This window comes from Dasypus novemcinctus, chromosome 14, assembly GCF_030445035.2.
Source record: "Dasypus novemcinctus isolate mDasNov1 chromosome 14, mDasNov1.1.hap2, whole genome shotgun sequence".
NCBI lineage: Eukaryota > Metazoa > Chordata > Mammalia > Cingulata > Dasypodidae > Dasypus > Dasypus novemcinctus.
Window position 1 is genome coordinate 80638997 of NC_080686.1, and position 144179 is coordinate 80783175.

General features: G+C 38.8%; 1 pseudogene; it reads left to right on the top strand.

The window, feature by feature from the left end:
* The first annotated feature begins 20362 nt into the window (after positions 1–20362).
* On the top strand, positions 20363–74397 carry LOC101424867 (tetratricopeptide repeat protein 7B-like; annotated as a pseudogene).
* The last annotated feature ends 69782 nt before the right edge of the window (positions 74398–144179 follow it).

Below are 144179 nucleotides of genomic sequence, written 5' to 3' on the forward strand. Positions count from 1 at the left end.
TGATGTGCAGCCAATTTCCTTCTGGTGTAAAAAGGATTGAGAAAAAGTTACCTTACTAAATGTAAGGGCAGGTCCAGGATAACATTGTATGCCCATCTATATCTGTATCTGTGTCTTGGGCTAGGGAAAATTGGCCACAAAACTGGAATAAAGGAAATTCTAAGATTTAATCTCCTTTAGCATCTTAAAAATTTTTATTTTTAAAATATCAGTGTTGGGAAGAGGATTTGGCTCAACTGATAGAGCATCTGCCCACCACATGGGAGGTCCAGGGTTCAAACCAAAGGTCTCCTGACCCGTGTGATGAGCTGGCCCACGCGCAGTGCTGATGCGCACAAGGAGAGCCATGCCACACAGGGGTGTCCCCTGCGTAGGGGAGCCCCATGTACAAGGAGTGTACCCATAAGGAGAGCCTCCCTGTGTGAATGAAGTGTAGCCTGCCCAGGAGTGGGGACACACACATGGAGAGTTGACGCAGCAAGATGATGCAACAAAAAAGAGAAGCAGTTTCCCAGTGCTGCTGACAAGAAGAGAAGTGGACACACAAGAACACATAGCAAATGGACACAGAGAGCAGACAATGGGGGGGAGGGAGAGGGAAGGGGAGAGAAATAAATAAAAAATAAAATAAAATATCAATGTTACAAATTTCTTAGTTAACACAAGACAATGACCACAATAACAATAAATCTGCTTTAATCAGAGGTTAGACTCTCCCCTTATTTTTGTCCATTCCTTAATCTTGAGGGATTTGGGACATTGTCCGCTGTCACTGCTTCAGGATGAGAAGGACGCAGATACGCAGCAAAGGAATGGAATTGTTTTGCTTGTAGTTGAAGATACTTCTTGCTTGGGATGTGGCTGGTCCATCATCATTCTGTAAGTTGTCCAGGGCTGGTCTGAAGAACTGGAGAGTGGGAATCTGTGGTATCCCTTCTGGATTTCAGGGTTCAAACAGCACAGGAACAATCTGAAGGCTTTAAATCTCTGAGAAATAAACTTAACAAGTAAATTGAAAATTATAAGTTCAAATAAAAGAAGTAGAAGAATCATGATTAGGGGACTTATTTATAAGTATACCCACGTTAAATTGGGGAATTAGCTTTTTGTATCTTCCCAGATGGAGCCCACAAAGGGGCTGTTGATTTCACGTGGCCGTGTGGCTTGTCTATGGTGCCCAGATGTCCCTAGGGCCTTCAGGAGCACTTTTGTTTGAGGCTTTGGTTACCGTAGCAGTTTGCGAAATCTGGCTGAGACCTCCATAAGCATAAAATCCAGAATGACCTCCCAACTCTCTTTGAAATCTTAGCCATAAAAACTGTATTTTATTTAATATGTCCACCTTTTGATCAAAGTCTTTCTCCAAATGCTTCACTGATAAACGCTGGGTAATAATCCCTTGGCGCTAGGGAGGCTCATGCCAGGGTGTCATGGAAGGAGAAGGTAGTGAGTTTATTCACAGAGTTTGGTTTAGAGAGAGCCCACACTTGAGCAACAAGGAGGTTCAGGAGGTAACGCTTAGGCATTAATTATAATTAGGCTTTGTTTCATTATTACAGGCATTAGGTTCATAGGTGCAAGCTTTAAGATGGAGGATTTGGTTTATTAGCCCATTTTCTTTTATTAGGCAAGGCTTATATATTCCAGACCCCTTGGCCATTTTACTTGAGAAAGCAGCAGGACTTCCCAGGTAGGGAAGTTTAATATTTATTTTAGCTACTGTGGGCATTAAAATGTCAATGTTAATGGACAGGTAGAACATAATTTATTCACCTAGTGTGGTGTCAAAGAAATAGCATGACCATTGGAACCAGATAGACCTGAAATAAAATCCAATCTCTGCTATTTCTTTGTCTTCTATATGACCTTGGGCAAATCTCTCATCATCATTGAACCTTAGGTTCCCTATCTAAAAAAAAAAAAATGACCCACCTTTCTCATCAGATTTTTGTGAGGATTAAATAAATTTTATGCCCATCTATCTGTGCCTTTATCTACATTTATGTATTTATATCTACATTTATCTATATATCATCTCTATGTATATGTATATCTATATCTGCATGTGTTTTTTATATCTATCTATATCTGTATTTTCATGTCTATACATCTATAATCATATTATCACTTTTATCTACCTCTATGTTTATATCTATAATCATTTTTATCACCATCTGTATCTGTTTGGTGCCTAAGGAGTACTCTATGAAATTTAGTTGCTGTCTCTCTTCCTTGTATTATTTATTTATTTATTTATTTAATATTTTAAAAGAAGTTTTAGATTATATAAATGTTACATTGAAAATATATGGAATTCCCATATACACCAGCCCCTTCCCCTCCCACACTTTCCTACATTAACAACATCTTTCATTAGTGTGGTACATTTGTTACAACTAAAGAACACATATGGAAGCCTGGCTACTAAGCTTGGTCTATAGTTTACATTATGGTTTACACTTTGCACTGCACAGTTTTATAGGTTTTGAAAAAATGTATAATGACCTGTATCCATCATTGAAATGTCATGCAGAACAATTCCAATGTTCCAAAATGCCCCAGGTTACACCTATTCTTTCCTCTCCCACCCCTCATATCTGGTGACCACTGCCTTTATAACAATGTTACAAGTTCTTCCATTACTAGAGTAATAATAATTCTATTTTGGTCCATAGTTGCATTCCCCCCTTATGTTTGTTCATTTCTTAATCTTGAGGATTCCGGGATGCCCACCCTGCTTCTGACTGAGAGGGAGATTAGATCCTACAGGATAGATGGATGGGACTGTCTTGCATGCAGTTGTAGATACTCTGTTTTTTGGGGTGGGCGTTTTCATCATTATCCTTTTGTTAGTTGTCCTAGGAGAGTCCAATGAACTGGAGGGTAGGTGCTGGCTGCATGTCTGATGAGATTCAGGGCTCAACTAGCATATGAACAGCTGGAAGATTTAAGTCTCTGGGACACATATTTAGCAGTACAGTGCTAATATTTAATTTATTTTTAAATTTAACTAATATGTATTAAATGTTTGCTTCATGTAAGCACTATGCGAGTTTCTGAAGATGATGAAGAGGTGATTAAGACCCAGACACTGGGGAAACGGACTTTGGCCCAGTGGTCCGCGGTTCAAGCCCCGGGCCTCCTTGACCCGTGTGGAGCTGGCCCATGCGCAGTGCTGATGCATGCAAGGAGTGCCATGCCACACAGGGGTGTCCCCCGCGTAGGGGAGCCCCACGCACAAGGAGTGCACCCATAAGGAGAGCCGCCCAGTGCGAAGGAGGGAGCAGCCTGCCGAGGAATGGCGCCGCCAACACTTCCCGTGCCACTGACGACAACAGAAGCGGACAAAGAAACAAGACACAGAAAAAAGACACAGAAAAACAGACAACCGGGGGAGGGGAGGGGAATTAAATAAATAAAAAATAAATCTTAAAAAAAAAAAAAGACCCAGACACTGGGGAGCGGATGTAACTCAAGTGGTTGAGCACCTGCTTCCCAATACAAGGCACCAGGTTCGATCTCTGGTACCTTCTAAAAACAAAACAAAACAAAATAAAAAAGACCTGGATGCTGTGCTTAAGAATTTAAAGAGAGAAACAGATATTTAGACCACATGGTGCCAAGTATTACATAGTTTCAGAAAATTAGCTGCGATTGTTAGATACAGTCATCATCAGCTTGTTGAACTTGGGGTTATGGCATGACCTGTCATTGAACCATACAACCTACCTTGTACAGGATATTGGAGAAATATGCCACAAAATAAAAAAATACAAAATAAACATTTTTCTTTTCATTAGAGGATTCTGTGTTCTTTTCAATCAGAACTAACTTACAATTTTGCCTGTTTTGCAGGAGTCACACTGGAGAGTGGTGTTAATTCATATGATATTCCAAATTTGTTTCTGCTGCCTGGTCAGTCTACTCAGCTCTTTCCTCTGTATCTATCTACTCTTCTTCCTCCTTGCACTTCCTCCTTCTCTTTCTCTCCTCTCTCCTGTTCCTTCACTGAACAAAATTTTATGTTTCCTACAACATGCCATATTAGGCACTGAGGATACAACAGTATTAAGGGAACACAGACAATAGAAAAGCCAGCAAATAAATATGTAATATGACAACTGGGCGTAAGTGTTAAGGAATAAAAAGCAGGGTAAAGGGACAGAGTGACAGGGGTGGAGGAAAATATGTACTAGTTTAGATCAAGGAAATTCTCTCAGATGAGGTGACATTTGAGCAGAGATCTGAATGCAGTGAAGGACCTAGACATCCACATATCTGGGAGATGAGAGTTTTAGGTAAAAGGAACAGTAAAGGCAAAGGCTCTGAGATGAGCTCAGCAAAGGTACTAGGGTGCTGCGGTGGAATGAGCAAAGGGGAAAGATGAAGGAGCTGAGAGCAGAGAAATGGCGTGCAAGCCCTATTGGGCAAATCTGCAGTGGCTTTGTAGGCTTTAGCAGAACTCTGGATTTTATTCTGAGTAAGATGGGAGCACACTGTGATTGTGTGGTTGAAGAAGTGGCATCTTTGCTGCAAGGAAAATAAGTTTGGACAGAAAAAGGGGACAATTGTGGAAATTGGAAGACCTGTTAGGAGGAAGTTGGAAGACCTGTTAGGAGGCGGTGACCATTTCTAGGTGAGAGGTGATGGGGAAGGGAACTGCACTAGTATGGTAGCATGAGATGTTCTGTAATTCTGGATAATTACAAGGTAGAGGCAATAAAATATCCTGATAAAATGATGGTAAGGTGCAAGAAGAAAAATCAAGTGGTAAGTAGCTCCAAGATTTTTGGCCTGAGTAACTGATAGAATAGACTTTCCATTTATTGAATTGGGGTGAAAACCGAAAAAGGAATGTTAGAAATGGTGGGGAGTCAAGATTTAGAACTGTGCTATATTAAGATGATATACAAGAAGAGACAGAATTAGAAGAGAGATATAACCAGAGGATAAAATTTTGAATATGTCAGCATATAGATTGTAGTAGAAGCAATGGAACAAGATGAAATCACCCTTGTTGAAAAATCAGTTGACCATAGATGTGTAGGTTGATTTCTAGACTTTCACCGATATTCCTTGGATGTGTCTATCCTTATGCCAGTACCACTCTGTCTTGGTTACCATTGCTTTGTACTAAGCTTTAAATTGACAGGCGTGAGTTCTCCTAGTTCTTTCCTTCTTTTTCAGAATTATTTTGATTATTCTAGGTTCCTTGCAATTCCATATGAATTTTGGAATTAGCTTGTCAATTTCTGCAAAGAAGTCAGCAGGAATTTTGATAAGGATTGCGTTGAATCTGTAGACCAATTTGGGAAATATTGCCATCTTAAAATTGCAGTGGTTTGAAGCAGTATGTACCCCAGAAAATCATGTTCTTAAGCTTAATCCACTCTTGGGCTTGAACCCATTGTAAGGAGGATGCCATTACTTCAGTTAAGGTGTGGCCCACCTCAATCAGGATGGGTCTTAATCCTATTACCAGAGTCTTTTATAAGCAGCATGAAATTCAGACAGACAGAAAGAAAGCCATGGAGTGAGCAGTCAGAAGTGGAACATCAGCAGAACCTGGAAGGCAGGGGAGACCAGGAGAGGCTGCCACATGCCTTGCCATGTGACTAGCAAAGGACCAAGAATTGCTGGTGGGAGCCCTCAAACAGCACGGTGTTTGGGGAGAAAGCATTGCCCTGATGATGCATGATTTGGACTTTCTCTTACTCTTAAAACTGTGAGCAAATATATTCCCATTGATTAGACAGACCCATTGTGTGATATTTGCTTGAGCAGCCAAGGAGAGTAAAACAATTTGATCCATGAACAAATGATGTTTTTCTTTTTACTTAGATCTTCTTTAATTTCTTTCAACAATGTTTCATAGTTTCAGCATGTAAGTGTTGTACCTTTTTGATAAAATTTATTTCTAAATATTTTATTCCTTTTGAGTGGAATTATTTTCTTAATTTTGTTTTTGGGTTGTTCATCACAAGTGTATAGGTATAAAATTGATTTATGTGTATTGATCTTGTTTCCTGAAACTCTGCTAAACTCATTTATTATATCTAATAACTATCTCAAAGGAGTCCTTAGGATTTTCTATATACAAGATCATGTCTTCCGTAAATAGAGATAATTTTGTTTCTTCCTTTCCAGTCTGGATGATTTCTTTTACTTGCCTAATTTCCATGGCTAGAGTCTTCAGTACAACGTTGAATAGAAGTGTTGAAAGTGGGCATCATTTTCTTGTTCCTGAGAGGGAAAGTATCCAGTATTTCACAATTAAATATATTAGCTGTGGGTTTTTGTAGATGCCCTTTATCAAGTTGAGGCCGTTCCTTTCTTAAGAGGTTTTGTTTTTATTTGTTTGTTTGTTTAATCATGAAAGGGTTTTGGATTTTGTCAAATTTTTTTTTCTGTGCATATTGAGATGATCATGTGCATTATGTGTTTATTCTGTTGATGTGATTTATTACATTAATTGATTTTAATTATTAATCTTGCATTCCTGGGATAAATACCACTTTGTCATGGAGTATAATTCTTTTTATATGTTGCTGGTTTTGGTATGCTAGTTATTTTGTTTAGGATTTTTGCATCTGTAGCTTCCTTTTCTTGTGCTGTCTTTGTCTGGTTTTGGCATCAGAGTAATATGGGCCTCATATAATGCGTTGGCAACAGTTTCTCTTCCATTTTTTGGGAGAGTTTGTGAAGAATTGGAATTAGTTCTTATTTAAATATTTGGTAGCATTCAGCAGTGAAACCATCTGGGCTTGAGCTGTTCTTTTTGGATAGTTTTCTAATTATTAATTGAATCTCTTCACTTTTTATAGGTGAAGAGGTGCCTATTCTTGAGTAGGTTTCAGTAGGAGCCTTTCTAGGAATTTATTGATTTCATCTGGGTTATCTAATTTGTTGGTGCACAAATTGTTCATAGTATTCCTTTATAATCATTATTATTTCTGTAAAGTCTGTAGTATTGTTCTCTATTTCATTTCTGAGTCTAGTAATTTCAGTCTTTTCTCTTTTTTCCCCAGTTTATCTAGCTAAAGACTTGCCAATTTTGTTGATCTTTCCAAAGAACCAGCTTTTGGTTTCATTATTTTCTCTAATGTTTTTCTATTCTCTACTTCATTATTTTCCACCCTAATATTTATTATTTCCTTCCTTGCTTTATGTTTAGTTTGCTCTTTTCCCCCCAGTGTCTTAAGATGGAATGTTATTAATTTGAGATCTTTCTTCTTTCTTAATACAAGCACTTACAACTATAAAATTTCCCTCCAAGCCCAGTTTTAGCTGAATCCCATACTTTTTGGAATGTTATGTCTTCAGTTTCATTCATCTCCAAATATTTTCTGATTTCCTTTTAATTTTTCTTTGAACCATTGATTGTTTAAGAGTATGTTTTTAATTTCCACAGATCTGTGAATTTCCCATTATTAATTTTTTTTTTTTGAGGTACCAGGGACTGGGGATTGAACCTGGGACCTTGTATGTGGGAAGCCAGTGCTCAACCACTGAGCCACATCTGCTTCCCTGAGTTGTTTTTTATTTGTTTTGCTTGTTGTTTGTTTTCATTTTTTCAGGAGGTACCAGTATCCAAACCCAGGATCTCCCATGTCAGAGGCAGGCACTCAACCACTTAAGCCACATCCACTCCCTATTATTAATTTTTTATTTATTCCATTGTGACCAGAGGACATATTTTGTATTAATTCTTTCCTTTTAAATTTTTAATTTTTTTATATCCTGGAAGATGGTCTATCCTGGAAACTGTTCCATGTGCACTTGAGAAGAATGAATGTTCTCTTGTTATTGGGTTGAGAATTTTAGGTATGGTTGACTTATGGTGTTGTGCAAGTCTTCATTTTCCTCCTTGATCTTCAGTCTAGTTGTTCCATTCATTACTAAAAATTGACCGCTTTATCATTATAAAATGTCCCTCTTTATCTCTAGTACCATTTTTTGTTTTGTTTTAAAGCTCCAATGGAAAAACAACAATCCTCCAAGTGCAAGAGCAAAGACCAGTGAAGAAGGATGGTCCAATGACGGGCCCTTGATACTGATAATTATGCTTATGACCCTGTGTGCTTGAAATTTCAACTAGACCTAGAGCTGCAGGGTGCCTAAGAGTTACCTCTTGAGAGCATCCATGTTGCTCAACTGTGGCCACTCTCTAAGCCAAACCCAGCTGCCTTCCTCCCAGCATGGGACATGACTCCTGGGGATGAGCTTCTCTGGTGCTCAGGGATTACTACCAATCAACAGCTGGTGATGCAACTAGAAAAAGACCTTGAATAAAAGGGAGAAATGGTAAAGACAATTGAGTTTGTATGGCTGAGAGACTTCAAAATGAGTCAGGAGGTCATCAGAGGGGGTCATGCTTATGCACATCTCAGCAGGAAACCAGAGACAGCCAAAGTAGATACAATCCCAGATAGTGGTGCTCCTGAGGGCTATGGAGACACACAGGTTCTACAGTCATGGCAGATGACTTTGAGTTCAGTGCCTTGTCAGTGGGCCCTACTTTGTAATTTGTGCTCCTGAGTGTGATGGAGTTGGACTCAGATGTTATCTTTTTTCACATGCCTCTTCTGTCACTTTTTCTGAATCTGTGGTTGGTGCTGGGATTGGTGTATACTCAGGGGACTTGAATCTCTGGATTGGCCATGTGCCAGCTGGGCCCTGAGTCTCAGCAGAGTTGCAATACCTACTCTTCAGTTTATTGGACTTACCAGGTCATGTAGCAGGGAGGTAAAGATGGTCAACCACCACATTAGGGAACCAAGAGTGTCTATAACTGCAAGTAGGATACATCAGTGTATACATCAGCCATGTGGGATCTAGGTCCCCTCTTGATTTAGAGGTGGAGTGGGCATCACCATCCCAGGGTCCACAGAATGGAGGAATAAAATATGGATTAGAGTGGATTATTGGTATTCTACTATAAAACTATTGTGACTCTAGCAACGGAAGAAATTGTAGCATTGATGTGGAGACAGTGGCCATGGGAGTTGCTGCCAGCAGGGAGAGGGAAGAAGAGTGTGATATGGGAGCATTTTCAGGACTTGGAGTTGTCCTGAATGATATTGCAGGGACAGATGCAAGACATTATATATCCTGCCATAACCCAATGAATGGACTGGGGGAGAGTGTAAACTACAATGTAAACTATAATCCATACGGTGTAGCAGTGCTCCAAAATGTATTCACCAAATGCAATGAATGTGCCACAATGATGTAAGAGGTTGATGTGGGAGGAGTGGGGTGGGGTGGGGTGTGATGTATATGGTAACCTCTTATATTTTTTAGTGAAACTTTTTTGTGATCTATATATCTTTTTAAAAAAAGACAATTAAATAAAAATTTAAAAATTAAAAAAAAGAATCAACAGTGTAAAAAATAAAGTAAAGTATTTTATCAGATATGTGTGCTACTCTAGCTTTCCTGGGGTTGCTGCTTGCATGTTGTATGTTTTTCATCCTTTTACTCTTAATCTATTTATGTCTTTAAATCTAACTTGTGTCTCTTTTAGACCGTCTCATAGAGACACTCATAGTTGCATCATGTTTCTTTATTCAGTCTGACAATCTTTGCTTTTTGATTGGATTAACCATTTCCATTTAATCTTATATTGATATAATTGGATTTACATCTATCTTACCTTTTGTTTTTCATGTCTCATGTATTTTTTCTTCCTCTCTTCCTCCTTTCCTGCTTTTTTATTTTGCACTGAGTGAATATTCTCTAATGTAGTTTTTGCATTTTATTAAATGTGTTGTCACATGGCACTCTTCTCTTGCCTGTGTGTCCAAATTTCCCTCTTACAAGGACCAGTCAAATAGGATTGAGGCCCACCTTAAACCAGACTGGCCTTCATTTTAACTAACCACATTTTTTAAGACCCTATTTTCAAGTAAGTCACGTTCACAGGACTTGAGGTTATGACATGAGCTTGCCTTTTTGGGGGGACACAATTCAACCCATGATAATCATCTCTCTATCAATTACCGCTTAATGAATGCTCAATTCACACCAGGACCCAAGTTTTCCCCTTAGAAAGATCCTCCCCTTGACTCTACGGCAGAAGAAAAAGTTACCTAGTTGAAACTTCAGGGATCCACCTCCGTCCTTTGATTCTGACAGGGTAGAAAAAAGGATGATAGGACTTGCAGAAATAGAGCAACTCTGAGCGTTGGACCAATAATAGCATCCCCCTGGGCTGGGGTCTGGCTGATTCCCTTGTTTACCCTCTCGCTGGTCCTCCCTGACCTGCCCTAATTCCCAAACTTGGAAACAAATCCTGAGGAACTTGCTGGAGGAGAAAACAAACTTCGCTGACCGCTGGGAGACTCCAGGCGCCTCAGGGAGGAACTGCCCAGGCCTCTCACCCAGCTTAGCAGGGCTTTGGCCCGCAGCCTCGTGTTCCGCAGACGGCTTCTCCGGGGGTGGCCTGAGCAGCAACGCTCCCGGGGAGGGACCCCCCACCAGCCGGCTGCAGGAAGACAGGAGGCGGCGGCTGATGCGCGCCTTCCAGCGGGCGGTTCCCCGCGGGCAGTGCAGGAGGGCTCGGGAGGCGACGGGGACCACGGCAGCGGCGACCACGGCAGCGGCGGCGCGGGAGGAGCAGGGCCCTGCGCGCGTGGAGGGCGCCCTGGCCGGGCTGCGCGCGGAACTGGTAAGCGGCTCCCGGTCGCCCCCTCGGTGATCCTCTTGAGCTCAGAGCCGCGGGCCGCGTAGTCCGGCCCCAGCACTTGGAGAAGACGCGGGGAGGCTTCTTCCAGGGAGCGGGGACAAGAACGCAGTGGAGACAGGGCACTGGCGTCCCGCCGTCCCGCGACCGCCAGCTCGCGCCCGAACGCGGTGTTGGTCCCTCCATCTCCCCAGGACCACCTGGGACGGAAGCGGCCCCGCAGGACCCAGGCTGACGGAGCCCGTCGGGGCGGCCACAACCAAGACTACTGCTGTGCTATACTTGGCTACACGATGGGAACTTTTAGTCTGGACAAGTATGGGGCGCGGAGGAGGAAATATGAATGAAATTAATTCTCTCTTGGGCTTGATGGATCGTGCCCATCTGCAACTACTTCTTTATATTCCACAAGTTTTACTCTCATCCTTCCCTTCGGTAAGAATTCAGAAAATTGGAAATAATAGGTTATTTTCTAAAATTGTAGCTTTAAAAAATTCATGCAGTTTAGATCCGAATATTAAATAGGTGGAAGCATAGGTAAAGATTTTAGATTACTGTGTTGTTTTTCCTAATTAAAATATTTCCAAGTTAGACAACATTTGATAATGACAAAATGAATACAGCAATTCAAACATTAAAATAGTGCTGTGTGGGAGTGGATGTGACTCAAGCAGTTGAGGGCCTGCTTCCCACATGGCAGGTCCTGGTTTCCAGTTTGGTGCCTCCTAAAAACAAACAAACAAACAAACAAAAAACAAACAACAGACAAACAAATGAAAAAAACAACTCAGGGGAGCTGATGTGGCTAAGTGGTTGAGCACTGGCTCCCACATACAAGGTCCGGGGTTCAATCCGGGATCCTAGTATACTAAAAAAAAAAAGCTGCATATAAATGGATGTAGTGGACACTAAATTTGGAAAATTCTGTTTCTTTGCATTAAATACTAATAAATATTATCCACTATTTTAGAAATGATTCAACTATCAGTAAATGGTCCACCTTGAGAACCTTAGCAGATTATTTTTTTCTCCTTTCTGAGTTTAAGACAGCGTTGGGGTGGTAAATCTAAGTTTACTCATGCTAACGACCCAAGCGTGACCAGGTTTGTATTATCATTGGTCCAATCATGCAGAGGAAACACCTGGTTTTCATGGGATGCCTGAAGACAGCAGAGACAGATCAGGCCTGAAGACTAGGACACCAAACGGGAAGGCCTTCATCTCTCTGTACCTCCGGCCGGGGATATGTCACTACTACTCCCACTGCCTCAGTTGGGGCATATTCAAATTTAGTGAAGAGATTATATTGAAAAAGCTCCTAATAACCTTCCATTTTTAACATTCTAACAAGTTGCCCCAGCATGAGTTTTAGGTGAACAAAGTATTGGTGTTGGGTGGGTAGGAGGTGGGGAATCAAATTCCACACAGGTGAAGATTCAAATCCCAATGTTAGTTTACTCATCTGTAAAATGGAGGTAGCATCTCAGAATTGCTGTGAGAATATGAGATAATATATAAAGTGACTAGAACTCAGACTTTATTTATATAGTGTCTCTTATTGTTGAGATAATTATTATCATAGACTCTGGAGACCGTCCAAAAAGGAAAAAAGCACAAATGCGTGTGCATCAAAATTGCTTAGGTCATTTGCACCTAAGGTCAAAGGTTTATTCCCAAAGGAACCAGAGAATTTTACACATACACAGTGTATTAGTCAACCAAAGGGGTGCTGATGCAAAATACCAGAAATTGGTTGGTTTTTATAAAGGATATTTATTTGGGGTAAGAGTTTACAGATACCAGGACATAAAGCATAAGTTACTTCCCTCACCAAAGTCTATTTTCACATGTTGGAACAAGATGGTTGCTGACATCTGCTATGGGTTCAGGCTTCCTGGGTTCCTCTGGGCTCAGCTCCTCTGTTTTTTCCACAAGGTCAGTCGTAGACTATGAGGCTCTCTAGGCTTTGCCTCTCTCCACAAGGTCAGCTGGAGACTATCAGGTGAATGGCTCTGTCTCTCTTGCCGTGGCTCCAGTTTAAGACTTCAGCATCAAACTCCAACATCAAAACTCCAACGTCAAAAGCCCTTTAACTCTGACCTTTGCCATACCTTCTATCTGTGAGTCCCCACCCCGTGGGCTCTAATGATGTGGCCCAATCAAAGCCCTAATCATAACTTAATCACGCCAGGTACAGATCAGATTACAAACATAATCCAGTATCTGTTTTTGGAATTCATAACCATATCAAATCCTGGTCAACATCTTGGGCAACCATTTCACCAATGAATATGACCAGTCATGAAGAAGGGGCAAAAAGTGTGATGCTTCAGCTTAACATCATCACCACTTGAAGAAGTAGTTTCTATTAGTAGGTCATTAACTGGATTTCTGTAGGAATCAGTCTATGTTCACCACATATGTACACATATCATATATTAGGATGGTATTTGTACAAGGAATAAGATCAAATTAATTTAGAATTGTGTGTTGCTCTTAGGTTTAATTATTTCGTTTGAGTTGGTCTTCTTAGTGGGACATATTGATTTCTAAGATTTGTGAATGGGTTTTATATATGCATAAAGTGCATTTTGTTTCCTCAAGGAGAGTTCATAGCATTCATTAGATTCTCAAAGGGATCCATAATCACAGAAAAGTTAAAGAAGCATCAGTGTTATGTATATTTAAAAAATTATATTTATATACAAATAAATATGTAAATAGTTAAGTTGTAGGTTTACAGAAAAATCATGCATTAATGTGGTACAATTCATTAGAACATTTTTGTAATTATAGTGGTAATATTAATTATAATCCATTGTTTCCAATAGGGTTCACTTGTACAGTCCTATGAATAAAAATTTTTATTCTAGTAACATATATATAACCTAAAATTTCCCTTTTAACCACATTCAGATATATAATTCAGTGCTGTTAATTATGTTCAAATATTCACCATCATTCATTACCAGCAGAAACAGTGGTGTTTGAATTTCCTAAATAGGTGTGAATTACACACAATTACTTTACTTAGATGGTGAACCAGTATCAATAATTTCACCCTCTAATTCTTGGCATGAAAGTACAACATGAACATTCATTCATTTATTCATTCACCAAACACATAGAAAACCAACCATGTTGTGTGTCTAGGCAGTGCACTCTTAGTTAAGAGTAACTATACATAAGGAATTCTGCCCTCAAAATCATTCTAAGCTAGGCTGAGTCTAGACAATATTATGAGAGGCACTTGTACAAAGTGCTGTGGAAGCACAGAAAAGGGGCAACTCTGTCCGTTTGGGCAATTAGGGAAAGTGTCTCAGAAGAACTGGCATTTGATGGAATTCTTTAAGAAGAGAGGTGGCTAAAGTTATCCTAAGCCTAGAGGGCAGGCAAGGGTGTGGTTCAGCCTGGTGTTTATTTAGGGACAGGCAAGGTTTCTGAGGGACTGCAGTGGAGGCTAGCGTGGAGTGTCAGGAAGTGAAGCCGGAAAAGCAGGGCAGGATTCGAAAGCATATTGGGTCACACCAGAGAACTGACGTTTGTAGGAGGTGCAGTAAGGGGCTTTTGTGGTGGTGGTTGTGTTTTCTTACCGTTCATGCTTATGTGTTGGACATTCATTTACTTCATCCTTTGCTCATTCTTGCTATCAGAGAAGTGGTACCAGGTGCTGAAGAATAACAGGAAATGTCTGAGAGAAAACTAAGGATACTTTGATCTATTGATTTTATTTTGCAAATTGGGACAGGGCCACTGATATTTTTGCCAGCAGAATACCCCTGTTTATCCTGGAGTGGTTTCATGGGTGATTTGATGAAGGGATTTAAGCAACAAGAGCAAGATCCTCATGAATTGCATTAAACAAAACCTTAATTTAAGAATTTGCAAATAGTTGATCACAAATTTTCAGATGTAGCACAGAGATTATATTGGACTAAACTTTCTTGAACTAATTCTTGGGTAAATTGGCCTAATTTTTTATTTTAATGCACGAAGTCCTTGATAAACCCCCAATGGAGGAGGATTTAAATCAGCTTTGCTGTATAACAGATTTTACTCTAGAGTGAAAAGTGTTAGGTTATATAAGTACATATAACTGTACATGTGCCTCTAAGGTATTGTTAAATGTTTTTGCACAGCGGGGAGACCATTTAAAATCCTGAAAACTTGAAATGACAAGTAATGAAGTAAATGGGTCTAGGTCCCAAATGCTCAGGTGGCCTCAGGCAGTTCTTTTGTAGCCCAGAAAGCTCATAAAAATAAATGATTTCATCGTGGATCACATGCTATTACTTGAAAACAGCCTTCCATGCACAGGTATTTTTCATATGGACAGCTTTGTGCATCAGCTATTTTTGTTTTCATTTCAAGGCCATTTCCAAAGCTATTTGTATATCTGGATTTTACCTTGTACAGAAAGTTGGTTTTATAGCCAGGCCAAACAGGCTGAACTAGAGAATAAGATGAGAAATACATCTCTCCTGATATCTTATTTTCCTTGCCTACAAACTCCTTATTTTTCCCCTTGCTGTAAAAGAGAGGTTTCATTTAATCTCTGTCTCAGGCTAATAAAAAATTCTTAATTTTTCTCCAACTTTTAGCTGGAAATGCGTTTCCAAAACCGCCAGCTGGACAGAACATTACTGGATTTAAACACGAAAATGCAGCAATTGAAAATGGAATATGAACTGGAAATTGCATCAGAATCGCAAAGCTTGGAAGATAATGCTGTGAACCTGGAATAAACAAATGGACGTTTGAAGATCTGAATTCTAAAAATAATATAGCCAATTCTGACAGTAACATTATGGATGCTTTGCATGCTGAAAATTTAGATGCCCTGGGGAAGTGACAGAAAACATCTAAGAAGGGGAAGAGAGAAAATAGTGTGTAATCAAGTTTTAAATTTATTCATTGCTTTGCCTGAGAAATAGATGTAAAAAAAAATGTACCGAATGGTGTCTCAATGCCAATTTCCAGCATTCTGTGATGTCAGCTTAACCTTCTGGCGTTATTCGAACTTCAGAATCTCTGGTCGATTGACCTGATTATTCTTGGTATGTCTGTCCAGTGCCTGTCCGGTATTCCCGTTTTTTGGAGAATTACTTCTACGTGGATTCCAATCATGCCCTTTAGGTAGAATCTGCCATTCAGGGTGCCCCTCCTCCCTGGATAAAATCATGCAAATCAAGGTAGGCAGTTCAGAGTTTCTTCTTAGCATATTTTGAACTGGAACTAAGGGAAGAGATGAGAATTCCCTGATGGCAGAAGCTGTGGGATGGGGGCTTTGGAAGCTGTCAGTGGCCACCATGTGAGAAAGCACAAGCTTTAATAAAGGGTGTTGAAACAACCACCAAAAGCACAGAATGAAAGGAGGAGTGCTGGTCTACCTTGTTTCTGGGATTAAGCTCAGGCCTTGCTGCCCTTTAGCTACATGAAATACTCTGGTAGCCTTGTGATAAAGACTTCCTGCCTAAGTCAGTTTGAGTTTGGGTTTTATGACTTGTCTCCAAAAGATTGCTCTTGCTAAGGTTTTAGGAGTTGAAGTGGCTCTTATTGTTGAATTAGCATATCTAACTATACCATAAAAGTGCCGTCTTTTTAATGCAAAAAATAAAGTAAAAAAATATTTGATCTGAGTGATATCAAAGTTATTTGTAAAAATAAAGATTAATTTATAAAAATGTATATGGTTTTATCATTTCATTAGCAATAAATCATTTTTGAAGACAAAGGAGAATAGAATGGACATTTTTTTTCTCTTTTAAAAATAAATACAAATTTTCGTGTGTGTGTGTGAATATTTGAGAATGAACTGGACCAAATTTAGCTTTGTCCTAAACCTTTAAAAAATTTTTTTCTGCAATAAATAAATTATTCTAGTCTGAATTTCTTCCCTCTATAAAATTGAGGTCTTAGCATGTTCTACTTATAGGACTTTGTCAGATGAACAGTAGGCAAAATTCTGAAAGCCATTCACTGGAGTTTTGAGACATTTGGCATAGGAGCTCTTTTTTTTTTTTAAGAATTTTTATTATTTTATTTTATCCACCCCCCCCACTCTGTTGTTATTCTTTTTGCACTTGCTGTCTGCTCTCTGTGTCCATTTGCTGTGTGTTCTTCCATATCTGCTTGTCTTTTTCTTCGTGTCTTTCTCTTTAGTAGGCATTGGGAACTGATTCCTGGACCTCTGGTGTGGCAGAGAGTCACTCAATTGCTTGTTCCACTTCTTCTCCCTGTCTGCTGTGTCTCTCACTGTCTCTCCTCTGTGACTTCCTTTGTTGCATCATCTTGCTGTACCAGCTCTCTGCAGTGCAGGCTGTCAGCTCTCCTTGGTGCAGGCCAGCTTGCCTTCATCAGCAGGCCCTGGGAATCAAACCCAGGGCCTCCTACATGGTATCACACAGAGTTCCTCCAACTCTTTGAAAGACTCCTTGTGATATCTTCTTTGAAAAAGATTCTGCTTAAATAAATGTTGGGGCAATCATTCTCAAGTATATATATATATTTTTTTGTCTTTATTTATTTTTTTAATGTTACATTAAAAAAATATGAGGTCCCCATATACCCTCCACCCTCCTCACCCCACTCCTACCCCCATAACAACAACCTCCTCCATCATCATGAGACATTCATTGCACTTGGTGAATACATTTCTGAGCACTGCTGCACCTCATGGTCAATGGTCTACACCATAGCCCACACTCTCCCACAGTCTACCCAGTGGGCCATGGGGGGACATACAATGTCCAGTAACTGTCCCTGCAGCACCAGCCAGGACAACTCCAACCCCAGAAAATGCCCCCACATCACATCTCTTCCTCCCACTCCCTACCCTCAGCAGCCACCATGGCCACTTTCTCCACACCAATGCCACATTTTCTTCAATTACTAATCACAATAGTTCATGAATAGAATATCAGTAAGTCCACTCTAATCCATACTCTATTCCTCCATCCTGTGGACCTTAGAATGGTTGTGTCCACTCCACATCTATATCAAGAGGGGGCTTAGATTCCACATGGATGCAATTCTCCTGCTTTCAGTTGTAGGCACTCTTGGCTCCCTGGTGTGGTGGTTGACCTTCTTCACCTCCATGTTAGATGTAAGTCCAATAAACCAGAGTGCAGGAGTTGCAAGTCTGTTGAGGCTTAGGGCCTGGTTATCACATGGTCAATCCAGAGATTCAGGTCCCCTAGGTATAAACTAAACCCCAGCACCAACTACAGTTCCAGTAAAAGTAACAGGAGAGACTTGTGGACACATCTAAGTTCAGCTCCATCACACAGAAACACAAACTCCAAAGTAGGGCCAACTGATATGGCACTGAACTCCATCTGCCATGACCATAGAACCTGTGGGTCTCTGTAGCCCTCAGAAGAACCAATACCTGGGGTTGTATTTACTTTATCTGTCTCTGGGACTCTGCTGAGGTGTGCATAAGGGCAACCCCTCTGATAACCTCCCAGCTCTTTTTGGAGACTCATAGCCATAAAAACTCATTTGTCCTTTCCATTTCCCCATTTTATTCAGATCAAAAAGCATTTTTAACTTCTGGTATTATATGTAGACTGAGATATTCTGCTGGTCCGAGTTGACCCTTTTTTTCAAGGTCATTTTCTAGTTACATCATCAACTGGTACTTGGTAGTAATCCCTTGGTGCCAGGGAGGCTCATCCCTGGGAGTCATGTCCCATGCTGGGGGGAAGGCAACACATTTACATGCTGAGTTTGGCTTTGAGACTGGCCACATTTGAGCAACATGGAGGCTCTCAGGAGGTAACTCTTAGGCACCCTGCAGCTCTAGGCCTTGTTCTTATTTCAGATGCACAGGCTTACAAGCATAGTCATTAGTATCAAGGGCTCAAGTACATTTTTAAGGTTGGTATTTATAAATCATTGTAATTTTGTCTTCAGAATATACTCAAGTTGATTCATTTTACAAGCTTTCAGAATACAGATCCACTGACATTTGTTAGTATTCATGTGAATAATTTGATTATACTGATTTGATTGTACTGATTAGCTACTCAGGGGATCAAAAGAAAGAAAATTTAAATAACTTCTGAAAATGGATGCATTGTTTTTCACATTTTTAGGTTAAAAAAAAAAAAAGTCCACCATTTCATGGCAAAGTTATTAATTACCACTTCTTTTTCTCCCCTGTAATTCAGTAATGAACTTTGGACCCCTGTATCTCTTAGGGGTGACAGCTAGAGAAATAAAATGAGAAAATCTTTGTTTCAAAGTATCTTAGTTCTGGAAGACTTTATCAGTGAAGTTGGCCTATGATATTAGGGGAGTAATATGGAAAAAGTGTGGGAGCTTGATATGTTTGATATTTTTCCCTTCATGAAATGAATTATGATCAAATAGGATATCCCTTGTCTTTTTGTTAAGGTAGCAGAAATGAAATGATTGTTTTCATAAATATTTTTCCTTTGACATGGTGTTCAGCTGTTAGTTTGCTGGACTGTGATCTCATCAGCTGTGGAACATGGGAATTCAGTGGCAAATTTTTTAAGGGGTGTGAGAATGGCCTACAATTGTTACATTTTCCCTCTTCTCTGGGTTTTAAAATAACTTGAACAACAGTGTGACATTTTAAAGAACTATGAGATGGAAGGGACCAAACTACTACCAGCTGGAGGGGAAAATGAGAAAATAATTATAACCTAAATTATGCATCAAGGAAATATTAACTGGAAAAGATGAAGAAATAAAGGCTTCATAACTGTAGTGGATAGAGAGGGCCAAAAGTTGAGAAAAGGAAGGAAGGGAGGGAGAAAAGAGGGAAGGAAGCAAGAAAGGAAGGAAGGAAGTTTTACTGAGGAAAAAATGGTTCTTAGATATTTCAAATGCAGTTTCTCAAAGCTTTAATTACAGGAGAAAATAAAAACTTGTTAGCAGGAAATGAGACTTAACTATATGATTCTTGTTTAGCACCAGCAATTGAGCAGGTACCAAATTAATTATGAAAATTAGGAGCATTGCATAGGTTGCTAGGCATTAAATTCCTTTACAGGTGGCCTAGATGAATCCATGTTTTATATGGCTTGCCAAACTACTGCTGTAACAAGTGCTTCTAGAGCTTCCTGCTGGGGACTACTCAGAGTTTGCCTATTGTGGGTAACTCTATGATGGTTGCGCCTGCACTAGCATAATCACAAGAATCCTACCTCCCCCGATCCCTTCCCTGGCAGGGTACTTGCCCCAGCTCAGCCATCAGCTCTGTTTGCTTACTGCTGTGATCATTGCTGGGGATTCTCCGGGCCTTGGGCCTGGCACGAAGTCCCTCCTGGGCCAGCTGCTTTCTCTCTTGGCTGCTTTTGTTCCTGCTGCCACCTCTGTTGCTGCTTGTCCTTCCCTCTTTGGCCATATTATTAAAGAGGGTTATGACTGGGTTTTGTTGGGTTAGAAATAAGGTTGGGTAATGGTTGAACCTAGGCCCTTCTGCCTGTCTCAGGTCCGGCAGGCTCTTGTTCCACTGGAAGCAAGTGCTGGCCAATATTAGTCGGAGATGGGTAGATACCTCCTATAGCAGCCTATAAGGTGCAGCTTCTTGGGGGCTGGGTGTCTCTCTCTGCTTCCTGGGCCAGGCACTGAAGGATGCTGGGAATTAGGAGGTTCTACTTCTTCCAAGGAGCAATAGTGCCACCATTTTTCTCTTCTGGGAGAATGATCCAGGAAGGATCATTGGAATGTAATGATAATGGAACAGTCAATGATATCAACTACGATTCCTGCACCAGGTGTTGTGCTAAGGACTCTTCCTGCATCAGTTCACTTAATTCCTACAAAGGTTTGTAGGAGTCTATGTCATGCTTTTGGAGTCATTGGGCATTGGAATTTCGTCCTGGCTCTGCCATTTACCAGCTATAAGACCTAAGGCAAATTACTTTAATTTCTCTGTGTCTGTATAAAGAAGTTGATGAAAATGGTACCCATTTTAAATCTTGAGGAGCCATTGAAGAGCCCAAAGCAGATCTGGGAGATTGAGTCAGTGACTCTTCTTTCCATATCTTCAGTTTCTTCTTCCATTTCTTCAGTTCTCACATGATCTCATCACTCATTGGAACTCAGACCTTTCTTGTGTCTCTTTCTTCATAACATCTTTGTTTGTCCTTAAGCTTCTGCTGCCTGCTTTCTGAATGTCATTTGTTGATTGATTAATTTAGTTGCCAAACATGGAAATAGACAGTGGGGAGATATGAGATGAATATTAACTACTACTTAAACAGGATTGTGTGCTTTTATGACTTAATTCTCCCAATGACACTGTGAGTTGAAACTGTTACTATTTCTTTATTTCAATGAGAGTATGAGAAGTTATGCAACTTGCCATGGCTCACTCAGCTAGCAAGTGGAGTTGTCAAGATTTACATCCAGAGTTGGATGTGGTTCTTGCCCTTGAGACCCTTCAAATTGAATGGGAGAGAAGACCCATGAACAAGTGAATAAGTTCAATATATAACAGAAGCATTTAGGAAGAGCTAGGAATGCTTTTTGCAAGAGTCAAAGAAGGCTTCATTGGGAACATGCTTCTGAATTATTTGTTGTGCAAGCGTCGTTTCATGGCTTGCATTCTACATAAACTATTTGCATTACCTTGAACAAATTTCTTCATCCTATTTGAGTCTTATTTTTCTTATTTGTAAATAAGAGCCTCGAACACATTCCTCTAATTTAGAAATCTCTACTCTATTCTAATTCTGCCTGCTTGTTAAGGCCTCTTCAATCACTTACCCCTGATTTGTCTAGACTTTCTGATACTGGCGATAAGCCTGGTAAGCTGCTGAGAGTTTATCACTGGCTCCTGGCCAGGAAGTAGACTCTCTAAGTTCTAGCCTTTCCCTTGATCACAGCCCTAGTGGTTGCTGCCTTGATGATGACAGGAAGCAATTCTTGTCACTCTTGGATACTCTCTGCTCTTCTCACCCACGTTGTGATTGCAGCCAGGGGGAAATGTCACATTTGTACTTCAGAGGGAGAAGAGCATCACTCAGCCCTTTTGTATGTTATGAGTTTAGAAGCAACCCGAGGGTTCCTGCTGTGCTGACATCCACTGATTGAGAAGCAGTGCCATGTGAGGTCAAGAGTGCAACCTTTGGAGTCAGACAATTGAGCTTGAATCGTGTCTTCTTCACTTCCTCAGTATGCTACGTGACATCTCTATGATTCAGCTTGCTTGTCTGTAAAATGATAACAATCATATCTACCTTGTGGTTTTGTCATGAGGGTCTAATGGTTATTCATGGGAAGTATTTAGAGCAATATCAGGTAAGAAATCAAATAGGGTTTCTTATTATAACAGCCGACCCAACAGGCCAATTGCAAGGTAAAGACTGAAAATGACAGTTACTTATTTTTTCTTAGCGCCCCTTGAAGCTCAGGATTGTCGTGTGACCCAGTTCTATCCAAAATGATATTAGGGGAAGTCCACTGGAGGGTTTCTGGGAAACATTTTCCTTCCTGGAGATGTAAACTCTCTTCCTTCCTACATGTTCCTTTCTTGCTTATGAACATTGCCACATGAAGTTGTAAAGCTTGGGCCTACTGCTGTAGCTGCCCTGTGACCAAGATGGAAGACATATGGACACTGAGGATGGGAGGACAGAAAGATGAAAAGAAGCAGTGTCCTTGAAGATGTCATTAAGCTGCTGAAACTAACTCTGAGACTGCCTACCTATGGCCAGTCTTATGTGAGACAATGAAATAATAATAAAACCCATGTGTTTAAGCCATTTTTATTTAGGTAATCAGTTCCTTGCAGCCAAAAATATCCTGACACACTTGAACTTCAACAACCTCCTGGGATGGAAGTTCACCACGGTAAAATTTCTGATTTTAACTGAATCATCATCAGAATGATGGGCAAAGGACTCCAGAGAACTCATTTAATTGGTTAAATATTTCACACATGCCTATACCAAGGAACCATCCCTTGCAATAGGAGATCAACTAAAGCATACTGAAAGGAGAGGAATCTCTTCTCCCAAACCTTGTGAAGACTCTGGAATCCCACAGCAAATGTTCTTACTGTTGGAAACATTTCCCCATGTTCACACTCCATTAAGAATGTCCAAATGCTCACGGAACCTCCTACCTATCTGATTCCAACAGAGAAGCCATTTTGCTTTTCAGCAACTAAAAGAAGTGGGGATGAAATAAATTTCTAACTTGACCCAGGAGTAGATTGGCAGCAAAACACAGTATACTGTTTATCAGTTATTAAATTTTTATATGGTAAGTCTTCCAAACTGTCAAAAAATGACTGAAATCAAATTTCTATAAAAAATGCTTTTAAATTAGTATAGAGGATGCTAGTCTTTCTAAACTTCAATAGAATTCAATCAGGAATTGTCATGTAAATAAATAGATCAAGATTTTAATGTGGGATTGCTGGGTTGCTGACAACCTTTTTATTAATAATAGGCTTTATGGTTTGTAGTTTACAAATGCTTCACAGTTTACAATTCATAAGGTACTGTCATATTCACAGTTCATTAAACTCATAATAAACTTCTGATATAGGTGTTGCTTGAGGATGTTGAAATTTGAGGGGAATCCAGGAAGCTTGCATATTTGACTTTGGAAAAACCACCTTCTTCCTTCTTCTCAAGATGTCACTCTTCCTAAATAGGTGGTATTTCTTCTAGGAAGAGTCCACTGTTGGGAGTCAGAAGACATTTGTGGGTCTCGCCTTTGAGTTGACCTTGCTGTGCACTCTCTGATGAGTTACTGATGTCTCTAGCTTCACCTTCCTCTTTTGTAGAGCAAGCGGTTGAAATTAAAAAGCTCTTTAAGATTTCTTCAAAACCCAGAAATTGTTTTTCTGGGACCTACAATTATTCTTAGGGTTAAATAGTGTCCTCTCCAGTTAGTGGTTTTAGAATCACCCGAACAATTTTTCACCAACTTTTTAGTATGGATTAATTCAGAGTGTGCTGTAATGGGCAATTTAAGAAGGAAAAGGAATAAGTAAAAAAAAAAAGGAAAAATACCGAGCTTAAATTCCTTCTATTCCATAATTTTCCTTGGGTTGACTACATTTAGCAGCATGAATTGAGTAGTCCAAACACTCATTAATTCATTTTTTTTCATTTAACTTTATTTTTGTGCCTACCATGTGTCAGGCACAATTCTCACTATGTGTTGATCATCAACTTTGAAGTAAGTATATTACAGGGTGCTGGATTTAGGACAATGAACATGAAAGAGCTCAGGTTCTAGACGGGGAGATGTAAAACTTAACAGACAACTATAATACAACATGATAAATGCTGTGGTAGGGGAAAGTTCAGAGTGCTAAGGGAATAAATAGGAAGCACACTTTTGGATTGTGGTGGGAAAGGGAAGGCTTCCTGAAGCTTAGCCAAGGAAAGGTTGAGGAGGAAAGAGAAGGAAGAGCAGAAGGCAGTTTCAAGTAACTACTTATGGAAAGTCCCAGAGTTGAGCAAAGGCATCGTCTATTAGAAGGAGAGGAAAAAAGTTCAACAGAGTTTCCACTTAGAAGGGACAGGTAAGATATCAAGAAGTGTGGCTGATGGGGTAAATTGAGGCCATGTCATGACAGGCCTTGCAAACCATGCTTTGGAGTTCAGATTTTATCCCAAGAACAAGGCTAAGCCATTGAAATCTACTTTTAAATTTAACTTTTATTACAGTAATGCATGCACATAATACACAAAATTACATTGCTTCTAAAGGTCTTATACAAAAACTATCAGCCTTCTAATGGCCTCCATGGTAAAGGAAATCACGTTTAATTCTTTTATCTTCTAAATAATTTGTTTCTATCTTTTGTTGATTTTAGACATTATGCATTCCCATTATGATAATGCAAAATTTTAGCTCTCTTGGACCCTTCCTTCCAATTTCTTCAGTCTTCCTAATATGATTGTTTCATATTTTTATTAAACTCATATTTATAATATCATTATTATGGCTATATAAAAATTATTTGTTGCTGAGTCAAGTAGTAGGCTGTATTATTTCCCAGCTACTAAAACACATACCATGTAATCGGTTGACTTAACAACAGGAATTTATTGGGTCATGGTTTCAGAAGTTAAAAAGTTTACTTCCTCCTGATGTCATTATCTTCTGGCTGGCTGGCAGTCTTTGGAGTTCCTTTACTTTTTCCATCACATGGCTATGCACATGGCAATGTCTTCTCCTTTTTCTTCCAGGTTCTATTAACTCCCCGCTCTGGTTGCTCCCTGGGTCTCTGTCTGTGGCCTTCTCTATATGGCCTCCACTGAAAGAATTAAGCCCATCCTGATTCAGTTGTGTCACATCTTAACTGAAGTTATCTCATATTTTGTCAAAACCTACAAAATTGTGAAGGGCAAAGTATAACGTATAATGAAAACTGTAGTCCATGGGTAGGAGCAATGCTTCAATATGTGCTTATCAATTAGCATGGTAACAAATGTACCATGCTAATGAAGGATGTTGTTAATTTGGGAAAGTGTGAGATAGGGAGGGAATGGAACATGTGGAATCCCTTATAATTTTTATGTAACATTTATATATCTAAAGCTCTTTTAAAAATAAAAAAAAATAATTAAAAAGAAAAAGATCCTATTTAACATGGATTCACACACACAAGAATGGATTAAAATTAAGAACATGTTTCTCTGGGGTACATAACATAGGCCCCTACATAGACTATGATTATATTTACTTTCTTGTAAGTATTTTTGTTTTCCTGGTATCAATAATTACTTTGATTGCTTAGCTTTCTTTGAATCTCTGGTCAAGTCTTCTCATCTTCTTCTGTAACTCTGTAAAACCTTCAATATCATCTCATCTCTACCTCTCCAAAGTACCTGTACTTGATATTTTCTAGGGTGCAGTGTGGACAAATTTACTTGCTTCCCACTGCAGAGGAAGAACCATTGCTTCCTCTGCAGGCCCTTATGTTTGCCTTTCCTCTTCCCTGCTATATTGTTTAACATTCTTTCATCAACTTTCTTTCTTCATCTTTTGTTATTTTTTTGGTTACATTTTTTTCTAGTTTAATCAAAGATGGAATTTGTGTTCCTGTTCCTTCTGAGGCAGAGTTGGAAGTTAGCCAAAAGATCTGTACTCCATCTTAAAACTGGAATTTATTAATGAGTTTTAAGTAAGAGATTATCATATTTGCTTTTGAGAATTATCTCTCTGGCCACAGTGTGGAGAGAGTGAATCTGAGGGGAAATGGATTAGGTTCAGGGATTGTAATGGGCCGGGTAATGAGATAGCTCACAGAAGGTTCATGACAACGAGGACAGAGAGTCGTCCTGACTGGATGTAATTAGGAGAAGATCCAATAGTTCTTGGCGAGTAATTGGACGTGGGAGTGAGGAAGAGGTTAAGGAGAAGACGTGGCCTGGTTTTTAGCATAGGAAAATGGGCAGATGATAATGTCTTTTATGGCAGTAGAGAATACCAGAGGGAAAGCAGGCTTTGGAATGGAGAGAAAAATAATATGGCATCCGTGGATTGCTGAGTTTGAAGTTTCTTTGATACATTTAAGTATAAACATTGAGTAGGCAATATTAAATGGTATTTGAAAATGGTGATTTACTAAGATAAAGATGTAAAAGAGACAAGAAGAAAAATTGTAGAGAACCAGATGAAGGCTGGGCAGAGAAAGAGGAACGTACAAAGAAATAGGAAAAGCCATTAAAGGGAAAACAACAGAAGATGTTGCCAAAGAAGACAAGGAAACAGGGTTTATCCAGCAGTTAAATGTGATGGGCTAAAAGTATCCTTTGAATTTAGTGACATAAAGGCCATTGCTGACCTTGGAAAGAACAGCTTCTGTGGAATAACAGGAGCTGAATCTGAGTAATAATGTGTTGAGGAGTGAGTGGGAGATGAGGAAATGGGAACAGTGTGTGTAGAACATTTTTTTCAAGTAGTTTGGTTATTAAAGGGAAGGAGAGAAAGTGTAGCTGGAAAGAAACATGTTAAGGGAAGTTTCTTTTTTTCCTGATGATATTTATTTCATAAATATAATAATTCAAAACATTTTGAAATAGGAAACATGTTCTTCTGAACAATTTATACAAAGAAAATACCAATATAGGAATAAAAATACTGAAAATATATGAAAAGCACCAGAACATTAGAGAAATTACACGGGCAACAATTCTAAGAATGTATTTATTTTTGTTTTTTGTTTTTTGCAATTGTACAATAAAGTGCTATTTAACCTAGTTAAAATTAATGGTGAAATAAAGAACAGTTATGGTGTCATTATGAAACTTGAGGCTAGGTTTACCAGCAATCACAATCTTAGGTTACCTACAGATCAATCTAATAATATTTCATTAATGTTTTCATGGAAAATCTATTCATTTCTATTCCCAAGTTTAAAATAATCTGAATCTAAATGTTGGTTAATGGAGGTTTCTTTTTAGTCATTATTTCTAAGATGTGAGATTTCAAGTCTGTTTAAATGTTAATGGAAAGATAAATAAAAGTAGAAATGGTGGTAACTGAGGGTGGATTCCTTTAGAAAGAGAGAGGGGATGGTATACATAGTGTAGGCATAAAGTCTAGGTAAGAGGAGGAACACCCTATTTCTTGCAATAGGGGACACAGAGGAGGGCCAAGTAAATGGATCAGGTGAATAAAAGTTGAGAGAGTTATTGATGGCTTCCATTTTCCTTTGGAAGTAATAAAATTCAGGGTCATATACTGAGTGAGGGAAGTGGTGATGTCAGAATGAGAAACATGGAAAAGATTTTAAATAGCATGTATGGAAAATGGAAAGTGTGCTAAAGAAACTCAGAGAGGTTACCAAATAGTGTTCAGAACCTGGGTGAGACTGGAAATCATGAATTCATATTGGCAACAACTGTGCAGCAGCCCAGGTTTGATTGTGGCAAAGGTAGACAGACTAAAGCAGAAGTTAGATTTTGTCATGCAGATACAGAGGATGGGTAAATTGACAATGAAATTGAGACTTTCAACAAAGTGGATGCATAGATGATGAACCAAAGATTATAAATGTTTAGAGAGGGGATAAAAGAAAGAATGTGGATGACAGAGAAGAGGATAGTAGAGGGTTCTCAGGGACAGGTTGAAAAGTAGTTTTACTAGGAAAAATTGAGTTAGAGTCAAAATAACAAGATGTTACAGTGAGAGAGAGTAAGATGACTGAATTTATGATTTCATAGCGGGAGCAGTTCTGGGTCATGACAAGCTCTAGGGTGTGACTGAAGTGGAGTAGAGATGAAAGTCATTGGAAATGAAAAGTTCAGGGCCAGAAATTTGGATGGGCATCCATACTTTAATAAAATCTTCACTGTTTGGTTATTTTTAGTTAGTTTAAAAGTGATGCTAAGAACGAAAAACACCACAATTCATTGGTTTAAAAAACAACAAAAACAACAATAAAATAGTCTCTCTGTTTTTTCAATCCTGTAATTACAGAAACTTGATTTCATGGTTTAAAACATTTAAAGTTCAACTTAAATAAGGTTGAATTCTATTTTGAAACTTGAAAAAAGTGATTTTGAAAGTTCTCAAAATCAAATTAATCTTTAAACACTGAGTGAAAAAATGTCAAACCTAGTCCATTTTCATCTTCCTTCCAAAATTACAAATAACTGGTACCAACTACAAAATGGCTGGGATCCTGTGCATGGGCCTTAAAACACATACCAGGGAAACAGATATGGCTCAGCCCCTTGGGCGCCTGCCTACCATATCAGAGGTCTTGGGTTCAGGTCTTGGTGTCTCCTAAAAGAAGATGAGCAGATGCCACCTCCTGCTACAAGAAGCTTAGACTTCACTCCCACCAAAACAAGCAAATGCCACAAGGCAGCAGACGCCCCACCCCATGGGGAGATGATGTGGTTCAGGTTATTGGGCACTTGCCTCTCATGTGGAAGGTTCTGGGCTTGGTTCCTGGTGCCTCCTGGAGAAGGTGAGCAAACAATGAGCAGGCAGACAGGAGAACCATCTGGGGGAGGGGAGGATAAATAAAGAAAAATAAAGTAAATAAATAAATCTGTAAAAGAAAAGACTTAAAATATACTAAAAATGACTATGATTGGCTATGCAGTCACATTTTCATTGGATAAGTGACAAAGTGACGTGATTTTATTGATTTTGAACAGTTTCTATTACTCATTATATGAATGCTGACCTAACATACAAACACCACAGATGATAAAATTTAAAGCATAATTAGAAAAGATCCTGCTACCACACAGATGGTCTTATACATAAAAAATGGTGTATATTATATTGTTATACGTCTAAAGTTATTCATCAACTCATGGGAATAATTTAAGAAGTTGAGAGGAATAGTTTAGATCAGGCTTAGGGAAGAGAGAATAATTACTTCTACATAGTTAAAGAACTACCATGGACAGCACCATCCTTATACTTGGATAAGCATCCCTTCCTCTTCCCATAGTGAGTCAGCATGATGCCCTGAGGAACTCTGAGGCTCATACCTATGGGGATGTCCTGGGGCCCTTGCTCCAGGTGGGCAGCTTGGTGAAAACATCACTCTCCTTTAATGGTAGGGTATTTCTTTTATGGGATTGTGAGACACTGGGCACCCAGAATGGTGCTGACATGTAGGTTTTGGGTGATTCTCACTCCCATCAGATGCAGGAAGTGTTCAGGTCTGGGTTACCAGTGATCCACCATTAGCTCCTGAGCTTCAGCTGTGGGCCCATGCATTGCTCTCGCCCTTCTATGGTGGTGTTCTGTTCTTGGTGCTCCTCCAGTCTGTTGCTCCCAAGGGCAATGCAGGTGGTAGCCTTTTTCCTGCATGCCTCTCCACGACTGACACCAAGGTTGGTTACCCCATCACCACCATAGGCTCTATGCAATGTGTCAGGGAGTCCTCCAGGTTTGGTTGTACCTTTCTCCTTTGCTGACTTTCAGGGCTTTTGATCCACAGTTCTAATGTATTCTTCTTATCAATATAATTTCTTGCCTCAAATTGTTGTTACATTGTGCTCCCCCAAATAGGTCTTAAACCATGCCAGGTGAAGGACAGATTACTCTTCTCATTCTACCCATAGGCCTTTGCCTACCTTCCCTACTGGTTGTGGTATGTGGAGTCAACATAGAAAAAAGATCACACCCTAGGGGAATGTAGTGATTATGGCTTTTTCCAGTGTTCTTTATTGCTTTGTATAGATACATATTTCTATCTGGCTTTAGAATAGGTGAATTGTAGGTTTTTTATAGCATTATAACAAAAATAATAAATTCTAATTTTCTGTATAGAACAATGCTGGGTTATAATAAAAACTGTGACACCTTCACATAAAAAAAAATGGTTTTCTTAATTCTCTTAAGTAAGCTCCCCCTTTCCCTGATCCTGTTTGAATGTTGCCATTCCATATGGATATCAAGACGTTAATGTAGGCTCTACCCTATCATACCTTTTATCACTCTAGTTGTGGCATTAAGGTTGTGGCAATTTATGAGCATTAGTAGTCTGGGAGTAGTTTGAGTTTATTCAGTTTAGCCAACAGTTGATTCATTTTCACAAAATTAAAAATCAAAGAAATATCAATACAATTCACAAAAACTCATTGTTTATAACACGTATTTACCAGGGTAATAAATAGTACCATCATGGCCATGTGTAAAGGTCCCTATTTTTCACGTATAACAGTGCACTGTAAAGACTTGGCTTGAGTACATCGAAAGGGAAACTGATATACCCTTTTGTTAGAAGGATTATTTAGTCGACTAATAAGTTAATAATTTGGAAGCAGTATCTAGTTGTCATTTTAACACAAGGTAGAATAATTGCTTGTGTTTCATATTAGGATGCATGATAACAGAAAAAGTTACAGGTCTCAAGGAACTCAATGTTTCGTGTAGAAGGGAGGTGAGTCAGCAAATAGTTATGCACTAACGTGATATATTAAATAAAGTTTTATAGGTACCCAAATTGGACTGGGAATGTGAGAAGTAAGGAAAATCTTCCTTTAAGAACTTAGGAATTCTTCAGGCCTGGAAGGAGAAAACTCATTTCATGGAGTTGAAGAAATTACTCAAATTGGGCCTTGTTTCCTCCTCAGAAATTTCAGTTCTGAAGATAACTGTGGGGTGTTCTAAAGTTTTCCCCTTAGCCTTCAGGCAGAACTGTAATTATAGCCTTTTGGAGACAGGAGAATTGAACTTACTTTTAATAAGAAAGTATTTGTTTCAAGGTTACCTCACGCCTTAGCAATCAATTCTACCTTCCAATTTCAAGGGATTGTTGGGAGAATTAGTAATCTCTGTGAGACAGTTAAAGATCTTCAGAAAACAGCTTTTACATAAATTGAAGGTATTAAGCATTCTTTACAGTGTAGTTTAGGACTTTTTTTTTTTTAGTTAAACCAGTAATTTATTCAGGTGGGGGTGAAAGAGAAATGAGAGAAAATAAAGACCATGGGACCCAGGTGAAGAGGAAGAGTTTAGGGGTTCTTAACCTTTGTTCCACGGACTCCTTTGCCAGTCAGGTGAAAACCATGAACCCCTTACTAAGTCCACACTATACTGTGTATTATTTAATAAATATATCACACCCACACCAACATGTCCCCATAAGAATAACGTTCTTTTGAATTTCAATTCCAGCTCATGGAACCCTTGTTAAGAACCCCTGGTGTAGTTCGGTCGTTCAATATATTTACATGAAATTTATTTACACGGTGTGGGCTTTTACAATCTTAGGACACTTGAAGATGAAAGGAGACAAGTTGAGTTGAATTAGTTTTCCTTAACTTGACCTACTTTTCCTAATGAGATATTGGAGGCATAAAATAAGAGCTATCTTTTTGAAGTATGTGCATGCTGATTCTGGTCGTTAAATCTATTACCTAATTTATCTGTATTCAGAACATTCTAATGAACTGAAATCAAAGATTGTTGTTAATTCAAAGCAGAAGCAAAAGCATGGTTGATCAGATGAGTGAATAAAGTCTGAGATCCAGTAAACTTTCATAATGGTTTCTGAGAGATAACCAAATGAAAAAAAAAATTGAATTATTTTTGTGACTCTAAACAGTGTCTTCAAAACTCTTATTGAGGGGCATGAATTTATTTGGCTCACAGGGAACTTTCAGGGGAACTTATCGGCATTGCAGAGTATTTATATAGCACCTATCCCAGTAGCACCTAGGTTCCTGGATGATGGGCTTTCTGAAAACAAACAAACAATCCATTTCCAAGGTTGGAATCAGTCCATGACTTGTGTAATGGTGCAGAAGCCAAAATGAGATATCAAGAGCTCAGTCTATGTTTTCTTATAATGTGCTGTCTCAAAATTTCCTGAGGCTACACGACATTGCTCTACAGCCTACTCAAGTCCTACATTTTGCTAAGCTTCAAGTACCACTGTATGTTACCCATTTTACATTTATTATTTTAGATCAACACAAGATGTGAAGTAGGTAGTACTTGTATCTTTATTTTAGAAATGAAGAAACTGAGTCTTCAAAGGAGATGAAAATGAAGGGATAGCTTATTTAAAAATCTGAGATCTTGTTATTTATATCACAGTTGTTACCTTCTCAAAAAAAGAATAATTTAAAATAATAAAAAACAAAAAAATTAAAAATTAAAAAATACTTTCCTCCAAGTCAAGATAAATGTAGATGTAGTTAAAAAATGTATTAGTTAAAAAAATGTACGTGGATGTCAGCTAAGTCATTCTCTTCTTTGAGGTTCAAATGAATTTGACTGTAAGCCCCAGTCTCAGACGTGGTAGAGTTCCAGTTTTCCCCAGGAATTTGAGAGGTTTACTTCTCACCTGTTTACTCTGGCTCCAAGCTCTTCTGAGTTAGTACAGTTTATGGAGGCTTACCATTCCCTTCCCCTAGCAGTCTCTGCTAGTGTAATAAAGTAAAACCTAACAGACTCAAGTCACTTTTGTCTTAAATAACATTTTATTCTTCCTTTATGTGAAGCTCCAAGGGAAAAATCCCTCAGTAATTCTTGCTACTAATCAGATTTTTACTATTATGAAATATCCTTTGTAAAAGTTCTTCTCTAGCAATGTTCTTAATTCTTAATAAGGATAGAGTAAATTAAAGGTGTAGCTGATGGCTTGATATGAATCACTGGAGAGTGCAAGAGATAGAAGAGGCAGAGAACTTTGCTACTTTAACGCCGTTTTTTTTTTTTTTTTTTAAAAAAAAAGGCCTTCTTATTTTCCACTGAATATAGTCCAAGATCATTGCATGCCAGAGGTGAATTTTTCCTAAAATGATTTACAGTAAAAAAAAAAAACCTCCTGGGCATTTGAACTTCATCATTGAATGTGTTAAGTTGTTTATCTAACATGTAGTGGAATAGACAGAGCAGTAAGAGGAATTAGAAGATCAACCACTATAACATTTATAGTTTATCCTTGTTGTGAGCACAAGCTGTTGTTTTCTCAATTTATTTTATTTTGTTTTTTTTTAAATTTTTTAAAATATATTTTTTCTTTATTTTTAAAAGATACATAGATCACACAAAATGTTACAATAAAAAATTATAGGACACTCCGATATGCCCCACTCCTCATACCTCCCACTTTACCCCATATTAATAACTTCTTTCATTAGTGTGGTATATTCATTACAATTGATGAACACACTTTGGAGTACTGCACACAGCATGGATTAAAGTTTACATTGTAGTTTACCCTCTCTCTCAGTCCATTCAGTAGGTTTTGGCAGGATATATAGTGTCCTGCAACTGTCCCTGCAATGTCATTCAGGACAACTTGAAGTCCCAAAAATGTCCCCATATTACACCTCTTTTTCTCTCTGCCTGCCTTCAGCAACTCCAGTGGCTACTGTCTCCACATTGATGATATAATTTCTTCCATTGCTAGAATGACAATAAGTCTATAGTAGAATACCAGTAAGTCCACTCTAGTCCATATGTTATTCCCCAATCCTGAGGACTCTGGGAAGGTGATGCCCACTCCACTTCTTAATTGAAAGGGGGCTTCATTCCCACATGGCTGATGGATGGGACTCACCTGCTTGCTGTTGTAGACTGTCTCATTTCCTTGGTGTGGTGGTTGTCCATTCTCACCTTCTTGTTAGCTGTCCTGGGTGAGTCCAATGAACTGAAGAGTAGGTGTTGTAACTCTGTTGAGGCTCAGGGCCCAGCTGGCACATGAACAGCCAAGAGATTCAAGTCTCCTGGACATACACCCACCAACCCCAGCACCAACTACAGGTTCAATACAAGGGACAGAAAAGGCATGTGTAGAGAAGTCATATCTGAGTCCAACTCTGTCACACTCAGGAGCACAAACTCCAAAGTAGGGCCCACTGACAAGCTACCAAACTACAGAGCTATCTTCCATGACCATAGGACCTGGCTGTCTCTGGTGCCCTCAGGAGCCCCACTACCTGGGGTAGATTCTACTTTGGCTGTCTATGAGATCCTGTTGAGACGTGCATAAGTGCCACCCCTTTGATGATCTCCAGACTCATTCTGAAGTCTCTTAGCCATATAAGAGACTTTGTCTTTTGTCATTTGTCTTTATAATTTCCCCCTTTTACTCAAGGTCTTTTTCTAGTTGCATCATCAGCCGGTGCTTGGTAGTAATCCCTCAGTGCCAGGGAGGCTCATCCCTGGGAGTCATGTCCCATGCTGGGGAGAAGGTAATGCATTTATATGCTGAGTTTGGCTTAGAGAGTGGCCACATTTGAACAACATGCAGGCTCTCAGGAAGTAACTCTTAGGCACCCTGCAGCACTAGGCCAAGTTGAAATTTCAAGTGCAAAAGGCTCATAAACATAGTCATCAGTATCAAGGACCCATTAATGGACCATCCTTTCTCACTGGTCATTGCCTGGGCACTTAGGGGATTGTTGCAGTTCCATTAGAGAATGTGGCAGAGCTCCCCAGGATGGGAACCCAGCACTCACTCAGTGGTCATGTGAATCTCTACCCACTGTGGCAATACCCAATGAACATCTGAACATATCTGTATACCCTATATGCATGTCTAGGCAAACTCCCTCCCATGCTTCCCCATCAATGACACCCCACACCATGCTCCTCCCTTCTATAGTTGAACCCCTCTGTGATCCAAAACTTCTTAAAAAATGAAGCCAAATATATTGCCAAAGTCAATTAAGAGGAAAATGAGATAGTAATGATAGAATTAAATGTAAGAAATAAAATACTTAGTAATTTTTAAAAAAACTAAAATAAAGTAAAAAAATTGGGATATTAAAAAATGAAAAATATTATTTGATGTTTTACATTTCATCGCTGTGATAACTATTGTCCCATATGTACAGTGGCAATTTCTTGCATTTCTTCCTCAGTGTCTTACTTAAAAAAAGTTTTAGGTCACAGTAAAGTCACATACAGAATATAGGGGACTCCTATATATGCAAACATCCTCCCCCTTTCCTCCCTACCCTATTATTGATCTTTTTACATGTGAATGGTATATTTGTTACAACTAATGTACAAATATTGACTAAGCTACTAACCAACACCTTTATTTCATAGTTGAGAATATTGTGGATCAGAATAGACTCTGATGTGATCAAGTTTAATGGCTACTGAGATAGCATGCATGACTTTCATTCCTAGACTCTAAATCCCTATACATATCTCTGTATACCTGTTTTGGTTGTCTTTGACTTCCTCAGGCCTACACTAGGCAAAAGTTGGAACTTCTTGCACTCCCAAGTTCATCTAGCCCTGTATGATGGAAGCAGGGAATGAGAGGCAATTTTGGAATTATGTTCTCTCTTAATGGAAATCTCAATATCGGCCACATCTTTGAGTCACTTTACAGGGAGTCTCCCTCTTCCTTCTCTGATCTTCAAAATTATAAACAGGATTTCAAACTGCCACATTTCACATATTTCAGGACTGAACAACTATCAGGAGATAGATATTCTAATGAATTTGGCCATGGATATCCATGACACTGTTTTAGAAAATAGCAATGAGATCTCAGTAGTTTCAGGATATCTGAGTCTTATAAAATATTTGTTCCATTTAAGAAGAAAATTATCAAGGAAATAAGGGAGAAGAGGAGGTTGTTACTCAATTACAAAAATATAAAAACAGTGACAACAATAACAAAAAAGCTGTCAGTACCATGAACAATGTATCTGGGCCCCAGAAGACACTTTATTGCTAACTTCACATCCTCTGAAAATGCTTCAAAATACAAGGACCAAACATTTGAATGAAATGAGTCTCTAACTCATTCACCCAAGGAGAGTCAGGACAATTTCTAGTAATCTACTCTCATTCCCTGAATGTCTCTGACATTCAGTTGCTTCTTTTAAAACTTAAAAAGTAATAAAGAGATATATGTTGTCATTATCACAAAAGAAAAGTCAGAGTGTGTATTATATAAAGAGTATGACAGTATCTTGACTCAAGTAAAAATTTTCCAGGGTTGATGAATACACTTTTGGAATGTAGGACACTAAGAATTATCTCCAAAAGCCTCCTTATTGTTCAAATGTGACCTTTCTCTAAGCCAAAATAAGCATATAAACTCACTACCTTCCCCTCAGTGTGGGACATGACTGCCTGGGATGAGCCTCCCGGGCACTGAGGGATTATTACTAAGCACTAACTAGTGATGCATTTGGAAAAAGACCTTGATCAAATGGGGAAATATTAAATACAAAAACTTTTTATGGCTAAGTGATTTCAAAGTGAGTTGGGGGTCATTCCAGAAGTTATGCTTATGCTCACCTTAGGAGGATCTCATGGACTGCCACAGAAAACAGTACCTCAAGCATGGGGGCGCCTGAGGGCTCTAGAGATATCTGGCACTATAGGCAGGGAAGACAATCCCAGGAATTTGGCATGCTGTTGGTGGGCTTTACCTTGGAATATAGATAACCTATCCCTCAAATGTATTGGAATTAGACTCATTTGTAATTTTCCTACACATGGTTCTTGTTCCCCTTTTATTTGAATCTATAATTAGCACTATACCCTTTAAATATGTGTCCTGGAGACTCAGATTTTCTGGCTTACAGGACTCACCCAGGACAACTAAAAAAACAGATCATGTTGGACAATGTCTATCCCCCCCAAAAAAGAGAGTACCTACAACTTTAAGCAAGACAGTTCCAGAAGCAAGTGTGGCTCAAATAATTGGGCTTCTGCCTACCATATGGGAGGACCCAGGTTTGATCCCTGGGTTTAAAAAAAAAAAAAAAAGCATCCCTACACAGCAAGCTAGTGCCTGCATGGCAAGCCAGTGCCCACACAAATGAATCATGCAGCAAGATATTGATGCAACAAAAGAGAGATGAAGGGGAGAGTCAAGGCAATGCACAACAGAAACCAGGAACTGAGGTGCAAGTGACAGGGAATCTCTTTCCACATCAGAGGTCCCCAGGATTCAAATCCTGTTGAATCCTAGAGGAGAAAAAAATGAGAAAGAAGACAAAAAAAGAGAAATAGATACAAAAGATCACATAGTGACTGGACACAGATCGCAAAAAACAAAAAACATAGCAGGGCAGGTGGGAGGGAGAGGGGAAAAAAAAGCCAGTTCCACCCATCTGTCCTATGGGATCTAAGCCCCATCTCAATCAGAAGTAGAGTGAGCAGCACCATCCCCAAATCCTCAAGATTGAGGTATGAACAAACAGAAGTGGGGATTACAACTATGGACTAAAGTAGACTTATTATTATTCTTGTAATGGAAGTACTTGTGACATTGATATAAAATGAGTGGTCTGCAGAGGTTCTGAAGGGAGGGAGAAGGAAGAATAGGTATAACATGGGTCATTTTTGGAACATTGGAATTGTTCTGCATGACATTGCAATGATGGATACAGGCCATTATACATATTGTCCAAACCTATAAAATTGTGCCACGCCAAGTGTAAACCATAATATAAACTATAGTCCATGGTTAGTAGCAATACTTCAATAAGTGCTCATCAGTTGTAACAAATATACCACACTAATGAAAGATGTTGTTAATGGGGAAAAGTGTAGGAGGGGTGAATGATATGGGAATATCCTATATTTTCCATATAACATTTATGTAAACTAAAGCTTCTATACAAATAAAATAAAATAAAATTTAAAAATGCAAAAAAATAAAGTGAAAATGAAGAAATATGAAAAAGAAAAAAAGAAATGTAAGGTGCATCCAAAGAGGTGCTGATGCAAAGTACCAGACATCTATTGGCTTTTATTTTTTTATATTTTTATATTTTTTTAAAGATTTATTTATTTTTATTTATTGCTCTCCCTTTCCCCTCAACCCCCCCATTGTCTGCTCTCTGTGTCCATTTGCTGTGTGTTCCTTGTCCGCTTCTGTTGTTGTCAGCAGCATGGGAATCTGTGTTTTCTTTTTTGTTGCATCATCTTGTGTGTCAGCTCTCCATGTGTGTGGTGCCATTCCTGGGTAGGCTGAACTTTCTTTTGCGTGTGGGGCTCCCCTACAGGGGGACACCCCTGCGTGGCATGGCACTTCTTGTGTGCAGGCCAGCTCCACAAGGGTCAAGGAGGCTCAGGGTTTGAACTGCGAACCTCCCATGTGGTAGACGGACACCCTATCCACTGGGCCAAGTCCGCTTCCCTGTTAGCTTTTATAAAGGTTATTTATTTGGGTATAGAAGATTACAGTTACAAAGCCCTAAAAAGTTCAATTCAAGGTTACTTCCTTACCAAACTCTGTTGCCACATGTTGAAGCAAGATGGTGGGTGATATCTGTGGGAGTGCAGCATTCCTCTTCCTTGTTAAGGGGTCCAACTTCTTCTGATCTCAGCTGTAGACTGGCATAGGGCTCATCTCTCTTCCCAGCACTCATTTCTTTCCAGGCTCAGCTGCTTTGTTCTCTTCACAAGATCAGCTGTAACTATCAGGCCAATGGCTCATCTCTCTCCAGGGCCCCAGCATCAAGTTCTCTCCTCTTCTGTGTCTATGGAGCTCTCTCTATTCCTCTGTGTATCTTCTCTGTATCTAGTTCTGTGTGAGAGTCTGTTTTATCAGCCCACCAAGGGGAGGGGACTCAACCCTGCACACCCTAATGACTTGGTCAAATCAAAGCCCAAATCTTGATTTAATGAAGGAAACATAAGCCTTTGAATTTAAATCAGTCAAAGGGCACTATGCCCAGAGAAACAGACCAGTTTATAAACATAATCAATATCTCTTTTTGGAGTTCATAAATAATATCAAACTGCCATATAGGGAGAATAAATTTTTAAAATTTGTCTGTGCTAATTGGTGTTATAAATTTAAAAACCAACAAACCCAGAAAACTCTGGTTGATTCCAATTCAACTAATATGAAAAAGGAGATGGAAGAGAAGAAAAGAGAAAATAAAGTTAGCATAATAAAATGAAGAATGACCAAATATCTTTTCCATGTGATTTTTAAATTGCCTGGGAGTTCATTTAATTTTAGCTAGTCTATATCTACTTCTTGATGGAAATTGTCCAATCATACTTTTTCCTTCACCTTGTTCTGGAGATCGTTCACTCAGAACATTGATAACTAACAAGAGTGTGCTGCTTTCTGATTTTAAGATGATCAAGCTACATTTTATCTCTATAACTTCCAACCACCAAGTTGAATTGGATTTTCCAATCTTGCAAGTGTAATTTTTTGTTCTTCAGAATTCACAGGGGTAAGGAATGCATATCTGAGTAAATAAGTCCATAAATGAAAATCATAAATATTGATAAAATATAGAGTAGTTTTCTCATGGTGTCATATAGGTTTATAAGGCACAATCATCCATAGACTCTAAAAAATATTCTAAAATTTACAAGTGTAGTTTTTTAGAGTAGTGAAAGGAAGAAATGTTGAGCCACACCTAGCAATTTAGTAATAATTTCAGCTCTGATGGGTTAAAGATTTGAGATTCTGAGTTTTCAAGCTCCAGTGTCATCAGTTCTCTAGAGGAAATGTGGTTCTTCTGAGGGTCCCTTCTTTTCTGGAAGAAGATGCAATGTACTGTTGAGAGAAACTTCTGTGCCTTGGAATCACACAGACAGGGTTAGAAATGGCTTTACTCATGGTAGAGAGAGAAAGAGAGTGAGTACATGAGAGCAGAAAAATTTGAGGAAACATAAGATGTTTAAGCTTCTGTATGAACTGGAAGACTGACATCTTATTGGCCAAAATAGGTCACATGACCCAACCTGCCATCAATGGGGAGGGGAGGATGACTTCTCCCACCAGAGGCACTGCAAGTCTCATGACTGTGAATGAGTCTTGTTTTTTTTTTAAAGATTTATTTATTTCACTCCCCCCACCACCATTGTCTGTTCTTCATGTCCATTCACTGTGTGTTCTTCTGTGTCTGCTTGTGTTCTCATCAGGTGGCATTGGGGATCTGTGTCTCTTTTTGTTGCATCAGCTCTCCGTGTGTGTCACACCACTCCTGGGTGGGCTGTGGTTCCATGTGGGGTGGCTCACCTTGCACGGGAGGCACCCTTATGCGGGAGCATCCCTGCATGGGCCAGCACTCCTTGTGTGCAGCAGCACTGCGCATGGGCCAGCTCACCACACGAGCCAGGAGGCCTTGGGTATCGAACCCATGGACCTCCTATATGGTAGGCAGATGCTCTATCAGTTGAGCCATGTCTGCTTCTCTGAATGAGTGTTTTTAATTATCTTATAGGACCAAGTTGTGAATAAATGAACAATAATACAATCTACCACAAGAACAATTATTATCAGAGAAGCAGCATTGGATGGTGAGTAAGAGCAGGAACTCTGAGACAGACAGTCTAAGCTTGTATCTTGCCTCCATGGTTATTCACTTTGTGAACCTCGACAAATTACTTAAGCTTTCTTTTTTTTTTTTTTAAGATTTATTTTTTATTTATTTCTCTCCCCTTCCCCCCTCAACCCCCTGTTGTCTGCTCTCTGTGTCCTTTTGATGTATATTCTTTTGTGACTGCTTCTATCCTTATCAGCAGCACCAGGAATCTGTGTTTCTTTTTGTTGCGTCATCTTGCTGTGTCAACTCTCCATGTGTGCGGCACCATTCCTGGGCAGGCTGCACTTTCTTTCACGCTGGGTGGCTCTCCTTACAGGCACACTCCTTGTGCGTGGGGCTCCCCTATGTGGGGGACACCTATGCATGGCACAGCACTCCTTGTGCGCATCAGCACTGAGAGTGGGCCAGCTCCACACAGGTCAAGGAGCCCCGGGGTTTGAACCGTGGACCTCCCATGTAGTAGGCAGATGCCCTATTCATTGGACCAAGTCCGCTTCCCTACTTAAGCGTTCTGTGTCCCAGGTTTTACATCTGTAGAGTTAGGATAAAACTGCCTACCTCATCTCACAGACTTATTGGACATATTGCTTAGAACAGAGGCTGACACAGTGTTAGAGAGTGGCTCATGTACCCCACAAAAGGCATGTTCAGATCCCAACCCCTTGTCCTGGGGGTGTGAACCCATTTGTACATAGGACCTTTGAAGATGTTGTTAGTTGAGGTGTGCCCTAACTGAATGAGGGCAGGCCTTCATCCAATATGGCTGAAGTCCTTATAAGCAAAGGAAAGCAGACACAGAAAAGAAACTTAGTCAATGGAATCTGGAAGACAAAGGAGAAGACACTGCCATGTGCATTGTCATGTGACAGAAAAGCCAAGGACCAAGGATGGTTGGCAGCCAGCCCCACAATGCCACCTACTTTGGGGATAAAACATCACTTTGCTGACACCTCGATTTTAGAACCCTCCCGGGCTTAAAACCATGAGCCAATAAATTCTCATTGTTTAAGTCAACCCATTGTATGGTATTTGTTTTAGCAGATGGGAATCCAAAACATACCAAGCAACAGTTGTTAGCTATTCTTATTATCGTTGTTTATATTGAGGGAATGATAAATTTATGTAGGCATGCCCATTTGAAAAAGCAAATCAACTAAATTACTGTGGCTGTGATGGGGAAATGATATGTAAATTCCCCATATCCCTTATTTTAAGTGACCTATTTGATACCATTTAATTGGACTGTGTCATTGATTCCTCCTACTTTCTTCCCTCATCTTATAGTTATTGGTCTTTGGAGAGAGACTGGCAGAAAGGGTAGGAAGGAATATTTGATGTCTAACATTATGGAATAAACAATTATCTTCATTTCCTTCCTCCTAGATCTTTTAATGATAGCCCCATTTTCAACAGCTTTCAGAAGAGAGCAATTTCTTTTCAGAATCTTACTGTTTGTACTTTTAAAGAATCATATACGGAAAGATGTTGGACTCTTGTAGTGAACATAAATTCTTCTCTCCCCCATAGGCTTGTTTCCTTAGACAATAAATAGTGTATCATTCCATTATTTTAATGCTCTACTTTGAGAAATAATCAAATAGGCAATTTCCCAAATAACAATACAATGATAATAATGCAAAAGGCCTTACTGTCATAATGATGGAGCTTCTTTAGAGAAAATTGTGTGTGCCTGATTTCCTCCCCCTACATTACAGATTAAGCTTGACATTTAGCATTGATTTCCTTTGACTAGACCTCTGAAATTTACAGTGCAGGGAGAGGTATCTAAATACCAAGATATCCATGCAAATAAATGAAATAAAACAGTGGTAATTTTTTCCTGTCATAGAGTGAGTATCCTAGTGAAAATCTAGCTCAAATCCCATACCTGCTCATTTTAGATACTACAGAAACACTGCTCAGTGAGAAAAGAACCAATTGCACCATATATTTTTAAATAAAATTTTATTGAAATATATAATTCATACGTGAACATACATAAACAATAAGTGTATAGTAAAAGTTGTAAACTTACAAAACAAACATGCCTGTCATCATATAGGGCTCCCATACCTCACTCCACCACCACCTTGCATTATGGTGAAACATTTGTTACAAATTATGAAAGAGCATTGTCAAACATTACTACTGCAGAGTGGGTGTTGCTCAGTGGCTGAGCAGCTGCTTTACATGCACGAGGTCCCCAGATTCGATCCCTGGTACCTCTGAAAGAAAAATAAAAGGAAAAAAACATTACTGCTAACTATAGGCCAATGTATTAGTCAGGGTTCTCAGAGAAATAGAATCAACAAGAGATATCTGTCAGTAGTATGTGATTTTATAAGAGTCTCTCATGCAGTCGTGGGGATGCACAAGTCTAGGTTCTGCAAGCAGGCTGCAACCAGGGGCTCCAATGAAAGTCCAATGAATGTTCTTGATGAGTCCTGGGAGACGCTGGCTGTCCAAAGATGAGCTGGGAAATTCTCACTCAGTGCTGGAATCACTTCCCCTTTTAAGGCATTCAACTGATTGGATAAAGCATTACTCATTGCTAATGGCAATCTCCCTGATTGATGTAATTGTAATCACCTATCTATGATTTACCACTGCAGTAAAGTCAATGGTGACTAAAGTCCATAAATGCCCTTGTATTACAGTTAGCCTAGTGCTTGCTTGACCAAACAACTGGGACAATTACATGGCCAAGTTAACACAAAAGCCTAACCATCACAGTCCACCCCTTGTCAACTTGGCAACCCTACACATTACTTTAAATTATACTTAGTCTCTAAGTAAAAACAATAACAAACATGCATATATATATTTTTCCACCTAACAATAGTCAACTCTCCAGTGTACAACTGGAAATGCATTAATTCCATACAGAATAGGGTGCAAATTCTTGGTTAATATTCACTTAAAAAAAAAAAAAGATTTGTTTATTTATTTCTCTCCCTTCCCTCTCCCCCACCTCCCCACTTATCTGCTCTCTGTGTTCATTTGCTCTGTGTTCTTTTGTGACCACTTTTATCCTTATCAGTGGCACCTGGAATCTGTGTTTCTTTTTGTTGTGTCATCTTGCTGTGTCAGGTCTCTGTGTGTGCGGCGCCATTCTTGGGCAGGCTGCACTTTCACACTGGGCGGCTGTCCTTATGGGGCACACTCCTTTCGCATGGGACTCCCCTACATGGGGGACACCCTTGTGTGGCACGGCACCGCACTCCTTGCGCACATCAGCACTGCACATGGGCCAGCTCCACACGGGTCAAGGAGGCCCAGGGTTTGAACCACAGACCTCCCGTGTGGTAGACAGATGCCCTATCCATTGGGCCAAGTCCACTTCCCAATATTCACTCTTAAACTTGACATCCTCAAATATTATGACATGAAACTGATACAACTTGTTATATGATAAGGGAAAAGTTTGGGGAAGAAGACAGAGAATTTCATTTTGTGTACATATACAATCATCATCATAATGAAAGAAGGAAGAAAGATTCTCAACTATTACAGTCCTCTTTTCTGTAACTGGTCATGTGATCAAAGTTCGTATTTATCACGACTTTCTTCCACTACCCATTCCATATTTCCATTATCCTCAGCAAATACTTCAGCTGGCTGTGGTTCTTTGCCTGGTGGGGTGACCCAAACTTTCATTCCTGAAGATTCTGGGCCATTATTAGTCCTGCTTGAATTGGGTTGTTGCGATTTCCCATTGACTTTAATCATAGGACATGGTAGTACTAAGAGACGCCTTAGAGAATCTCCTGTATTCCAGGCAAACTATTCTCTACCCCCATTATGTAGATGCAGTCCCATTTCCCATTGATAGTCAGGGGATCAGTCACCCCAGTCAGAACAGTAATTCCCTTCTTTGAGTGTTAATTCAGAGGTAAGAGGAGCCCAAAGTGGTTAGGTGGCAGTTTTATCTTCTAGTTCAATGGAATCATTGTTGTGTTTCCTGGTGACAGCACTCCTCCTTTTGGGACTAAGATCTGTAGACCAGCAGAGTTTGAGGTAGCAGGGACAGGAAGCAAAAATTTTCCTAGTGGGCCACTAGGGATAATAGTGAGTATTGCTACTCCCATTTCTACCCCTTGATTCCTGGACCCATGGATCCTGGTTATGGGAGAAACAGCACCATAGAGTGGACACTGATTTAGGGCATACACAGCCTCCTGGAGAACATTGCCCCAGCCCTGAAAGGTATTCCCACCTAAGTGGCGCTATATTTGAGTCTTCAAAAGGCCATTCCACCATTCTATCAATCCAGCTGCTTCAGGGTGATGGGGAACATGGTAAGACCAGCTAATTCCATGGGCATTTGCCCATTCCCACACATTATTTGCTGTGAAATGAGTTCCTTGATTGGAAACAATGCTGTGTGCAATGCATGTGGCAATAGATAAGTCATTTGGTAAGTTCACAGATGGTAGTTTTGGAAGAAGCATTGCATGCAGGACCCATATCCAGAGTATGTGTCTATTCCAGTTAAAACAAATCGCTGCCCCTTCTATGGTGGAAGTAGTCCAATGTAGTCAACCTGCTACCAGGTAGCAGGATGGTCACCTCGAGGAATGATGTCATATCAGGGGCAGAGTTACACCATCAGCTCTGAACTGCTCTATTTATTTAAGCTACTTTATATTTTCCTAATTTTAAAAATAGAGCTTAACCTATGCCCTAGTTAGTACAGGAATTAGTATCTGAAACTCTGTTGCAGCCTTAACAAAAACCTAAACTATGTGGTGCTGGCTTTGTGGTCAGGAAGCAGGTACTCAAGAAATATTAAGGCTGGAAGGCTGGAAGTTTCATGTCCCTTTCATTACGCCTTGGCAACAAATTTGGTAAAATTGTCACCTGCAGTGATTTAAAGAGATGACCACTTAAGTGGAGAGAAGTGGTTAGAAAATAGTAGGCTATAGTGTGTACTCATGGCTTCTTGCCAGTTTTAACAAGATTTCAGAAAAAAAAGAAAAGAGCTCAGGCAAAAATTGGCCAATTTGTAAGCAGAAAAGGAAGGGGATAGAGCTATGCTAATGGAGGGTTTCTCTGCCCTTGGTTTATAATCTAAATTGAAGTTCCAAAACTGTGGGGCCGCGCAGAGTTTGGAAAAGCCAACACTATCTGTTCTGAAACAGCAGGAGATAAGACTCATTCATAGCCTTTCTGAGAGGACTCCCATTAAAACTTTTCACGGGGTAGGAGTCTGCATTCAGACAATTATCAGATGACAGCTTCAGCCTCCGGACCCAAACCTTAAGGTGGTTGTTGAGACATGGGAGAAGTGAATGGGCTGATCTAGAAGCTAATGAAGAAAAGGAGAGCTGATAGACTTGGGCAGGTTGTCTGGAAGAGATCATGGTGTGGTTACTGTCACATGGAACCAGTGGTATGCTGATAAAAGTAACTGGTTCTATGGTTGTTTTATTTTTAAGCTTGGGTTTGTAGTGTTTACGGATTTCCATGGTGTAAATATTCCTTTTAGGGCCTAATTCAAAATAGCAACATGATGTCACTGATAGTATGGAGTTGGGAAGAGATGTGCCCAATTGACTCTTACAAGGTGGTGCAAGCCAGATCCAGCATAATACTGCATGCAACTGACTGGAAGAAAGTAAATAGGCAACCTGCCGTTTTGGGAGTATTTGTATTGCCAGAGAAACTACAAGTCTGGCTCACAAAGATATGTGATTTTTCTCATTCCTAAAGTACCTGGTCAGGCTGTCAAAAAGGCATACTCTCCAATATCTTCAGAAGAGATTACAGAAAGTAATGGAGAGGAAGGCTTTTCTAAAGGGCAAAGCAAGGGCTACAGAGGACATTGGACAGTGGAACCATTCCCAGAGATCACAATCCAGGTTAGCCTAGGAATTTACTCCTCTGCCAGGGCAGGGTACCCTTACAATTCCCACTTAGCAAAAATGTCATCCTTGCTGTGGGCCAGGGATTACTGAGTGTTACCCATTCTTTCCTTTTCCACACAGAAGTTTTTATTGTGGATATGCTCTTTCTTCACCACTGTCTACCGGATATGTTTGTGGGCCTGGAAAGGGGTGGGGTTTGCAAGTCATCTATTAGTTTATAGGTCATTAGACCACAAGGAGCCATACTCAGAACTGTTGCAAACTTGTGCATCACCTAGAGATTCTGGAAGTTGGGTCTGGTGCAATAACTGGATGCAGAATTTGGGCTTACCTCCCTAGAGGAGGGAGTGAGAGTATTCTGTGAATGGGAAGAAGGGTGACTGTGGATATCTTGGTGATCAGCAAGGCAGAATGTGCCAGGAACTGTAATTTTTGCTCAGCATTCATTCTCCCTGTCTTAGTTTCAGTAATAGAAACGCTCAGAATTTGAGCTGGACACATGAACTCTCAGCTAAAAGGCAGCATTTTTCAGCTTTCTTTGCATCTAGTGTGGCCACATGGTTATATTTAGAGCAGTGGATGTGAGTGGAAGAGATGTGTACAACTTCCAGGTTAACTGCTTGCTGGATAAAAATTTTGGTCCTGTAATGTGCCCACCAAGCATAATTAATTATGCCATTAATTATAGTCTACGATTTACTTTAGGGTTTTCTGTGGTGTACAGTCTTATGGATTTTAAAGGAATGTTTACTCTAGTAATATGTATGCAACTTAAAATTTCCCCTTTTAATTACATTTTTATATATATATATATTTCAGTGCTGTTAATTTTGTTCACAATATTGTGCTATGACCATCACCACCATCCATTTCCAAAACTTCCCATTGTCCCAAATAGAAACTCTGTATAATTTAAACATTAAATCCCCGTTCCCTACCCCACCCTTGCCCCTGGTAAACTGTATTTTAGTTTCTGATTATGAATTTTCTTTGTCTAGTTATTTTATGTCAGTGAGATCATACAATATTTGTCCTTTTGTGTGTAGCTTATTTCACTCAAAATGATGTCTTCACAGTTTCCATGTTGTCCTGTGTATTGGAATTTCATTCCTTTTTACAGCTGAATAATATTCTGTTTTGTGTATACATCACCTTTTTTTGTCCATTCATCAGTTGATGGACACTTGGGTTGCCGCCATCTTTTGGCAATTGTGAATAATGCCATCTGAACATCAGTGTGCAAATATCTGCTTGAGTCCCTGCTTCTGATTCTTTTGGCTATATAACTAGAGGTAGGATTGCTGGGTTATATGGTTATTCTATATTTAAGTTTCTGAGGAAACACCAAACTATCTTCCAAACTGGCTGCACCATTTTACATCCCCATCAATGAATGATGATTCCTATTTCTTCATTCCTCTCCAACACTTGTAATTATCTATTTTTAAAATAGTAACCATTCTAATGGGTGTGAAATGGTATATTATTGAGGTTTTGATTTGCATTTCCCTACTGGCTAATAATGTTGAACATCTTTTCATGTGCCTTTGGGCCATATGTATATTTTCTTTGGAGAAATGTCTATTCAGGTCTGTATTAGTCAGCCAGAGGGGTGCTGATGGAAAGTACCAGAAATTTGTTGGTTTTCATAAAGGGTATTTATTTGGGGGTAAAAGCTTATTGTTACAAGGTCCTAAAGAGTCCACTTCAAAGTACCATAAGAGGTACTCTTTCATCCAGAGTCTGTTGCCATGTGTTGACTCAAGATGACAGGCAATGTCTGCAAGAGTTCAGTCTTCCTCTTCCTCTTAAGGCTCTGTGGTCCCAGCTTCTTCCAACCTTAGCTGCAGGCTGGAGAGCTCGTCTCTTCTCCCAAGGCTTTCTCAGTGCCCCAAACTATCAAGCTAAGGGCTCATTTCTCTTCCTGGGGCAACAAGATCTTCTTCAGTGTCTGTGGAGCTCTCTCTATTCCTCAGTATCTGCTTCTGTGTTCTTGATTGAGTGACCATTTATATAGCCCACCAAGGATGTGGTGCATGCCCTAATTACCCTGCATGCCCTAATAACATGGTTGAATCAAAACCCTAATCTTGACTTAATCAAGTAAATGGAAGCTTTTGAATTTAAGTCAATCAAAGGGTATCATGCCCAGAGGAACAGACAAATTTACAAACATAATCTATATCTCTTTTTGGAATTCATAAATAATCTTAAACTGCCACAAGGTCTTTTGCTCATTTTTAAAATTGAGTTGTTTATATTTTTGTTGATGAGGTGTAGGAGTTTTTCCTACATTCTCAATATTAGACTATTAGATTTCCAATTATTTTTAGGTTTTGTGTAGATGGTCATTTTTCTTTAATGATAAAGTCTTTTGATGCTTCAAAGGTTTTAATTTTGATGAGGTCCCATTTATCTTTTTTCTTTTGTTGATTGTACTTTGAGTGCAAAGTCTAAGAAACCATTGCTTAATGTAAGGTACAAAAGATGGTTCCTTATGTTTTCTTTTAGGAGTTTTATAGTTTTTGTTCTTATCCTTAGATCTGTGATCTATTTTGAGTTAATTTTGTATATGGTGTGAGGTAGGCGGTATACCTTCATTATTTTGCCTACGGACATCCAGTTTTCCCAGTGACATTTGTTGAATGACTATTTTTCTCAATTGAACAGTCTTGGCACCCTTGCCAAAAAATCAGTTGGGAAAAACGTGAGGGTTGATTTCTGAAATATTAATTCAATTCTATTGATCTATAGGTCTGCCCTTGTGCCAGTACCATGCTATTTTGATTATTGTGACTTTAAGATCAGCATGTGTGAGACCCCACCTTCTTATTCAAGATAGTTTTATCTACTTGGGACCCCATATCCTCCCATATAATTTTGCTGATCAGCTTTTTCATTTCTGCAAAAAAAGAGGTTAGAATTTTGATTGGGATTGTCTTGGATCTGTAAATCACTTTGGGTAAAAGTGACATCCCAACAGTATTTACCCTTCCAAACCATGAACAAAGACTGTCCTCCCTTTATTTATCAATACTTTATAGATTTCTGTATATAAATACTTTACATCCTTTGTTAGATTTATTCCTAGATATTTGATTCTTTATGGTGCTACTCTAAAAGGAATTTTTTTCTTGGATTTCTTCTTTAGATTGTTCATTACCAGTGTATAGAAGCACCATTCATTTTGGCGGTGATTTGTACCCAACTACTTGGCTGAATTGATTTATTAGCCCTTTTTCAGGATTTTCTGTATATAGAATCATGTTATCTCCAAATAGGGAAAGTTTTATCTCTTCCTTCCAATTTGCATTTCTTTTATTTCTTTTTCTTGGGTCATTGCTTTGGCTGGAACTACTAGTACAATGTTGAATAAGAGTGGTGACAGTAGGCATCCTTATCTTGTTCCTGATCTTAGCGAGTTTTCAATCTTTCAATATTAAGTATGATGTTAGTAGTGAATTTTCCATATATGCCCCTTATCATGTTGAGAAAATTTCCTTCTATTCCTAGTTTTCTAAGTTTTTTTGGTCAAGAAGTGATGCTGGATTTAAAAAAAATGATATATTTTTTAAAACAATTGAAATGATCATGTGTTTTTTTTTCTTTAATTCTGTTAATGTGGCATATTACATTTACTGATTTTCTTATGTTGAATCACCCTTATATACCTGGGATAAATCCCTCTTGACTCTTTTAATGTGCTTTTGCATTTGGTTTGCTAGTATTTTGCTGAGGCTTTTTGCGTCTATGTTCACAAGAGATAATTAGTCTGTCATTTCTTGTTGCATCTTTAGCTGGCTTTGGATGATGTTGACTTCATCAAATGCATTAGGGAATGTTCCCTTCTCATCAGTTTTTGGGAAGAATTTGAGCATGATTAGTGTTCGTTTTTCTTGGAATGTTTAATAAAATGTCCCCGTAGAGCCATCTAGTTCCAGACAACTCCTTTTTTGAAGACTTTTATTACTGAATCAATCTCTTCAGTAGTTACTGGTTTGTTGCGATTTTCTATTTCTTCTTGAGTCAGTGTAGCTAGTATTTGCATAGTTAATCCATTGGCTAGTGTCCTTTGCTTTCAGTCTGAAGAATTCCCTGTAGCATTGCTTGTACGGCAGGTGTATTGGAGATGGCCTCCCTCAGTTTTTGTTTATCTGATAATGTCTTAATCTCTCCTTCATTTTTTAAAAAAGATTTATTTTTTATTCATTTCTCCTCCATACCCTCCCCCCCGTTGTCTGTTTTCTATGTCCATTCACTGTGTGTTCTTCTGTGTCTACTTGCATTTTGCATTCTTGTCCGTGGCACCAGGAATCTGTGTCTTTTTGTTGTGTTATCTTGCTGCATCAGCTCTACATGCGTGCGGCGCCACTCCTGGGCAGGTTGGGCTTTTTTCACATGGGTTAGCTCTACTTACAGGATGCACTTCTTGTGTGTGGGGCTCCCTTACATGGGGGACACCCCTGCATGGCATGGCATTCCTTGTGCATGTCAGCACTGCACATGGGCTAGCTCACCACATGGGTCAGGAGGCCCTGGGTTTGCAGCCTGGACCCTCCATATGGTAGGAGGATGCTCTATCAGTTGATCCAAATCTGCTTCCCTCTTCCTCGTTTTTGAAGGAAAGTCTCATCAGTATAAAATTCTTGGTTGGCAATTGTTTTCTATCAGCACTTTAAGGAGTTCAGTCCACTAGCTCTTTGCCTCCAAGGTTTCCGATGAGAAATTGGCACTTAATCTAATTGGAATGCCCTTGTACACAAAATATTGCTTAATTTTTGGCAGCTTTCAGAACTTTCTCCTTGTCCTTTGCATCTGATATTTTGGCCTCCGTGTGTATGAGTATATTTCTTTTCAAGTCTATCCTGTTTGGTTTTCAGTGAGCTTCTTGGATGTGCATATTTATGTCTTTGCCAAGTTTGGGAAGTTTTCTGTTATTATTTCTTTTAATATTCCTTCTGCTCATTTCTCACCTTTTCCCTCTGAGAATCCCATAGTGCATATATTGGTATGCTTGATGGTGTTCTACATGTGTCTTAGGCTATTTTTGCTTTTTCTTATTCCTTTTTTTCCTTTCTGGTCCTTAACCTGATTCATTGCAGATGTCTTCCTTTGAGTTTATTAATTCTTTCTTCTGCCAGCTGCAATCTGCTCTTGAAACCCTCCTTGGAATTTTTCCTTTCAGTTATTGTGGTCATCAACTTCAGTACTTCTATTTGGTTCCATTTTTTAAAAAAATTCTCATTATTGAGGTTCTAATATTGTTCATTAATTGTTTTTCTGATGTTCTTTAATTCTTTCTCTGTGTTTTCCTTCATCTTCTTAAGCATATTGAAGATCACTTTTTTTTAAAGATTTTGCTTAGTAAGTTCAAAGTCTGGTCTTCTTCATTGATGGTTTTTGAATTGCTGTCTTGTTCCTTTGATGGTCCATCATTTTCTGTTTATCTTGTAATCTTTTGTTGCACACTGTACATTTTAATATTTTAATGTGTAAGTCTGGGATTTTGTCCCTGAGCCATCTGTTTCTTAAGTTTGTGTCCAGCTAGTGATATGACAAAGATTCCCTTGGGTGGCAGGAACTAATAATTGCAAGCAAGCTAACACACAAAAAACTACCTTTCACTGTCTTTACAAACTAGCTTTGCATTGGTTGGTGTTCTCCTTTAGAGTTTATCAGGAAGATCAGACCAAGGTAAAAATGAACTGCAGGGTCCTCTCAGTCTTTCTAAGCATGAGTCTAGTCCTGGGCTTGTGCTGACTTCTGGCCTTAAGAATTACCCTGTTTACAGAAATCAGAATGCCCCCCATTACTCCCTATGAAATAGACTCCCCCCCACTACTCTATTGTATATCTTAAACCTGGTAAGTCTTTGCCCCAGTCTACTTTGACTTAATTATTTCTTACGCTGTTTTAGCTATCTACAAGCAGCTTCTGCTGGTGGGGCAAACTCTGGAAGACTGCACATGGGTGAGGTTTCTGATTCAGTTTTCCAGGCACCTACATGCAGGCACCTCAGTATCTGCTACCTCTGGAACAGGGCCAGTAACTCAATTTGGGTGGCTCAACATTGCACTGGAAGGGGTGGGAAAAGGGTTAGCAAGGGCACTGTGTTAGTCAGTCAAAGGGATCTGATGCAAAATACCAAAAATTGGTTAGTTTTTATAAAGAATATGTATTTGGGGTAGGAGCTGACAGTTACAAGGCCCTAAAGGGTCCAACTCAAAGTACCATAAGAGGTACTCTCTCATCCAGAGTCTGTTGCCATGGGTTGATGCAAGATGGCAGGCATTGTCTGCGAGGGTTCAGTCTTCCTCTTCCTCTTAAGGCTCTGTGGTCCCAGCTTCTTCCAATCTTAGCTGCAGGCTGGAACTAGTCTTTTCTTTCTCCCAGGGCTCATTTCTCTCTGGGCTCAGCTGCTCTGCTCTCTCCACAAGGCCAACTGTAAGCTGTCAGGCAAACTGCTTGTCTCTCTTCCTGGGGCCTCTGCTGTGCCTAATGGAGCCTTCTCTCATCATGTATCTGCTTCTCTATGTGCTTACTTACCAGGCTCCAGGATCAAAACTCTTACTTTCTCCTCTACCATGTCATTTTCTCTGTGAATCCCCACCCACCAAGGGGACGGGAACTTAATATCCTACTGATGTGGCCCAATCAAAGCATTAATCATTATTTAATCAAGTAAAAGTGAAACCTCTGAATCCAATCCAATCTAATACACCCAGAGGAACACAAACATAATCCAATATCTATTTTTGGAATTCATTAACAATATAAAACTACTATACTCCACCCTCTGAATTCCAAAAAGGCATTACAATATTTTAAAAAACCCACAACAACCTTAAATCAGTAACAATGCAAAGTACAAAATCATGTCACAATCAATTTAAAGAAAATACAGTTTGTCTTGGGCAGAATCCTGTCTTCAGTAGAGCTCTGAAACTTGCAAAATCATTTATCTGCTTTCAATATACAAATGGATAGACAAAGGATAAACATTTGCATTAGCATAAGGAGAATTTGGGAGGAAAACATGAGTCTTGGGTCCTCTACAGTTTAGTAAACCTGCAGGGCATCCTCCATTCAATTTCAAAGTCTCAGAGTCATTTTTTTTTTTTAAGATAGATCACACAAAATGTTACATTAAAAATATCATTCCTAACATGAGGTTTTCTTCTTCCTGGGGCCTCATGGGAACCCACACTTTCCACAGGTTTGCCCAAGGACATTTTCTTAGTTCCATTCTCATCACACATCTGGGTAGCAACCAAACTCCAGACCTCATCCTCCAAGAGCACTAGGGTGGTCACCACATTTACCAGGTCTTCAGGTTAGAGGCTTAACCCCCTAGTACACAGAGGTGGAAGAAGCAGCCTCTCTAATCTTTGGCATACAGACCCAGCCCTCTCAGAGCAATGAGTTGGTGACCTGGCCTTCCCTAATCCATGGGGGACAGGCCTACCACTCTCAGACCTATGGGGTGGCAACCTTAACTTCCCTAAGCCTTGGGAATGTGCACTCCTCTTTCTGTGTCCTGGGGCAGCAAAATTCTCCCTGAACATGGGGTGGAAACATCCACCCTCTTCAACTACTGGGGCAAACTCACACTATCCGTACACATGGGTGGGGTTCCTCTCTTGGCCTGAGGAGATGTCTTAATTCCAGATCTTAGCTTCCATAGTTTTCCTCTTGAAGTCATTTCACCTTCAGTCTCTCCCTTCCATGTCCCTTTTATTCTAGGCTGACAGCAATTTTGTTCTTACAGTTCTCTCAAAAAGTTTGTTGGTTTAGCATGCAAGAAGCAGGGGTCCAAGCCATCGGACAATAAGACCTTACACGAGTTTCTCCTAGATAACTACATTTTCAATCCTGATTTACAAGTTCCATGTTTATTCCATTCCTCAAGCAGGGCATTATCATCTGGGGCTTGATTTCCAGAAGCTTGGGATTTTCAGAATCAGTTTCTGTTTTTTGTTGTGCTTAACAATTCAGTCAGCTTATCTCTCTCATATAACATTTTCTATAAGCTTCAAGGAGAAGCCAAGCTGAATTCTCTGAGTTTACTTTGGAAAGTTCTTCAGCTAAATGTTCAGGCTCACTATTTTCAAATTCTCTCTTCCACAAAACATCAGGAGTCAATCTTGCTAAGTTCTCTGCAACTTCAAAATGTAGGTTGCCTTTCCTCCTGTTATTCCTCCAGTAATAGTTTCATCATTTACTTCAAAGTCCTCATAAAAAGTCTCTTTAAGCATCCATATTACTAACAACAGTCTCTTCAAAGCACTGTAGGCCTTTTCCATCAAGCATCTCACAATTCCTCCAAAAAAGATTCCTTACCCATTTATAAAACTATTCGAGCATTTTGGTAATTGCAAAAGCATAACCCTCTCTGAGTACCCAATCTGCCAGCAGTAGAGACTCACACTCAGCCCCTGATATGGTGACATTCCCTGAGTTGATCAGCCTGCTACCTGGTGGCAGGTTGATTACATTGGACCACTTCCACCGTGGAAGGGGCGGTGATTTGTTTTAACTGGAATAGACACATACTTTGGATATGGGTTTGAATTTCCTGCATGCAATGCTTCTTTAAAACTAACATCTGTGGACTTACCAAATGTCTTATCTACCATGGCATTCCACACAGCTTTGTTTCTGATCATGGGACCCATTTCACAGCAAATGATGTACAGGAATGGGCACATGCCCATGGAATTCACCGATCTTACCGGGTTACCCATCATGCTGAAGCAGGTAGATTGATAGAATTGTGGAACGACCTTTTGAAGACTCAATTATGGTGGCAATACCTTGCAGGGTTGGGGCAATGTTCTCCAGGAGGCTGTGTATGCTCTAAATCAGCATCCACTATCTCTATGGTGCTGTTTTTCCCATAGTCAGGATTCATGGGTCCAGGAGTGGAAATGGAAGTGGAACTACTCTCTATTAACCCTAGTCACCCACTAGGAAAATTTTTGCTTCTTGTCCCTGCAACCTTAAGCTCTGCTGGTCTACAGGTCTTAGTTCCAAAAGGAGGATTGCTACTTCCAGGGAACATAACAATGATTCCATTGAACTGGAAGTTAAGACTGCCACCTGGCCACTTTGGGCTCCTCTTACTTCTGAATAATTACAGGCAAAGAAGAGATTACTGTACTGGCTGTGGTGATTGATCCTGACTATCAAGGGGAAATAAGACTGCATCTACATAATGAGGGTAAAGAAGAGTGTGCCTGGAATACAGGAGATCCTCTAGTGCATCTCTTAGTACTGCCATGCCCTGTGATGAAAGTTAATGGAAATTTGTAACAACCTAATCCAAGTAGGACTAACAGTGGCCCAGAATCTTCAGGAATGAAAGTTTGGGTCACCCCATCAGGCAAAGAACCATAACCAGCTGAAGTGCTTGCTGAGGGTAATGGGAACATGGAATGGGTAGTGGAAGAAAGTAGTGATAAATATGAACTTCAACCATGTGGACAGTTACAGAAACAAGGACTGTAGTAGTCATGAATCTTCTTTGTTTCATTATGAGTATGGTTGTACATGTGCACAAAATGTATTTCTTTGTTTTCTTCCCTAACCTTTTCCCTTATCACATGACAAGTTGTATTAGGTTCATGTCATAATAATTATTTAAGGATGTCAAGTTTAAGACTGAATATTACTGAAGGACTTGTACCCTATTCTAGGGAATTAATGCATTTCTGGTTGTACACAGGAGAGTTGAACATTGTTGGGCAGAAATATATATGCATGTGTCTTATTGTTTTTACTTAGAGACTAAGTGTGCTTTAGGGTAATGTGAATGGTTGCCAAGTTGACAAGGGGTGGACTGTGATGGTCAGGCTAATCTGTCAATTCAGCCAGGTAATTGTGCCCAGTTGTTTGATCAACCAAGCAATGGGCTAATTGTAATACAAGGACATTTATGGGCTTTAGTCATCAGTGAGTTTACTGCATAGATGGCTGATTACATCTACAATCAAGCAGGGGGATTGCCATTAGCAATGAATGATGTTTTATCCAATCAGTGAATGACTTAAAAGGGGAAGTGATTTCAGCTTCAGAGAGAATTTCCCAGCTGGTCTTTGGACAGCCAACATCTCCTGGAAACTCATCAAGGATCTTCATTGGACTTTTTTGGAGTCCCCGGTTTGCAACCTGCTTGTGGAACCTGAACTTGTGCATGCCCATGGTCACATGAGAGAATCTTGTAAAATCTCACACTATTAATAGATATCACCTGTTGATTCTGTTCCTTGGAGAACCTTAAATCAAGCACCATGACCATTTCCTACCTTTTTCATTTTGTTTATTTGACACTCACCCAGTTAGCTGTTTTCCGGAGTTTTGAGGAAGAGGGCTCTGCCTGTTTTTGCTACTTTTGCAAAGATTCTCTGGGTGAATAACACCCTGGAGCATCTTATGCTGCCATCTTGGTTGATTGGAAGTTCATTATGTTGGGATTTTTTTAAACACTATTTGCATTATTTAATGTAAGCAAAAGAAATGAATAGGAAAAGATTGATTGTACATAACAATGTTTGTGTCGAGAATGCACTATGCTTGATACTTTATAAAATATAAAAAGAACTGTGACTTTTTCTTAATAGGCTCCTAATTTAAATGAGATGATGAGTAGTATTGAAAACTAAGTGTAAAAATACAGGTAAGTCTAAGAGGTGGGGATTGTTGCTTGCTCCTTTTGTTTTCCTTTATTTCTCTTTTATTATGTATGCAATAATGTGCATAAAATATCTTGCAAAAATATTTAAAAGAAAGTTATATGCTGTATATTTAGAACAAACATGTCCAAGTGCACAGGTCCAATACGATACTACCTCTTTGAGACATTCTGCATATTGAGTTGTCTCCAACTTTCTAGAAGTTTCTGAGTCCAGGCCAGTCACCTATGAATATTTCAGTATATATTTTGTTTGTTTAAGAAACACCATGTCACATTATCATCTTACCTATGAAAGGCTGCATCTTCTTTTATTTATTTTTTTCATTATTATAGGGGAATAGAGTTGTGTCTTTTAAAAATATTAATTATAGGAGTGATTGAGTTACAGTTCACTCCAATGTTTCTATTCCTCGAGGAAAATGTAATGCAGTGAAGCAGAGAAGGGAGAGACTGAAAGTCTTGGGAAACTGGAAAATGAAATAGGAAACCTTTCACTTCCTTGTCACTGAGTTCCATTCTAAATAAATCAGATAGGATAGGAAATTATTTACCCTATGATGATTCTTTAATGCATTTAGGGGAGTAGTGGCCACAGTCCCAATCCTGGGAGAAATTTATCAAAGTCTCAAAAGCTTTGTGACTAAGTTCCCTTACTTGTATTCAAGAGGCTAGCTGAGAAGAAATTGTGGAACCTGTCAAGGAGGCTACTGAAGCACAGAACAGAAGCACGAGGCTGATCCATTTCTCCGACGAGTACTTACTTGAGTTAAGGAGTGGTGAGCATCCCATTCTGGGACCACTAGAATCATTTTTTCCCCACAAAATGCTCCTACTCTCCTGGACACTTTTGCTAATGGATTTGATTGCTTGAGCCATGTCAACAAAAAGCAGTTCTCTGGTAGCCAAGGTAAGACAAGAAAGAAAATTTAAAACTTTCGTGAAATAAAGACAGGATCATTTCCAAGGGACAGAAAGCTTGAAGGGAAGAAGAGAATAAAGTATAGCATAAGGCTGAATTTTTCTGAAAATTAGAATGACCAATGCTCAAAATGAGGTTTTAATGACAAGGAAAACTACTGTGGATGTGACTTGTTGATCACTGTTCTTTATGATGCACAGAAACTTCAAATAACCTTAGCTGGAGACTTTATTATCTGACTTTTAAAATTTCCAGTAACTACCTATTGCCTTACTTTTTTTCTTTTAACCCCGTCAATGTCAATTGATTCAACTCATTTTGGTTGTTTTTGGCTTTGTCTTTTCCATGTTTTGTTTGTAAAAATAACACATATTTGTCTTAGTTTGGGTTCTGCAGAAGTTGAACCTGAGATAAGAGTTACTTGTTTAGATGATCTAGTGGGAGAGGGACCTCAAGAGAAGAGGACCAAAGGCAGCAGGGTACGGTAGGGGAGTTTGCTAAGCAAAGATGTGGTCTCAGCTGAAGATCAGCTTCAGTCTGATCCTATAGGAAGTTGTGGATAAAATATTGCAGCACAGAGTTGATCCTCCCTTGAGGTAAGGAAACTAACTTTGGTATCTTTGTGCGGGTCAGTCACTGGCTGAATTCTTGGAATATGCACAGCCTTACTCGCAAAAAAAATTCCCATTTGGACCAGTTATTTATCAGCCAACAGTACCTAGAGGATGAGTTTACAGCTAGTATATAGGATAGAAAACTATATCATAAAAAGACAATGTCAAGAATAAAGTAACACAAACTATCTCCCATCCAAAAGCAACTATCATCACATTAAGCTGATTATCCTTTCAGATATGTCTTTGTTACCCTCCATATGAATATCTCCATTCAACTTCAGTGATTTTCCCATGTTAATCATTATAGACGTATCTTCATTTCTAATGGTGCCATGGGGCTCTGCTGTTATTTATTTAACAAATCCTTAGATGATGTGTGTTCCAATGACTATTGCATAACAAATCACCTTAATCATAATGGCATAAAACAATAACAATTTCATAAATGTTCACAAATTCTGAGGATTTCAAATTTAAACATGGCACAGAGAGACAGCTTTTCTGTTTAATGGTATCTTGGCCAACAGCTGGGAAGCTTTGAAGAGCTAGAGGTGATTCAATGGCTGGACTGGAGGATCCACTGCCAAGATAGCTTCACTTCTATGTCTAGCACCTGGCAGGATTGACTGGAAGGCTGTGCTAAACTGGGATTGTTCTCTCCAGTATGGTGGCTTCATGGTAGTTGAACTTATTTCTTCATGATCATGGCTTAGTGCTCCAGAAGAATTAGGTGGAAGATGCATGGCCATTCTTGACTTAGCTTCAGAATCCCCTTAGCATCATTTCCTGTTTTCTCTTGGTTGATGTAGTTACAAGCAGGCTCTGACTCAAGAGAAGGTGAAGTAGTCCCTATCTCATGATGGGAAAAGTATCAAAGAATTTGAGGCCAATGGAAAAAAAACTCCACAATGAACATTTAGATTGTTTCCAATTTTGCATTTTGGTTTGTTTGATTTTTCTCTTGGTTTGTTGCTAACAACGCCACTATGAATATTCTTATACAAATAATTTTTTACACTTTAAACATTATCATCATCACTTTAGGGCAAATTGCTTAAGTGGAATTCCTGGGTAAAAGGATTATATATATATACATATATTTAAAATTAATTCCTATTGCAGTTTCTCCCTAGAAAAGTCGCATCAATTTATAATATCATCACAAGGTGGGGGAATTTAGCACATTAGTGTCAGTTTTAGAGAAGTATATTAAGCCTGTATTCAGCAAATGGAGACCATATTTTGAGAGTCCTTTTGTGTATGTGCATGTATGCTTGTGTGTGTGTGCTTATGTTTTGTATCTACACTGAATTGTCATTATCAGCATTATACTACATTGGTAAAATGAAGTGAGAACTTTTCCATCTTATTATCAAATCCTTTACTCTTTTATACATCATGATTTTTCTGCCTTTCAAACTGTTTTGACTAATTTTTTGTAGTTATTATTAGTCATGCTGTTTTAAAGTTATTGGGAAGTTATTGTTTTTAGCTTCAATTTTGGTAATGTGTACTTTCTTAAAAAACTGTTCATTATTTTGAGATTTTCAAATTTAATAATTCTGATTAATAAAAATTGCATGTTCTCTCACTTTAGATACTTCTCCACTATTTTGTGGTTATAGCCCATTTCCCACATATAATTTTGCACATTTGTTACCTTTTATTTTTTAATTATAATTTCTATAGGAAATTGTAAGGCAAAATGATCAGAGTCTTCTGAAAGTTATACCTTTTAGAATATTTGAGATTGTCAGGTAGCCTATGTGATATATTTTTGGTAAAAAGTTCCAAGACACTACAAAGAATTATGTAGTCTTCAGAGCAAGACTTAATATGCTTCTCAAAAACTAACGCTAGTGTGCTGACTTCTACTACTACAGTTGTATTTTTGTTGCACATGTCTCACAGATATTTTTGATAGATTTTCATACTTTATAATTTGGTGTTGCAACTTTCACAAACATGAAATGACCTTATATACTATTGTGTCTTGAATTCTACTTTTTCCATTCTACTTGCTTTATTTTGAGTGTGTTTTCTATTATATTTTTTGATCTTCCTTAAATTTTTTAATTAAAAAAAAACTGCATTTTGAAATAATTTTGGATTCAAAGAAAGTTTCAAAGAAATGTACCAACAGATTCCATGCACCTTTCACCCACTTTTCACCAACTGTAATTGTTTTAGTTTCCAAGGCTGCTCAAGCAAATATCATGAAATGTGTTGAGGAAATAATGGGGAATTTGTTTGCTTACAGTTTGAGGCAGGGAAAAGTCCAAATCAAGGCTCATCAATGTGATGGTTCCTTCCTGAAGATTATGGCATTCTGGGGCTGGCTGTTGGTGATCTTTAGTCCTTAGCTTGCCACTTGGCAAGGCACATGGCAGCTTCTCCTGCCTTCTCTGGTTTCTTTCAGGTTCTGCTGAAAGTCAGCTAGTTGCTTCCACAGCTTTCTCTCTGTCCGAACTTCACTCCTCTTATGAAGGCTTAATACCCATCCTGATTGAGGTAGGCCATACCTTCTTAACTGATGTAATATCAAAAGTTTCTGTTTACAATGGGTTCAGACCCACAGGAATGGATTAAATATAAGAACCTGTTTTTCTGGGGTACATAGAGCTTCAAACCATCACAGTAACATCTTGATTAACTATAATACAATATCAAAACAGGGAAATTAACATTGGTATAATCTACATAATTTATTCAGATTACATGCACATATTTGTGTGTGTGTGTGCAGTTACATGCAATTTGTATTACATGTATAGATTTGTGTAACTACCACTGCAGTCAAGATACAGAACTATTCCATTAACAAAAGGCTCTCTCTTACTAGACTTTTATAATCATACCCACCTCTTTACTCCCTGTCTTGAACTACTGGCAACCACTAATCTGTTATTCATCTCTATAATTTTACTTCAAAAATGTTATATAAATAGAATCATGCAATATATAACTTTTTTGGATTGGCTATTTTCATCCAGGTTGTTTTGTTGCTGTGTAGTATTCCATAGTGTGGATGTGCTAGCATCTGTCTAACCATTCACCTGTTGAAGGATGTTAGGGTTGTTTCTCATTTTAGGTTATTAATAAAGCTGCTAGGAACACTTGTGTATAGTTTTATGTGAATATAGTTTTCCTTTCTGTGGGACAAATGCCAAAGAGTAAAACTGTTCAGTCACATGACAATTCCATGTTTAGTTGTTTAAGAAATGGTCAGACTGTTTCCAGAGTGTCTGTACCATTTTACATTTCTACCAGCCATATATGTGTCATCCAGTTTCTCTGTATCCTCACCAGCATTTTGTGTTGTTACTGCTTTTTATTTTAGCCATTCTGATAGGTATGTAGTGAGATCTCATTGTAATTTTAATTGGCATATTCCAAAGGGCTAGTATGTTGGACATCTTTACCTGTGCTTATTTGCTATCTGTATATTCTCTTTGGTGAAATATCTGTTCATATCCTTTGCCCATTTTCTAATTGGATTGTTGCTTTTTTTTTTAAACTGATCAGTTTTGAGAGTTCTTTATATATTCTATATAATATAAGATGCAAAGCTTTTGTCTGATATCTAGTTGGCAAATATTTTCCTCAAGTCTGTAGATTGTCTTCGCATCCTCCTCACTGGGTATTTCACATAAGAAAAACTTTTAATGTTGATGACATCCAATTTATCTATTTTTTCCTTTTTTGGTGGCAAGTCTAAAAACCTTAGAGGGTACTTTTTAATGATTTTTTTCTGGTATTAAAAATTCCAGGGAAACGGACTTTGGCCCAGTGGTTAGGGCGTCCGTCTACCATATGGGAGGTCCGCGGTTCAAACCCCGGGCCTCCTTGACCCGTGTGGAGCTGGCTCATGCGCAGTGCTGATGCGCGCAAGGAGTGCCGTGCCACTCAAGGGTGTCCCCCGTGTAGGGGAGCCCCACGCGCAAGGAGTGCGCCCGTGAGGAGAGCCACCCAGCGTGAAAAGAAAGAGCAGCCTGCCCAGGAATGGCGCCGCCCACACTTCCCGTGCCGCTGATGACAACAGAAGCGGACAAAGAAACAAGATGCAGCAAATAGACACCAAGAACAGACAACCAGGGGAGGGGGGGAAATTAAATAAATAAATAAATCTTAAAAAAAAAAAAAAATTCCATGGTCAAATCTGGTTGATCCTTTCATTTATGGTGTCTGGGATATTTCTCATTATTGTTATTCTTATTATTTGAGGTACCAGGAACCAGGGATTGAGCCCAGGACCTTGTATGTGGGAAGCTAACACTCAACCACTGAGCCACATTGGCTTCCTTGAGTTGAGTTGAGTTTTTTTCATTTTGTTTGCTTGTTGGTTTTCTTTCTTGTTCTTTCAGGAGGCACTGGGAACTGAACCCAGGACCTCCCATATGGGAGCCAGGTGCACAACCATTTGAGCTGTATCCATTCCCCTCCATTATTATTTTTTAAATTTTAAATTTTTGTTTTTTAAAGATATTTAGATTATATAAATGTTACATAAAAAATTAGGGGATTCCTATATGCCCTGCTCCCCACACTGCCCACATTTACTCCCATTAACAACATCCTTCATTAGTGTGGTACATTCATTGCAACTGATGAACACATTTTGGAGCATTGCCACTAAGCACCCTCTATTATTTTTAACATCTGTGGGGATAAACCAAATTTATATAACCTTTCTCCTAATAATGGACTGTTATGTTGTTTATTGGAATTTTATTTGCTGTGATAAATAATGTTGCAACCAGATCTTTTGTATGTATCATTGTACAAGGATTTATGAAGAATAGATTTGTGAGCATGAAACTGTTAAATTATAGGGTATGTGCTTTTATAATTTTGATAGTATTGAAAATTATCCTTTAAAAATAGAGTGCCAAAATACATTCTTATTAGCAATGTGTAGGTGTGCCCATATCCCCATATCTTCACCTACTCTGGGATTCCAATTGCCCAATTTCTCTGTCAATCTTAAAAATAAGAAATACTTTCTATTTTTATTACTTGAATTCTAAATCAATTTAAGAGGTCTGTCTCTGTGTTGTATGTGACAATAAGATCATCAAGGAACACAGTTTTATATTTCACTCTACAAAATTTGGAATATCAGATGAAAGAAAGGATAACTAATCCCAAGCTTACTAAGATGAGTCTTACACTGGTGAGTCAGCAACTTTGCACTTCCTAGTGCTAATGAGGAGATGGGATTCCTGAGGGCTGGGGGTGGGTTGGGGTGGGTCATCAGTAGGGAACACTCTGCCTACCACATAATTCTAGAAGTCTATATAGAACACCTAATAGTTGTTTAGCAAGGCAATGATTCTCTGGAAAGAGGAATACCTACCATTTTCCTTTTAGTTTTCTTTGTGGTTTTGTCATCCATTCACCAACACAATCATTTGTTTATTCAATGACTGTTTATTTGGCACCTAATTAGCATTGGTCTAAGGCACTGGGGAATAAGGATTTTGTTTATTAACTCACTGTCTGGCCTGGCAGATTAAACAGATTAAACAGGTCTTTTCTCAGCAGTGCACAGACAGCTGAACAGACACCAGGACAGGGAGTCAGGCAAAGACAAAAAAGCATACACTTAAGTGTCCTGCTGATGGGGGCTAGGAGGGCAGGCAGTAGACTAGAAAGGCAAATCTACCTATTGAATACCTCAGAAGCTGGATCCAAAACTTACAATTAAAAGATGGACCAGCCTCGAAGCCAAACTCAGCATGTAAATGCATTACCTTCCCCCCAGCGTGGGACATGACTCCCGGGGATGAGCCTCCCTGGCGCCGAGGGATTACTACCAAGTACCAGTTGATGATGTAACTAGAAAATGACCTTGAATAAAAGGGTCAACTCGGACCAGCAGAATATCTCAATCTACATATAATACCAGGAGCTAAAAATGCTTTTTGACTGAATCAAGGGGGAAATGGAAAGGACAAATGAGTTTATATGGCTATGAGTCTCCAAAAAGAGCCGGGAGGTTATCAGAGGGGTTGCCCTTATGCACACCTCAGCAGAGTCCCAGAGACAGATAAAGTAGATACAACCCTGGGTACTGGTTCTTCTGAGGGCTACAGAGACCCACAGGTTCTATGGTCATGGCAGATGGAGTTCAGTGCCATGTCAGTTGACCCTACTTTAGAGTTTGTGTTTCTGTGTGGTGGAGCTGGACTCAGATGTCATCTTTGTTCACAAGCCTCTCCTGTTACTTTTACCAGATCTGTAGTTGGTGCTGGGGTTTAATATATACCCAGGGGACCTGAATCTCTGGACTGACCATGTGATAGCCAGGCCCTGAGCCTCAACAGACTTTAGCTCCTATACTCCCGTTTATTGGACCTACCCCACTCAGCTAACGTGGAGTTGAAGAAGGTCAACCACCACACCATGGAACCAAGAGTGCCTACAACTGAAAGCAGGAGGATTGCATCCAGCATCCATGTGGAATCTAAGCCCCATCTTGTTACAGATGTGGAGTGGACACAACCATTCCAAGGTCCACAGGATGGAGGAATAGAGTATGGATTAGAGTGGACTTACTGATAATCTGTTCATGAACTATTGTGATTAGTAATCAAAGAAAATGTGGCATTGGTGTGGAGAAAGTGGCCATGGTGGCTGCTGGGGGTAGGGAATGGGAGGAAGAGATGAGATATGGAGGTGTTTTCGGGACTTGGAGTTGTCCTGGGTGATGCTGTAGAGACAGTTACCAGACATTGTATGTCCTCCCATTGCCCACTGGGTGGAATGTGGTAGAATGTAGACTATGATGTGGACCATTGACCATGAGGTGCAGCGGTGCTCTGAGATGTGTTCACCAAGTGCGGTGAATGTCTCATGATGATGGAGGAGATTGTTGTTACGGGGGGAGCAGTGGGGTGAAGGGGGTGGGGGATATATGGGGACCTCATATTTTTTTAATGTAATATTTAAAAAATAAATAAAGACAGAAAAAAAAATGAGTTACCTGTCAAAATAAAAAAAGAACAGATGATTAAAATAAATGTCTTCTGGGCTTAATTTAGGGAAGTTGAATTATATACCTATTAAATCTCTGTACTCCTGTTTCAAGTTGCATACCAGTGTGAAGTTCCATCAGCTATTTAATTAGCATCTGGTCCAGACATCTCACCATTATCTGTTAAAAACAAAAGTAAACATTCCATAGACTGGGAGCTAGGTGAAGCTTAACCTTAATGTTTTTATTCAATTTTAACTTGTTTTTTTTGATAGGACCTCTCTTACTCTCTAATCTGAAATATCCACTCTTAGTGGCACTTTACCTGCTTGGAATCGAATTTAATGTATCAGACTTTTCTTACACCCTAGGACTACTCTCCTCACCATTGGAACCCACCTGTCCCATGTCTCACCCTACCAGGTACTGCTCTGCTGATAAACTCATCCATGTAGATGTGACTATGCATGAGCGTAACAGACAGCATTTTAAAGGGTCATTCTGGAGGCAATATCTTGTTTATATATTATATTAATCAGCCAAAGTGGTACTGAAGCAAAATACCAGAAATTGGTTGGCTTTTATAAAGCATTTTTATTTGGGGTAGGAGCTTTCAGATAACAGGCCATAAAGTGTAAGTTACTTCCCTCACCAAAGTCTATTTTCACATGTTGGAGCAAGATGGCTGCCGACTTCTGCAAGGGTTCATGCTTCCTGGGTTCCTCCCTTCCAGGGTCTTGCTTCTCTCTGGATTCAGGGTTCCTCTTTTCCCAGGGCTTGCTTCCTCCTAGCTCAGGGTTCTTCTCTTCTTGGGGCTTGTTTTTCTTTCCTCTGTGAGCATACTTCCTGGGGCTCCAGCTTAAGGCTTCAGCATCAAACTCCAACATCAAAAAATCTCCAGCATCAAAAACCTTCAACTCTATCCTTCGCCATGCCTTTTATCTGTGAGTCTGCACTGACCAAGGGGTGGGGACTCAACACCCTAATGACATGGCCCAATCAAAATCACTAATCATAACTTAATCATAATTTACAGACCAGATTACAAACATAATCCAATATCTATTTTTGTAATTCATAACTATATCAAACTTCTCCAAATTTTTAATATATTTTTCAAAAGATACTTAGATTACATTAATGTTAGATAAAAACTATAGGGAATTCCCATATGGCCCAGTCCGTAGCCTTCCCATGTTTTCCCACATTAACAACATCCTTCATTAGTGTGGTACATTTGTTACAATTGATCAACACTTTTGGAGCATTGCCACTAAGCATGGATTATAGTTTACATTGTAGTTTACACTCTCTCCAGCACCATTTTGTAAGTTATGGCAAGATATGTAATGCATTGTATCTGTCATTGCAACGTCATTCAGGACATTGCCCCCATATTACACCTATTTTTACATCTCCCATCCCTCAGAACCTACAGTGGCCACTGCCTCCATATCAATGATAAAATTCTTCCATTAGGAGGCAATATCTTAATCCAGAGGAGCTAGTGGTAGGTGACTGGAAGATATCTTAGTGTAAGTTTCACTTTTAATGCTGTTAAATTGTACTAAAGAGTCAGCTGACTTGGTTAAGTACTGTAAAGCTCAGGCCTTCATTTTTCCTCCAGATACTACTTAACTTCCTAGTTCCATGTCTTATAGGCAATACCCTTCCCTTTCATCAGACCAAACCTCTTTCAGTGTGCACAATGATGGCTCTTGCTTTGGGAGTGGTGCTTTGGCCACATACATGTAGTCATCTTTTGTTCAACCATTTTAAAACTTGGCCCCAGAATCACTCCTTCTAGGGTGACTGCTAGAATTTTGTCTTTCCGCTCTATAAATTCTTATTTAGATGATTTTCTTCTGTGATTCTTTATCATCTTATGCACGTTCCTCTAAGAACACTCTTCTCAAAGACCATGCTATGCCTATCATTTTGTTCAACAAGCATAGGATAAGCACCAATTAAAGATATTTTTTCTTACTGTTGCTATTGTTGTAGTGTAACTCCCAGTCCCTAATAATACATGTACTTGGAACTTGAGAAATGTTTGTAGAATGATGGAATAAACTCAGGTTTGCTTTGGGAACTAAGCTTGCCTTCCCTGTTTCTTCCTCTGGATTACCTGGAGAAAAGTGATTGCTATCTTCCTAATGCCTGTAATACTCTGTCCCAATCATATGTGTTTCTCATTGTGTTCTCTATTCAAATGTCTCTCTAGTATAAACTCTGAGTATACTCAGAGTATAAACTCTGAGGCAGTAATAACGTCCTATGAAACTCCGTGGCCCCCATAAATCCCACCACAATTTCTCAAATGAAATATGTATCCAAGAAACAATTTTGAATGTGTTAAAAAATAGCTAAACAGACAGGATCACATTTATTGATTTCCCAGAATTCAACATATCAACATAAAAATCATTGCCAGTTACAGCAAAATTATGCTGGATTAAATATGGAGGATGGATGAGTAAAGATACCAGGTATCTGTGAATGAGTCTACCCTCTTTCTTGTTTCCTGAGCAAGAGAGTTGAAATACTGAAACATTTGCTGAAGGACAGTGGGAAAATTTTTTTATCAGTGCTGCTCAGTGCTGGAAAGCAAAAGGGGAAATAATGCCAGGCTTCTGTTTACATAGTTAGTGCTAATGCTAATGCATTAAGTTAGATGTTATGATTAGATAAATTTCACAGTAGTTAAAGTCATCTTTAAATTTTGTAAAATATATTTGTATTCTCAGTTTGGCAATGTTATGGTCAATAGCTTCAGACATGAAAGCAGCTAATAGACTTACCTAAGTTGTTCATTCTTTCCCCCATCTGCCAGGAATATTATCATCCAACTCTGAAAGTAAAGATGTGTAATCAAAAAGTGGTGATGACAGAGAACAGACAACCGGGAGAGGGGGGGAATTAAATTAAAAAAAAAAAGTTAAAAAAAAAGTGGTGATGAGTGGAGATATTAATATACTAATATTAGAGGGATGTAGTGAGACATGGTGGTTGGTGCATGCAACGCAGAAGAGGACATTGCAGTCTGTATATTGAGGCTGGATCCGAAATATAATTGTACTTGGGAGCATGTTGTGGAGAACAACTTCTTCTTGGGCCCAGGGAGGATTCTTCTGTTCACATTTGCCAGGAAAGACAAATAATTTTCAACTTGTCAATGATTCTCATCAGCTGATGATGTCTATCTGGAGTGCTTTTATGGAAAGAATCCTAAAGCTACAGCTGTTGAAAACTGTTTCATTAGTGATATTTGCCAGGGGGATGGGAATGGCACGCCCATGTATTTATCTCAGGATTGTGCCGCCTGTCCAGTCACTCAACTGAGTAACAAGAACTGCAAATTAATTTCCAACTTCCTGCATATGAAATCATTGTATTAAAGCTTTTATTGTTTTGGGTTCTGTAACAAGATATCCTATATACTAGCTTGGTGTCATAAAATACTGAGCAAAAGAGTTTATATTTGCCTTTCATATTTGTTTCTTAAAAAGTCAAGGCTCTGGAAGTGTTTGTTGTCCTTCTAGGAGGCAGAGCTTAATCTCTGCTTTTCATCTTAAGTATGAGCTTCCAAAGGATAGTGCATGGGAAAGGAAAGATCATAACTTTATAGTGGAGAGATCTGGCAAGCACTATCTTGCCCAAGCAGTCAAGGTTAACTTAAAATTAGCAGAAACTGGGTCAAGTGCATGTATTTGTATGTGTATATGTGAGTGTGTGAACTAAGACTTTGTATAAAATGGACCTGAGATCTGGGTTTCAGAATAAGAAGATTTGATGTGGACAGTGTCTTGTGAGTGGGCCTTATTGGTGGAGGCAATGACCTGATTTGTTTAGTACTTATTTATTTCTCTATTTTTGAGTTCCCCTCACCTTACAATAGTTAGAAGAAATTTTCCTCTTTTTCTCTTCATAAATGAGGCTTGAGAAGAATAGTTGGCATTCTCTTCATTTTCCTTGCACTTCCTTCTACTTTAAAACATTCATTCCACTACCTTCAAGAATCACTCCTTTTTTTGATGCTTACCTGTCGTTTTTTATGATGTTCTACGATATTTTGCTTTCCATTTTCTTCCAATTTATTTGCAAACTCAGAGACACTTTTATCACTCATAGTGTCATTTGTGAATCTTAATCTTTATACCAAATGAAAGATTTGACTTGATTATAGATATGTAAATTCAGTCCTTTTATCTTTTTTCCCATGGTGATATTGGTACACATTCATAATATTGGGGTTTAAATTACTTTCCTTCTGACTTGTAGCTTGAGGAATCATGCAGAAGATGACTGCTAATGTGGAAAAAAAGAACACATTTGATGAGGCTTATCAAGGTCCACTTTATTTCACACTAAGTATCTTGTGGCCCTGAAGACTGGCAGTACAGGGTCTACAACCTGGAATAACAGCCTGCTCTTCAACAGCTATAAAATTAACTTAAAATTTATGGTTCTGGCAAATACTTCTGGCTTTTTATGTGTTAGTTATTAACTAAGAATATTTCACTGGGGAGATTTATTTGACTAAAATGCATTGAAATTACTTGCATCAATGAACTATATTATAGGTGAAACTTGGTATAAATTACTCAGGAGAGGATTCAAAAATAACAGGGTGACAAAGCTTAGAAAAGCCAGTCATGCTGTCTCTTCCCTTGATTTGATTTTAGCCTACTTTAACTTTCAGGTCAGAATCAGAAAATGGTTCTACTAGAAAGTTAAAGCAAAAATACTAACAAAGGACTTCTGCTTCTTGACATGACAGAGAACTTGTATCTGATTGTTGAGAACAACTGTAAAAGTTGAATTAAAAACAAAAACAAAGGAAAAAGCAGATGTTCGAAGGCATTTTAAGGAACCACTATGGCCAGGACTTCTGCTTCTTGACATGACAGAGAACTTGTATCTGACTGTTGAGAACAACTGTAAAAGTTGAATTAAAAACAAAAACAAAGGAAAAAGCAGATGTTTGAAGGCATTTTAAGGAACCACTATGGCCAGGAGTAGAGGGACCAAGATCCAGTAAAAGAACATGTATAATTAGCCCTAAATCTGTTGAGGTTTTATGCCTTTACAGCATTTGCCTATACTCAATGTGGGGCTTAGAAACTAAGAAAAAGTGGTGGCCTGGAGCTGGTGATAGTTTCATAGGCTGAGGAGACAAAAATTAATCATATTTATCAAGATATTCACAAACAATGAGTCTGAGAGTCTGTGTGCAGTTTCCCTAGGAGGTATTGCTTTAGTTTGCTAAAGGCTGCCAAGGCAATATACCAGAAGTGGGTTTGCCTTTATAATGGGCATTTATTTACTTATAAGCTTACATTTCTGAGACTGTGAAAAGTGTCCAAATTGAGACATCACCAGGAGACTGGCTGCCAGTGATCCCAGAGTCCTCTCTCACATGACAAGTCACGTGGAATCATCTGCTGGGGCGCTCCCTGCTTCGATGGGTCTCATTGCCTTGTGCTTCTGACTTTTTCCAGCTTTCTCTCTGTTCCCATGGCTTTCTTTCTCTCAGGTTCCATTGATTTCAGTTCTGGTTTCTGGGATTTTCTCTCTAAGCCTCTAAGGACTCTCTGTGCCTCTGTGTGTGTCTCTCTCTTCATATTAATCTCACTTATAAAGGAATCCAATAAGAAGATTAAGACCCACCCTGGGTTATGCCTTACTGAGGCAATTGAATCAAAGGTCCTTAACTGAAATAATTTCATCAAAAGGTCCTACTTAAAATAGATTCATACCCACAGGAATGGATGAGATCTACGGACATGATCTTTTCTGGGGCAATATAGTTCCAAACTAGCAAGGTACCTACCAGGTCAAAAGGACTACATGAGTAGGGCAAGAAGCTGATCAACTAAGCAGTGTACCACCTACAGTGTACCATACAAAATGCCTTAAAAATTATTGACATGCAAAGAAGCAGTAAAAGTGATCAATAATCAAGCAAAAGACCCAGAGATAATCCAAATATTGGAGTTGGCAGTTAAAATGTAAAAATAACTATAATTATTGTGCTAAAAATAAGAAAAAAGATGGACAAATATATGAAAAGTTGGAGAATAGAAACTGATATCATAATCTATAGGAAAGAATCAAATAGGCATTCTAGCATTGTAAATGTTAATATTTGAAGTTGAGAAATCATTGAATGGGTTTAACAGCAGACTAGACTCAGCAAAAGTCAAGATTAGTAAACTTAAAGACTTGTCAACAGAAAACATCCAATTTGAAACACAGAGTAAAAAATAAAAAGGGAAATGGATGTGGCTCAATCCCTTGGGCACCTGCCTACTACATGGGAGGTTCCAGGTTCGGGTCTCGGTGCCTCCTAAAAGAAAATGAGCAGAGCTGCCTCCTGCCACAACAAGCAAATACCACAAGCTAACAGATGCTGCAGCCCACAGGGAACAGATGTGGCTCAGGCCTTTGGGCACTCACCTCATGTGGGAGGTCTTGGGTTTGGTTCTTGGTGCCTCCTGGAGAAGGTGAGCAAACAATGGATAGACAGGCAAGAGAAACATCTGGGGGAGATGGGGGCATAAATAAAGAAAAATAAAGTAAATGAAATAAATCATTAAAGAAGAACAAAAACATAAAAAAGAATAAAACAAAAATAAATGTGCAACATAATCAAAAGGTTTAAATAGCTGTATTAGAAGTTTCCCCCCCTCCAAAAAAAAGAAGAGAGAAAATGGAATAGAAACAATATTGGAAAAAACATTGACCAAGAAGTCCTCAAATATGATAAAGGACATAAGCTGCTAATTAAAGAAGATGAATAAATGCCAAGCACACAAATACAAAACAAACAAACAACAACAACAACAAAAAACAACCCACACATGGTGACATTATAATCAAACTGCTAAATCCAAACATAGAGAAAATCTTTTAAAAGAAGCCAGAGGGGGGAAAATACCTTACATTCAAAGAGGTAATAGCTGACTTCTTAGTGGAAACAATGGAACCAGAAAACAATAGGAAAATGACATCTCAAAAGTGCTAGAAAAAAATACCATCAACATAGAACTCCCTACCTTGGAAAAATGTCCCTCAAAAAAGTGAAAGCAAAATAAACACATTTTCAGAGAAAGAAAAACTCAATAACTTTGTCAGCAGAAGACCACACTGCAAGAAACACTGAGAGAATTCTTCCTGCTAAAGGAAAATGTTCCCAGATGAAAGCATGGAGCTCCAAAGAGAAAAGAAGTATAACATATGGAGTAATTACATTTGTTAGTATAAATGAATATAAGCTGTTTAAAACAAAAACAATAATGTCTTGTGCAATATATCACATAAATAAACTAGTGAATTTTGTGACAACAATAGCTCAAAGGACAGAAGAAGAGAAAAATGGAGATGAACTGCTAGTTTCTTGTAAAGACAGTGGTAAAGGGCAGTGGTAAAGGTAATAATTTAAAGTGTAGAATAAGTATACATTGTAATTTCTAGTATGACCACTATGTGATGCACAAAGATGTAAGAAAATGGCTAATAGAAACAAACACAAAAAAGTACAGCCTCACTCAGAGAGACCGCGTCTACTTGGGAGAGAACATTTTTTGTCCTCAAGAAAATACTGAAGAAGCCCTGTTGTTATGGCAGATTAGTGAATCAATGGCCAACTGCAATGTGATGCTGAACAGCATAGCTGAGCACAAGAGCAACTGCCTCATCAGTTTGCAGAGTGCATCTGTGCTGGGAAGAAAAGGCTAGTATGTGATGCTGTCAGAGGGCCCACAGCCTGTCACCAACAGATCACCAGCAGCTTTCTATCTGGCTTTGCAGCTTGCCATTTTCAGACAGATTCCAGAGGCTCTGGGGTATGTCCTCCAAGCTCTTCAGCTCCAAGGTGATGATACCAACTCACTGTACTTTCTTGCCCCCCCTTTTTTTTTTAGGTACCAGGGTCAGATATTGAGCATGGGACCTCATACGTGGGAAGCCAGTACTTAACTACTGGGCCACATTGGCTCCCCTGAGTTGGTTTTTTTGCTTGTTTGCTTGTTGTTTGTTTTTGCTTTTTTTTTAGGAGGTAGTGGGGTTGAATCCAGGTCCTCCTGTGTGGGAAGCAGGTGCTCAACCACTTGAGCCACACCTGCTCCCTTTGCCCTCTTATTGTCAGCACAAAAGCACTACCATGATGCTCTCCACATCATTGACGTGACCTTGAGTGAATATCCAGAAAATTTTATACTATTGTTTTTCAAAGTGAAGTTGGAATCGCTCTGCCTGGGCCTGGTTGAGGCACTCCTCTCTTGTAAGCATATGTTAGAAATATGGAAATCCTGCTCAACCTAACCAACCCCAGGTTCTGTCCATGCCACATCTATACAGCCTCAAGACTGGAGCAGGCACTGTCAGAAGTGACCTCTTCTCTGCAGAGCAGCAGCCCCAAGAAGGCCCCACAACATCCTTGGATGATGCTGGCACAGATCTGGCTCCATGCAGATGAAGTCTACATTGGCATTGGGAAGATGGCAGAAGCCACAGTATGTACTCAGGAAGCTGCCTACCTCTTTCCAATGTCCCACAATGTCCTGAACATGAGAGGCCAGGTTGCCAACCTGGAGGAAACACTGATGAAGCCTGGCAGTAGTATGAAGAAGTCTTATCCATCAGCCCCACCCACATGAAGAGCATTCAGTGACTGGCTCTGATCCTTCACCAGCTGGGTCGCTATAGTCTGATGGAGAAGATCCTCCAGGACACCATGCAGGTGAACTCTACAGTCCACAAAGTCTGGAACTGGCAAGGCCCTCCAAGCTTGGGGCAACAACACAGCAGCCACCTAATGCTTTCTGATGGTCTTGGAGCTGGAGGCCATGAGGCTGGCTGTGACCTTCACCATCATCCCCTGGTTGCTGTGTGCAGGCATCTACCAGCCTTCCCAGTCAGGCTGGGCCTAGCAGGGCCACCAGGGACCACTCAGCTGCCCAGAAGGGATGAGTCTGCAGAGCCCTGAAGTCATGGATGCAGGTTTGATTGATGACAATGAACTCACCAAAGCAAATTTGAATCATTGCTCTCTCCACATGCATTTTTGTTGTTTTTGCCAGCCCAATGATAGTTTTTGAATCTACTGAAATTGTTCAAAATGGTTAATGAGCCATAGTTTGTTAGTTGACACCTGATTTTTAAATAAAATGATTATGGAATTAATCAGAAAATGTAGAAGAATATATTCAAAGTTAAAAATCAGTGGCAGAACAGATTATTTTGATCAGAGCTATAAAGAAAACTGTTCTCTCCTCTCTACTACTACTCCTTTCCTATCATTAGTCCAAAAACCAAATGTGAATTTTCTTATCCCACTTCAGTAACAGTGAAATCCAGGACACCAGCTGATGATTTCTTGGTTTTGTTGTTAATAATTGTGCCATGTGACCATGTGATAAATAACTGTCCTCACTTAGATCAAAGCCTGAGTCCAAGAATATTTATATTTTACCAATATATGCCTGTTACAAGAGAAGGAAATATGAGTTATTTAAGTTTAACTTTTTAAATGTGAATTCAGAATTTATTTATCAATGGAAATATGCACACACAATCTTCTAATGGAATGTTTACTGACATTCCTTATACCCATCAGACACTTGGCTAAATGGGAAGATGATATTAATAAAATTATTTTTAAATGGAAAAAAGAGAAAATAGCTAATAGAAGGGAAAAATAGGATATTAAAAATACTTGATTTGGGAAGCGGACTTGGCCCAGTGGTTAGGGCTCCCGCCTACCACACGGGAGGTCAGTGGCTCAAACCCCGGGCCTCCTTGACCCATGTGGAGCTGGCCCATGCACAGTGCTGACATGTGCAAGGAGTGCCATGCCACTTAGGGGTGTCCCCCGCATAGGGGAGCCCCACATGCAAGGAGTGCGCCCCATAAGGAAAGCCACCCAGCATGAAAGAAATGCAGCCTGCCTAAGAATGGCAACACCCACAAGGAGAACTGATGCAACAAAAAGAAACACAGATTCCCCTGCCGCTGACAACAACAGAAGCAGACAAAGAAGAAGACGCAGCAAATAGACACAGAGAATAGACAATTGGGACAGGGGAAGGGGAAATAAATAAATAAATCTTTTAAAAAAAAAAACTTGATTCATAGAACAGAATGCAGAGAGGAGGACTTAAGGAACAAAGGACAGATGGAAAAAAGGAAAAAAAAGTCAAAATGATAGACTTAAACCCAACTACATAAGTAACCATATTACATGTATATGGACTAAAACACACCAATTGAGGGATAATGATTGTCAGTCTTCAGTAACAATAAAATAAAATATGATAAAATAAAATACCAAACTACATGGAGTTTACAGCAACCACATATTAAATATGAAGGCATAGATGAGTTGAATATAAAAAGATAGAAAAGATATACTACATTAACCAAAGAAAGCTTGTATATCAATTTTATATCACTCACAATAGACTTTAAGGAAGGATTATTATAAAAGATAATGAAGGGAGGAGTGGTTAAGCATCCACCTCCCATATGGGAAGTCCTGGGTTTGGTTCCTGGTGCCTCCTAAAAAAACAAAACAAAACAACAAGCAAAATAAATGATTAAAACAGCTCAGAGAAGTTGACGTGACTTGGTGGTTAAGCACTGGCTTCCTACATATGAGGTAATGGATTCAATTCAATTCCTGGTACCTTAAAAAAAGAGGGTTTTTACTCAACAGTAAGACATAACAATATTAAATATGAACACACCTAATAATATAGCCTCAACATATATAAAGTAAGTTTTAAAAATTAACTCAAAAAGAGAAAGACAAGTTTATAATAATAGATGGAGATTTTAGCACACCATTCCCACTAGCTGACAGCACAAGCAGACAGGAAGCCAATAAAGATATGGAACACATGGGCACTGTAATTAATAACTTTGGCTAAATTGAAAGATATAGAATGTAATGTCTAATACTATATATAAAACTACAATAAACATATTCACTCAAGCACACATAGTATATTTAGAAAAACATAACACTGGCACATAAAGCAAATTTCATCAAATAATTTGAATCAGCAGTATTTATTATTCATTTCTTTTGGAATTAAATTAGATTTCAAGATCAGGAAGTATAAAATATTCAAAGTTAAAAACTGACAAACATGCTTATGAACTATTTATGTATCAACAGAACAAAAATGATAAAATAGCTAGAGTTGTATAACAATGAAAACACAATATATCAAAACCAATAAAGTACTGATAGAGAGATGAATACTTCAAATGTATAAATTAGAAAAGAAGATTTAAATCCAGTGATCCAACTTCCAACTTAGGAATTTAGAAAATAAAAAACAAATTAAACCCAAATAAATACAAAAAGTAATAAAAATAAGAGCAGAAATAATGAGATAGAAAGCAGGTATACACAAGAGGAAAAAAATAACCCAAAACTTTGGTTATTTGAAAGAGTTTATTATATTGATAAGTGAAACTGATCAAGAGGAAAGAAAAACAAATTACAATAGCAGGAATAAAAAAGAACACTACTAAAGTGCTTATAGACAATATCGAGATAAGACTATTTAAAAAGCATGATACCAACAAATTTTAAATTTTAGAGTTAATGGGAAAAATCCCTTGAAATACAACATTCAAAAACTTACAGAAGAAATAAAAAATCACAAAATTCCTATATTTATTAATGAAATTGAACCTATAATTAAAAATCTTGTAAAGAAAAACAACAGGCCCAGATATCTTCTCTGGTGAATTTTTTCCCAACATTAAAGGGAAAATGAAAACTAACTTCACATAAATGATCCAAGTGAATATGAGGGACTACTTCCTATCTCATTTGATGTGGCCTTCATAATTTAACAAGATTACAAGAAAAGGAAAACTATAGGCCAATATCTTCCATGAATTTAGATGTAAAAATCTTAAAATTTTAGCAAAATAATTCCAACATATAAATGTTGGGTTAATTCTAGAAATAAAAGATTGGAATAAGATGCAAAAATCAATCTATGTATTATCTTATAACCACATGAAAGAGAAAAGCCATATGATGATTTTTAATAAATGCAGAGAAATGATTTGAAAAAATTCAGCAGTCATTCATGATAAAATCAGAGAAAGTGTATTAAGAAACATCTTTAGAGAACATCATATTTAGCAGTGAAATATTGAAAAATTTCCCTGTAATCTTAGGAACAAGATAAGAATAATAACTATCACATTTTGCTTTGAGTACTATTCATGCAATAAGGCAAGGGTTAAAAAACATTGGAATGTTAACCAGAGACTTGAAGCATTGTGCTTGGGAGACAAAAATTGGAGGTTAAGATCCATCAAGAAAATATAGAGCTGCCATACAATCTGGCAATACTGTTCCAAGGTATTTACTCAGAAGAAACGAAAGCAGGGACTCAAATAGACATTTGCACACTGATGTTCATAGCAGCATTAGTCACATTTGCCAAAAGATGGAAACAATCCAAGTGTCCTTAAACAGATGAATGTGGTATGTGTATACAATGGAATACTATTCAGCTGTAAGAAGTGGTGAAGTCGTGATGCATATGACAATGTGCTTGAACCTTGAAGATATTATGTTGAGTGAATCAAGCCAGACACAAAGGACAAATATTATATGATCTCACTAATATGACTAACTATAATGAGCAAAGTTATTGGAGTTAACAACTAGAAAATTGTTTACCAAAAGACAGAACTAAGATAAAGAATGGGGAGCAGAGGGTTAATGTGTGCAGAATGTGTGATAAAGTTGATTGTAAATATTTGTAATTGGATAGAGGTGATGATAGCATATTGGAGTGAATGTAATCAGCAGTGCCAATATGGGGGTTATGATTATGGTAGAAAGGAAAGTTTAGGATTGATATGTCACTAGAAGAAAAGCTAAATGATGAAACATGGGATTTTATAGCATAGAGAATCCTGTTGCAGCAATGAGTATGGTTGGTTAACAGTACAAATATAAGAATATTCTTTCCTGTATCACAATAAATGTATATTAATATTGCAAGATGTTAAAAATACGATGATATTTGAGCTAAAATGCACCTAAAGCAAACTATGGACTGTAGTGAATAGTAATATATGAGTATGTTTTCATCAACTGTAAAAAAAAAGAGAGAATTATCCTACATGACAGAAACTAGACACAAAGTATTGCATATTGTTCAACTCCATTTTTATAAATTTTAAATATAAAGAAAGTTATAGAGATAGAATTAGATTAGCAGATATATATGGCAGGGAAGGATAGAAGGATTGAGAGGTGACTGCTAAGGGGTGGGGTTTTTCCCTTTTTGAAGTAATATTGATTGCAGCAATGAATGCGTAACACTGTGATTATACCAAAAGCCACTGGCCACTGGAGGTACAATCTGGATGGATTGTATGGTATATGAATATATCTCAATAAAATTCCTTAGAAAAAAAAGATCCATCAAGGAAGAAGGAGAACCTGGTAAATACCTCACATGATGAGATACACGAAGGGCTATAACCAGGAGTAAGTACAAACTGGAAATAAATCATTTCTCACAAATGTGGAATCTTGCCTTGAATCATCTTAATTCCTGTTTGAAGTCAGATGATTTTCCCATACTCAAATTGCCTATGAGGATAAAATTAAATCCTCTCCCGAGAAAAATAACATCACTTAGAGCCTCTTAAACAGTGGTTGAAATTTTTTTTTTTCTGTAAAGGTCTAGATTGTAAATATTTTGGGCTTTATAGGGTATATGTTTTTGTTGTAACTATTCAGTCATAATGCTTTGTAGCAAAAAAGCAGCCATACTCAATACGTAAACAAATGACTATGGCTGTGTTCCAGTAAAACTTTATGAATTCTGCGATTTGAATTTCACATAATTTTTACATGACTCAAATATTAATCTACTTTGTTTTTTTCCAATTAACCACTAAAAAATACACAAAAATCAGTTTTAGGTTGCATCCATACAAAAACAGATCATGAACTGGATTTGGCCCTTGGCCCACATAGTATACCAATTCCTTTTGTAAAATATTTTTATATAAGATGTCTTGCACTGAATAAAAATTTCTCTGAATTATTAGGAGACAATACCAAATGCTTTAAAATCAAGATAAAAAACATACAATATAAGCAGAACCACACTTAATTCAAATATTTGAGTAATCAGATATGAACTTTAAAATGATTATTTAATATTATTTAAAGTTTGTGTATCCAAGAGAATAGAAGAAAAGATGGTGAATTTGAAAGGGAACAAAATGTATTAAAAAGTATAAATTGGAAACTAAAGAATTACAAATTCAAAAAACTGAAATTAAGAATTCATTGGCAAGAGAAAAAGAAACAAAAACCAAAAACAGGGAAGTGAATATGGCTCAAGTGATAAGGTCTCAGTCTACCATATTGGTGGACCTGGGTTTGATACCTGGGGCCTCCTGGTGAAAAAGAAGAGAAAGTGTGCCTGCGCAGTAAGCCGGTGCCTATGTGGTGAGCCAAGTGCCCATGTAGTGAGCCGAATGCCCGCACAGTGAACCAAATGCCTGTGTGAATGATTGTGTGAGTGCCCATTTGGTGAACCAAGTACCCACATGGTGAGCCAGTGCCCATGCAAATGAGTCACACAGCAAGATGGTGACACAACAAAAGAGAGACCAAGGGGAGAGTCAAAGTGAAGCGCAACAGAAACCAGGAACTGAGGTGGTACAATTGACAGGTAACCTCTCTCCACATCAGAGGTCCCCAGGGTCAAATCCCGGTGAATCCTAGAGGAGGAAGATGAGAAGACAAAAAGAGATATAGGTACAGAAGATCACAGAGCAAATGGACACAGACAGCAAAAGCAGCAGAGTGGGGGAGGGAGAGGGGAAGGAAAAACAAGCAAACAAAGAAAAAGAATTTATTGGATATGTTTATTGGCAGAAAAAGAAAGGCTAAATGAGTTAGAAGATAAGCCAGTAGAAAATACCTAAAATGAAGAAAAAGAGAGAAACATAATGTAAACTGTACAGCAAAACTTTTATGTATTTTATGGATTTGGACTCCCTTAAGGAAAGGCAAGTGAGAAAATAGGGCAGGAGAAATATTTTAAAAGATACTGACTGAGAATTTTTTAAAAGTTATCAAGTCATATATTCCAGAAGCTCAAGAAAACCCCAAAAAGAATAAATATACAGAGTATTCTAGTTTGACACATCATAATAAATCTGTTGAAAACCAAAGATAAAACAAAATCCCAAGAGTAGCCAGATGAAAAAAAAGGCATATTACTTTAAAAGGAAAAACAATAAGCCTGACAGTTGACTCTCAAATTGAAATATGAGGATTGTAAAAGAGAACTTCATTATATACAGTAAGCTGTTATATTGATCATTAGAGGATATTTTGAACAATTTTTTGTTGATACCTTTATTTGTGAGATAGATGAAATGGATAAATTTCTTAAAAAAAAATGTACTAAGGGAGCAGATGTGTCTCAGGCAGTTGGGTGCCCGCCTTCCGTATGGGAGGTTCCACGTTTGGTTCCTGGTCCCTCCTAAAGAAGACAAACAAACAGTGAGAAAACAATGAGCAGACATTGAGCAAAAACAACAACAATAACAACAACAACAAGCAGACCATGAGCAAAAACAACAAGCAAACAGATGAGGGAACCATCTCAGGGGAGAAGAAAAATTAAAATAAAAATGTCCTAAGACTGACATAAGACCAAGAAAAATCGAAATAAAACTATATTTTAAAAATCAAATCTGAGGGAGCAGATGTGGCTCAAGTGGTTGAGTACCTGCTTCCCACATGGAAGTTCCTGGGTTTGGTTCCCAGTGCCTTCTGAAAACAACAACAAGCAAAACGATGAAAAAGCCAACTGAGGGGAGCTGATGTGGCTTAGTGGTTGAGCACTGCTTCCCATATTTGAGGTCTTGGGTTCAATATATGGCTCCCAGTACCTAAAAAAAAAAAAATCAATCTTTAATATAAATAATCTTCTCATAAAGAAAACTCAAGGCTCAGATGCTTCTTGGTTGAGTTTTCTTATACATTTAAGAGACACATAACACCAATATTGCATAAATTCTTCCAGAAAATAGAAAGTGAGAGAAAACTTCCCAACTCATTACTTGTTTGTAAAGTACTTGGAGATGTTTGGGTATGGAGAACTCTTGAAATGCCAAGAATCCACTTGAAAGGACCATGGATTTTAGACCTAAATTGTTCTCCAGCCAGATAAGCCATCCAAAAAGCCCACTCAGACCAAGTTTCTAGCAGTGTTTATTCAGTTCACAGCCACATGTCAAAGGTGCAAAGACTCTATTTCCCACTAGATGTGGTTCTCAAAGTACACATCAGAAACGTATTTACTAAAATATGTCAGCACTGAGTCCTGCCTGGGCTTGTGCAGTTTTGAATCTGGAGGTGCAGGCCGTGGGAATGTGTATTTTATAGAAAGTTCTTCTGCTGGTTCTGATGTGCCCCTCTGGTTAAGAGCCATTGTGTGTCCAGAGCCTGACACACTATGTATTGGGTGCTAGATGTATTGGAGGCACAGATGGGGTAGTTAACCAATCACTCTGTCCACGTTTTCACATCCTGAAAATAGAAGAGCTTCTACTAAGTAAAATGGGTTGTAAATATTTTTACTTTTTTTGACTGGTAAAATGTTAGTTCTGAAAGTAATCATAGAAATTGTCTTATCCAAAGCTGTCATTTAACAGGAGGAAACGGAGCCCAAAGACTGAGCTGGGATGAGAACTCAGGGCCTCAGGCTTTTATTTGGGGACACTTCTGAAAATATTTTGTTTTTTTTAAACTTACCTTTATTGGATTCCTACAAATTTCCTATGCTCCTTCTCTCTCCCATTTGACTCTGCTACCTCCTGCCTCTCTTTCCCTCTTACCTCTATGCCTATCTCTCTCCACTTCTTCAGAGGAATGTGATTTTACCCTTATCCTATGCAGGTTTGAGGTCATCACATGGATACACTTGTACACAGGCAAACCCATGTATGCTTTTCTGTGTGTGAGACATGTTGAGAACAGGACATTTATTTGGTAGCTATGAAATTTTCAGAGTTTGATGTTTTCCCAGTATCTATGGCTCCTGCTCAGTGATAATTCAGGCATTTGGAAAGGCACACAAAACACTTAATCAGAAGAAAAGTGAAAAGTGAATGGAAGCATGGCCAAAGTGCAAACCTCCATGGTTTGTGCTGTTTCCTAAAGAGAAAATGATTTAAATATAGAAGCTTGAACTGCTTCAAGGTGGGTAAGTCCTTAAGCACAACTTCACTCTTCATAGCACAATTTAACAAAGAAAATATGTACAGTGCTTGTGTCTCAAAAGAAGCTAATGACTAGAGTCATACTTGAGATGCAGTTTCTGAAAACCTTGCACACTTGAACTACCAGCAGCAGAAGACCAAGGAGGTGGAGGAGGCTTCATAAAACCCCATCCCACCCCCATCATCAACCTCCAGCAGCATAACTATCCAGAGGTCAGTGGTTACAAAATGAGCATCTGAACAGTATGCCTGTTATTCTGGTGACAGTCTTTATGAGATGGGAGCTCAGAGTATGCTTTAAAATGCAATCTATAATTCACTACAAATGAACCATGAAATGCAAAAGCATTAATTTTCATACCTTCTATTATTTACGACATTTTCTCTGTCCTCTATTAAAAATGTTTCTTTGTTAGATGAATAGAATGTTCATAGCTGCTAGATTATTTACAAGGGGATTGATGAATAATTATAACAATTTAGCCATTACAAGATTAAAGCAGTTAAAAAAGCAACTTGTTTTTGAGATGCTTTTTCATTGAGTTAAGATCAGAACAGGGGAATGAAATTCATTTACCAAAATCTAATTGCCAATTAAAACTAATCTAACAATAGGACTTTGAAATTTTATTTTACAGAGTATATAACAAATTCCCCAGATGGTGTTTTGAAAATTAGGAATATTTATTAGAGGAATTTATTTGGAATGAGGAAAAAAGGCAGAAATATGATTAAATGAGATCAAAGATACATGAAATCACTGAAGCTGCTCTGCTCATTCATTCATTTAGTTTGTTTATAGCAAGAGGCTGCTGGAAGCAGCAAGATGTCAGAGGTATAAGATGAAAAGGCAGGGTCTCTGCCCTCAAGTGGTTCACAGTCTAAAGGTGAGATAAGCCCATGGAAACAATGCTATGATTTGGTCATTGCTGCAAACAAGCTGTGTATAAAGCAGAGACAGGCTCTTGCCCTGAGGAATCTGAGACGATTTGCTAGAGTTGGGAAAACTTGAATTAGCAGAGGTTGTAAAGTGACAGATAATTATTTGATTTATGCAGTTTTTTAGGAAAAAATTGAAGGGGGAACTTATCAAGGGGATGTAGAAAACAGATGTTTTGATATACCCAAATGAGAGATAAGAAAGCTGAGTAGGCATAGCCAGTGTAGCAGTTTGATATGGTTATGAATTCCAAAAATAGATATTGGATTATGTTTGTAATCTGGTCTGTACCTAGACATGATTAAATTATGATTAGGGCTTTGATTGGGCCATGTCATTAGGATGTGGGGACTCACAGATAAAAGGCATGGCAAAGGACAGAGTTGAGGGTTTTTTGATGTTGGAGTTTGATGCTGAAGCCTTAAGCTGCAGCCCCAGGAAGTAAGCTCACAGAAGAAAGAGAAGCAAGTCCCAGGGAGAGAGTAATGCTGAGCCCAAGAGGAAGCAAGCTCTGGGAAGAGAGGAACCCTGAATCTGGAGAGAAGCAAGACCCTGGAAGGGAAGAACCCAGGAAGCCTGAACCTTTGCAGACATTGGCAGCCAACTTGCTCCAACATGTGAAAATAGACTTTGGTGAGGGAAATAACTTATGCTTTATGGCCTGGTATCTGTAAGCTCCTACCCCAAATAAATATCCCTTGTAAAAGCCAGGAGGCTTCTGGTATTTTGCATCAGCACCCCTTTGGCTGACTAATACAGCCAGATTCAAAAACAAGGCAAACATTTCAAGAAACAAATGGAACAGAAAAGTGAGGAAGGCCGTGCTCTCGCCTGGAAGTCACTGCTAGGAATCTAGCTTATTCATGGGACTGACAGTCCTCTATATGAGACAAAGCACTTAGAAAAAAAGAAAAATGCTGTGGACCCTGTCTGGGTCAAGAACTATGGGCCTTGGGATGTGGGAGAACACAGGCCTATGACTGGGAGATGAACTAAGTCAACTGCTAGCTTGGTGACTGGGTTTATGTTCTCCTCAATATCATCTTAGGGGATATGCTCCAAACCTCTGGACTGGGCGCTGAGTGTGTCGGGCACATAGAGGCAACTGTAGAGGGAGGCATATAGGGGAGAGAAAAGTCAGTACAGAAGGCAAGAGGGCGGGGGGTAGAGACAGACAGAAAAGATGAACAAGAGCTTTTCACTTGAGGGCACCAGAGAAATAAAGCCCAAATCTCAACCCAAAGCAAAAGACTTCCATTCAAATGAATTTGTAGGCACATGAAAACAAAAACAAAAACAAAAACAAACGAAAGCTAAGAAAGACAGCCAGCAAAATCAACTATTGGGATGAAGTTAATTCTAGAGGCAGTGCCTGATATAGACTTTATTATTTGTTTCATTAATAAATGAGATTTTGCACACATTACATCATAAATTCTTTGACGTTTTATATTGACATAGACTTTAAAATAATTATGTTTAGGATGCTCAAAGAGATAAATGGAATTTCTCTATCCATAAAAAGGAAAATAAATCATGGCAGAAAAACAAAAAGAAATGAAAAAATAATAGACACAAAAGAAAATAATTAATAATATAGAATTATATTAGCTGTGTTAGGAAGAAAATAAAAATATTTTTTCCTGAAAAGGTGCTGTTCTTGAGAAAGTAGGCACTGGAAAGATTTTTGCCCTACTGGTTAAATTGACCTTAGGCATTTTGTCTTTCAGATGTCCTTGATGGAATATCTTGCCCTTTGAGAGATATGCATACAGGAGGAAAAGGACAAAAATTTCATCTTCCATTCTGAGCTTCTTGAGTTTGTTGCTTTATTTAAATACTATGGCACAAACCCAAGTGTTTTTGGGGCCTGACTCTTGTGTTAAGAACAGCAGTTGCCATTTATTGAAATTAGCACTGGCCTTAGAGTCAGGAGTAGCAGCAATGGGGGGAAGCTAGTACAAATTACCAGGACCCAGTGGTTTAGATGGAGCCTATGGCTCATATTCAAATCCTGTGTGAAGCCAGCCTACCCTTAGTATGGGCCCTGACTTTTAGACAATCGAGGCTTATTGCAATTCTATCCAGGTTCCTTGTATGGATCAAATAAATTAATCCAAGCACTACTCCTTTGTAAACTCTAAAAAGCTGTAGAAATGCATAAATTGTAAACTTAAAATGAACTACTTAAGGGAAAATATTTTATCTCATCCCATGTGTATAGCTTTGTGTCTGGAATTAGATGTTTGTTGACTTGAAAAATGAAAGATATAACTGTAACATAATGTGCTAATCCAAATTCTCTGGTTGTATCTACATGGCATTCTAGCATTAAGAAAGAAAATAAAAATGGAATACAAATTATATTTTAGAAAATGAAATAGCCTAGTAGTTATTATTAAGAAGTAATAGGCGACGGACTTGGACCAGTGGTTAGGCATCCGCCTGCCACATGGGAGGTCCGCGGTTCAAACCCCAGGCCTCCTTGACCCGTGTGGAGCTGGCCCAGGTGCAGTGCTGATGCACGCAAGGATTGCTGTGCCACGCAGGGGTGTCCCACTCGTAGGGGATCCCCACGCGCAAGGAATGCACCCCATAAGGAGAGCCACCCAGTGCGAAAGAAAGTGCAGTCTGCCCAGGAATGGTGCCACATACACAGAGAGCTGACACAACAAGATGACACAAGAAAAAAAGAAACACTGATTCCCATGCTGCTGACAACAACAGAAGCAGACAAAGAAGACGCAGCAAATAGACACAGAGAACAGACAACCAGGGTGGGAGAGGAAGGGGAGAGAAGTAAATAAATAAATAAATATCTTTAAAAAAAAAAGAAAAGAAATAATACTCATTGGATGCTCTGTGCCAGGAACTATTCCAGATGCTGTGAAAGTAGAAAGGACTTTGAATAAGTTGGCCTGGGTTGAAATCTTGGCTCCACCTTTGAATTTAGGTAAATTACTTAAGGTCTTGGGAAGCAGACTTGGCACAATGGTAGGGCATCTGCCTACCACATGGGAGGTCCGTGGTTCAAGGCCTGCTTGATCCATGTGGAGTTAGCCCACACGCTGTGCTGATGCACGCATGCAAGGAGTGCTGTGCCATGCAGGAGTGTCCCCCACGTAGGGGAGTCCCACGCGCAAGGAGTGCGTCCCGTAAGGAGACCTGCCCAGCGCGAAAGAAAGTGCAGCCTGCCAAGGAATGGCGCCGCACACACAGAGAGCTGACGCAGTAAGATGATGCAACAAAAAGAAACACAGATTCCCGGTATCGCTGATAAGGATAGAAGCGGTCACAGAAGAACAGCAAATGGACACAGAGAGAAGACAATTGAGGGTGGGGGACGGGAAGAGAAATTTAAAAAAAAAGCTCTCTAGGCTTCATTTATCTCATATAAATGGGAATGATTATTGACACATTGAAAACATTATATGATAAGATATAGTATTTAGTATACTATATATGTGTATACTTGAAACACATATGAGCTCTCAATAAATCTTGTTAATGTAGGAACAGTTTATGGTTGCCTCCCCAGAATCCATTTTCTCCTACATCCTCTTCCACTGGATCTTGAATTTCTCACACTGTGGTTTGTGTGAGGTCAACCCTACATTTTCAGCATCAGAGGTGAGCTGAATTTGTTTTCCCAAATTTTTGACCTTTGATATTTCTTTGAGGAGGGGGTGACTGCCCAAGTTAAATCAATAAGGAAGGAGGAAATGTTTGCTGGGGCTTTTGAAAAGGAGCTTCCTCTTTCTTCACTGGCTGAATGAAGATACACCAGCTGTGGTATTGCTGGTAGCCACACCAAGATTACAAGGGTGTCCTCTTTGTGAAACTGACATCATGCAAAGCAAACTATTGACATGAAAAGAAACTGGCTCATTGTTGAAATCACTGAACTGCTGGATCAAGTATTACCTGAAGGTTGAACAATTACTCCACTTCTGAGTTACATGAGCTAATAAATTTCATTTATTGCTTTTACCTGTTTGAGTAGAGTTTTTCTCTTAATTGCAACCCAAAGCATCCTGATTCAAGTATTATTGCAAGATGCCACTCTAAAATAATAGTAATTACTGGCATTGTGAAAAATATTCGGGTGGCTAAACTCATCTTTCCCTTTTCATGTGAATATTTGAGTTTAGAAATTGGGCTATGATCATATTCCTGAAATAAGAAAACTGGACTTTAACCACATTGCTTAGGAGATGAAGAACTATAAATCGAATTATAAGGGTCAGATTCCTTCAGACAACTTTCATAGAAACAATAATATGATTGATCAACAACCATACTATAGTCCAGACACTGTGCTATGTGCTTTACTTAACATTTTATTTTGTGCTCATGCAGAATTATTTAATATAAGGAAATGGAAGCTAAGAGAGTAGTTTTAAGCCTATGACCTAAAACAGTGCCTGGCACAAGATAAGCACTCAATAAATATTTGTTGCATGTTGATTGAATGTCCAAGTACATACAAAATCTATGTTCAGACCCCTGTCTGCTTTCCTCCACAGTCTTTGTTCCTGTCCCTCTACCACATTGCTTCCATGCATCAAAAGTCAGCCCATTACTAGCAGAACTTTGTCCATTGGTGTAATTTACTGGATTAGTATCTAAGGCAATAAATTGTCAACTGAGAAAGTTTAACCTCTTCAGAGGCAATTCCCAATTTGAACTCACCATTCTTTTCAGAAACTAGAGTTCTTAGACAATTGCCAAGAGCAGGAAAAGATGTGTAAACTCCAGTTTGCTAAGTTCAAGTAGTTTCTAGACCTCGGTGGAATTCTTCTGTTACAAATTACATACTTTAACTTGACATCCAAATCTCACCCCAAGGACTTTAAAAAGAGCTGAAACTTGTATTCCAGACCCACAATTGGTTATTCTGAGTGAAGTTTGAGATTCTTGCCTAAGCCTGAAATGACAATAAAAATATAATTCTCCTGTCAATTTGTCTTAAAATTTAAAAAAATATTTTTTTCTCAGAAAAAAAAAAAGAGTTATAATGAGAATTCACATGTTGCTATTGATGGATGCTTCTGTTTAGAATCTGCTGATTGTGAAATTGCAATATTTGAAATATTTTACCATGCCTGGATTAATCAATTTGAATTTCAAACAATGAATGATAGACAAAAGTATTCCATGTCTATGAAGACTAGCTTTCTTTTAATCAATAACAAAAAAAAAAAAAAAAGAGAGAGAGAGCGAGAAATGGCAGGTATTTAATCTTGTTGAACTTCACAGCTATGAATACTTTCTGTTATTGCTCCTTTGCTTCTAAGTGTAAAATTCAAGATCTGGGTTGCCTATGGTAAAGTAAGTAAATCTCAGGCCTCTTGAGAACAGAGTGCTTAAGATGGTCTTTTGACTTTCCCATTAGAGCCTACATAGTCAATTAATCACTAAATAGGTATTTTATGCTTGGGTGTTATAAAAACTACTATTTTTTGAATCCCTGCTTAGTGGTAAGTGAAGGGGGAAAGGTAGAATAATGGATTGGAAAAAGCATATTTGTTGAAGCTTGAAAATTAGCTGAGTAACTTTGGTACTCTGGCCAATTTATTTAGCTAAGCTAAGCTACATTTTCTTAGGTCTTAAAATGAAGGATAATAATAACCACCTTGTATGTTGTTATGTGGATTAGAGATACTGTATTGCAGATAAGACTTTTATGTGGTAATATTTCAATAGATGATTATCATTGCATCATTGCTGTTCTTATTAAATTTGAAATGTGAAATTACTTGCCTTAGGTCATCTACCTATGTAGGGGCAGAGCCAGGACTCAAACTCTGATGCAATTTAACAGATGTCCTTTATACTCTGCTGCCTTTTTACTTATGTACTGAAGAGAGCTTAGGCACCATGCAATGTGAGCACGAACAGAAACCCATTCCTAGGTATGACCGTACAGGAATTTATGGAAGGGATGACATTCACTCCATCTTAAAAGATGAGTGGGATTTTGATAAGCAAGAAGAGTCAGCATATTGTCTATAAGTTAGGCTCTGTAGAATGTCAATGGCACAAGCAGGGATGGTAAATAGATTTTCCTATTCATCTATTTATAGTAATTCACTGGTGGAGTGCTGTAATTGATTAGCGATGTCTGTTATGTCAGCTGGAGGGAAAAAATATATGATATCTCCTACAAGTTTTTCTTCTTATTCCTAATTTTTGGTCCTTATGAAATGCTTACTTTAAGCCAGAATTTTGGATGTTGCATGTCAAAAGACTCACTTTATGCAATATGGCTTTACACAGGTGTGTTCGAAAGGACAACTATGTACCTGCTTAAGTCAGTGGGCAACATGCAAATTAAAACCAACTTGAGGTATCCGAGCTGTAAGGAAACTCAGAAACATTTATTGTCCAATATTTATGTACCTTTTGGCCTGGTTTTACACAGCTATATCATGTTCAAGGGGAAGTTAGTATCCAAAATACAACTTTAAACTGCCTCTTCAAACTGTACATGTTCTCATTTTTGTTTTTCAACAGATTTCATCCTGAAATTCATATCACGGCCAAAGGACATGTTATTTAAATGGTCACAAAGGTATTGTGGAATAAACCTAGCTAGACAAGGGGTGGGAAGACACATTTTGAAGAAATCGTTTTTTGTCCTATTCCAAATATTTCTCACAATGTCTGGTCTTTGAAGAAAGGAAACATATACACATCTGCAACACTTATTAGAAAGTGATTCATCTCAGAATCTTCAAGTTCTCTGACATGAGTCATTAAATATAAAATAGCTTTTGACGGTATCCATATATGTGTCCCCATCCACATGGAAAGAAACTTACTTTTATCTGATGATAATTAGTACCAGAAAAGGGACTCTGAAAGTGATCCACATCTAAAGGTATCAGTGTTTCATGGTAAAGAGTTAATCACTCAATCAACAAAAGGCCTGATTGGAATGCTGTCTTCAAACAAACTAAGTTATGCAACAAAGGAGGCTTTCTTTTCATATAATATAGTTTAGGTTATGAATCTCTCAACTAATTTGAACAGGGAATGTACCAAGATTTGAGTGTTCTTATTTTTCTTTTCAGTCTAATTTTTTGGATAAATTCCACGGAGAGTGTAGCACCAAACACAACCTTTCACTGAACATTTGATTTTAGCATCATAGTTACAAAGAAGGGCAGTTTTGCAAAAAAATATTATTTTTATAAATAATATTTTAAAATATTATTTAAAATAAAATATTATTTTAAAATATTAATTTATATTTTTTTCTGAGGGCCTCTCTGAATTCTCTAGTGTTGGAGAATATTCTCTCTCTTTCCTTTTAAATAAATGCCTCATTGATAAATAATTTACATATCATGTGTTTTACTCATTTAAAAGGTACAATTCAATGTTTTTGTAGCATGTTCGCAGAGTTGTGCAATCATCATGATCAACTTTAGAACATTTTTATCAACTTCCAAAAAACCCTACATTCATTGGCCTTCACTCCCCAGTCCTAGGTAACCACTGATATATTTTGTCTCCATAGATTTGCCTTTTCTGGACATTTAATATAAATGGTATCTGTGTTAGATTGCTCTATGTACCCCCAAAATGCATGCTCTTAGTCTTGATCCACGTTCCTGTGAGTGTGAACCATTGTAAATAGGATTTCTTGAAGATGTTATTTTAGTGAATGTGTGGCCCTAGTGAATGAAGTTAGTCCAGGTTCCTGGAGTCCTTCGATAAGCAGAAGAAATTCAGACATAGAGGAAGAAAGCCACAAGGAGGACCCAGAAGCAAGCATTAAGCAGGAGCCCAGAAAAGAAAGGAGAGTATTGCTATGTGATGGGAAAGCCAAGGAACCAAAGGGTTGCTGGCTAGCCACAACACTTCTAGACCCCGAATCTCTGAGCCAATACATTTCTGTGTTTAAGCCAAGACCAGTTTGTATTATTCGTAATGGCAGACTAGCAAAACTAAGACAGAATTATACAATATGGTCTTTCATGACTGGCTTTTTTCACTTAGTACAATGTTTTCAAGGTTCATCCTTCTGGTAACATGAATCAGTACTCGATTCCTTTTTATTGCCAAATAATATTCCACTCTATGTATATACCATAATTTGATTATCCATTCAGAGGTTGATGGACATTTGGATTGTGCCTACTTTTTGACTAAAGCTGCTATGAACAATCTAAAAGTGTGTGTATGGATATATGTTTTCATTTTTCTTGGTTATATATCTGCACATGGAATTGCTGGCCCATATGGTAACTCTGTGTTTAATCTTTTGAGGAACTGCAAGACTATTTTCCAAAACACCATTATATATTCCTACCTCTTCTCTTTTGAAATACCTATTTATCATCGTATTTCTCTTCAACTGCTAACTTGTCTAATTCATCCAAATCCTCATTTATGAATGCTTTTTTCAAAGAAACTGAGCAGCTTTCCAATCTAATTTCATCAACTTCATGAAATTCTAGATCTTTTTCAGGATTTGCATCTGCACTTTGTGATAAATTTGCCCTCTAATGATACATATTGCATCCAGTTTACATATTCCTTGAAACAAATCCATGAAGCAAGAATTCTTAATTGCGGTTTACAGGTGAGCAACTTGCTCAACCAAGTTAAATAATAAGCTAGTAAGTTGTTGAACCAACATTCAAACTATTGTAAAGAATAGAACTGATTTTACAAGAAAAGTAATACTACGTTTGAGGGTAATGTTATCTATAGGCATTACTGGCCTTCTCTGAGTTTCCACTTAGGCTATCTTATTTACTTTCCTCAAAAACTCCAAGGGAATAATATAGAAGTTAGGATGCTCTGGGCTGCAAGTAACAGAAAATATGACCAAATGTGGCTTCAGTCATTGTGGCTTATTTTTCTTACATAATGCAAAGTCCTAGAGAAGGCAATTGCAGAGTTGGTACAGCAGGTAAGCTAAGGATTTATGGGTCTATTTCACTGTCAATCTCTTGGCCTTACCCTCATGGTTACAAGAAGCCTGCAGCTTCTGCTATTCCCAAGCAGGAAGGAGTTAAGATGCTTTTTTCTTCTTGAGTTTCTTTCATTTTATTAGGGAAGAAAACTATTTTTCCCCAGAAGCTTCTTATAGACTTTCTATGATGTTTCATTGACCAGAATGTAGTTGCATGCTTATTCCTAATTACAGGAGAAGCTGAGAAAGCAAGTGTTTGGCAATTTCAGCTTCTGTTTTGTACAGAAGGACCCCTCTAGCTTGGAGGAAGTATGGGAGAATGACCACTGAGTCAGTAGTCATCAAATCTGCTGCAGTTAGGTATTAACGGCCCTCCATAGATGAGAACACTGAGGCTCAGAAATGCTGAGTAATAACATCACACAGTTACTAGCAAAGCTAAGATTCAAGCAAGGAAATTTGGGTTCCAAAATCAAAGCTACAGCATACAGTCTCAGAGATGTGTCCATTTGAACATTTTACTTATATTTTACTTATACTGCTACAGGTAAAAGGGTAATAGATGGTTAAAAAACATGAACTTTCTAGAATATCATTAAGATTATTTTTGTTCATGTGCTATGTAACAGGTTTTAGAGACATTTGTTATTTGAAAAATCATATTTTTTTTTACTTCATAAAAATTCAAATCTCTTTTCCTCTCACCTTGTTTTCCTAAAGTAGATTATTTTGGGAAGATGTAAACTATGATTTTAGAGTTGGAAGACTGCCCTTTAGTTACTAACATTCTGGATTTTTGCTCAAAGGCAGGTGAAGAAAGTGATTTTAGTATTCCTTCAACCAAGTTAATATATTTACCTTCTGAATAGCTATGTGCTTACCTGGCAGATGAGCAAAATCTTATGTTAAATCCCTTTCAGTTCCTTCTAATATATGGTTGGTACATGAAAATTAAAGATACAGCTCCTATGGTTTTACATTCATTATCTCATTTGATCCTGACAATGACCATTGAGATACCTATTGATCTCCATTTTATTCATATATAAACCAAGAAGTAGGGAGATTAAATGACTTGTCCAAGGCCACCCAACTGATAAATAGTAGAAATGGGACTTATACCAAGGGCTGTCTGATACCAAAACCCATGTCCTTAATCAAGTACTATATTCTCACTACCTCATGATAATATTTGAGCTCCACATCTAACATTCCAAGATAAGAAAAGAAGACTAGTACTAGAATTCTCATTAATGAATGCTCATTTTAATATATATTTTTTGATTGGATGAAATTTGACCCCAGTGATAGTAATAAGGACTCTATTGTACTTGGGGAACAAAAATTTACTCTAAGTATCTCTTTGTGACCTAGTGATACATTTTCTACTTCAAACTCTCAAACGATGTTGCTGTTATAGGGAGATGTACTGTATATAACTTTAGCAGTAGATAATCCCAAAGAAAATGCTATTTTATTTGGGAATGAGACCTACTCAGAGATGGAGTTTAATCAGGTGTGTTCAGATGGCTCTCTTCTGTACTGGTTCCTAAAGTCCTCTTCAGAGCAGCCTACCTCTGTCTGAGAGTGGGCCACAGAAGCTAGTGTGAAGGCCAATATCTCACAATGTCCCAATGTCCAAGAACCCACAATAGAGTGGACTGTCTTGAACTCTGAGGTATCAATGAATTTATAGATGTTACTGACCTTGTTCACAGAGGAGGTCTCTCCAGTTATTGCATCTGTTTTTAAAAGGGAAGGCATCATTTAGTCCAGAGACCCCTTCAGCTTCATGTCTGCTTTCTGCAATCTCCTGTGGCCTCGACCCCAGAGTCTAATCCAGTAGCAACTCAAGAAGTCAAATATGTGCTTTATGTCTCAGCTACCATTTCCTGTTTAGTTTTCAAACTTGGTGACATGATCTTCTTCCCTCAAGGGCATAGTGTTTTTAGAGTATGGGGATTGAGTTAGGCAAGTACATATCTACAGCTTATTTCTGCTACTTTCTAGTTGTATGATGTGGGGCAATTTTACCTAGTTCTCTAATACTTGGTTTCCTCCTCAGTTATAGGAGTGTTTTCTGAGGATCAAATATGATGGTGTATATAAAGTATCTTGAACAAATAAATTCTCTACCAATGCTAACTTCCTACACATCTTCCTTACCCCCAACCTTCTGTCATTGCTTAGTAATCAAAATCCCCATTTAGGAAAGATTAGAATGGTTTCTGCTAATTTCAGTCATTCTCATATTGAACTATGATGGGCTAAAAAGGCTTAAAAGTTGCTATTCTCTTTGAACTGACTTGGAAAAAGAATCTCTAGTGGTTGAAGAGAAAATACCCTCAAGCCAATGAGAACAGATTTTTGGGAGGGCAAGGGGACCTTTCTGGAATCCCAACAATCATAACATAGAGACCAGTCTTTCCTTTTAGAAAATGGAGGATAAAAAGGAAAAATGTATATTTCTAAAAATTCTAGAAAAAGCAGATGAAATTTGGTAAAGTGCCCTCTGTTTCTTGTCTCTTGTGATTTCTGTTACAATTTAGATTGGGGATTGGCAATTTTGTGCTTATTTGACATACCACGGGGACTCAATGAATGTTAACATATTCTCAGTGACCTAAGAATGTAGGAATCCATGATTAGTCCTTGAGAGAACAGTCCGTAGCGAAGAAGTTTTTGATGTGCAGGCCAGCTACATGTTATAAAACTCCACAAAGGGGAAGCTGTTAAATTCAGGTTGTTTATCAAAGAGTTTAATTTTCTAGGAAGACAGGAAAGAGTAAACCAATTTGATGAAGGTCTTCTGCCCAGCTTTGTAATAGGGAACATAAAATATTTACCTCAAGAAATTGTTGACTGGGTCTACAATTCACGTAAAATTATGCTTCCTTTCTGAATATGTCATGGGAATATTTTTTGGCCCCTATTTGAAAATTGCTCAGTTTCAAAACTTCATGATTCATTTCACAATCCCTCTTTGGAGTTCAGCAGGCAAAGTCAACAGATTTGATTTGAAGAGGTAGTTTATGATAAAGGTCAACACAGAGACTCTGTGTGTCTTAGGTTTGGTTTCCTGGAAACAGACTCTGAGATGGAGTCTTGGGTGCATGAGTTTTATCAGGGTTGTATGCTTACGGACAGCATGTGTACAGAAGTGAGTGAAGCAGAACTGGGCAGAGAGAGGTTTAACTGTGATGCAGTTGCAACAGATGCTTCAGAAAATCCCATTGGAAGTTCCTTCCAGTCTCCTAAAATGAGGCAAGGTGGTCGGGCCTCGGTACCCCTTTTCAATAGGCACAACCTCGGACGAGCCATCTCCCATGTCGAGGGAGTTCTGGAAGAACAGTTACGAGCCCTTGGCCAATGTCCCAAAGTATCCCACAGTACAGCAGTGATACTGACCTTGGTTAGAATCTGGTAGCTGTGGGAAGTCATTTAAATCTCTGAGACTGCCTCATGGGATTTTGAAGGTTGAATGATTTTTACTCCTTAGCAGTAAAACGATTTTTACTCCTTACTCCTGCCATATAGGTAATGTGCAATAAGTGTTGCTGTCATCATCATCATTATTTTACTTTTTAGGTGGTGCTTTATGAAAATTATTAGCTGAGTTTTTTGCTGAGCTCTATATTCTTAAATCTAATTGCCGAGCAACTTCATCTGGGTGGGCCACAGTCTTCTAAACTCCACATTCCCACACTCAACTCTTTACCCACCCCTTCCTTTAGCTACAATCTAAGAAAAAGTGGGTAACTCATATGCCAAGAGAGCAGGAGAGAGAGAGAGAGACTGCCAAGTATTTTGAGTCCTGGATACCCTGAGGCCACCTCCTTCTGGGGACTTTTCACAATGTGAGCCAATTTGCTTTTGATTAAACTATTAAACTATGACTAATGTTTCATTTTTCAGATTCTGTCCTCCTTGCCAGAATGAAAATAATCTTTTTATTCTGCTCTCTTATCAGAAAGTTTGTTGTTGTGCCAAGTAGCTCAGTGTTTGAGAGACTACTAAAGTAATAGTCCAATGGAATAAAGAGTTTCCAGAAGAAACACCACGTGTACACTGCATTATGGTCCAAGCCTTTGACAGGGAGATACCTGGTGAGCTGACTATTTGCTAGCCTCAGGGTCTTTAGGCTCATTGATTCAGTGTCTCTTTGGGATGGGTTTAATGTAACTTTGTACTGTTCTTGAACACTGCCAAAAGATAGTGTGTAATTTTATTGGGCAAAAAGGAAGTCAGGAATGATGTTGAACTTGTTTGGGAAAATAAAAATTCTCAATTCTCTAAAGCTTCTTACAAAAGTTTTATTGTATTTGATTGCATATTAGTAATCATCTTCCTCCTCTCGACTTCAGTAAAAATTGCCTGAATCTCTCATTTTATACTTAGCATATGTGGTCTTGTATCATAACTTGATTTTTTTGTAACATGTGAAGGATATCTACCAAATTATGTGCATAAAATTAAAGATAGGTAAAAAAAGTACAGATAGTTCCTGTCTTTGCTCCTTTAGTTATAAGATGCTATAATGTTTTCTAATTCTTATTTTTAATTTGTACATACTACTTCTATATTTTCTGTTTATTTTACTGACAACCCAATGCAATACTTTATAGTCCACAATTTTTTCCTATTTGTTATTATATATATATATATATATATTTGTGAATATGAATATGCACATACACACCCTCATTCCTCAAATAGATAGTAAGCCTTGGTAGGTAGTAATCTTATGTGTCATAAATCCTTTTGACTCTCCAATGCCAAGCATAGTTCTCTGCACATTGTAGGTACTCAATAAACAGTGTTTTAATTATAGTGGTCATAATGGTAATGCATCATTATGCATCTCTAAGAAAAAGGTCTAATAATTCAACATTGGCATGACCTCATTCTTTTTTTTCTCAAGATATATTTTATTTGTTTATTTCCTCCTGCACCCCTGCTGGGTTGTTTGTGCTTGCTGTGTGCTCTCTGTGAGTCTGTTCCTTGTGTGCATGTCTTCATTTTTAAGCAGGTACTGAGAACAGAACCTGGGACCTCCCAGGAGCCACCTCTGCTCCTGCTCGTTGTGTCTCTCATTGTGTTTCCTTGTTGTGTCATCTTGTTGCATCAACTTGTTGCACTAGCCCATTGCATCAGCTTGCTGTCTTGCTCGTCTTCTTTAGTAGGCACCAGGGACCTCCCATGTGGTAGGTGGGTGCCCAACTGCTTGAGCTACATCCACTTCCCTGTGACCATCTCATTCTGATGTGGCTCTTTATCAAAGAGTAGACAGACCTGGGCTCTTCCTTTGGTTGCCTCTGTGATTACCAATGCAGTGACAATTTGAATTTTGTAAATCCCCCTAAAAAGATTATGTTCTTAAACTGACCTATTCCTGCACATGTGGTGTCCTTTGATTGCATTAAACTTCATCTTAGACCCCTTGATTAGATTGCTTTTGATTTGACTACATCAGTGAGTGACTCAGGTTGTGTCTCTGCCCTCTTGCTGGGTGTTATATAAATGAAGACACACACAGAGAAAAGCAGCTGCCATTTTTTATCCTGCCATGTGAGAAAGGACTTAAGGATTGCTAGCAGCCAAAGCTTAAGCATGAAGGCCCCAAGAGGCTGGGCCTAAGTTGCAGCTCAAGGCTAAAAGATGAGTCATATGCCTGATAACCCACAGCTAAACTCAGAAAGAAAGCACAGCAACCAAGACTGAGAGAAGAGGCCCGGAAAGAGACGAGCCCTCTGCCTGGTGGCTCACAACTGGGTTCCTGGAGTTGGCAGATTCTGGAGGGTGAGGCAGGGACCTCGGCAGAGATCAGCAGCCACCTTTGTCCCATGGCAGGACACTAAGATCATCAGTAGCTGACTTTGGTGGGAAAGCATCTCTGATGGTGCTTTGATTTGGCCATTTCATGACCTTGGAACTGGAAGCTTTTACCCTAATAAATTTCCTACTATAAAACCCAACACTTTTCTGGTACCTGGCATCGGCAGCCCTTTGGCAAACTAAGACAAATGTATTTCTTGTAATTTCTTGGATATTCATTACTTCCTGGGTCAAGGGAGGTATAACTTTGAAAATTCAATTGTGTGAAGAATATTAGCAAGATAGATTTATGTTCCTTCCAAGGGTAGAGATGTCTACAAACTTGGAAGAGGGAGACAGAGAGTAAAGGAAAGGACAATGACATATGAAGAAAAATATATGAAAGCTTCATTGCCATCTTAGTTTTCATTGTATTTTAGAGACCTCTGTCTCTGTCTCTACTGCATGATCATCTCTCATTTCCACACCTGAAATAGTCATGGAAAAGCAGGAGGTATTCAGTAAAAAATAAGACTAGGATGTGAGCGCTGAGAGGGAGAGGCAGTAAGTAGGAAGTGTTATCAAATAAACTATGCATCCTTTTCTGAGCTGTCCCTAGGCTTGTTCTAGGGTAGATAAAAGAAGAAAATATGCAAAAAAAGAAGGAAAATAAAAATAGTCACCTATTTATTCATCCAATAAATATATTTCTGCAGCTCACAATGTGCCAGACATATTACACAGGATTTTACTGTTTAAAAATTACAACCAAATGTATAGGGCTGGAGCCAGACTTTGGAGTGAAAGTGGAAATTCTTTTTCGAGGAGATTAAAAGGGCCCAAGGGTCTCCTAGGGGAGAAGGAGGTGAGGAGTCTAGGCATGGTCTCTTTCAAGTAGGGTTTAGTTCCTCTTAAGCACTTTTCTTTCCTATTCTTTCTTCATTGTTGTCTTTAAAGATTTTGGTTTATAGTTTTAATTTTCTCTGTAGGTCATTTGAGAGCTCATCATTATTAGTCATGTTTAATTAACAGCAGATTGAAGCAGCTTGAAGTTTGTAATAAATGAAGAGTTTAGATAGAATTAGCATATCGGCTTTAAAGAAATCTTCACTGGGCTGGCCAAGGGAGGAGAACAGTCGACTGAGCACCCAGACTGGGAGTTTCTATACCTTTTAATTAATTAATATTTATATTTTTTATTTTTAAGGCAGCTTTAGATTACATATATGATACATCGAAAATGTAGGGGGATTTCCATATACCCCAACTCTTCCCCTTCCTGCCTTTCTCCCACTAACAGCTTCTTCTATTAGTGTGGTTCATTTGTTACAATTGATGAACACATATTGAAGTATTGCTACTAACCATAGTCAATAGTTTACATTATAGTTTACACTTTGAACCACACATTTTTATAGGTTTTGACAAAATGTATAATGGCCTGTATCCACCATTGCAATGTCATTCAGAACAATGACCCAACTCCTTCACCTGCCATGGTTTAGCCGCTTAAACTTGATTAAGTCACACAGATATGTTGAGCCTATAAATAAGGACATGGGATGTCATGATCTTTTTGGTCTCTTTCAGATAGAAAGTGAAATAGGTTGCAAACTAAATACTTAGTATTACAAATATACACACAACCACACACACACACACACACACACACACCTAGAGCTGGAGCCAGACTTTTGGATGAAGCTGGAAATTCTATTTAGGGGAGATTAAAGAGATCTGGGGTCTCCTATTAGGGAAGGAGGTGAGGGAGTTTATGGAGAGCTATTAGCAGCTTCAACAGAAGAACCAAAGATCTCTCTATCAACCATAAAACTTATTAAAATGTCTCTTCCATCTGGCACTCTTTGTACCTTTATATGTCATTGATTGGGTAGGGATTAAAGACACAAACTGTTACGTCACCATTCCAGTAAAAACATTATACAAATTACCTTAAAATGAAACTCACCAATCAGCCTACACTCATTTCTTAACCCTTGGAGCATACATACAAACACATGCTAGTGCTTTGTTTACTCTTGTTTTGCAGCTGTACGTGTTTTCTGTCCTCTATTCCAAGGTAAAAGTAAAGCTCCTTGGAAGACAGGCAATATTTAGTTCCTCTTTGCTTCTTGAAGCTGTATTTCCTAAAGTGGGTTCAAGGGGGATATTAATCAATGTTATGCCAAAAAAGAGTTGTATGTCAAATCAGTTTTTGAAACCAAAAGGGCATGTAGATGTGGGTTTCCTGGATAGAACACTTTGTGGTGCCTCTCTTAGGGTAAGCATTTCTTGGGACTCACTTTGGGACACGTGCCTTAAAGTAAAATACTTTGCATTACATAGAAATATTATTCAATATAGCACATGGCTCTAAGTGGCTAAGCTACATTCTTCTCTTCAAGTGGTCTAAATTGATGTTATTCTTTGTGTCACAGGTGTTTTAGAAACCAATACATTTGGGACAGCCATGATGTCAATGTACTGAAACTTTAGAAAAATAGATAGAAGTATTTGTTCAGCAGGTCAACTTCTGACACAAGCCACTGGTGGGAAATAACACTGGGAGTGTAAAGTATTTTAAATTACTTTAAATTAAAGTATTTTAAAATTAAAGTATTTTAAATTACTGGAGATACCACCTGAAGCTGTCTGTCCAGGTCAAGCAGAAGAAACCAGAAATCCAGCTGGGATACTGAAAAAAAAGAGAAGGGAAGGTGCCCAGGAATATAGTTTGGGGAATAAGAATCTAGTGATAGATCTAGCCCTGTGCACAACAAAATGCTCAGTAAATATTGATGAATGATTGGAGTCCAATGGCTATCATGGAACTTGATTTTGCACTGAAGGCTTTTTTTTTTTTAAAGGAGGTTCTAGGGATTGAACCTGGGACTTCAAATGTAGGAAGCAGGTGCTCAATCACTTGAGTTGCATCCACTCTCAAACTGAAGGCTTTTTGAGTTAGGAGATTTCTTAGATTTTTTCTGCTAAGAATCAGAAATGATAACACACTGAAGGTGGGCCAGGTTCTTCAATAGGAGGAAAATCAATTAACCTCAAATGAGAGGGGGAAAGGCAGCTACCAACTGAACACCAGGCCAACGTGCCTACAGATAAATCTCTGAAGTCTCTCATTTCTTCTGTTGGACTGTGCCATCCCCCTTTCCCTAATTTAGGTCCATAGTTTCCACTTTGGGCTCCATGTTTTGTCACTGAAAACAGATACCATTTTAATTTAGAGTATCTGTAGATATCACAAGTTTCACATAAATTTACATAGCAAGTTTACAACCAACAGAAAGATTGCTCTGATGAGTATATAAGGCCAGAGATAAAAATTTACAGATACGCTTCTGTAGGACAGAGAATATTTGTTTCATCTTCTTGTCATGGGGGTGGATATGTAAGAGATTAGGATAATCACTTATTCTTCTTTCTCCTTTTATTCTGAACTTTTGCAGTTCATTGTTTCAATAATACTCCCATATACTCCCCTGCCCCATACATTTGTTAAATAGATTTTAAAAATATCTATGTTTCAGATTCATTCCATGTAATATACTTCCGGTATGTTCACAACAGGATAAGGCTAATAAAATCAGGGAGAAGCGTGAGGTTTACTGCATAGCAAGGTGGGTAAGGGAGCCAGAGGGCCTGAGTTTGTATCCTGGTTCTGCCACTTAAAAGTTGTGCAATGCCCCCCCCCCTTTTTAAAAGATTTTATTTATTTATTTATTTATTTATTTATTTATTTATTTATTTATTTCTCCCAACCCCCTGGTCATTTGCACTTGCCATTGTTGTGCTTTTTTTTAAAGAGGCACTGGGAACCTCTTCTCCCTGCTTTGTTGTGTCTCTCATTATGTTTTCTTCTTGTGTCTCTTGTTGCCTTATCTTGTGCCACCTTGCTGTACCTGCTTGCTGTGCCTGCCCATCATGCCAGCTTGCTCTCTTCTTTAGGAGGCACTGGGAATCGAACCATGGACCTCCCATGTGGTAGGCGGGAGCTCAGTCGCCTGAGCCACATCCTCTTCCCAGGTTGTGTGACCTTGAATAAGTCACTTAACTTTCTGTGCCTCAGTTTCTTCATCTGTAACATGTGGGTAATAAAAGTATCTATCTCCCAGGGTTGGTTAGGGATTAAACTAGTTAATATAAGTAAAGCACTTAGAATAATGCCTCACAAAGATATTTTAATGTTATCCTTATTATTAAAGGGCAGAGTCATAGGGACCAGTGACTTGGGTTGGGCTTGTCTTGTGTTCTCATGGCAAGCTGTTTGCAAGCTCTTTGCTCATTTTCTGAAGCCGCCCCAAATATTCTATATAAGGTTTCTTCACCCATCAACTCAACTTTTATCTCAGTCTCCTCAACAGGATCTCATGTTTGTATTTCTCATGTCCACAGTCCTTTCATGCATTTTGGATTATGATTTTTTGCCCAACAGAGAAGTTTTGTGGACCAGTGCTGCTCTATAGAAATATAATATAGGCCACTTATGTGATTTTGACATTTCTTGTAGCTGTATTTAAAATGTAAAGAGAAAGAGGTGACATTCATTTTAATAATATATTTTATTTAACCCAATATATCCATAATATATTCATTTCAACATATCAACATACAATTTTGTTTTCATCCTTTTTTATTTTTCTCTTTGACATTTTTCCAATGACCATGTATTGTTAGGAAATTCAAAATAAGCAAGAATGTGGTATTCTTATGGGGTAAAAACCAAATCAATAATTAGTCTCTGAAAGCAAATAAGAATCTCAAATACATCTTAAGTTTTTTTCCCCACAGTTATAATAAATACAGTTTATTTAACAGAACAAAATATTTTCTGCAATCACTAAATAAATAAAATATTGAGTGGGGAAAGAAAAAATCCAGCAACGGTCCAGAGTGCAAATATGTTGCTTATTAAATAGCACCAAGTGGTTGCTAGACAGTTTTAATCCCTGAAGGTTCTGGTCTGAGACTCTATTGTTGGGCATTTAAGACCATTGCTAACATTATATGTTCTGCCATAACCCACTAAATGGACTGGGGGAGAGTGTAAACTACAATCCATGCAGTGTAGTGGTGCTCCAAAATGTATTCATCAAATGCAATGAATGAGCCACACTGATGAAAGAGGTTGATGATGTTGGAGAAGTGTGGGGGGGTGGGATATGGGGTATATGGGACCCTCTTATATTTTTTTATGTAACATATTCTGTGATCTATGTATCTTTTAAAAAAGAGAGACAATAAAATAAAAAGACCATTTCTCTAAAATCTCCTTGTACCTTAGCAATAGTTAAATTTTTTAAAAATTACTTTTTTAACTTATCTCCCCCACCCCCTGCTTGCAGCTTGCTTTTGCTGTCTGTTTTCTGTGTCCATTAGCTGTGTGTTCTTCTGTGTCTGCTTGTCTCCCCTTTGTTGCGTCATCTTGCTGTGCCAGCTCTCCGAGGGTGCGGGCCATCAGCCCTCTGTGGGTGCAGGTACAGGCTGTCAGCTCACACGGGCCCAGGTCATCAGCTCTCCATGGGTGCAGGCCAACATGCCTTCACAAGGAGGCACTGGGACGTGAACCCAGGGCCTCCCATATGGTAGATAGGAGCCCAATCGATTGAGTCACAGCTGCTTCCCAATGGTTAAGTTTTAATAGATGAATATGTGTGGAAGGAGACTACTGAGATCAAATTGCCCTCCTTCTAGGCAAAAAAAAAAAGTACAGTAGAAAGCTGTAGCAGTTTGATATTATTGATGAATTCCACGAAGAAATATTGGATTATGTTTGTAAACTGGTCTTTTCCTCTGGTCATATGAGATTATATTGCATTCAGAGGTTTACTTGATTAAGTAATCAAGTAAAGCTCTTGTGTCAGTAGGGCATTGACTCCCTGCCCCTTGGTTGGTGTGGACTCACAGGTGAAAGCATGCCAAAGGACAGAGTTGAAGGTTTTGGTGTTGGAGTTTGATGCTGAAGCCTTAAGCTGGAGCCCCGGGAAGTAAGCTCACAGAAGAAAGAGAAACAAGCCCCAGGAAGAGAGTAATGCTGAGGCCAGGAGGAAGCAAACCCTTGGAAGAAAGGACCCTTGAACCCAGAGAGAAGCAAGACCATGGAAGGGAGGAACCCAGGAAACCTGAACCCTCACAGACATTGGCAGCTATCTTGCTCCAACATGTGAAAATAGACTTTGGTGAGGGAAGAAACTTACACTTTATGGCCTGAAATCTGTAAGCTCCTACCCCAAATAATTACCCTTTGTAACACCAACCAATTTCTGGTAATTTGTATCAGCACGCCTTTGGCTGACTAATACGGAATTTGGCACCAAGAAGTGGGGAAGTGCTTTTGGAATTACCAAAATGCTGGGATGGTTTTATAAATGGGTAAGGGGTACTTTTTGAAGGAATTGTGAGATGCTTGATGGAAAAGGCCTAAATTGCTTTGTAGAGACTGTTGGTAGAAATATGAAACCTAAAGTTATTTGTGGTAAGACTTAGAAGGAAATAATTGTGATGTGGATGCTAAAGAGACTTTTTATGATGCCTTAGAAGTAAACAATGAAACAATTATTGGAAACTGGAGGAAAGGTGACCTGTGTTTTAAAGTTGCAGAGAACGTAGAAAGGTTAACTCCTGGTATTTTATGGAAGGCAGAATTTGAAAATGGCAAGCCTGGGCATTTAGCTGAAGAAATTTCCAAAGTAAACCCAGAGAACGCAGCTTGGCTTCTGCTTACAAATTATAGCAAAATGCTAGACAAGAGAGATGTGCTGAGGACTGAACTGTTGGGCACAAAGAAACAGAAACTGATTCTGGAAATTCCAAGCCTCTGAAAATGAAGCTCCCAGATGAAAGTGCCCCACTGAAGGACTTAACTAAACTTGGAACTGGTAAATCAAGATTGAAGATACAGTTATCCAAGAAAGACTTGTGGAAAGTCTTACTGTCTGATGTCTTGGACCCCTGCTCCCTGCATGCTAAACCAGCAAGGTTTTTGAGAGAGCTGTATGAACAAACCACTGTCAGCCTGGAATAAAAAAGAACATGGAAAGGAGAGATTGAAGAAGAAACAGTTTTAAGAAAAAACCATGGAAGATGAGATCTGGAATTAGGATATCACCTTGGATATCCTAACCCATGTGTACAGAAAGGGTGAGTTTGCCCCAGCAGTTGAAGAGGGTGGATGTTCCCACTGGATGTTCTGGGAGAGTTTTACTGCCCCAGGGTACAGAGAGGGTGGAGCACATTCCCCAAGGATTAGGGCAGTTAAGGTCAGCACCCCACAGATCTGAGAGGGGTGGACCTGTCCCCCAAAGATTAAGGAGGACCAGGTGGTCAACTCTTTGTTCTGAGAGGGTTGAGCCTGTATGCCAAAGGTTAGCAGGAATGTTGTCTTCATATCAATGTAGTAGGGGTGTTAAGACTCTAACCCAAAGATTGGATAAGGTGTGGCAATCACCCCAACACTCTTGGAGGGAGGGTCTGGATTTTGGTCGACACCAGATGCTTAATGAGGGTGGAACCAAGAAAATGGCCATTGGGCAAGCATGTAGAAATGTTGGGTCCCTATATGGCCCCAAGGAGAAGAACCTAGCTTCTTAAGAATGACTCCCAGACTTTGAAATCTAACATAGAATTCCCTGCAGGTCTATTGAACTGTAGAGAAACTGTGACTCATGTTTCCCTCCCAATTTCTCCTTATGGTAATGAAAATGTTTATCCTTTGTCTGTCCATTTGTGTATTGGAAGTAGATGAACTGTTTTGCAAGTTTTAGAGGTCTATAGCAGACAGGAGTTTGCCCCAAGACAAACTGTATTTCTTTAATTGATTGTGATTGGATTTAGAAGTTGAATTGTAACTGATTTAAGGTGTTTTTTTTTTTTTAATATTGTAATGTCCTTTTGGAATTCAGAAGGTGGAGTATAGCAGTTTGATATTATTGATGAATTCCAAAAAGAAATGTTGGATTATATTTGTAAACTGGTCTTTTCCTCTGGGCATATGAGATTATGTTGGATTCAGAGGTTTATTTGATTAAGTTATCAAGTAAACCTCTTGTGTCAGTAGGGAGTTGGGTACATGCCCCTTGGTGGTGGGGGCTCACAGGTGAAAGGCATGGCAAAGGACAGAGTTGAAGGTTTTGATGTTGGGGCTTTGATGTTGGAGTTTGGTGCTGAAGCCTTAAGCTGGAGCCCCAGGATGTAAGCACCCAGAGGAAAGAGAAGCCAGCCCCAGGAAGGGAGGTACCCAGGAAGCCTGAACCCTCACAGACTCGGCGGCCATCTTGCTCCAACATGTGAAAATAGACTTTGTTGAGGGAAGTAACTTATGCTGTATGACCTGGTATCTGTAACCTTCTGCCCCAAATAAATACCCTTTATAAACCAATCAATTTCCGGTATTTTGCATCAGCACCTCTTTGGCTGACTAACACAAAAGTAAAGTTTAAAATCTTAAAACTGTTTAAATCCTAAGCAGGGGTTGGTGAACTATGGCACCATTGGCTAGATTTGGTTATGTTTCAAATGGTTATATAAGTTACCTGCATAATAGCCCCGATTTTGATTTTTGACCTTCAAAGTCTAAAACATTTACCATCTGATCCTTTTCAGAAAAGTGTGCTGACTCTTGGTCTAGAGAAAAAACAGCCAACCTGTTAAAACTTTGATAATACCTACTCCTACTCTGAAAAAGTTTGAAACAAAGAGATGACATAACTTTTCTCTCTTATTTAGAAACTTCTTTGGAGGTCACCTCAAATTCATTGAATGTTTTTGTAGTATTTGTCCGAATTTATAATCTTTTATTAAAAAGTGTTGTCAGAGGATCTACTGTAGGATCTTCTCACTAGACACAGAGTCCCCATCCCCAAAAAAACTACAAAATTTTATTGAGAAAGAATGCCCACCTAGGTAGAGGGATACTAGGCTTATGGAATGGAAGATTCAATATTGTAAAGGCATCATTTCCCACCAAATTGATCCACATATTCAATGCAATTCCAGTCAAAATCCTAGCAAGATATTAAAATAATTATTTTGTTGCAAATTGACAAGCTGATTCTAAAATCTAAATCTAAAACCAATGGAAGTACAAAGGGTCACGGAAACTCAAGTAGATCTTGAGGAAGAACAAAGCTGTGGGACTTAGCCATTTATTAAGATATTATAAAAGAATACAATGAAAACAATGTGGTGTTGATGTAAAGATATACACATTCATCAATGGAACAGAATAGAGAGTACTGAAGCAAACCCAAATATATATAAACACTCGATTATGACAGAGATGACACTGCAGAGTAGAGAGGAAAAGAATATTTTTGAAGAAGGGTATTCGGTCAATTGAATAGCCATATTGAAAAATTGTGTCTTGATTCTAGAAATTGTTGCTTGAAATGTGAAAGTTAAAAAAAGTAAAGCTTCTATAAGATAATACATTCATGACTTTGAGATAGGTAAATATTTCTTAAATAAGTTACAAAAACACTAATCATAAGGGAGAAGATTGCTCATTGAAATAGATTTAAATTAGAACCTTCCATTTATCATGTTAGCTAGATGAAGATGAGTTAGTTATCTTATATACAGATTCAAGTGTCAAAATAAGGGAAGAAGAGAGCTGGAACAAATGGTCTTTATTGCACTCCTTGTAATCCAGAGAGCCTTACTGGATTCATTGATAAACCAGAAGGTGCTGGTTTCATATACTATCACTTAAAATCGAAACATTATCATTCTAGGCAACCTGAAAATTTCTCAAAATGCTTCCAGGTGGATTTTGGTTTTTGCTTTTGATAGAGACTACTAGATTTTTTCCCCAACAGCTGGTATATTTAAAAATATTTGCCTTTCATTTTCCACCTATGCTAGGCATCAGGTAAAAGAGCAACCATTAGCAAAACTTGCAATGATCTAATAATGGAATCACAAAATCTTTATTCATGATCAGATGGCCAGTATTTATTTTTTTTAAAAAAACTGGTTGCTCTGCTCTTAGGTAGGTACCGTTCTTCTAGTAAGACAATTCAGATAGTTATTTTGAAGAGAAAGGCTTTTATGTAATGCCACCCCTTTCCAAGTCTGCAAAAACAAAAGATATTTCCTAAAAGGTAAACAATTTTGAGAAATAATATTATTATATTTTTTTCATTCTGTTATTTTTTTGTCGTGTTTTTAGATAATTACTTGGCCTATTGTAAATCAAGAGCTAAGTACTAAAGTGAGTTCCTCACTTCTTTGGGCTTCAAGAGGAAAACAATGTGTCAGATATTAAAAAGGTAACAGTATATAAGAAATTCAGAGTATTTAAGAAAATTAACTTGGACTTAATTAGCTATCGAGTTGTAGGCTTTACTAAAATATCCTTTGAGTAACACTAAGGAAACACAAGCTCCTTGGGTGTTGAGAGGTTTAGTTGAAAAGGGGAAGAGAGGTTGTAAGCAAGTAAGTTTGGGAAATGCTGGGTTAAACAAAAGTACTTTTTAAAAAAAATGTAGACCCTGTTAGAACTTTTATGCAGTGAGTCTTCTGAAGGGGACTAGAATAGTCAGCATTTCCAGATTTATTTTAAACTTTACAAAATTGGTTTTCTCAATGAATTTCTTGAGTGACTAATGTTATGTGGGATGCATGTTGGGAAAGATTATATTCCTTGCACACAAAAAAACGTGTAATAAAATATATTTTGAGTGAATGAATAGAGAATTAGGGACAATGACATCACTCTTCTCCTTCCAGACAGCCAAAGGGCATGAGCAGGAGAAGCCCAAACACCTACTTCCCGGCTTCAGTCACATTCTCTTGGTCCATTTTTTTTCTTTAGATCCAGGGTTGATTGATCCTTTTTTCTCTAGGGCAGAAAATCTTGTCTTTTTGCAAGAACCATGCCTTTGACATCTCTTATGGAGCCTTCCTGATAAGGCTTTAATGACAATGGTACTTCTAAAGGCACACAGTCCATAATCACATATCAGGAAAAGATGCCATACCTGTTGAATGCCTGATGGATGCTTCTCTCTGGAGAAGAAAGTGCCAGTGAATGGCCTCAGGCTTAAGGTTACAGAGATAATACCAGGCTATTTGCTGTCTCAGGTCTGTTTCCTGGGAGCATGAGCCATTAAGAACACTCCCGTTTTTTCTCAGGGTTACAGCCCATTTGTTCTTAGCATGGAGTAGCACTTTAGGAGTTACGAAGGAAAAGCAGAAGGGGGATGCAGGAGGGGGACAAGGAAAGAAGACTACTTGTCCCCTTCAGAGCAAAGAACAAAGTGTTCGTTCAGTGACTCTTGTTGATTGCAATCTCCTGGCCAACTTCTGTGTGCCTCAGTTATAATTAACTTCCATATATTTTATTGGGATTAGTGACTTGTCAGCAATTTGGGGACTAAGTACCAAGCATGAGATGTAATATAACTATCTTCCACATGGGCACATCTTAGGGTGATGGATGAAGTTAAGTCAAAAACACCCACACAATTTTATCGAACTTCCATTTGTTTTTTTTCTTTTAAGAAAGCATAGAGCAGGATATTTTCTTTCCCTTCTTTTGCTCAGCAGAGACTGCGAAGAGAAATTCTTAACGGAAAGCAAGCATGCCTGTAAGAAATTCTTGTGTAAGATTTTTTAGATCAATGCTCAAACTAATCCCACACACCCAGGAATTGCCGTTCCTCTCCCTGTACATGATACTCTCCTCGAGGACAGAAGCACGTTTACTAACCTGCCTTCACTTTGCCGTGATTCACTACTGGACAGGAAATAAAGCACTTAGATGAAGTATCCAGTTTTAGTTCTATCCCCACCTTATGTGGATCTTAGACAAGTTGCTTCATCTCTTTGATTCTTAGTTGCCCTGTCTATAAACTGGGGATAAAAATGGTCAAAACATACACAAGTCTTGAGCATTTGCTACATCCTACACCTTATGCTATGCAATGCAGATACTTTATCTTACTTGATCCTCACAGCATGTGGAGAGGTAGGCATTACAGCAAGAAACCTGGGCTCTGGAAAGGTTCCTGACTTTGAGCAGAACTCTAATTTGTGTACAGCTGTAACTGACTCCACAGTCCTTGCGTTTAAATACTAAACTACACTAACTTTCTGGTGATGAGGAAGAAAAAAGATGCTTGAAAGTGCACTCATTGTAAATTGCAAACCCCATAAAAATGGGAGGCTTTACACTGAGTTACACTCATGGTGGTTACTAAAGGTTCTGTCCTGCGGGACTACCGCGAATGAAAATACAGTGTTTCTGGACTGGAGACACTGCATAAACCAAGGGGCTTGTGCTTAGCTGTTGACAGAAGGCAGAGAGTAAAGGGCAGGGAGAAGAACGACACCCCACCCTCAGCTTGGCCCTGCTTGAGCAGCCTACCTTTCCAGCACCTTCTCCTGTAGCCCTTCCCTTTTGCTCGCAAGTCAGCTTTTTTGTTTCTTTCAGTTTAAGCTGTTTCCTGCCTCAAGGCCTTTGCATTCACTGTTTTCTCTGCCTAGAAATTCTTCCTAAGCACTGCTTCCTTCCCATTCTTTGAGTCTAAATCCAAATTCAACCCCTCAGAGAAAGCCAGACCACCCAGTTACATTGTTTATACTTTCATTTCTTCACTTGTTAAAATTGTTTGGCTCTTCAGAATAGACTCAAGCTCACTCTTCTACACTGATGACTTGGACAGTGCTAGGGTCTTACTAGGTGACAAATAAACTGGTGTTGAGTGAAGAAATCGATGACAGTGCTGTAGAAGAGAACAGTGAAACCTGGACAGAACCCAGAGGCAGGTGCTAATCTGCACTGTTCCATCTAACTCTGGTTCCTACCCATCTTTTCTACTTTAAGAACATGGTAATAAACCTCTTGTTTCTTCATTTCTGAATAGGTTTTTTTGTTTTTGTTTCTGTTTTGTTCTACCTACCACCCTGCTGTCTGGCACCCTTCCTTGGAGAGGGTGTAAGCTGTGCTAAAAAGTTGTGTCTTTGGAGTTACAAAGAACTGGGGTTAAATCCTGGCTCCATCACTTGTGGTATAAACTTGGTTGTGTCCTTCAAGTTCTTTGAGCCTAAGTTTCTTAATCAATAAAATACTTTTTTGGATTATCCTGAGCTTTAATAAGATGCTTGGAAAGAATTTAAAACAGTGCCTGGCAAATTGTTTCTTTGCTTTTCTCAAGGAATTCAAAATCTCTCAGAAGTAAGTTTCTGTCTGGAAAGATGCTACCTGTTGGCTACTATTTGATTGTTGGTTTTGGAGGAAAAGAAAGGTAAAAAAAAGAAAGAAAGAATTTATTTTAGGTGAGATTCTAATCTCCTTGAGCACAAGGGTTTTGCCTGATCTGGTATCAAAAATCACTGATAAATGTTAAGAAGAAAAATAAAATCAAGATAAGAAATTTAAGTAGTGATGCCAAAATCAGCAGCAGATCATCTTAGACCACTGCCCTGAAATAGGAATACAATAAACATCTCATAAAATGATGTTCAAAGAAAAATAGTTTACAAAGTACAAACACAGCTATGCTGCTTCCAATTTCTGGACATGGTCTGTAGACCCCAAACAGTTGCTGGATAATGTCTGGTCACTCAAGCTCAAGGTAGCTAGGTTAAATAGGGGTTTAAGGCCACCCCAGCCTTTCTGACATGTGGGGTGTCTGCATCTTTCTAATGCATTCAGTAAAAAAAAAAATAACTAATAATAAATCGAGAAGATTATTTTAAGGAGGGATGTCCATTTTGTGGAACAGAAAAAATAATTCTTCCATTATCTAAACTATGAAAACTTAAAGTTTCTGAGCCTCTGAATCACTTTTCTGTTCGTAATCAGCAGGTGAGAATTATGTATTCTGTATACATGATAAATATGTGGTATATATGTGTAAACATATACAGAAAAATGATATATGTTTATCAATAATGAAAAATATAAGTAATTGATAAGGTTGTCAAATTATTGACTTTCAAATTAAAGGGCATTTTAAAGAATAAGCCAAGATGTTCTCAACTTATCAGAAACCTAATCAGGATTAGTTTTCATTTGCTCTAGTGAATAGTACTTCTTACTGATGAAATAGTATTTTCTTTTATCCCCTGTAACCTGATGGAAAAGAAATAAGTGTTGATGGAAGAAATGCATCCCTTTAAAGGATACCACATAGCAAGACCAAGTGAGGGCAAAATTGCTGCTTCCAGTGTTTTCTTAATGAGGATGGTGTCCTTTGCCTGCAGTACTGAGTATATCCATTTTTCTAAGGTAGTCTACATTGGCCCTGCCAGAATAACTTACTATTTAATTTATTAATGCACACATAGTACCACTCCAAGGATTTAATTATCTTAATTATTGTGAACTTTCTATTGGCTAAAGGGTAGATAATGTGCCTACTTTTGATACTCAGACCCTTGCAATTACCACAGGAAATTCAATACTCTATTCTGGTAACCTGTTCATCTTCCAGTTGTGGATTTTTAGTTTTTTTAGTGGATAGGCTTTTTTTTTTCCTCTTAAAGAGAATTTCAATGTAATCAGAAATTTAGGTTCAGAGTTAAATCTTTAAGGTCATAACATCAGAGCAAATCTCTAAAATAGAAAGAACCACAGAAACTATTTTGCTTAAATAATTTTGACTTGCTTTGAAAACAAAAAATGAAAGCTTTTTTAATTCATCAGGCTGTATTCATAACACCCCCACATTGCCCAGGAACTTTGCTAGTGGATGAATCATTCTACATTTGTTTTCCTCACCTTGATGGCTAATGAAGTTTGGTGTCTCTCGCATAGAGACAAATAGCTAGTGTAAAGGAAAGGTAATTATAAACAAGTAAATTATTGGAATTGAACAGAAAACCAATTTTAAGACACAGTTTGTTTTTCTCTACCAAATTTTCTTGTTTGTTCGGAGTCATCTAACACTGTGAGCAGATTGAAAAAAGACCAATTCCAATATCAGATTATTTGACATAGAAAAAAATTCATTGTTCGAGCAGTCACTTAGAAACCAATTATTAGACCAGACAAAAGGAATGGCTTTCCAAATACAGTGGCAAGATATAAAAGTATGGAAGTTCCTAATGGCTGTAATTTTTTTTTAACTGAAAAACATATACCTCATTTTTAAGGTTTGATGAAAAAGTAGCATTTAATAAGCACATATCTCACGCATTTTCAGAACAGAGGAAATTCCCTGCAGACTACAGCCCTAAGAATAACCTAGAAACAGCAGTAGCGAGAATGATGAAGTGATTTTGAGTCATTCGTTTATCAGAGCAAATGTGGTTATATGCCAGTAAATTGCTAACGGCTATGCAAGTTGTCAGATCTTAGGGAAATAAGACCCATAGATTGCCATTATGGTGAAATGTTTTGCGTGTAAATACATACACACATACACACACACTCAGTGTTTTCTGCTTTCCTAAAATTTTTACTAATTATTGACCAGGCATGTTTCCTACTTTCCAGGTATGATTCCCATGATCTGTTTATGTCACCTTCCATATTTCATTTTGTGTAAATTTAATGCCATTTCCAGTGCTCTTACCTGTTTTTTTTTGAGTAAAGCCAAGACATGCTCAATACCTAAACTTGCTCTAGTTGGTCTGTCTTCCTCTTTTTCATCCTTGAAGGAAGAAACTTCTGCTGGGCCACAATTACATATGACAGATGTCGAAGAAAAATCTTTAAGTTGTGTCAGAATAATCTCCATTTTTCTAAATTTAAATTCACTTGGGAAAAGATAGAACTTGGTGAAGGCAGGTTTAGCTTTTGCTGAATTACTTACACTGCTTGGAATGCAAACCTTTGAAAAGTTGCAAGGACTTGAACAGCAAATATTAATGAAATAGCCTTGAAATTCTGTCCCCCAGTAAGAGGCTACCGTTACCTGAATGTTTGAGTTCTCTTCCCTAGTCACTCTTGACTTTTTTCCAAGTGCATGCCCAGGAAGTCTGGGGAATATCATCAAAGAAATGTATGCTTTCTCAGCTGAAAACATTTCTTGGAAAATTCCCAAGATAAAAAATCTATTTAGGTCTCTACAAAGAACTAAAAATCTTTGATTCCCCCCTTTCCCAAAGCTTTTTAACAAAAAATCCAGATCTTCTTAGGTTTTGGTGCTAAAGAAATTGAGGCTATAACAGACCCCTTGACCCAAATGTTTCACAAGAGAACGCTGAGGTATATGTTTTTCCTTAGGTACCAAATCAGTTTGAATCCTTAAAGCTACTTGCTAAGAATAATATTAGGTCACATTTATATTTATATACATTTGCTTACTGTGTGCTTAGCACTCTGAAAAAATGACATGTGGTCATTCAATCCTCTCAGAACTCTGTTATGTAGATCTTTCACTAAACCCATTTTACAGGTAATAAAACTGATGCTTAGAAAAAGTAATCATATGGGGCTGCTTAATTCCAGTGGTTATATGCTGAATATATTATATTTTGCATTTTCTAGGATTTTGACATAGGTATTTAGGAATTTAGAGAAATCCCATTCTGAGGTCTTGAAATCTTCTAAATTCTGCCCCTAGAAATAAGTCACACATCCCTGCATGTCCTTGATGCCAAGGCTAAGCCAGTGTGGGTGACTTTTCCCATGGGAGACTCCCATTGTTGGAGAGTGGGTGGTTATCTAAGAACACTGGTATGCTGGCGGGGGTCACTTCATTTCTGGTTGGTGATAGGACAAATATAATTTCCTCTACAATTCATCACCTCGCAATTCATCTCCACATATTCTAATATTTCTAGATATCCTTGATTATTTAAAGTTCTCTACATATGTCCCAAAATGGTGTACTCCCAAACCTTTGATCATAGTGACCTACACCTCAGCCCATCTTTGATGAACACATTCTTATTCATCTTCGAGGACCTAGCTGAAAAATCTGTCCATTGTTTTTTCAGCTTTTCATTCACATAAACCCCTCCATTTACCATACCCCTCCATAGGACTTTACGCATACCCTGTTCTTACCACTTGTCACATTCTAGCCTGATTATTTGCTTATCATCTCCTTTCCTAGCAAGATCGAATTCTCTGATGAGAGGAATCATGGTATATAATCAATGTTATATAATTAGTGAACACTGCTAAGCATATAGTAGGCACTTAATAAGTTCCTGAAAATAAATGAAAGGTTTGGTGTGAAGAAATATTTTATGAAGACTGAAATTGTTCCTGCTTTACTTTTCAACTTCTAAAAGCCAGTGGGTTGTTAGATCTTACACTATTTTTCACATTTAAAAAACACCTAACATTTTAAAAAATTGAGATATATTCATATACCATACAATCAACCCAAAATGAACATTCAGTGGCTTTTGGTATAATCACAGAGTTGTGCATTCATCACCACAATCAATATTAGAGGTTTTCATAACTCCAAGAAGAAAAAACCCTTACACCTTAGCAATGACTTCTGTCCTTCCCCTGACATACATATCTGCTAATCTAATTCCATCTCTATAACTTTATTTATATTTAAAATTTACATAAATAGAGTTAGAGAGTATGCAGTACTTTGTGTCTGGTTTCTGCCACTTAGGATAAATTCTCTTTTTTTTACAATTGATGAAAAATATTCACATATTGCTATTCACTATAGTCCATAGTTTGCTTTGAGTGCTGTATTAGTCAGGCAAATGGGGTGCTGATGCAAAATACTAGAAATTGGTTGGTTTTCATAAGGGGTATTTATTTGGGGTAGGAGCTTACAGATACCAGGCCATAAAGTGTAAGTTACTTCCCTCACCAAAGTCTATTTTCATGTGTTGGAGCAAGATGGCTGCCGACATCTGTGAGGGTTCAGGCTTCCTGGGTTCCTCCTTTCCAGGGTCTTGCTTCACTCAGGGTTTAAGGTTCCTTTCTTCCCAGGGCTTTCTTCTCTTTCCTCTGTGGACTTTCTTTCCGGGGCTCCAGCTTAAAGCTTCAATGTCAAACTCCAACATCAAAACTCCAACATTAAGAATCCTTCTATTCTGTCCTTTACCGTGCCTTTTATCAGTGAGTCCCCACCCCTTGGTGACATGGCCCAATCAAAGCCCTAATCATAACTTAATCATGCCCAGGTACAGACCAGATTATGAACATAATCCAATATCTATTTTTGGAATTCATAACCATATCAAACCGCTAAACTCCACATTCTGAATTCCAAAAAGACATTAAAATATTGAAAAAAACTTAAATCAGTAGCAATGCAAGTACTAAATCATATCACAATCAATTTAAAGAAATACAGTTTGTCTTGGGGCAAAGCCCTATCTGCTATAGACCTCTGAAACTTACGAAACAATTTATCTGTTTCCAATACACAAATGGACAGACAAAGAATAAACATTTTCATTACAATAAGGAGGAATTGGGAGGCAAACAGGAATCATAGGTCCTCTACAATTCAGTAAATCTGCAGGGCATCTTCCATTTGATTTCATTCTGAGAGTCATTCTTAAGATGATGGTTTCTGTTCCTTGGTGCCTTGTGGAAACCCACACTTTCCACATGCTTGTCCAATGGTCATTTTCTTGGTTCCACCCTCATCGAGGATCTGGGTGTTGACCAAGCTCCAGGCCTTACCCTCCAAGAGTGTTGGGGTGATTGCCACACCTTACCCAATCTTTGGATTAGAGTCTTAACCCCCTTAGTACAGTGACGTGAAGACAACATTCCCCCAAACATTTGGCAAACAGGCTCAACCCACTCAGAGCAACGAGTTGACCACCTGGCCTTCCTTAGCCTTTGGCATATAGGCTCAACCCTCTCAGAGCAATGAATTAACCACCTGGTCTTTCCTAATCCATGGGGGCAATTGCACCCTTCTCAGATCAATGGGGAGCTGACCTTAACTGCCCAAATCCTTGAGGAATGTTCTACACCCTCTCTGTACCCTGAGGTGGCAAAACTCTCCCAGAATATTGGGTGGGAACATCCACCCTCTTCAACTGCTGGACCAAACTCACCCTCTCTGTAGTGGGATTCCTCTCTTGGCCCAAGGCAATGTCTTAATTTCAGATTTCAACCTCCATGGGTTTCCTCTTGAAGTCTTTTCCCCTTCAGTCTCTCCTTTCCATGTCCCTTTTATTCCAGGTTGACAGTGGTTTTGTTCTTTGTACCAAACAGTTCAGTCCTTAGCATATTTCTCTCATCTAGCATTTTGCTATAAGCTCCAACATGAAGAACCCTTCTACTCTGTCATTTGCCTTGCCCTTTATCAGTGAGTCCCCACACACCAAGGTGTGGGGGCTCAACAACCTACTAACATGGCCCAATCAAAGCTCTCATCATAACTTAATCCTGCCCAGGTACAGACCATATTACAAACAATCCAATATCTATTTTTGGAATTCATAATCATATCAAACCACTACAGGTGCATTTTAGCTCAAATACCACCTGATTATTAACATATATTTGTTCTAATTCATGGGAGAACATTCTTATATTTGTACTGTTGACCATATTCATCATCTGCAACAGGGTTCACTGTACTATACAATCCCATGTTTCATCCTTTCTTTTTTCTTCTAGTTACACACAAAACCCTAAATTTTCCTTGCCACCACAATCATACCTCTACATTGGTGCTGCTAATTTGCATTCACTCTAGTGTGCTATCACCACCTCTACCCAATTCCAACCATTTGCAATCAACCTTATTACCAGTTCTGCACATATTAATCCTCTGCTCTCCATTTCTATCCTTGTTCTATCTTTTGGTGACCAATCTTCTAGCTATTAATGCCATGGCTTTGCTCACTGTATTTAGCTCATATTAGTGAGGGTCATACAATATTTGTCCTTTTGTGTTTGGCTTGATTCAATCAACATAATGTCCTCAAGTTTCAACCATGTTGTTACATGCATCACGCCTTCATTTCTTCTTACAGCTGAATAATAGTCCATTGTACACATATACAACATTTTGCTTATTCACTAATCTGTTGTTGGACACCTGATTGTTTCCATTTTTTGGCAATAGTGACTAATGACACTATGAGGATGGTGGAAGAAGTCCATGTACAAAGAAATGAGGTCAGCCTCTAGAAGCTGGAAAAGGCAAGGAAACAAAAATTTCTGCTATACCTCTACAATGGAATGGAATCCTGTGGTCACTTTGCTTTCAGCTCAGTGAAATCCACTGTGGCAGTTTTGTATTGCTTATGAATTCCAAAAGTAGATATTGGTTGTGTTTATAAACTGGTCTGTGACTCTCGGTGTATTAGATTGTATTAGATTCAGAGGTTTCACTTTTACTTTATTAAATCAAGATTAGGGCTTTCATTTGACCACATCATTAGCATGACTTGGTTTGAGTTTCCACTGACAGCTAGTCTACAGCAGTGGGCTATATAAATGGATGCTCAATCAAAGACAGGGAAGTAAACACATGGAGAAAGAGAACACAGAGAATTTAGTTTTGGAAGCTGGAGCCCCTGGGAGAGGGCCAAGTTGTTTACCTGATAATTTGCTGCTGATGAGATCAGAGCCCTGAACAGCTGAGAATGCCTGGAAAGAAATGAGTCTCACAGAAAGAAATGAGCCTTATGCTAGCCTAAAACTGAGATCAGAAGAAGTTGTGACAACAGAGCCTTAAGAGGAAGAGGAAGGCTGAACCTTTGCAGACACTGGCAGCCATCTTGCTCCAACATGTGGCAACAGACTTTGGTGAGGAAAGTAACTTATACTTTATGGCCTTGTGACTGTAAGCTTCTACTCCAAATAAATACCCTTTATAAAAGCCAACAAATTTCTGTACTTTGCATCAGCACCCCTTTGTCTGACTAATACACCCATGTTGGACTTTTAACCTACAAAACTCAAAGATAATATATTTGAATTGCTCTAAGCTAAAAAAAAAAAAATGTGAAAGTAACAAGATAGCATGCATTGGCCTAATTGCTGGAAAGACCTTCAGAAGTCTTCTAATGCAATCCTGATGAAAATAAAACTAAGATCATGTGACTTTCTAAAGTTACACCGCTAGATGTCCTATGACTTCTGAAATAGTGTTTTTTCTAGAAATAGAAAGAGATAGGAAGGAAACAGTGAATGAGGTTATTAATCCCATTTTAAGAGAGAGGTAAGAGAGTCCATGGAATTAAGTGATGACTCATCTGTCAAATATAGTACTGTAAATTCTATTTTTTAAAGTGTTAAAAATATCTAAGGAACACATGCACATGAACAATACTAGAAAAATCACATCATAGAGGATAGAAGGGTGTTGGCTGAAAACTATTAGTTCCCAAAACCCCTTACACCCATTCCTGTTCCACAGAATATACTACTTCCCCTTCTTTTAACTATTTTTGGTTTAACTTAAATTTTACATAATAGTACAATTATGCATTAATTTGTTTAACAAACCCTTATATAGTCCTTACTAAATGCTTTAAGGAACTACTCATTAAATCTTCAGAACAACCCTATGAGTAGATACAATATTATTTGCCCCACTTGCAGATGGGAATGCTGAGGCATGGAGAGGTTAAGATTTGACCAAAAAAACACAGATAGAAGGTGCTAGAGCTAGGATTTGAAGCCAGACAATCCAGACTCCATACTCTTCACTGCTACACTATGCTGCTTACAAACATTAGCCTTAACTTACAAGGAGGGAACTGAGACTCAGGGTGGTTTAGCAGCACCTGTAGTTTCAGCACCTAGACGTAGATGCCTAGCCCAGCTCCAAGGCTCTGGTGCTTTGAGCTAAATCTCTCTGCCTCTGAAGGGAGCTCTCCACTGAAGGAAGAGTCCCCTATAGCTGTCTTAATGCTGCCTGAGGCCAGAGAAGAACAGGTCAAGCAGAACAAGAGTTTTCTAGCAGATTTTTTACAAATTTGTTTTCATGTCAGGAAAACAGTTTTTGTATGCATTTGTTTTTTGATAAATTGTATTTTCTTGGAGCCATAAAAAATTAAAACAACTTTATTTTCACCACTTTAAAAAAATTTTCTTTTTAAGAGAGCTCTTTTGGTAGGCAGAGATTTGTTTGCTGCCCTTTAGCAATTAATGTACTGCAATTTCCTGGAAGGTTGGTATGCAAAATATTTTTAGCATTCTCTGTAGCTCAGACTAGAAGACTAGAATCCTGGAGCTGCATTTACCCCCTTATTTCACCACAGTACCTTTCCCACTCCCTGAAAATATTGGCTTGAGTTTATTTCCCTTATTGCTGATTTTCCATGCTATAGGAGATTGGTTTTCAAACTCCATCAATGGAACCCTGTGCATCCTTTGGTGATGCTTCCGAATCTGTCCATGGGGGTGGGGGGTGAGGGGAACTGGAGAGCAAGGGCAGGTAGGCAGTGGGAAGAAAAGGCAAGAACGTGCTCAGGATCTCCACCCCACACCTTAACTCAGAGAAGCCCATTCTGACCATATAGATAGTCCCACGACATTTTGTTGGAAGAAAATGAACTTTTGAGGGGGAAAAAAAGACATAATGGAAATATATAAAACTTGAGGATAAGAAGAGAAATAAAATAAAATCACCACTTAGCATAATGAGAAAACAAGACGTATACTTCTAAGGTATCTAAATTATATTCTTTATATGGGAATATAACATGGGAAGATTCTGGAAATTGGCCACATCGCTCAAACTGGTCAAGGGAGAACCCCACTTTAGCATGAGCATCTTGGGCAAGAATACACTGATGAAAATTGCAAAGAGAGACAAAGTTAGAAAAGAAAAAGATCAGGTGGATTAAATATTACAAAACCAAGTCTTCCTTCTGGGAAAGTAGCTCCTTAATAATTGAATTCACTGTGGATCAGACTTTGCAGGTGAAGCTAGAGAACACTCAGAGGAAATCCAAATTAAATTTGGTTGAGGTAATGAAAAAATGGAAGAATTAGACTGCCATCCTGAGGCAGAACGCAAAGAAATGGTGATTATAGCCCATTACAGCACCTATTTTAGTATCCAAATAACCTTAAGCTATTTTGCTTTTCTAAACAGTAATTTTATAAAATTTCTCTCAAAAATCAATCTGGGTACATGGTAAAAACAAAGCGAAAAGCACAGAAGCTTTGCAGTGATAATTTAAGGCTCTCTTTTAGCTGTTCAGTTTCCCTTCCCAGAGGCAACAGTTGTTTCTAGATTATTGTATTCCATTTAAAAGAAATTCTATTCACATACAATCAGTTTTGTGAATACATAGTTCTCTAAAACCCTCAAGGGCATCTATTGTTTTTCACCTGATTTCTGTTTGACAATGGACCTGAGAGAGTGCTTCCTTCTTTTTCTTGGCTGCGTAGTCTTTCATTGGATGAACATACTAGAACTCATTTAACCATCCCTGAACCAAAATGTATTTAATTTGCTGTCAGTCTTTTGCTACCACAAACAATGCTGCAGTGAATATCTTTGTCTTTAGATCATTGTATACATATACATAGCTGTAGAAAAAAATTTCTAAAAGTGGAAGAGTCAAAAAGTATATGAATTTAAATTTGTGATAGTTGTAGTAAAATTGCACTCCAGGAAGTTGGTATGACGTTATTTTTTCATCAACCTTGTTTGTGAAGGCACAGTCTTGCCCATCTTAATCGTCCCAATTGATCTTAATTCTTTTCTTTCTACATTTCTGTTCTTCAGTATAATTTCCCTTTGCAGTCAAAAAGATTACTTTAAACTAAAAGATAGCATATCATTTAATCACAGCAACCGCCCCCCAAGTGTTTATCTAGTACTTTGTTCTTGTTGGTTGAAGGGATCTCTAGGGACGTTGTCTATCTAACTGAGCTTTAATGTCTTCGAGGACAGGAGAAGGCATTGTCGAGGCCTTCAACAATATTTTCTACCCATGAAGTTCCTTGATGGCCAGGATTATATCCTGAGTGGAAGGCATCAGTAAATATTAGCTGAATGAATTTATTGACTCCTTTATTCTTTGGCCTTTTACACAAACATGAATGGTATGCTTATAGTAGTAGGTGCTTAGTAGATATTCACAGTTTTCAGTGGTGTCAGATGCAGGACAGAGTCTCCAATATCATTTTTTATGGATTTGGGATTTTTCCTGACCTTCACTGGACCATTTTTACTTTGGGCAATCTACTTTTTTTTCTCCCTGAGGAGGATGCTTCCCTTAGGCAATGATGTTCATATTTCTACACCAACTTCTGAAATTCAGGTTTTACTGTTTGTTTGTTTTTTCTATAATATCTCAAATAGCTTGTGTGTGTGCAGACGCTTGTGGACAGTGCACCTACAGACACATACAAATCCATTTCTGATCATGGTGGCCTGCTGAGCTTGTGTCTTCAGAGGTCATTTTCTTGAGATATTGTAATAGATTCAGAACACAGAGGAGCTCTTAGATATCTTCTCATGCAAGAAATTTTTGACCTAACAAAAGGGTTAACACCAGCTGGTCATAGTGTAGTGGGTTTAATTACTGGAATTTCTAGATACTATCACCCAAATGACATCTGGATTGGAACTGAACATGACATTCCTTTTGGATGAGCAAAATAAAACAGGTCATGCAAAGCTCTGTACTGTATAATCCTCATGCCTGATACACACGGGCTGTAGTGATATTCCTGAGACCAATTTGTACCTAGCTGAGATGAACTTTTTGATATAACTGCAAGATAAAAATTGGCACTAGCTACTTTTAACAAGGAAGCAAAATATTCCGTTAGAAACTGAGAATTAAGAATACTTAAGGGGAAGCAGATGTGGCTCAACTGATAGAGGGTCCGCCTACCATATAAGAGGTTCAGTGTTCAAACCCAGGGCATCCTGGCCTGTGTGGTGAACAGGCCCATGTGCAAGGAGTGCCATGCCACACAGGAGCGTCCCCCATGTAGGGAAGCCCCCCACACAAGGAGTGCGCCCTGCAAGGAGAGCCGCCCCGCACAAAAAAAGTACAGCCTGCCCAGGAATGGTGCTGAACACATGGAGAGCTGACGCAGGAAGATGGCACAACTAAAAAAGAGACACAGATTCCCAGAGCTGCCGAGAATGCAGGTGGATGCAAAAGAATACACAGCAAATGGACACAAGAGAGCAGACAACGGGGGGTGGGGGTGGGGGGGGTGAATTATTAAGCAGGAGCAGCTAAAGCTCAAGCGGTTGAGTGCCTGCTACCCACATACGAGATCCTAGGTTCAATCTCCTCTACCTCTTTGACAAAAAGTGCTTAAGTAAGATCAAAGAGAATGCTTCCTAGTTCACCCACCTTGTTCTCTAGGTTAGTTTATACCAATATTACCTCCTAATAAATGCTGGACCAAAATATAAATGAAATTATTTTATTTTTACAAACATTGTGAATTAGATTAATTTCAAAATTGTTTTAATAAGTCAAGTGCAAAGAATGACTGTATTTCGGGAAGCCTGTCTACTATAGAGGGTGATCTAACCCTTTTCACATCAAAATCTGGTCCATGGACCACATTTTGCATGATTAGCATCCTTCCTATAAGGTGGCACCTTGTTAGAAATGCAGATTCTCAGGCTTTACACATAGCCCTCTGGAAACAGAACCAAGATTATTTATCAAGCCCCCTCCCGTCTCCCCCAATGATATCTATGCATAAAAGCTGAGAAGTTCTTGCTCATGGTGTTGTCTTTCTGCTTAGTGTCTTTCTCCATAGAAAGGACTAAGTGACATCAACTGAGAACCAGATATGAGAGGTTCTCAGCTGCAAAGTGAGGAAGGCACGGGTGCACGATCAATTTCACAGTGCCAAACGGAAAGGTTTGCCGTTTGTTCTGACTGTTTTATTGCCTTGAAACTATGCACTCAGCTTCTTGTGAGGTTTCCAAAACACAATGAATCCATGGAAAAATAAATAATGTAAAGGTTTTCTAAGGTTCTTGGCAGCAGAAAGAATTTCTAGGGGGGCTCAAGTTGGGGGTGGAGGTGGAAGGAACATTGAATTACAACAGAGTAGAGAGGAATTCCTAAGCACTTATCCAGCTTCACCATCTTGAATGGTTGAGAAAGGAATTTACATGTGATGGATTCTAGTATTTGTCCTTGAGGATCACTTACAGTTTAGCAGGGCATAAATTGTTTGAGCCCAGGACTTTTCATGTTGGGTGCTCTCCATCTTAGGTCTTGTGTGCTTTAGTGAGCAGTGAGTTGCTTCTGCCATCTCCAGTTAGACATATTTCAATTAGTATCTTCTCACCCCACTTCCACCTACTTTAGCATTTTCATTCAGAGAGTAGACAGCTGAAATATTGGCCAGTGAAGGAAAACAGATTTCCCAATGAATAGTTCTACACCATGAAAAAATGAGATTAGAGGGATGACTAAACTAATTTCAGGTTATTACAGTCTTCATATAAAGCCTAATTCTCCATAGTTTCACTCCTGGTTTATGGACAGAAATTTAAAGCCAGTATATTTTATTATCTGTATCATTTAGTCCCCTTTTGACTAAAGCTTTGCTATGTTCTCTTTAATTTCCATGAGAATGAGTTTCACCTTTTATAACATTCAAAGACAATTATGGTGTCATTATGAAAAATGGAGTCACCTGATGCCAACAATAAAATAATGACGTCCTAATGCCAGTAAATGTATTAACCATATCAGTCATCTTTCAGGTTTTGATGTTGCTTTGGAAACTGTAGAAAGCGTTAAGGTTTTTAATTTGTGAGCTATCTAGAAAGGCAGTCACAGCACTTTATATTGTCCTTTGGTTGAATGCTCAGGAAATGGAGCACAATTAAGTGACTATACCACTAACAGACAATGTCATTTAGCCATTGTCTAAATCAGACAGGATTTTGCAGACTTTCATACATATTTGTGTGAGGTGGGGCCGTGATGGGAAAAGTGTTCCCAGGTGCTGTTTCGTCTGCTTCCAGGGAATATATGCCAGTTTCGTTCCTTGCTTTTTAAAGTCCTGTTTTAAGTGTTGATCTCTGAAAAACACTGAATCCCTGTTAAAATGCTAACCCCAGGTCTTTCTGGAATTGGGAACAGACAGAGGCCTGGGGCTTTTTGCATTCTTAGGTTCAACTCTTCTGATAAGAGACTTATCAGACTTGAAAATGTGACTTGGAATAGGCTAAATAATTGTAGGGTTTTTTTTTTTTTGGTATTAATTTTGCAGTATTAATCAATTTATAGGGTGGCCTGATGCGTTGACTCAATTTATGGAGTGTCTGCTTTACACTTAGCATCATACCAGAAACCCGAGAATATCAAAGGCATGACACAAAGCTTTCTTTGATTAGCTCATTTTATAGTTGGGGAGAATTGAGGTTTTTAAGCAGGAAATAATTGGAGAAAAACCAGAGCATATAGTTTATATTTCAGCTAGCGTAGATCTGGATTTTCTGGGATTCTAGCATAATCCATCTTGTCTAGTTATGATTTTGATTTCAGAAATTGTGGTCACTGGGCACAGACCCTAAGGACTGTAGGACTTCAGAGCTGGGAGATTGATGTGTTCTGCAATGGTCAGGGGAAGCTTCTTGGTTAAGAGATATTTGAGTGGATTTGTGAGGCTGACACCAGGAGTCATCTTAAAACGGTCAAAATATGTCACAAAAAGAGAGAGGAGACTGGCATATATCTGGAAACGTGAGCAGAGATATTTGAACTTGATCCTGGAAACTGTGATACCCAGATGATTTTTGCCTTGTGGAAAAACATAATGAGATGATATTGTGACCCATTCCCTTGGGTTACTCAGATATTGGATTACTTCTCCACATTTGTGAACTGTTATTCTATTCTCTTTTTTTCTCCTTTGGAAAATAGTATATTGAAATTCAATATAGCTTGAATCCACAGTATGTTACATGAAAAGGTAATTTGTTCACAAATTTTGGTATATTTTTAGTTTTACAATTATTTCATTCGATAACTATAGATTGGGCGCTTTCCTGTTGGGCACTGTGGTGCAGACCAAGTCAGATGGGGACACTGTCTCTGTCGGGACACTGACACATCACCTGGTAGTTATTATACAGCGTTAGAAGGACTGCAATGATGAAACTTAAGGGTCTTTTGGGAGCCACAGGAGGGACCTCTCATCTAGACTTGTCCTTGACAATTGAAAAGGTTATCCAAAAGAACTGGCACTTAGATGGTGAACTGAAGGATGTTGTGACAGCAAAGTGAAGAGATGGGGGTAAGAGTGTTTTAGGCAGAGGGCAACAGCATACACAAAGGCCTGGAAGCCAGGCAAAGACAGGGACAAGGATTCCCCTTAGTTCTGGGGGCCGTTGTCATACATGATAGGGAGTCAGTATGGATGGGAGATCATGGAAACAACAGTTTTGTTTATTTATTGAGCAAACAGCTGAATATTTGAGGCTGGTTTGAGCTTTGGAGATGTTAATACCTGATAAAGGTGACTGAGAATACATTAATGGGGTTTTAAAGCCAAAGGGTATATTTGCCACCTTTTAAAAGACGCCAACCAAGAGCAGATGATTCTTGTTCAATAAACAAACAATTTGGTTAGAGAGAAGTCCAAACTATAGGGTCATATAATGTATTGCTCAGGGTAGATCCTGAGAGTGTTTTTCAGAGAATAGGTTTGTTTTTGGGGTATAATTATTTGGCCCACTTACTATAAATCTCAAACAGGTCAACCCTTGGGAAATAAGATTTCTTTTTAGCAGAGCTTTAACAGAAGGAAACTTAAAATAAATTAGAGGGAAAGAAGAAATCTATTTCTGTCCTTTTGGAAACAAAAGTATAACACAATTGATTAAAATGAAAAGCCAAAAAGAAAAGAAGAGAGAAAAAAAAAACCTACACAAAAAAACAAAACCTCTGGCGGGGGGGCGGGGGGAAAGACTGCTCACAATTTGTTTGAAAGGCAGGCTTGTGCTGCCATCTTGTGTTGGGAAGGCTCCTTCCACCTGAGGACCAGCTGGTAATTGCCTGCTGCTTCTGCTGTGCTCTTTATGGCTCCATCAGCAAGATGCATTAAACAAATATGAACCAGAGAATCCAAGAGGGGATTTAACACGTTACAGACTGCCAGGAACTAATTTCCCTATCGACAATTTTCTCTTCTTCATCCTCTTTCTCCTGAAAAATGCAAATTTCCTTCTTTTGTCAGTCTGACCGGGGAGCCACAGTTTGACCGTTTAAGCGTTTTGGAGGGTGGTAGTTTGGGCCAGTAACCTCCCTGTCCTCCCAAAGGAAGGTTCTGGCATTTCTACTGTAGGAGCCTCCTGAAGGCAGTTTTTACTACCTTCTGCCAGAATGCAGAAAAATGGAAATACTCTGTAAATAATATTATAGAAGAATATTTCTATCCATCTCCTCACCAAATTCACATTTTATTATCCCCCTCCTATATTTGAAAGACGTTCATCTATTTTACAAATTATGTCTATATAATTAAACAAAGAGTTCATTACTTATTTGCTATTCATCAAAGAGAGCTCTAAGTGCCAATAATAAATACTGCCAGCCTGGGTTAATATCATTTCAGGCCGTAGTGGAGAGATTTTTTGTTTCAGTAACTCGTGCAGCCTCATTGTGGATAAATAGTCAATATCTGTTAGACTTTGGTATACTGAAAACAGGCCATCCGCTCCCACTACCATCTTTGAAGAACCAAGTTGGAGACCCTGACCTAAATGGGCTGACTCTCTGTGACTGCAGGGTAAAAGCACAACATATCCTCTGCTCTCAGCAGCAGTTCTTTTAAAACGTGGCAAAAACAGAGCCCTGAAACTAATAAACATCCACAAAGCAAGCCATCTGTTTGTTTCACATTTGGACACTAATGTGAACCTGAGATTACAGATCTCTTCACCCGGGCTGATTGCCCCAAGATCTCTCTGAAATTGTCTCTCTATGCCTTTGATTCTTTACCCTTGTTCAAGGAGAGCCTGGGCAGACTTTTTTTCCCTTCTTTTTCTTCTTCTTCTTTTTTTTTTTAAAGCTGACAGTGGAAAATAATCCATAGAATTAAGGTTGCTTTACTCTGGGCTGTCAATATCCTTGTGACAGTTGATGGTATATGACAAAGAGTCAGGGATAAGCAGGGGGGAAAGAAACACATTTCCCCAAGCCAAGGAGGACAGGGATCAGAGAGAACTGTTCTGAAGTTCCCCCTGAGGCTGGGGAGGTTGGGCGAGGCATAAACAGGAAAGGATGATTTCAGACCTCGGTCTCATAGTCTACTCTGCACACTGGAGCTGAGGCTGGAGATGGTTGTAGGCTGACCCCCTCCTTGAGCAATCTGCTAAGCCTTCGCAGATTCCTTAAAAATCTCCCTCTCTATTAAAGTGACTCCTGTGTGCTTCTCACTTCACTCTTTTTTTTCCCCCTTCTTTATTTTTTTTAAATGTTACATTCAAAAAATATGAGGTCCCCATATACCCCCCACCCCCCTCACCCCACTCCTCCCACATCAACAACCTCTTTCATCATTGTGGCACATTCATTGCATTTGATGAATACATTTTGGAGCACTGCTGCACCACAAGGAGAGTAGTTTACATTATGGTTTACACTTTCCCCCAGTCCACGCAGTGGGCCATGGCAGGACATACAATGTCCAGTATCTGTCCCTGCAGTACCACTCAGAACAACTCCAAGTACTAAAGATGCCCCCACATCATCTCTTCTTCCCTCTCTCTACCCTCAGCAGCTACCGTGGCCATTTTCTCCACATCAATGCTACAGTTTCCTCCATTACTAATCACAATAGTTCCATAGTAGAATATCAGTAAGTCCACTCTAATCCATACCCTATTCCTCCAGCCTGTGGACCCTGGGATGGTTATGTCCACTGCCCCTCTATATCAAGAGGGGTTTAGATTCCACATGGATGATGGATGCAATTCTCCTGCTTGCCATTGTACTCACCTTACTCTTGAATGCCCAGAGAAATGTAAATATTTAGGAAGGATACACATTAAGTTCTTAGTACTAATAAGACAGGTAGGATATACCTGGCACAGAGTAGGGTCATATTTACATAACCCAGAGGGGGCCTGCCAGCAAGAGTTCTTCCCCTGATTATCATCTAGGGCTGCATGTTTCCGGGTTCTGGGTTCAAATCATGGTCAGGCCTTTTGTTTAGACCTTACATCTTCCCTGGCCTCCAGAGTGGAAACATACTGAAACAATAGAAAAGGAGGTGGGGTGTGTGTGGGTGTGTGTGTGTCAGGGTAGGTGAGGGCTGGGATATGGTCCTTGAGGGTGTCTGACTTCCTCAGCAAGAGTGGCATCAAAATTCTTTTATTTTCTTATACTCCCCATCCCATATTCCTGCATTTTATTTCAAGTGCCTTAATTGCTGTGATTATTCAAAATGCATGTTTGTGTGCCTATCATGAAAAACACTCTATGTTTCCCATCCTTCTGTTGAATTGCCTCATTTGTCACTAGATCCTGCTGATTATGATTATTTTTATGCCTTTAAAACAGCCTGACCTTGTTTTTCCTAACTTTTTCTTTAGGATGGATCGATATCTTGTTTATATTTGAACAAAAATGCTGACCATTATGTCCCTCTTGTCTGGCAAAGTGACTGGCATGGGCATTCCATGAGTATTTGTTGAATGAATGAATGCAATAAATCTTCAGCCTAAAAGCATAACATTGATTGTTAAAAATGGGACTTCATATTATTCTAGGAGCATTAATCTTGCAGCATTCCCTATTGAATTGAAAAACAATCTCAGTTCCTTTTTTTTTTTTCTTTTTTTACAAGGTGAGCATGGAGACACCCCAAAAAGAATGCAAGGTATTAACAATATCCATGATAACAATAACCCCAGTGAGGGAGATTCCAGGGGTTGGTAGGACTTCTTTGTATTTCTCAAATGATAATACAGGGTGCCATATTTCTATTCTGCCTAACCCCTAAATCAGCCCCTCATGTTTTCTTACCTTTTCTGCTGGCCAATATATAATGCTGATCAAATGCCAACCACTAATAACTTTAAAACTCTCTCAATAACCCTAAGTGGTAACATACAGAAAGGGATTACTTAAATTTCCCAAGATTGCAAAATATTAAGTGGCTGACCCAGATTTGAACTCAGGCTGTCTAGCTCCAGAGAACGTATCTTTAACCACTGTGCTATATTGCCTCAAGTTACCTACAGTCTTCCATTCTACCAACTGAGCTACCAAAAGACTATTGCCTCTCAGGAGCTCTGCTAATACTTGGTGATGATAATATCTGAATAAACCTGGAAGTCAAGTTTTTGAAAGAGTCCTTCTCAACCCAGGGATGTCCCACGTACAGTCATTGCATTTTGGAGGTGGCAGAGTTCCACCTATTTTCAGAACCCTCAGGAATACATTGGTCATTTTGAAGATTTGGAAAACGTTTTTACAAACTACCACCTTATTTACCTACAACCTAATGTGTGTTCCCAAGTGGCCACTGTGCCTTCTCCTTCTGAAAACACTGAATAAATCCTTTAAATCACTTCATGAAATGATAGGTCTCTTTATAGAAATAGACAAGAACCCACCTGCCCCATTAGAAAATGACTTCTAAGAGTGAGGACTGATATATAGCTGCTTAGGAGAATGGCCCTCCGTGATGAAGGAGAGTGAGTCCATTGTCATTCACCGAGGTGGCACCATGTGGCAGTCCCCACAAGCTGCTTCTCTCACCTTGAAAAGCAATTTTCATGATATATTGGGATGCCTCATATGGGATATATTTAAAGTGTTTGAAGTGACCCTGGTATGTGTCCTTTTTTTTTTTTTTTTTGCACCCTTTTTTTTAAAGTTCAGTATTTCTGTACTAAAAAAGAGTGAAAATGCCAGGACCTTGCACAAATTGTACTGACTTGACCCTTGGAAGGCAACAGCATGCTCCCTTCTACATCATTACTTTTTATTACACTCCCTGCCTCATCTCTGCAAAGGAGGGTAGACAGGAAGTACAGTGCACGGCTTGTCCTCTCGGCTGAACAAGTCTATGGTCCAGACCCTGTTTTATCACATCTGGGTGTGTTCATCATCTGCTCAAACACCTGAGCAGCTTCAGTGACAGATTTGTTCTCAGTGTACAGCTTTGGCAGTGGCTAGCCTGTCTCTGAGAGACAGGTTGTAATTAATCATGCAAATGAGAGGGCAAGAGCGCAGATGAATGGAAACCCATTTCAGGATTCTCTTCCTCCTTTACGGATTTCTTACCAGAGGAGTTAAGATGCAAAATAATAGAGTGATTTGAGTTTTTACCTGCTTTCCCACCCAGTTCTTAAAAAGGCCAATGAAGGCACAGGTCCAAGAAGGAAGTAGTTGGAAAAGTAAAGGGGGGAGTGAAGGGATTCGGTGGTCAGTCTGAGAGATACAGATTCTAGCCAAATTGCAGATAGGTTGTAGCATGATCTTGGGTGAGTCATCCCCATAAACAGGCTCAGGCTTCTCCTCTGTGAAATGGAGTTAAAGTTACTGATGAACTGAGTTCTGATACCCACCGATGGTAGAGAATGAAATATTCTGATAAGTATAGCATGTTCGCTAAATAAGAATCTCAATGTGGTCACAGTAAAACTTAAAAAGATAATTTAATGAAAAAGCAGGTGTAGAAAAAAAAGAAAGAAGCCTGAGATTTCTAGGGTAAAATTTCTAGGAGGAAGGGATAGCTAACGAAGTTTTATGATTTTGTACTAATTCATTGGGACAGTAGTGATCAATATTGGTGTGGTACTGCCCCCTAGAGGGTGTTTTTGAAATGTGTGGGACTGTTTATTACAATGACTCGGGAAGCTGTTAGGGGATTGGGGATGCTAGCAATCCTGTGATGGTGGGACAGTCCTGCCAAAAGCGAATTGTTCTGTATCCCACCTAACTTTTGAATGCCCACTTAGAATGTATTAGGTGAAGAAAACCTATTTATCATTACCTAAGCCTAGAAGCTAGCCATGTTTCATACAAGCACAATAATTTTTTTGAGGTTTTAATATACACTGAGTTTTCTAAGAATGCAACCATTGTATGAATTGAAAGAAGATTGCTTTTTGTCTTGTTTAATACGTCTTCAGGATTTCTTCATTTAAGAAAATCATATCACCAGTAGCAACAGCACTCATGGTGTACGAGTTGGCAATATTACAGATTTGTGGGTCAGTCTGATTTTGTAGCTGTGGGATTCTACATAGAGGTGCAAGCTTCTGCTTATTACATTTAATCTGCTAGTGTTATCATCTCCCAGCCATTACTTTTCAAAGTGTAAATGATTTTTATTAGAAATTACTTTCCTCTTTATTTCTTCTTTATATTATAGTTAAGCCATTTTATTATATTTTTAATATGATGTAGGTCGGTTCTATTATCTCTGAATTTCACTTCAGGATGTGTTAAGCTTCCTTTTTTAAGTATCTGGTTGTGCTTAGCAGTGGTTCTTCTTCAATTACTAAGATTTTTCTCTTAGAGTTCCAATATTCTTTTCCTATAATCTGTCTTCCATCCTCACCTACTCAGTCAGAGGAAAATGTCTGCATGTATTTAAATCCCAACTGGGAACAGAATTCAAGTTTTCTCTGTGTCCCATGCAAATAGAGGACACAGAGAGAAAACAGTGGCAGTGTTGCCCAGCTCCACATCCTGGGATGTCTGAGTCTTGGCCTTAACCCAGCTGTCATAGGAACCTCTATGTCATAGCCCCATTGAACAAATGGGGAAACTGAGGCTACAAAGGCTAATTACTTTCCCAAGGCCACAAAGTGAATCAGTGGAAGAACTTGTATTTGAACTCCTTCTGTCTGAAGCCACAGTTACCTGTTTTCTAGTGTGACTCCTACCCTCCCAGGTGAAGGCAATTGCCTCATTGTGTATCAGATAGCAGTGACTTAATAATGAGAGTGACTGCAAGAATTGCTCACACCTGCACGCATGGACTTTTAATTTTTTTAAGCGGACTTTAACAGCTACCAGCCTATTTTCCCTTCCTGTAGCTCTGAAAAAGTATATTACCCACATTAGAGAGAGGAAGGTCTTTATAGTTACAGAACAAGCATGCAGTGGTAGATTCATTAACTAGAACCTAAGTCTCTGGATTAACTGTAACCTTTGCTCTTTCCACCATTTTGCACTGAAGAGTAATATGGTAGTATCTAGCAAAAATAATAGTAACATTTAACAAACACTTAGTATGCCCCAGATGTGCTGCTAAATCCTTTCCATACACCATCCCATCTAGTTTACCTGTTGCATTGGCACCTCATTAAGCAGGTGAGGTAACTGATAAGAGCAAATGATGTGCAATTCCTGACAGTATTCTGTTCATCACCATCAATGTGCAAACAGACAGAGGAACACTCAAATTCACTCACATTTCCACCTTGTCACACCAAACAATGCTTTTCAAATTTCTAACTATGCTTGGTAAGAATTTTTTTCCCATTTTATCATGGTGAGTCTAGAACAACAGAGGGCAAGGGTAAAAATGGTCAGAGCTATATAATATGTTATTTAAATGTGAGATATTCCAGGAAAATGATAGGACTGGAGAGAATAAGGAAAGTGGAGATTTACCCCAGAGCGAGCTAGAATCAGAAGAGTCTGTTTTTGTGAGTTTGACAAAGAGCGTTAGCTACCAAATCTCATGTGGATTCTGCAGAGCCTTAAGACTTAGACTGCAATTCTACTTAACTCGCTGATTCCCTCAAAATATTTTGATGAGGGAGAGAAAATGACTTCAGGTATAAAAAACACAGACCTTGATCTCCAGTTCAGAGACCTTGAAATTCAGTAGCTGTGAGACTGTGCCAACTACTTAACCTCACTGGACCTTAATTTGACCATCTGTGAAATGGGGTGGATAAAATTGAACTACAGAATCACTTTGGCTATAATGAGCTTCAATCAGTGCTTGGAAATGCCCAGTTATCGTCCCTCTCCAAGGAGCTGAGCTCAGAAAGCTAAGAGAGTCTCAGAGCTGATAATTTTCAGAGAGTGCTGGTGGGTGATCATTTCTATCTACTTGATCTGTTCTCTAATTGCAAAAAGATGACAGAGAATAGAAAAGCTGTGGCATGAGCCCAAAGGTTCTGTAATGTAGATGGAAATCTCCTTGGTTATATGCTTGTGGATTGCTCAGCTCAACTCCCAGGGCCCTTACTTTTAAATTACTGCTACTGAAGCAAATCCTAAATTGGCTTCCCCAAAGACAGAAGCAGTTGCTGGGCTGAACAGCATGACTTCTAATACCAGCCACAGCAATCACAGCCCCAGCAGGGGCCCCTCTCTAGTCCCCTTTAGAATGTCATTTTGATTTAGGTTCCAAATGTCACTTAAAATCTGCATTACTTGTTTTCTATTTCTCCAGTTAGTATTTCTTTCCTATATTCTGTGTATCTTCACAGATTATCATTGTGATTCCAGTTCAATGGAAGTTTCTATGGTCTTTTAAGCATCCTATAATATAGAACCTATATGAAACGATGGAAAATATAATTTAAATATAATTGAATATTATAATATGAATGAATGTACATATAGAGACAAAAATATCTCATCCTTAGTAAAGAAGTAGTCTGGGGTACTATGGTATGAGGAAAGAGAGTAGAGGAAATCTACACATATTTGTTTGCTATTGAAATATAGATCAGTTAACTTGTGATTGACTCTACATATAAAAATTTTAACGTCCTTTCGTGTTGACTTCCTAGCTGTTGTTTTGATTTTCCTTAGGACAGGGCACGATGTCAGATATTTCTAGCTATTGCTTAAATTTTCCTTAGGAAAGGGAACAATGTCAAATTTTCCTTTTTCCTATAACCTCACTGGAAACTTATCAAATAGACTGGGGAATATAACCACAATGCAATTTAAAGCCTGTTTTTATTTGTTTAGTATTTATAGTGGACATCTAAATGAAAAGGTTAGTGCCTGTCTTTAGGGTCTATCATAGTTTAAGTTAGATGGGTAAGAAAGTTTAAACATAAGTGACCTAAAGGAATAAAGTTGTTAAATTCAGGAGGGAGACACTGAATGCAGTGGAAGGAAGGGAAATCAGTCTGACCAGCCCCTTCTGAAGCAGCAGAGTGAGAGGTGGGCCTGGAAGAGAACTTGCTTTGGATCCAAGTCTAAGCTTAGGGAAGTCAAGGTCACGTACAAAACCCTGACCAAAAGAAAAGACTGAGTAAATGGGCAGGTCTAAGTTGGAAATAGAAGGCCAGGGGCTTCTAGCAACTACCTCAGTTTTCTCAGTGTGTTGATAGCAGTTGATTAAAATTAAAGCAAGCTCAAGGTTCATTAGAGCCTCCCTTGGGCTTGGCAAAAGGATCACACCATTTCCAATCTTCTCCACTCCCAAACACATGTGAATGTGCACACACCGTAGCCCTGACACATCCACTTTTTCAATCTCCAAACATGTTCACACATGTTTTTTTATTAAAATAATATTATCAGTCTCATGAGATAATAGTGCATTAGATAGGTCACTGGAGGCCACTAAGATCTTTACTGGTTAAACTTATTTCCTGACCTTTTAAGAACTATAGCCATGCTCCTTGTTGCATACTTGCCATTCATAGGAGGGCAGATTCCTTAAAACATAAAACACAGCATGGTCTGGAGAGGACTGTTTTTGGAAAACTTCCTCCCGTATTTTAACAGTCTCTTGGAAAGTTGCTCTTCACCCAAAGCTCTGCACCTAATAATTGTTTTCATATTATAGTGTAGTATCTGACCCAGGACTATAAACCCAATACTGTCTAAAGGAACCCGTGAGGGTGTTTCTGAAATCATAGTTCCTCCAAACTCCTCCCCTGACCCTCATCGCTATTGTCCAATGTGAGGCTACCTGGTGGGTACACTCCCAGTAACTCCTGCTGCTGTCCCCATTAAGGGTCACTTTCCATCACCCCAGTAGTAGCTTTGAGGAGGAATAGCTCCGGCCAAGTGGGCTCTGTGCCCTGGCAGGCTTTACCACTCCTGGCCCCTTGTCAGGCATACTTGAGTAGACTTGACTTGAGTAGAGTCTTTTGATTCCTTATGAAAAGACTCTACTCAAGTAAAAGCATTAATCAACAATGATCCACCAAAGATTTCGTAGAGAGATGGGGGAGAGAGTTTACATCATACATCCCAAAGTTCTTTCACCTGAAAACCCCTATCTGGACATTTTTCTTTCTTCCGCAGCTTCTTTTTGAGAATCTCAGTCTCTTCCCTCTCTCTAAGTGAGGACTGTAACTGCAATTGTCTGGCAGGACCCAGCAGATATTGTAGGAGAGTAAAACAAGTTGTGTGGGATGTGGTGAGCCGCTGTCAATCAGAGTGTGCAGGCTGCTTTTACAGCAATGCCACAATGTGGGCCCAGTGTTGGCAGATGTCATTTTTCAGGAGAAATAAAAATTCCATTTTTTAGCAATATGTAAAATCTTCTGATTTTTAAATGTTGCAATACACTAAAAAATCTTCACACTTGGCTAATCAACCACATGCAGGCTAAAGAAAAACATGGCCGGTTTCCTCTCTCCCCTTCCCTAGCAATCCCTAAATTTCCCAGGTGCCTTTCTCCTGTCCTGAATTATCTCTTAAGAGTTCTAGGTTTTTTACACATCCTTTTGTAGGGAACTTAGATTCTTCACCTTTTCTGATTCCAAAGTTGTCTATCTTCATCTACCACTTTATATGATCATTGTATATGTGAAAGACCTTTGCATGAAAGTGACTTTGAGATCAGCAAACTGAAAATCTTTGATATCTCATGATATACTATCTTTACAAATGGGTTACCAGATAATATGTCCCATGTACAGTTAAATTTGAATTTCAGATAAACAATTTTTTTAGTATAAGTATGTCCCAAATATTGCATGACAAGTACACACTTGTATCAAAACATTATTTGTTATTTATCTGAAATTCAAATTTTAACTGGTGTTTTGTATTTTTATTGTTAAATTTATCAACCTGATTTGTAAGACAATGGATGGATATGGATATATATCCTCCCTGCCCCCAATCAGTGGAGGAAGCTTTCCCCCTTCATGGAAGAACCAACATTTTTTCTCCTTTGTGGGGTCAGAGACTTCTCTCAGTAACAGTTCCACTTTTTTTCCCCTTTCAAATTCTTTTATTTTTTTAAAGATTTATTTATTTATTTGCCCCCCCCCCCCAGTTGTCTGTTCTCTGTGTCTATTGGCTGTGTGTTCTTCTTTGTCTGCTTCTGTTGTTGTCAGTGGCACGGGAATCTGTTTCTTTTTGTTGCGTCATCTTGTTGTTTCAGCTCTCTGTGTGGGAGGTTCCATTATTGGGCAAGCTGCACTTTCTTTCACACTGGGCGGCTCTCCTTATGGGGCGTACTCCTTGCGCATGGGGCTCCCCTACGCAGGGACACCCCTGCATGGCATGGCACTCCTTGCGCGCATCAGCACTGCGCAGGGGCCAGCTCCACACAGGTCAAGGAGGCCTGGGGCTTGAACTGTGGACCTCCCATGTGGTAGACGGACGCCCCAACCACTGGGCCAAGTCTGCTTCCCTCAAATTCTTTTGAAATCAAAGGGTAGATTATTACCTTTGCCAGATTCTCTCAACCAATCATTTCATTTTAGAGTCCTCTCTTGTAGGTGATAATTGTTTACAACAGGCATTGTCTTATATTTTTCACTGAATGGAATGAATTTCTTTACTTAGAGTACTTCTCATTAGCAATGCTTTTTTTTCTTTTCTTTGACTGTGTATCCTTTTAAGAATTTGTTTAAACTTTGGATCCCTTTCACTATAAAAATGCATGTACATATATGTAAACCCATGCAAAATTTTTTTTCATTTAATTTTATTTTGGGGGTCGTCACTGACCAGCCATGAATCCTTTGGGGAAGATGAAATTTTGTGGTTCCTTGGTCATATTTCAGAAACTCTTCTCCATGTTGGAGGCAAAGTTCATTGCTTTGAAGAATGGCTGGTCAGTCACTCTTAAATGTTTCCAAAAGTAGAGGCATTGCTGTAGAGTAAGAAGACTCAAATTCTCATCAGATGACATGGACTCAGTTTTCACTAATAACTCTACGACCACCTTGTGTAATTCCATACACAAGCCATTTTAAATTTTTGAGATACAGCATCTAACTGGAGAGGACATAACAACAGGAATTGGTAAACTATGGTCCAAGGGCCATATCCAATCTATTCTTAAATGGTTGGAAAAAAAGGTCAGAAGAATGATGCAAAAATTACATGAAATTCAAATTTCAGTGTCCATAAATAGCATTTTATTAGAACATAGACACCAATTCTGTTACATATTGTCTTTGGCTGCTTTTATGCTACAGAGGTAGAGTTGAGTGCCTGAGACAGACTATATGATCCACAGAGCCTAAATTATTTACTCTTTGGCCCTTTATAGAAAAAGTTGCCAACTCCTGCACTATACCTTTTTCGCCCAATTTAAAGAATAGTTGGGATAAAAGTTCACAAAGCCTGTGAAAGAACTTTGTATACCGCAGAACACTTACAACCCTGGGATACTATTATTATTTTTATTTTTATATTGAAGTCACATTTATAGAAGTCTGAATATCCAGCAGCATGACTAACCTATCCCTAACAGTTTTGAATCTGCAGATATTTCAGTGATTGGGTGGATGCATTGTTAGTTGAAAGATGAGAGGGAAACGACTGCTGTTATTAATCTGGTTGCAGTGAAACTTGTTTCTTCTTCCCCATCAAAAAATCAACTGAACCTAGCCTGGGGATTGTATTTGTAACAGAGTGTATGTTAACAAAAAACTTTGAGAATAATAAGCCACATTTATTTAGAAAGGCATAAGAAAACATCTGCTCTTTGGCTGAAATTCGTGCAAATGTAAAATCCTAGCTTAAAATGCATAAAAGCAAGTTGCTCAGCAAGAATTCATGAAGCATCTACTATTTACTGAGTAATGAGCTGTGGAAAGAACTGTGCAGTTGGCAGGATTTCGTCTTGGACAACCCCCTTTGCCTTTAGGCCATGTCTTGGCCCTCCCACACTCTTACCCATGAATAATATCCAGGCCTGTACTCCCAGACAAAAGTCCAATTCTGGACCTTTCTTGATTTCCTGTTCATCACATTGACATAGTTGAAAGATAGATCACAATAGTGGATAAATCTCAAAAGATGGGTTCGAGTTCTATTGTAAAGTTACTTGTGTACAGGGTGAAGTGTTTGTGCTTAATTCCAAAAGACAATGAGGCATTTTACATTTTTATAACTGAGGTGGATAAGAAGATGGGGGCTGTGTTTCAGGGTGATTAATCTGGTGGCTGTGTGTAGGATGGATTGAAGTGGGCAAAGGCAGAGAGATCAATGGAGTACTTTTTCCAGTAGGCGAGGCAAAAAGTAATGAGGTTCTGAACTAGAGTAGGGGCAGAAGGAATGAGAAGGAGGGGACAGATGTGAGCAGCAGTGCAGAAGCAATTGAATTGGGATTGAATACTGGAGTTGACCAAGAAGAGCTTCAAAGTAGAGCTGGGAAAGGAGAAGTTCTACTCTGACCCAGGATAGGAGCCTGCACCGAGCTCAGATGCTAATAGCAAGTGAAGAAGGAGGATGAGAGCAACCTGGAAAGCCAGAATTTTATAGTAAAAGACCTGAGTAACAAGGGAAAGAATGAGGAAGTGCTATTCATGCTGGTCACAATGAGAAATTATGTGGGATAAGATGGCCTGGGAGAGGCCATAAAGACTGCAAGGTCAAACGAGATAGGTCAGCAGAGGGACTCAGCAAAGCCAAGATGTAGATGGGGGAAACAAAGCTGGTTTGTAATAAATATTGCAATAAAAATTAATGACCTGGTAGCTTATCAATGTTCCAGAGAGATGTAAATAATGTTCTTCTAATGTGCTCTACAAAACATCTTCCTTTCATTTCTCCATTCCAGAGACAATTTGACTCTTCCTAAATTTGATTAGACTTAAATCCCCTGTTGACTCAGTTATGTCTCTGTTTTATCACATATGTTCTCCAGCCGCCAAAAACTAGGGAAAGAAATTTTCTAAAGGAAAGTCTTCATTTTCCTCTATTCAACTACCAGGTAGTTTATAGCAGGTTTTGTTTTCCCTAGGTAACTTTGCCTTTCATCACGTTATTTTTGCTCTTTTAGTTCAAAATTTATTTTGGGAACAAAAATATTGCACATGAACTTCATGTTCATATTTCTTTGTCTATGCTTGCTTGCTTTTTCCACCTTTCCCTTTTGAATTGCAATTGAGGATTTCTGGGTCTATAAAGAATCAGACGACTACTTGCTGTGCTGCTTCCCAGGTTTTTACTCGGCAAGCTTGCTCCTTTGCTCAAACAGCTACCTAGTGTTGTTTTGTTTCTAATCAATAGATGGACCAGCAGAAATTGATGAGCTTTCTAGTCAATTAAATCAGATCATGCTTTTCATTATTAAAGTCCTTTTTCAGTGTCTTTTTTTGAAATGCAAAGAATTTACTTACATTTAAAATTTTATTTACAGATTATATTTCATTTGATCAAAAACTGTTATCAATATGAATCAACTATTGTGGCTCCCTGTCAGTTTCTTAATTATATCTTACACTGGTCAGAGACTAAGAACTAGTAAAATGAAGATGAAAAAGATGGTTTGGTTCTTAAGATGTTTACCAGTAGACATGTCATACACATAGCAGAAAAAATATAAGACAAAAAGGTACAGTTGTACACTTTGTGTCTGTATTAGTCAAATGAGATATACAGGAACTAAAAACATTAAAATCTCTAACTCTGAAGCAGTCATGTAGAGAATAAAACTTGTAAAGGAATGATTCAAGCAAGAAGGTCCTGGGATACAATTACTCTGCTATGTCTTGTAAACCTGTGCCTTACCCTAGCCTTACCTCAGCTAAGGTCATATTCATTGTTAATAACTTACATGTATATAGTGCTTTAAACTTTTGATGAGCTTCTTGGCCAATTAAATCAGATCATGCTTTTTATTATTAAAGTCCTTTTACAGTAGTTCTTACTATGTCTAGGTTGACTTTTCTGTGATAAAGGTCCAGAAAACAAAACCAGAACCCATCTATCTACCTGTTGCCCATGGACATGTACTCAGTGGATGAGTACACACACACAGTTACACACATGTACACACACACAGACATACACCACTGGCAAGATGTGTGAAAACCTAGATAGAAAAGCGCTCTTACAGCTGGTAAATGGCACAGTTGAAGAAAGTTCACAGCCTGAGTTGTTGCCTCCTTATCATCACCTTAAAATGAGCCCTATAAGTATGGACATCTTTAAAGTAAAAATCTCTCTAATAAAATTTAAAAAAAGTTATTCTGCAACTGTAAAATTAAAAAAAGGTCATCTCAGAAGAAGTAACTGAGCTGTTCATAGAACATATCCTAGGAATTTTTTCATTTTAAAGGAGATATTTCTACCACCAAAATATGGGTGAGTCCCTTGGACAGTGACCTTCTCCTAGTTTGTAATGGCCAGCACCATCCTTTATAAGTTAAAAGTCCAAATCAGGACTGCCCAAGCTGTAGGCTGCATGGGGGCAGGAAGAGGCTTGGCAGAGACCTGGGGGTGTGATCAACCACCGGCTTTGTGCCCTGGAAGGCAGAGTCAGCAAACGACGTTTTACCTGCAGAGTCCCTGAGAGTCATCCCAGCTGGGCTGACTTGGAACCATGTGAGATTGCCAAGTAGGAGGAGGCAAGAGCAGACCCTGCAGGCCGTCCAGAAAGAACGCAAGTATCATAGATAGGAAGAGGAAAGATCAGTCACAGAGATGTGTGTGGGGTCTGCAGAATGATTAACTGCTTCCTCAACAAGATTTACTGATGCAGTCATGCAGGCAGGAAATCTTCACTCCACTGTGGAGACTTGACGGCCATATTTCTGAAAATCATGATGCAACTCAATAAAATAAGATGTGAAATTTCCTGCATGCAGAGATTGCACTTCCAAGTCATTGTCCTGAGCCAAGACTGGAGTGCTTGGTACAGAATACTAGAGCAGCCACCACGTCCACCACAAGGTGACGTGACTACTGTGGCAGGGCACTATGCTGCTGAGAATGGGACCAACCTCTTTCTTGGGCGTGGTCCCCAATGCCTTTGTCCTTTGCCCCATGTGCTTGAAACTGTTCCCAAGTGCCCTAGATAAAGCAGTTATTAAGGCAGGTAGCCTGGGGGGAAAGTTGGACCTTTCACGAAGCAACCCCAGCAGGATAGGCAGATACATATTAAGACTGAACCGCTAGACCTGAACCGCTAGGCTTGGGGAGAGATGTGATCTTGGGTCCAAAGCAAGGTGGGGAGTAAGCAGAATGGCTATAGAGTGGCATGGGAGGGGAGGAACCTGCAGGCAGAGTGGCACACATTTGTGGTCAGAGGGTTCAGGTCAGAACTAGGAAGCCGTGGAGGTAGGGGAGGTAGTGAGTGGACGTGACTTTCCGAGCCCAGTTGATTCTCGGGGTGGCTGGGTGATGCTGCCCTCCCTCTTTCTAACCTCAGCGCTGAGTCCGATGGCTATGCTTTCTCACTCTCTCTCTCTCTGGGCTTAACCTATGTTTTTAATCCATAGTGATTAGAGGTGACCACAGAGAGTTTAGAGCCCCTTAGAAGATATAATCACTGCCCCTGTGAAATCCTCGTTTAAACTGATCCTTTCCATTTGCCCGGTGCTGGGACCTTTTCTGTGTAACACTATTAGAGGTCTTCAGACAACAGCTGCTCCCGACATAATGTTTAATCACTTCTTGCCCAACAATGTGGGTTCGTGGGAAGTGTTTAGAGACCAACACAAGCCAGAGTGTAATCAGGGACTCGAGTTTCTCATCAACTGACAAATCCATAAATATTTATTCTTGGCAGAAAGGCTTTGGATGGCTGCTCACCTTTTTTCCCAAAACGCTTCATTTTCTCAGCTCTTTTAATTACATTAGGGAGAAAGCCTTGCCTTGTCTTTAGCAGCTGCTAAATCTCCCTCTTATCAGGGAAGTTATGATCCAGGCAGAGCTGGATTAAGGGTGGGTCAGCCAGAGGGCTTCTCTTTGGTGTCCATGTGGAAAGGGCCACTAAAGCATTACAAGAATAAATCAGAAATGAGGTATGTGCCATCTTTACCCAGGGCTCTGCGTGTGATTCCTGATAGAACTGGCAAAATATAAACCAGGACAACTCCTTCCAAAGTAGGCAACAACCTCAAAGGAAAAGAAAAAGGCATCCTTGATAGCACTAGCCCTTCTTTGTTGCAAACACACAAATGTAAATGAACTATCTCAAAAATATTAAATGGGGTTGTCCATTCCTCCTCCCCATATGTCTTGTTTCCTGGCAGCTATATGACACTATAGACTCAGAGAAAGTGGGAGAGAAAATTTTGCCTTAGGAAGGAGAAGAAGGTGATGATGCAGAGAAACTTCTGGTTTGAACGGAAGAGGACATTATAATCTTAACCCTTTTGCCTCTCATTTGTCAAAAGGGAAGTGAGAGTAAAGCAGAATAGGACTTTAGGCATACTTGTCCTGTGTCCTGACTTTTGCTTCAGAATTGAAGATCTAATTTTCAGAAATGTGTTGGGTGAATTGAGGGACGGTCAAAGCTGGAAGGATTTTGCCCCTCTACCAATAAGGGTCTGAGAGAGACCAACTTTCAGAATGGCTCCCCCTCCTCTAAAGCACCTGTGGTGGCCACCTCAGAATAAAACCCTTGATGCAGAATGTTTCTGCTGAGGGAGGACCCTGTCTCTAGAGAGGGGTGGGGGGTGGAGGATGGGGGGGAGGGAAGAAGGTATTGAGTAATTCTCACATGTCCAGCACAGAGATGTGGAAAATAACTGATGGTGCTTGTTGGTGAGCTCAGC